The 121896-nt window shown below is 44.0% G+C and overlaps 1 protein-coding gene and 3 pseudogenes across 1 annotated transcript; 3 read left to right on the forward strand and 1 right to left on the reverse strand.

Annotated features, from left to right (window-relative positions):
- The first annotated feature begins 17457 nt into the window (after positions 1 to 17457).
- On the forward strand, positions 17458 to 121405 carry VSIG1 (V-set and immunoglobulin domain containing 1). The gene is made up of 7 exons (XM_063937278.1): positions 17458 to 17584; positions 18166 to 18332; positions 94352 to 94541; positions 107995 to 108144; positions 112168 to 112287; positions 113128 to 113254; positions 120399 to 121405. The coding sequence occupies exons 1-7, from the start codon at positions 17536 to 17538 to the stop codon at positions 120547 to 120549; spliced, it is 954 nt and encodes a 317-aa protein (XP_063793348.1). The 5' UTR covers positions 17458 to 17535; the 3' UTR covers positions 120550 to 121405.
- On the reverse strand, positions 24441 to 24559 carry LOC134950364 (5S ribosomal RNA; annotated as a pseudogene).
- LOC134950152 (5S ribosomal RNA) lies at positions 28126 to 28244 on the forward strand (annotated as a pseudogene).
- On the forward strand, positions 92028 to 92146 carry LOC134951085 (5S ribosomal RNA; annotated as a pseudogene).
- Positions 121406 to 121896: the final 491 nt, after the last annotated feature.

A 121896-nucleotide genomic window follows, 5' to 3' on the forward strand; every position in this document is an offset into this window, starting at 1 on the left:
CGATTTTGACCGATTTGCTGTTTTTTTTTTCAAAGTGTCATCTCGGGAATTTACTAAGCACAAATCTCGGCAGTGATGAGGGCATTCGTATTTTTATTACGGCTGTGTAGTAAAAGTACGAATTAATACACCATCGGTCAAACACGGCTGTTTAGATATAGAACTCGGTCATTTACTAAGCATTCGTATTTGTAATTTCTACCGTGAAAATGCAATTACGGCCGCCAAAAATTACTAATTGTACAAAAAGCCTAAAAAAAAGTAGACCTGCTTTTGAGAAGCGTGTTTACATGTGTTGTCAATTCTACATTAGTCACACCTGACTTTTTTGACCTTTAAAAGGGGCCCCAACACATTTTACAACACTCTCAATCTGAAATGGCTGCTACTGTGTGTAGTACTGCTGTATTGTTTGCTGGGGGATACCTGACACTGCTCCATGAGGCTACAATAAACCCAGGCCAGGAAAATCAACAGGGTCAGCAGGTTGTACATGTTCCGTGTAGGCTGGCCATGGCTTGTTTTTTTAGTGGGCGTTTAAACGATATCAAAATTGCTGATGACCATGTTATACAGATGAGCAGACTAAATGTAAATAATATTTTCACTCTGTATGACCTTGTCAAACTGAACCTAGACCCTGAGACAGTACGCTCTCGCTCTGTCTCAGGCCTGCACAAACTCCTGCCTGTGTTGCACTTTATGGCTACTGGCAGCTTCCAGGCTGTGCCTGCCGATGTAATTAGTATCTCACAAGTTACCTTTTTCAAATATGTAATTCAGGTGAGTTAACACATACATACACGTCTACGTCTAAGTGTTGCTTCTGTAATGTAATAGAACACAGTATTGTATTGCTTACAGGTCATGACACTCACCTTTAATTTTGGAATGTCCACTCAGGTTTTGGATGTCTTGGATGGCTACATAGATGCCTCTCTCGGCTTCCCTACCCAGGAGTCGCAGTGGCATGCAGTCAGGGTAGCTTTATGTGATCTTGCGGCCATGGCCAATGTGCTGGGTGTCATAGATTAGACATACGTTGAGCTGAGGACACCTAGGGGTAGGCAATATATTTATAGCAATACACATCTGGCCCTAGACACTAATGTGGAGGTTGTTTGTGTTGCGAATTAAGCAATACACATATTCTGTGTTATCAATTTATTTTTTTTAACACACCAATTTAGGCACAACAAAAACTTGAAATAATTAAATGGTCACCATATTCTGGCCATGCATTATTATCTTTTTTTTTTTGGGGTGCTGGGTGCGGAGGATTGTGCAGGCTCATTGGCGCGGCTTCGACTTGAGCGTCGAACTGGGGATTGAACTGGGGTGTGGCTTGGTGTTGTTGTACCCGAGCTCGATGTCACATGGTGTGATGGCAACACACTTAGGCTTTGGCTAAGATTGTTCAAACTTGCTGTGAGCTGCGTATTAGCGGCAGTGTTGTTTGCGATCATTCTTGAGAGATTATCATTGATCATTTGATTATGTTGGATGATCTGGATGAGTGTTTGTTGCTGGCGCTGCTGTTCATCCAAGATGCGTTGTAGGTTTGCCTGCATTTGGGTGTTGTCTGCCCTCATCTGTTCCATGGAGTTCGCAATTCGGCCCACCTGCACTATAAGTCTGCCTGAGTTGCGACTCAGTCTTGGCAAATGATGGGGCAGACTTGACAGGTATTGGCTGTGGGTGGTGAGGCACGCGTAGTGTTGTGCCTGTTGTGAGGACCAACGGGTCCAAAACTCAGGGCCCATTTGTGTGTGGCCTTGTGTTGTGCTCAATTGGGGGCTTTGGGATGTTTGGGGTGGTTGGGGTATGTCCTGAGGCATGTTTGGCTGTGTCGGATCGATGGGCTGCAGGTGGAGTGTGAAGGTCTCCTGGTCACGGTCCTGCTGGACATCCTCGGTGATGATGCCTGGGTCTGTATGGGGTTGAAGACAGCCACTATTTAGTACATATGTAGCATTGGTCTTACGATAGCTTTACGTCAACATGCATTACTTCTTAATATTAATGTAATAGCTAAAGAGATTGTGGCCTAAACGTAACTATGTTGGTCACCTTTTATTAAAAATATGTGGCTTCTAACGTTCACTACTCAGTTGTTTAAAGTTTGTGGAAATAGTCGGATTCAGAGCCATAATTACTGTTTAAACACGAAGAACTCAAACAAATACAAAGTACTACATTTACATATTGGGTATGAAGCTTCCTTTGGAACAACACACACAATACAATAAATGTGTTGACCAATACACTCATACATTGTTCAAGGCAGTCAGTGGTCTGTCCAAAACGTTAACTAATATAGTGGTCTAAAATGTACACAATAACAATGGGTGAAAAAGTTTTAAGGTGCCCTATGTTTAGAAGTGGTGTTTTTGGCAATGCAAAACAATTGGATGACACTTTACATTTATGTTTTTTTTTTAGGCCAAAAAAAACAAAACAAAAATGTGTTGATATGGCCAACATCACATATGACAATTAACCGACAAAAAATACCTTAACACCATCTGCTTGTTGTTGTTTATTATTGCAAGTATGACTGGTCATTTGTTTTTTTGTTTTTTCAGTACTAACAGTGGTGCAGATGTATAAACCTGGAGAAGGCATAAGGAAGTGAAAAACCAGTGATATGTGCTAGGTGCTAAAGGCACAAGACAAACAGCTCCAATATGTACATTAACAGTTGTGTTTATTTTGTACTGCTGCCTTTATCATCTTGCACATATCAGTGTTTTTTAACTTCCTTATGCCTTCTCCAGGTTATTAAATCTACCCCACTGTTTTTTAACTTATTTACACGTAATTGTTATGTTTACTCACCAGACAACTGAGGGGATTGTGGATCCTCACTTTGGGGGCTGGCCAAAAGAGCAAGTGGTGGCACGGCCGACACTGCGGAGATGCGCCGTTGGGGTGGTGATGCTGGTGCTGGAGCTTGAGCCTCAAGACGGGGCCTCTTGGGTGGCCTCGTAGCCACAGTAACCGAGCCCTGTGATGGGCGCCTTAGTGGAGGTGGATTAGCCGAAGAACCTATGTAATAAGATAGTCATTAACATTTTGTGTTTCTATGTGTTTGCAGAATATGTGGTTACAGTTAAATCTTACCTGCATTGCCACCATCTGCATCTCTTGGCAATGTTGTATGTGGCCTGGCTGTGCTGCTTCTCCGGCGTACTGTAGAAATATGAAGAATGTCGATATGAACATACTCTTTGGTTGATATGTTTATGCAAATTACTTATTGGGATGTAAACATATGTGGTACCTGCTGAGAAGCTAACTAAACGATGCTTAGGTTTGAATGCATGACTTCATTGGGTGTGTATACTTTAAATGCGAAACAATTTCACCAAACAATACATACACAAAGGCTGTATTATTATATTATACTACTTAAAACCCAAACGTCGTAGCTTTACACAGCCACAATATTGTACGCTAAGTTACCAATTTTAGATGCTAACAAGAAAACACTAGCCACAAATATCTGCACAAAATTGAAAACATCAAATCCACAAATGCATGAAAAAACACATAAACAATACAAATGACAACCCAAAACAACACAAAATAAACATAAGTCCATTGAATTTTTTTAAATTTAATCATATGCATAAAACACAGTAATCACACTTTTTTCAAATACACCGACTAACATTTACTTGGAAAATCAGACACCAGAAAAAGGCCAAGCCAACCAAAAACATTGACAATACATAAGGCATAAAAAAAACAGAATTGAGAGTAACACTACATCAGGCCTGGCCAACCTGTGTCTCTCCAGATGTAGTGAAACTACACATCCCTGCATGCCCGGCAACACATTTTGCATTCACTAATAGCAAAACTGTGGCAAGGCATGATGGGATTTGTCGTTTTACACCAGCTGGGGAGCCACAGGTTGCCCAGGCCTGCACTACATCACCAACACATTAGAAGAAAGAACCAAATAACAATCACAATTAGCGCAAAGACATTTCACACAACTAAGGACAAAGCACAGATGTTTAAATTACATAAAAAGAGTAAACAAACTCACCATCCTGCCTTGGCCGATCCGAATCCCGGACATGAGTTGCACCAACCACTTCAGGCGGAATCAGCGTACGAACAGGCTCCTCCCAATCTTGATGAGACACTCGGAAGGGGTGTCCACCCCCGGTTTGGCGGGCTGATTTAGCCTCCTTCGCCATCTTCGCCTTCACACGGCGCTTGATGTCGTAGAAGCGCTTATGACAGGTGTCCTCGGTCCACCTCACCACACCCTCACTATTCACAGCCGCAACGACCTTCCCCCACAGAACAGTCTTCCTGCGTGTTGACACCTTTGCAGCATCATGTCCAAACAACTGGCGATGATGCCTCATCAGCTCCCGCACCAGAGCCATATTTTCAGCGTAACTGAACTTAACATTGCGGCCCGTCTTTGTAGTGGTGCGTGGCTGCGGAGCCACAACACCATCACTATCACTATTAGTGAAAGCCGCTGCAGCAACCTCCCCCTCCTCCTCACTAACCTACTCCCTCTCACTCACCTCCTCCACCTCACTCACCTCCTCCCTCTCACTCACCTCCTCCCTCTCACTCACCTCCTCCCTCTCACTCACCTCCTCCACCTCACTCACCTCCTCCCTCTTACTCACCTCCTCCACCACACTCACCTCTGACTGGGACATAATCAGGACAAACAACAAATAACACTGAGAAAAAAAAACGATTAACACACTCCTCCACTACCACTACACACCACACACCAAACACACACACACACACACACACACACACACACACACACACACACTCACTCACTCACAAACAATGACAATAGACGTAAAAAAAAAACAAAGACAAAAAACTAGACAGACTTTTAAATAACTACACAACTAGTATGACAAGACTACTTACACACACAGTACAGCACTCAACAATCGCAAAACTCCGCCTCAAATCCTCCACAAACTCCACAAAACTCACCAACTCCTAATACACCTTCCTCTCTCCTCTCCACTAGCTAAACCCACGAGGTGCGGCCGGTTTGGGGCGTTTTTATAGTAATGAGCACAGACACTCCTCCATCACGAATCAAACCAATCACGGACGAGTGACAAAATCGAAACTTAGAAAAAAAACAAGTCCGGGAACGGATAAACACTGCCGTAACCGAAATGTGACGCAGTCGTAAAAAAAAACTCATAACACGGCTGACAAACCACTAAATCGGCCGCATTATACCTTACAAAAATACGAATGACATCGACATCGGAAAACAGGAAAAGTAAAAATACGACAGCTTAGTAAATGATGCGTAACAAATTCAAAAAGTTGCAAAATTACACTTTCAATGTCATTCGTGATGAATCTCTCTCCAAATCGGGACAAATACGAATTTTAGTAAATATACCCCATAGAATCCAATAGAGCACGGCACACAGAGACAGCAATGGTGAAAATAGATTTTATGTTGAAGTGTCAACAATTGTTTTGGAGTAACACACTCCGTCGTCAGGACAGCATAATAACAGCCAGGTAACAGACATACAAACAGTTACCCCCATATATACCTGTACCACCTCATACGCCACAGCCCGCCGCGTTCGCGCCCGCACTCCTGTTCCCGGGCTGACTTCCGCAGATACATTTCCGGTCCCTACGTCAGCCGTCGCCAAGGAAACCACAGCATGCGTTCCACCCGGCGGCAGCTTGCGTCTCAGGATCGCCAGGATGCCGGAAGCCGCATCTCAGGGATACAGGGGGCTGAAACGAAAACAGCAAGGATTAAAGCATAATTGTGAAAAATACAATAAAAATACAAACATACAGAAATAGCATGGATCCATAGCATACACCATACCAGGAGCCCCCAAAGCAGATAATAAAATACAGCACAGTATTATTATAAACAGAAACACACCCTGCATTAAACTAGCGAATTCCAGTTAATTTTTCATTTAAACCACCCGGAAAACTAGTTCCGAGTCTAGTGATCCATCTAGCTTATTTAACAAGTAGGAGTTTAGCTCTGTCACCACCCCTCAAGCTAACGGGGACGTGATCAATCATAAAATAGCGAAGGGAATCCAAGGTATGGCCTGACTGCTTAAAGTGTTTCGCAACTGGTTGATCTACACTCTTTCCTTCCAGAATTAATTTAATGGCGGATCGGTGTGCCGCCATACGTTCAAGAATTTGCGAATTGTCTGGCCAACATAATGTAGGCCACATGGGCAAACAATAATGTACACCACATATGATGTAGAGCATGTCAGAACAAACCTAATATCATACTGTTTATTACAGTGAGGATGTTTAAATGATTTACAATATAACATGTATCTACAAGTGGTGCACCCACTGCACCGGTAGCAGCCAGGTGCTTTAAAACACACATTAGGATTATTGATTAGACCCATGCCAGTGATGTCTGTTCGGACAACTCTATCCCTTATGTTCCTTCCACGACGGAAGGACATCAAGGGAGTAGATCTGTGAAAAACTTTAAGTTCAGGATCAGAGGAGACAATTGGCCATAAGGCCTTAGTTGCTCTCCTGATAATGGGACTAGAAGTCGTGAAGTCACTAGAAAACGGAATCCTATTGGTAGGATGTTTAGTAGTAGGATCTAATAAAGATTGGCGAGACATATTAAGCACTTCATCTTTCTGACTTTTAAGAGTGATGGGGTCATATCCACGAGAGACAAACTTGTCAATCAGTAAATCAAGCTCAGCAGGAATAGTGGACGGATATGAAGCAATCCGCGCCACTCGCATCATCTGAGAACGCGGTAATCCCGTCTTTAGCATTTCAGGATGATGACTGGAGGCCAACAGAAGAGTGTTACGTTCTGTGGGCTTATGGAAAACCTCAGTACACAATTTACCCTCAAGCAACTTAACTTTTACATCTAAAAAATGTACTTCCTCGTTACTACAAACATAGGTAAATTTGATAGAGGACTCAGAACCATTGATCTTATCAATATAATTCACAAAAGTAACCTCGCCACCTCCTTATAACAAGAAAATATCGTCTATATAGCGACAATACATCAAAATATTGTCACCAATATCCGAATTCTCAAAGAAGATTTCACGTTCTTGATCGAACATGAAAATGTTCACATATGATGGGGCCACAGGGGACCCCATCGCACACCCTCTAAGCTGCAAAAAAAAAGGAACCATCAAACAAAAAAATAATTACATTTAAGGGTTAACTCAAGTAAAGACAAAAATAAATCATGATTAAACAAATGCAGCGAAAGTTCGGTCATCAGGAACTTCTTCATAGCTTCAAGGCCTACAGCATGCGGAATCGCCGTGTATAGGCTACATACGTCTAAACAGCATAGTAGGGTTCCAGCAGGGATATTCGAGAGGCCTTGGATCTTTTTGAGAAAAGAAGTAGTGTCTTTCAGAAAAGTGGCCTGATGGATAAGTAGAGGCTGAAGGATAGAGTCCAGTAACTGGGCCACCGACCGGTATAATTAATCTGGAGCCGAAATGATCGGACGTCCGGGTGGGGTTTCAGGATTCCTGTGTAGCTTGGGAAGCGTGTATAGAATGGGTACATTAGGATGTTTGATGGTTAAGGCTTTATATACTTTGTCAGGAAGTTTGCCAAAAAATTATATATATATATTAGAGATGAGCGGGTTCAGCTCTCAGAGAACCAAACCGTACCGAACTTCATCATTTGAGTCCGGTTCCGAGCCCGGCTCGGGTTTTCCCACCTGACTTGGAAACCCGAACGAGGCAAAACGTCATCCCGCTGTCGGATTCTCGCGGGATTTGGATTCCATATAAGGAGCCGCGCATCGCAGCCATTTCATTTCAGTCTTGGAGAGTGTAGTAAGAGGACGTGCCTCCGTCCTCAGTGTCTGTGTGGGGGCGGGAAAGTGGGGTGGCGAGTCTTGTGCTGTGTTGTGCTGCTCAGTCCAGTCCAGTGTAGTCAGTGTAATTGTGCTGCATCAGTCCAGCCAGTCACAGTGTTGGTGTCCTCTGCTGCTATATGTCCCCAGTGCTGCTGGCTGCTGTATAAGTCCCTTGCATTTTTGCTGTGTTGTCTTTCATCAGACCAGGGGTAGTCTCAGCATCAGTCCAGTGGCCAGTCACAGTGGTGGTGTCCTCTGCTGCCATATATCCAGTGTAGCTGTATAAGTCCCTTTCAGTGGTGCTGTGTTGTCCTGCATTAGACCAGGGGAAGTGTCTTGTGCAGCATCAGTCCAGTGACCAGTCACAGTGGTGCTGTCCTCTGCTGCCATATACCCAGTCTAGCTGTATAAGTCCCTTTCAGCGGTGCTGTGTTGTCCTGCATTAGACCAGGGGAAGTGTCTTGTGCAGCATCAGTCCAGTGACCAGTCACAGTGGTGGTGTCCTCTGCTGCCATATATCCAGTGTAGCTTTATAAGTCCCTTTCAGCGGTGCTGTGTTGTCCTGCATTAGACCAGGGGAAGTGTCTTGTGCAGCATCAGTCCAGTGACCAGTCACAGTGGTGGTGTCTTCTGCTGCCATATATCCCGTGTTACTGCTGTATAATTCCTGTGATGCTGTCGTATAATTCCCCTGATATTGCCATATAATTCCTGTGATACTGGCGTATAATTCCTGTGATATTGCCATATATTTCTCGGAATACTGGCGTCCAGTTCCCGTGATACTGATGTATAATTCCTGTGATATTGCCGTATAAATCTCAAAATACTGGCGTATAATTCCCGTGATACTGCCATATAGTTCCAGTTATCCTGTCGTATAATTCCATGTAAGTCCATATAATTCCATATAAATCCAGTCCAGTGGTGCTGCCATATAAGTTCAGTGGTGCTGTCCTGTGCTGTATATTATTTACTCCAAATAAAGGAGTTATTAATATTTAACCCAAATAATTTTTAGTGTTTGCCCTGTGTGGTGTAGGGGTACGCTCTGTTGTGCCGCATATTGTGTTATATAACTCCAGAAAAATAATGGAGAAAAAAAATTTGGAGGATAAAATAGGGAAAGATCAAGAACCACTTCCTCCTAGTGCTGAAGCTGCTGCCACTAGCCATGACATAGACAATGAAATGCCATCAACGTCGTCTGCCAAGGCCGATGCCCATTGTGATAGTAGAGGGCATGTAAAATCCAAAAAGCCAAAGTTCAGTAAAAAGACCCTAAAAAAGAAATTTAAATGGTCTGAGGAGAAACGTAAACTTGCCAATATGCCATTTTTACGACACGGAGTGGCAAGGAACGGCTGAGGCCCTGGCCTATGTTCATGACTAGTGGTTCAGCTTCACATGACGATGGAAGCCCTCATAACAGAGGCCTTGACACTTATGTTGGTGTTAGACGTGCATCCGGTATCCGCCATTAGTGCAGTGGGATTTAGACAATTGATGGAGGTATTGTGTCCCCGGTACCAAATCCCATCTAGATTCCACTTCACTAGGCAGGTGATAGTGAGATTTTGCCATTTAATTCCAGTGATTTGGACGTATAATTATTAATTACAGTGATCTTGCCAATTAATTCCAGTGATTTGGACGTATAATTACAGTGATCTTGCCAATATATTCCAGTGATTTGGATGTATAATTACTAATTACAGTGATCTTGCCAATTAATTCCAGTGATTTGGACGTATAATTAGAGTGATCTTGCCAATTAATTCCAGTGATTTGGATGTACAATTACTAATTACAGTGATTTTGCCAATTAATTCCAGTGATTTGGACGTATAAATCCAGTGATTTCGCCAATTAATTCCAGTGATTTCGACGTATAATTATTAATTACAGTGATCTTGCCAATTAATTCCAGTGATATGGATGTATAATTACAGTGATTTTGCCAATTAATTCCAGTGATTTGGACGTATAATTATTAATTACAGTGATCTTGCCAATTAATTCCAGTGATTTGGATGTATAATTACAGTGATTTTGCTTAATTACAGTGATTTTGCCAATTAATTCCAGTGATTTGGACATATAATTACAGTGATGTTACCAATTAATTCCAGTGATTTGGACGTATAATTCCAGTGATTTGGACGTATAATTCCAGTTGGAATTGTTTGTGTCACTTGGCTTAGTCATACAGCTACCTCATTGCACCTCTTCGACATCTTTGCATGAGGTGCTGTTTGGGGCCTAGTTTTTGAAAAGTGCCATCCTGTGTGACACTGCCGTACAAGTCCAGGGGTACTGCTGTATTAGTCCTGGGGTACTGCCGTATAAGTCCACCAATTGCAGATTTTTTTAAAAGTGACTGGAGCGTGCTGGAGATGCTGTCAGTGGACCGAACAATTGCTGCCCACTCTCGACATTCAGCCACTGCGTGACACTACTAGATGGGCTAGGTGGTTGTGTCGCTTAGCTTAGTCATACAGCAACCTCAGTGCACCTTTTTTTCTTCTTTGCATGATGTGCTGTTAGGGGACTAGTTTTTATATATGCCCTCCTGTCTGCCACTGCAGTGCCACACCTAGATGGGCCAATTGTTTGTGTCACTTGGCTTAGTCATACAGCAACCTCGGTGCTCCTTTTTTCTTTTTTGCATCATGTGCTGTTAGGGGCCTTTTTTTGATATCTGCCCTCCTGTCGGCCACTGCAGTGCCACGCCTATATGGGCCAATTGTTTGTGTCGCTTGGCTTAGTCATACAACTACCCCATTGCAATTCTTTTTCTTCTTTTCATGATGTGCTGTTTGGGGCCTTTTTTTTATATCTGCCCTCCTGTCTGCCACTGCAGTGCCATGCCTAGATGGGCCAATTGTTTGTGTCGCTTGGCTTAGTCATACAACTACCTCATTGCAATTCTTTTTCTTTTCTGCATGATGTGCTGTTTGGGGCCTTTTCTTTATATCTGCCCTCCTGTCTGCCACTGTAGTACCACGCCTAGATGGGCCAATTGTTTGTGTCGCTTGGCTTAGTCATACAACTACCTCATTGCAATTCTTTTTCTTTTCTGCATGATGTGCTGTTTGGGGCCTTTTCTTTATATCTGCCCTCCTGTCTGACACTGCAGTGCTACTCCTAGATGGGCCAGGTGTTTGTGTTGTCCACTTGTGTCGCTTAGCTTAGTCATCCAGCAACCTCGGTGCAACCTTATGGCCTAAAAACAATATTGTGAGGTGTTCAGAATAGACTGCAAATGAGTGGAAATTATTGTTATTGAGGTTAATAATACCGTAGGATCAAATTTACCCCCAAATTCTGTGATTTTAGCTGTTTTTATGTTTTTAAAACAAAAATCATCCAGATCCAAAACCAAAACACAAAGGGTGGTTTTGGCAATACCAAGCCAAAACACGAAAGTGGAATTAGAATCAAAACCAAAACACAAAACACGAAAACTGCCAGCCGCACATCTCTTATATATATATATATATATATATATATATATATATATTTTTTTTGGTTCTACTCTGCTATTGATGGCAGAGAACAATTGTCTCTCTGTCATTAATGTCAAAACCATCGGCCATCGCAGTAGTTAGCCATCGATGTCTGGCATCTATCGATGATTGATGGACATTCGTAGTACTGATTGCTCGCTGCTGCTGCAGCAACAGACGTATGCTCCTTCTCCCTGGCCAATGTGCACTGTGCTGCTGCCTGTAAAGGGAGGGGGGTTGCAGATCCAGGCCCTTCCAACAAGCCCAGGCCCGGGTAAAGAATACTTGCTCCCCCTCCCTCTGGGCGCCACTGCTTATCACAGAATAAACTCTCCTGCAAAATGCTTATCAGCATGTCACTAAAAGGCACATACAGTATACAGTAACTTTTGAATATCAACTCTTTACTCCACCAGTCTCTCAACTGTCTCTGCAGTGACTTCTCTTCATTGGCCACTCTGGGTTATTTTGAATGGGAACACTCCCTCTCTTTAATAATCTGACTCCCCCTCTTTAGCAATATGTGGTGAGTGGGGACTCTCACTCTTGTCAGTAACATAAAGAAGACTCCCCCGTTCCTGATTGGGCTGTTTAACCCTTTCCCGTATTGTGGTTTACCACCAGCCCCCAAGTGCTCACACGTCTTTCTCTAACTTTCAATGGATCCTCCATACTTGTATTAATGTGCTGACTTTACAGCCCCTCGTGGCATTCTCCACAGCCCGCCCCTGGAACGATGGTGGGAGGGGGAGTGCAGGACTTCCTCATCTTTCTGGCTCTGTCCCCATCTGTCATATCGGCCCCAGTGGTCTCCACTTGGCAATGCCCCCATGTAATTCTTGTCTCACTGTGAGCAGGATGTATCAAGCATTGGAGAGAGTTAAAGTGTACTTGTCCAAAGCAACCAATCAGTTTGTACAGTAAATGTAATTTCAAAGACTGCTAGAAAAATGACAGATACTGATTGGTTTCTTTGGGCAACTTCTCCACTTTAACTCTCTCCAAGAATTAATACTAGAGATGAGCGGGTTCGGATCTCAGATATCCGAACCCTCCCGAACTTCACGATCAGAGCCGGGTACCGAGTCCAGCTCGGGACTTCCTGCCAGACTCGGATTCTAGAACAAAGCAAAATGTCATCATCCTGCTGTTGGATTTTCGCGGGTTTTGAATTCCATATATGGAGCTGCGTGTCGCCGCCATTTTTACTCCGGACTTGGAGAGTTAGGGAGACAGACCTCTGTCTCTCTGTGGGTGGTGGCGTCGGTTGGGGTCAGTGTGTGTTCTTTAGGGGTGCTGTCCTGTGTGCTGTTAGGGGTGCTGTCCTGTGGTGTCATGTGCTGTTAGGGGAGCTGTACATGGGTGTTGCTGTCCTGTCACTGTGCTGTATAGGGGCACTGTCCTGTATGCTGTAAAAAATACAGGGGTGTTGTATAAATCTAGGTACACTGGCCCTGTCTTGTATGCTATAAAATTATAGGGGTGTTGTTAAAACACAGAGCTGCTGGCCCTTTCCTGTATGCTGTAAAAATACAGGGGTGTTGTTGTTAAAAATATAGGGGTGCTGGTCCTTTCCTGTATTCTGTAAATACAGGGGTGTTGTTAAAATAAAGGTACACTGGCCCTGTCCTGTATGCTGTAAAAATACAGGGGTGCTGTGAAAATACAGGGGTGCTGGTCTTGTCCTGTATACTGTAAAAAATTCAGGGGTGTTGTATAAATAAAGGTGCACTGGCCCTGTCTTGTACGCTGTAAAATTACAGGGGTGTTGTTAAAATACAAGGATGCTGGCCCTGACTTGTATGCTGTAATTATACAGGGGATTTGTTAAAATAAAGGTACACTGGCCCTGCCCTGTATGCTGTAAAAATACAGGGGTGCTGTAAATATAATGGGGCACTTTTCTGTTTGCTGTAAAAATAGAGGGGCGCTGTCCTATGAAATGGAGAACAAACATTTGGAGGAAAAATAGTGAAAGATCAGGAACCACTTCCAGTTCCTAGTACTAGTGCCGAAGCTGCTGCTGAAACCAGTCATGACATTAATGATGCTATTCCATCAACGTCGTCTGCTAAGGCCGATGCCTAATGTCATAGAGGACATGTAAAATCCAAGAAGCAAAAATTAATAACAAAAAAAAATGAAATTATCTGATGAGAAACGTAAAATTGGCAATATGCCATTCACGACACAAAGTGGCAAGGAAAGGCTAAGGCCTTGGACTATGTTCATGACTGATGGTTCAGCTTCTCATGAAGATGGAAGCCCTCCTCCCTCTCCAAAAATAAAAAAAATAAGTCTTGTCAAAGCACAGGAGAAAACAACTGTGCGTTCAGACTCAGAGATATCACAAATCCCCAAGGAGAGTCCAAATGTGTCCGTGGTTGCGATGTCTAGGCCTGACCTTCCCAAGACTGTATGGGTAGAGGAGGCTCCTACCACCATTTGCACACCCTCTGCAAGTGCTGGGAGGAGCACTGCCAGTCCAGTTGCTGATATTGAGGATGTCACTGTAGAAGTACACGAGGATGAGGAGGATATTGGTGTAGCTGGCGCTGAGGAGGAAGTTGATGATGAGGATTCTGATGGTGATGTGGTTTGTTTGAATAAGGCACCAGTGGAGACAGTTGTTGTCCATGGGATGAAAAAGCCCATTGTCATGCCTGGGAAAAATGCCAAAAAAGCCACCTCTTCGGTGTGGAATTATTTCTCCACAAATCTGAACAACAGGTGTCAAGCAATGTGTTGCCTTTGTCAATCCATAATAAGTAGGGGTAAGGATGTTAACCACCTAGGAACATCCTCCCTTATACGTCACCTGCAGCGCTTGCATCATAAGTCATTGTAAGGTTCAGAAACTTTGGGTAATAGCGTAAGCAGTCCACTGACACCTAAATCCCTTCTTCCTGTTGTATCCAAGCTCCTGCAATCCACACCACCAACTCCCTCAACTTCCTCCTCAGTCAGGAACGGAAGTAGTCCTGCAGGCCATGTCACTGGCATGACTGACGAGTCCTCTCCTATCCGGGATTTCTCCGGAGGATCCTTCAGTGCTACACCTACTTCTGCTGCTGCTGTTGTTGCTGTTGCTGGGAGTCGATTGTCATCCCAGAGAGGAAGTCGGAAGACCACTTGTGCTAATTTAACTAAGCAATTGACTGTCCAACAGTCCTTTGCAAGGAGGATGAAATATAACAGCAGTCACCTTGTTGCAAAGCAGATTACTGAGGCCATAACAACTATGCTGGTGTTAGACATTTGTCCGGTATGAGCCATTAGTGCAGTGGGATTTAGACAGTTGATGGACGTACTGTGTCCCCGATACCAAATCCCGTCTAACTTCCACTTCAGTAGGCAAGCGATTCCCGGACTGTACAGGGACATTAAGAAAAGTGTCCTAAAAAATGCGGCTGTACCCACTGTCCACTTAGCTACGGACTTGTGGACAAGTGGAGCAGGGCAAACTAAGGACTACATGACTGTGACAGCCCACTGGTTAGATGTATTGCCTTCTGCAGCAACAACAGCAGTGGCACCAGCAGCATCTCACAAACACCAACTCGTTCCTAGGCAGTCTACGCTGTGTATCACTGGTGTCCCCGCCCCTTTATCCCCCCAGCACACTAAAAATTACCTGTAACAATACCTGAACCTATCTGTTAATAGAATTTCAGAGAAATTAGCCACATGCGTTTGCCACACGTGAAGTCAGTTCAGACACTGCCAGCTTGAGTCAGGTCATTCCCCTCATCAGGCTTTTGCGGAAGCAGCTGGAGAAATTGAAGGAGGAGCTAAAACGGAGCGATTCCGCAAAGTATGTGGGACTTGTGGATGGAGCCCTTCATTCGCTTTGCCAGGATTCAAGGGTGGTCAATCTGTTGAAATCAGAGCTCTACATTTTGGCCACCATGCTCAATCCTAAGTTTAAAGCCTACGTTGTTTCTCTCTTTCCGGCGGACACAAGTTTGCAGAGGTGCAAAGACCCGCTGGTGAGAAAACTGTCAGCTCAAGCAAGCCGTCAACAGCTCCTCCTTCATTTTCTCCCGCAACTGGGGCTTTAGATTTCCTAGCCAACCCACTGGCGGTGATGCAGGGTAGTCAGGAGCAAGTGTTGACTTCTGGTCCGGACTGAAGGAGCTGCCAACAATTACTGACATGTCTACTGTCACTGCATATGATGTTGTCACCATTGAAAGAATGGTGGAGGATTATATCAGTGACAACATCCAAGTAGGCATGTCAGACAGTCCGTACGTATACTGGCAGGAAAAAGAGGCAATTTGGATGCCCTTGCACAAATTGCCTTTATTTTACCTAAGTTGCCCCTCCTCCAGTGTGTACTCCGAAAGAGTGTTTAGTGCAGCCGGTAACCTTGTCAGCGATTGACGTAGGAGATTACTTCCACAAAATGTTGAGAAGATGTTCATCAAAATGAATTATAAATTCCTCCAGGAAGACCTTTACCAGCAATTGCCTTCAGAAAGCACACAGGGACCTGTGATGGTGGATTCCAGTGGGGACAAATTAAGCACGAGGATGTGAACACTGAAAGGGGTGAGGAATTGGAGGATGAGGATGGGGATGCGGTCAAGATCCCGCCAGACGGAACACGGCGGACGGAATACCGACACCGGAATCCTGACCGGCACAATCCCGACATATTCTCCCTCTGTGGGTGTCCACGACACCCATAGAGGGAAAATAAGTTAGTGTGCCGAGCGTAGCCAGGCAACGTGCCCGCAGCGTGGCGAGTGCACCGAGCCCGCAAGGGGCTGCGTTGCGCTTGCCCCCTGTCGGGATTGTGCCGGTCGGGATTCGGGTGTTGGGATTCCGACCGCTGGGATCCCGTCTGGCGGGATTTCGTACTGATCCCTGAGGATGACATCTTGCCTCGGTAGAGCCAGTTTGTGGAAGGAGAGATTAATTGCTTCTTTTTTGGAGGCCTAAACAAAGCAATCTTTTCAGCCACAGTCGTGTACCAGACCCTGTCTCTGAAATGATTGGTTTGTTAAAGTGTGCATGCCCTGTTTATACAACATAAGGGTGGCTCAAGGACAATCCCATCTTGCACCTCTTTTTTTACTTTGCATTATGTGCTTTTTGGGGCCTAGTTTTTAAAACTGCCATCCTGTTTGCCACTGCAGTGCCACTCCTAGATGGGCCACGTGTTTGTGCCGCCCACTTGTGTCGCTTAGCTTATTCACCCAGCCCCCTCGTTGCAACCATTTGGCCTATAAACAATATTGTGAGGTGTGATGTGTTCAGAATAGACTGGAAATAAGTGGAATGTTATTGAGGTTAATAATACTGTAGGAACGGGGGGGGGGGGGGAATCTGTGATTTTAGCTGTTTTCGTGTTTGTTTGTTTTTTAAAATCCAGATCCAAAACCAAAACCCGAAAGGGTGGTTTTGGCAAAACCAATCCAGATCCAAAACCCGAATGGATATCCAGATCCAAAACTAAAACACAAAACCCGAAACATGTCCGTTGCACATCTCTAATTAATACATATTTTCCTTTGTCACCAGAGGGAATAACCTCATGTTGTCTCCAAGGCAGCATTCATATGGTTTACAGAGCAAATGGCAAACATGAAACAGTCCATATATAACCCATTTAATTAGTGCCATTCTATACTTTGATGCTTTAAAAAAAAAAAAAATTTTTATATATATATATATATATATATATATATATATATAAAATATATATATAATATATATATATATCCCCAATGATACATAACAGTGACATCCAACTGTTTCCTAATGGGCTAATGACAATGTTGTTTGCTTATTAGCTCACATTAGTATAATATAAAGGACAGCACATATAAAGTTGTAAGAATTACACAGTACACAGTTCAGTGTGTGTGTGTAATCCCCTGCCCAGTACAGTGAGGTTAACACAATACATGTGTATCAGCTGCACACACCCTGGAATATAGTTCAACTGAAAACACAAAAACCCACAGAGCCATATTGGGAGTGTTTTTGATAAAGCAGGAGTGTGAAAAGCCCTTGTTGACTTGTTGATGCTCAACGATAAGAGGAAACATTTGATTGAAGCCACAAGAGACTGAAACCAAACTGTGGCAGCACCTGGTTTCTCACAGTGCAGACCTCTTGGGCAAAATGATGTCGTTCTTTATCGGGAGTTTAGTGTTTGTATGGAGCCTTACAGGTAAGCAGGAATATGAACACCCAGTAATTGCTACTAGGCTCTAGAGTAAAATATTGTAAAAAGAAATGCTGACTATATTTGCACCAGTCTTGTAAACATATGTTTCCAATGGGACTGGTCCCCAATATGTCTGACACTCTCCCAATATGCAGAACCCTTTCTCATAGATCAAAACCCAGTATTCATTATATATTCTGACACATAGTTATGTTTGTAATTTAAATAATGTGTTCATTTCATTCAACAGTTTTATAGTTTTAAACTGTGTGTTTCCGATATGGTGAGAAAATGATGGTAAATAATTCATACTGTCATATGGAACTTGTGACCAATGTTCAGAAATGATTTCCCTTAATTCCGTAATGTTGTCACCTTCCATTCTGGCTTGCATTTATTTTATCCAAAAACTGTAGATGAAACAAAGGTGACAGTTTTACCAGCTGACTGTTGTTACCACATGGGTACTATTTTGCAGCTTCATGTGACCTTCAATGTTTCTCAGCTTTCTATAGTGGTTGTGAGAGCTATATGGAAAACATAGGGACTTAGAGAAACCTAACTTGTGCCATGCCTATTTCTAGGGTCCTTCTACTGCTCTGCTCAGGTGACAGTACCAAACCCAGTCATTAACGTGACTGTTGGTCAAAGTGCCACTCTGAACTGCGCATACAGCTTTCCTGGGTCCCAAACAAACAACCTGAATATACAATGGAGTCTTATAGAAGCTCAGTCACAGGAGCCGGTTGTTGTGAGTATACAGAATCTTCCTCACCTAATTGGTTTTTTTATTGTCACAATTTCTACAGTAGGAGTAAATTGTCTTCAAGTCTTTGTAGCATGGTTGTCTTAAAGATAAAATGACTACTCAGTTACCATTATACTTCTTAGACAATAATTTGAGTTTGTATACAAAACTGGGGGAATATATCCCGTTTTACTAATATTTCCAATATTTGACATCTTTTGTGTGCTTATTTACATTGAGCATTTTTTAAATTGGGTATTTTTGTTTTTGACTATTACCAGATAGTAGAAATATAACAGAGTAAAGTAATGCTTTTATTTCTAAATATGGAACAGGGTAAAAGTTATGATTTATTTTGACATTTCTTTTGATTCAATAGATAATCCAACCCTTAGTAAATACTATTGGATTTCTATAAAAATAAAATAAATCATTTTCAAAATGTTTATAATAATAATAAAAAATAATAACCAGCTGATGTGCCCGGTTTCAACTGGGCAAAAGTTTGCTGGATTACATTTTTTACCCCTTTTCACCCCCTTAGAAGTCAAATTTCAAAATATCACTGCTTAGTGGGTGACTACAAAATCTGTCACAGTTTCCTGACCATCCAGCAGGTCACAGGTTCCAGGTCACCCAGTAGGTACACCGGGATAGTTCACCAGCTGTCACATTTTCCAGAGCGCAATAGTAATGTATTGCGAATGCAGGTGGATGTTTTGCCATTTAACCCTGAAATGAAGCAACCAATTACAGTGCCAATATTTGTCTGCAAATTTTACAGGCTAGGACCTTTAATTTGATATATTGCCTGCTCAGACAACGGCATCATAGAAATATGTCAATCATAACGGTCGTCGTCCTGCTATTAATATATAAATAAATAAATAATAATAATAATAATAATGGTACTGTATATGATACCAGCTATGACTATTAGGTAATTTTTTTTTAATATTACAAGTTTTAGTAGGGATGGGCAGTTTCTTTCAAAATGGTGGTGTATGACTTCCATTTTGAATTTATTTTAAAGAAGATGCTGGTTCAAAACTCAAATGTTAGATAACAACACAGATGAAAAAGAGAGGTTCCATGCCATAAGGAAGTTATATTTATGGTATAGCTAACTTTCCATATTAATATTATGAGCTAATGATATTGAGAAGGTCACTGTTAACACAATTTATAAATTAAATTAATGATGTAACTGAAGCAAGAGATTATATCTGTTTATGCATTAGCTGTATAATGTAGATTAGCCATGATAGGTGTATTTTGCAACAATACGCTGGCTATCCCCTACCAATAACACATAATGGCGGTTATTTAAAGTTAATAGCAGTTTTTGCTAAAATAGCAAAAACGTCTACTGATAAAATCGCATGCTGGGGGCCGCCCAGCACAGGGCAAGGCTGCCTAGCATGTGTAGCGACGCCCAGTGATGCAATCGCATTGCAGAAAGCCGCAAATAGAGGTCGCCCACTATATACGCAGCCAGGTCGCAGGAAACACAGGTGATGTCATCCAGCCGACACGACGATGGCCATGAAACACCTCCATTTCCTGCACCACTCCCCACCAATACTGCTCACGTCCACCTGTCGTCTGTCAAGCACTATGTGGATGTAATTGCATAGTGAAAGCCCGCGCATGAGCAATGTGATCGCAGCACATGTGCAGACAGCTGAAAATCGTCTGTCTGCTTTTTTTTGCTAAATAGCATCCACCTCTGAATACCCCCCAATGACCAGCTGAAACGCATAAGGACAAACAATGTTTTGTTTGACTCTTTGCCAAAACAACATACACAGTTGGTTGATTACTTTTTATTAAAACCTATGGTCATTTATAGGAGTGCTTTTTTCATAGTGGTTTTTATTATTATTATTATTATTATTATTATTATTATTATTATTATTATTATTATGGTTTTATTTTTCTAGACTTGCTACAGGACATGCTGTTATTTTTCATAGGGTTTGACTGAAAAACTTTCAGAAGTCATGTAGCCAAGACCAGACTTCATAAAGTTAAAGATGCATGGGAATTCTATGTGCTTTAGTCGGTTTTTATTTTTATTATCCATGAGTTTAATAACTATTCAGATTTAATTATAGATTCAATCAGGTTTTAACTATAATTAAAGCATCTACAATAAAAAATAAAGACTGTTGTGATTTTAATGTGTTTTTTTAAATACAAAATAGACAGCTCTTGTATAAGTGATTTCCAGTTCTCAACTGGTTCAATCGCATTATACTGAGAAGTCTATTTTAAAGTGAATGCTGAGCTGCTGGTACTGCATTACATCCTACATGGGTTGTGTATAGGGGTTGGGTGGGGCACAATGGGGAGGACTTTGGACTTAAGTCTGTTGTATTTTATGTTTGTTTGCGCTTTGTGATGTTGAGATTTTTGTTATTTACACAGTGTATTCAAATACAGGGTGGCGCTGTGTTATCCGTAACATAGAAGGGAGAGTATAGCACACTTTTAAATAAAAATAAATAAATAAATGAATAAATAAATAAATAAGTGTGATATGTTATATGCAGCCAGACAAATGCATCTTAAGGGCATATTTATTACAGAGTGAAAATGAGAGTTCAAAGCATTGGGAAGCCTATTTAACAATGACTGTGGTGATTCCAGCACTGCTGCAGTCATCTCAGGATAACCATTACAACAGTTAATGACTTGAAAAAATAAAATAAAAAAAATAATAATAAAAAAATTATATATATTTATATATATATATATATATATATATACCTCTCAAAAAAATAAAGGGAACACTTAAACAACACATCCTAAATCTGTAAATCTGAATGAATGAAATATTCTTATTAAATACTTTGTTCTTTACATAGTTGAATGTGCTGACAACAAAATCACACAAAAATTATCAATGGAAATCAAATTTATTAACCCATGGAGGTCTGGATTTGCAGTCACCCTCAAAATTAAAGTGGAAAAACACACTACAGGCTGATCCAACTTTGATGTACAGTAATGTCCTTAAAACAAGTCAAAATGAGGCTCAGTAGTGTGTGTGGCCTCCATGTGCCTGAATGACCTCCCTACAATACCTGGGCCATGCTCCCGATGAGGTGGCGGATGGTCTCCTGAGGGATCTCCTCCCAGACCTGGACTAAAGCATCCGCCAACTTCTGGACAGTCTGTGGTGCAACATAGCGTTGGTCGATGGAGCGAGACATGATGTCCCAGATGTGCTCAATTGGATTCAGGTCTGGGGAACGGGCGGGCCAGTCCATAGCATCAATGCCTTCGTCTTGCAGGAACTGCTGACACACTCCAGCCACATGAGGTCTAGCATTGTCTTGCATTAGGAGGAACCCAGGGCCAACCGCACCAGCATATGGTCTCACAAGGGGTCTGAGGATCTTATCTCGGTACCTCTTGGCAGTCAGGCTACCTCTGGCGAGCACATGGAGGGCTGTGCGGCCCCCCCAAAGAAATGCCACCCCACACCATTACTGACCCACTGCCAAACCGGTCATGCTGGAGGATGTTGCAGGCAGCAGAACGTTCTCCTTGGCATCTCCAGACTCTGTCACGTCTGTCACATGTGCTCAGTGAGAACCTGCTTTCATCTGTGAAGGTCACAGGGCGCCAGTGGCGAATTTGCCAATCTTGGTGTTCTCTGGCAAATGCCAAACGTCCTGCACGGTGTTGGGCTGTAAGCACAACCCCCACCTGTGGACGTCGGGCACTCATACCACTCTCATGGAGTCTGTTTCTGATCGTTTGAGTATACACATGCACATTTGTGGTTGCTGGAGGTCATTTTGCAGGGCTCTGGCAGTGCTCCTCCTGTTCCTCCTTGCACAAAGGCGGAGGTAGCGGTCCTGCTGCTGGGTTGTTGCCCTCCTACGGCCTCCTCCACGTCTCCTGATGTACTGGCCTGTCTCCTGGTAGCGCCTCCATGCTCTGGACACTACGCTGACAGACACAGCAAACCTTCTTGCCACAGCTCGCATTGATGTGCCATCCTGGATGAGCTGCACTACCTGAGCCACTTGTATGGGTTGTAGGGAGGTCATACAGGCACGTGGAGGCCAAACACACTACTGAGCCTCATTTTGGCTTGTTTTAAGGACATTACATCAGAGTTGGATCAGTGAGTTTTTTCACTTTAATTTTGAGGGTGACTCCAAATCCAGAACTCCATGGGTTAATAAATTTGATTACCTTTGATAATTTTTGTGTGATTTTGTTGTCAGCACATTCAAATATGTAAAGAACAAAGTATTTAATAAGAGTATTTCATTCATTCAGATCTAGGATGTGTTATTTTAGTGTTCCCTTTATTTTTTTGAGCAGTGTATATTTATATATATATATATATATATATATATATATGTGATAGCAAAAGAATGCCGCGCCACTTGTGATATTACAATTCCCAAATAGTTCAATGAACACTCCCAGTTATTTGGGCGTCAGCTGTCCCCTAAAGAAACGGCAATGGTAGGTTGCCGCAAAAGAGAGATAGGGATACCAGATAGGGGTTCCAAGCGACCTAAGGTGTTTCTATATGACCAAATAAATTATGTCAATATATTAAATATATATATAAAAATAGTTTATAAAAAAGTTAGTTTATAAAAAAAATATATTTTTTATTCTTGTTTCACAACACTATAGAGTATAATAAAAAATACAAAATACAGTACCAATAAGTATAATACAATAAAAATTCAGTTTCTCTAGGAGATGACTGTTTTAAAAAAGGGCAATTTGATATGAGAAAGCAATTCTCAAATAAAGTGCAAATAGTCTGTGCAAAATAAGAGAATAGTTTTTTTTAAAAGTCTTAACTGATGTAGCAGGAGGTCTCTGGGTAAAGGCCCAACGCGTTTCGTCTCTTGGACTTCTTCATGGGGTAAGTGACAAGATATCTCAGGGCTCCTATATATACCCCCTTAATTGGGATTTAAGTGATGACATCATTTCCTGTCTATGCTAATTGATAGACCTAATCTTGCTGGAACAGGAGTATAATTATTCTTATTAGCCACAATTGTTACATGTGGCACACAGTAAGCAGTACAATTTGATTCTTAATAGAGTTTGAATATCTAAACAAGAGAGCACGGAGAAGTGCGGTACTTCCGCCACACTTCCGGTATCTCCAACAGTTCAAATGCGCATGTGCGCCGTCTTTTCAGGGTTCCCCGCTTCCGGTTTCACCTCTGTACCGCCGTGGTGACGTCCTCGCGAGCCGTGGCCGTCTTCCTCTGGTTGGTCAATTGCGGCACGCGGTCCCTCTCCACCGGAACTGGTGTGCTGTGGAACGCACCGGTGGAACGCATCCCATGTCCGGAGTCACGGCTTCCCCTGTTGCTGTGGTAACGTTCACTCATAGTCATGTTCTTTTGCCCGGAACTGGTGTATTGTGGAACGCACCAGTGGAACGCATCACATGTCCCGGAGTCACGGCTTCCTATGTTGTCATGGTGACGTTCTCTCATGGAGATGTTTCTTTGCCCGGACGTAATCGCCAGAATTGTATAAATAAACAAAAACATGTTTAAGAATGTGTTTAAGATGTGTATATATTATCACGTTTTTTAGGAAAGGTGTTGGTTCTTAAAATCATATATCTGGACACATATATACCATATATATTATATATTACAAGTAGACAAATGTGAAGATAAATAGTATAAGTTATATGTGCACTTCTATGTATACATATATGTATATATAATCATATTTAGGTGGTGGAAGAGGGGGGATAGACGCTCTTAGATGATTCTTATTTTTTACCTATAAAACTCAGTGCTGTATTGACCATTAAACGTGCAAGTGAGTTAGGAAATGGTGATATATTTCCTAAAGTGCTACTACCTTAATATTAAAATTATTATATATATATTTAAGAAATTATTAAAAGAGTTGAATAGGTCTTAAAGTGCATGCATTATTTGAGTTTGACCATATTGTGACCATACGTATATATATTTAGAGTATAAATTATAAAAATAATAAAAATTATTATATTTCAAAGGCTTATACCTTTGACGAGTGATCATGTGATCTGTGGATATCTGTCTCAATTGGACAATCTAAAAGTTGCCTTTACTTTCAGTACAGTACCCAATATTCCCAGTGGGTCGCCCCTTCTGGTACTAATTAGGCCCAACACTGCTTCGCTTCCAAGTTCGGATGAGGTTGGGCCTTTCCAGTGTGGTTTGACTGTATTACTTTCGTATGCAACAAAGACTGCCCACAAGATATTATTTTTATTAGTGATTTTATTAGTGCTACAGTGCATAATTAACAAACATGTGAAATGATGGGGAGTGCAGGATGAATAATGGATATTCAACAAAACCTCACAAGAAAGGAGCGATTTCATAGTTCTCATTTAAGCCGAGTGGATGCATGGTTTTTAATTGGAAAATCCAGAACATTTCTCGTTGTGACAACTTGATTGCCAAGTCGCCTCCTCTCTCTCCAAGTTTAACCAGTTCTATCGCCTTGAAGGTAAGTTCTTCCGGATTCGAGTTGTGTCTCTCACTGAAGTGTCTTGAGATGGTGTGGCTTTCAACTTTATTCTTAATATTGCGTACGTGTTCTTGAATTCTAAGTTTTAGTTGTCTCTTCGTTTTTCCCACATACTTTTTTCCACAGGTGCATTCCAATAGATAGATCACTGATGAATTATTACAATTAATGAAGTCTTTGATTTTGTATTCCTTCTGGTTCTCGACGTCGCTGAAACTTTTCCTATTGGGGTGTAGGAACTTGCAGACATTGCACCGACCGCACTTATAAGATCCAACACATTTGGGCATCATCGTTGCATCCCCTGTTGACGTCTTCAACATACTTGGGGCTAGCAGATCCTTCAAGTTCTTTGATTTTTTATATATAATCTCGGGACGTGGCGGGAGTATCTCTCTTAATACCGGGTCCATTAGAAGGATCCCCCAGTGTGATTTGAGTGATTTCCTTATGAGGTCCTCATGGCGGTTATATGAAGTTATAAAAGCTGTGGATTCTTTCTTTGTATCCTTCGTTTTATAGACAAGTAGATCTTCCCTCTTAAGGCTCTTTGTTCTGATGAGGGCTTTTTCCAGGATCTCGGATGGATACTCTTTCTGCTTGAATCTTTCCTTATATGTTTCCAACTGTTCTTCACACTCTTCCAGGTCACTGCAATTCCTTCTTAGTCTGTGGAACTGCGAATACGGGATGTTACTTTTCCATTTTCTGAGATGATTACTTTTGAAGTGAAGATAACTGTTTCGATCTACCTCCTTAATGAAGTTCTTGGTTTTGACTGTGCCTTCTAGTCCTGTTAGGATTAAATCCAAGAACTCAATGGATTCCTTGCTGGTATTGGAGGTAAAGGAAAGGTTCATGTTGTTGTTGCTTATGTATGAGTAAAATTGATTAAAAGTGTCCAGTGTTCCATCCCATATAATTAAAATGTCATCAATATACCTTCTATAAAAAATGATGTTCTCTTTAAAACGATGTGGACCATAGATAAAAGAGTTCTCCCACTGTCCCATAAAAAGGTTCGCAAAGCTTGGGGCAAAAATAGTCCCCATAGCTGTACCGCAGCTTTGTAAATAAAAGTGATCTAAAAATTTGAAGTAGTTGTGGCTTAATATAAATTTCATGATATCGCATATAAAATCTTTGTGTTGGGTTGTTAATGCCAGATCGTTGTTCAAAAAGTGTCTGCATGCTGTGATACCTTTCTCATGTTCGATACATGTATATAAAGATTGTACATCGATGGTGATCCAGAGGTAACTGTCTGTCCATTTTTGATCCTTCATAAGGTTGAGTACTGTGGTCGTGTCCTTGAGGTAGGATGGTAGGTCCTTTACATATTTTTTTAAGAAGATGTCTACGTACTCTGATAGACAAGATGTCAATGAATCGATGCCTGCCACTATTGGGCGTCCTGGTGGATTGGAAAGAGACTTATGGATTTTTGGGAGAAAATAAAATATGGGGGTAACGGGGTCGTTTTTCATTAAGTACTGATATTCATCTTTGGTGATCAATTCCATACGGAGGCCTCTGATGAGTAATGTTCTTAGTTCCTCCACATACCCGTCCTTCGGATCGTTAGGTAAAGGGATGTACGATTTTGTATCTCCCAACAGTCTTTCTGCTTCTATAATATATCGATCCCGGTCCATGATCACCAACCCCCCCCCCCCCCTTTATCAGCCGGTTTTAAAACTATATCTGTGTTTTTCTGTAATCTCTTCAAAGCCTCACTTTCTCGGTTACTGAGATTCTTTTCTCGCACTGGCTCAATGTTGCTGTCGCACAGGTCTTTTTTGACTAATTCATAAAAGACACTAATATTGCTCCCTTTTGACTCCAACGGGTAGTATTTCGAGGTTGGCTTGAGCCCAGATTTCGAGCGACTTTCATAGTTGGATATGATGGCGGTTTCTTTCCTAGCAAAGTGTCTTTTGAGGGCGAGTTTCCTCACAAATTTGTTGAGATCTATGAATGTTCCAAATTTATTGAGCCCTTCTGTGGGGGCGAATGACAAGCCTTTTCCTAAAAGGGATATTTCTGGTTTCGTGAGGGTGTGTTTTGACAAATTAAAAATTCCTTTTGAGATTGGATCTATTGTTGTAATGTTCTTCTTTTCAATTCTCTTCCTCCCGCCGCCCCGTTTTCCTCTTCTTCTTGGTGCAATCTTTTGAGTGGTGTTGCATGTCTTATATCTTCCTTGAGATGGTATTTTGTCAGTTCTTTTGGACGGGCCCCTGTTCCTGATGATAAAAAATGTTGGTCGGTGTCTGAGCCCAACCTTTGTAAGGCCGTAAATCTGTTATTCGATCTTGTTTGTGATTTTGGTGTGTAGTTCGTAGGTCTTTGTGTTCTTCCTTTGTTGGGTACTTGTGTCCACTGTGAATTTTCATTCCTCCGTGTGGTGAATGTCTGTGTTCTAAACCTGCTCCAATTCTTTACCTTGCCCTGGTCGTAGTCCTTCTTGTCACGCTCAAACTTTCCTTCTTTCCCTTTGATGACCTCGTTCTCTATATGTTCTATCTTTTTGTTGAGTACCTTCTCATTGATGGCGAAATCTTCCTTATCCTTGAACTGGTCCATGTCAGACTCCTTACTTTTAATGTCTTTTTCCAGCTCTACTAGGACTCTTTTCTTCTCCACAATAAGTAACTTCATCAAATCAATAGAGCATGTATGTAGTATCATGTCCCATTTTGTTAGAAATTCTGAGTCCATATTCCCTATTGTTGGCTGTTTTAGTAGCCTCAAACCTCTGGGGACTCTATTAACAGAAATGTAATGTTCTAGTCCCTTAACGTCCCACCAGGTTTTAAGCTCCTTAGTAAGCTGTGGAAAAAAGTATGTGGGAAAAACGAAGAGACAACTAAAACTTAGAATTCAAGAACACGTACGCAATATTAAGAATAAAGTTGAAAGCCACACCATCTCAAGACACTTCAGTGAGAGACACAACTCGAATCCGGAAGAACTTACCTTCAAGGCGATAGAACTGGTTAAACTTGGAGAGAGAGGAGGCGACTTGGCAATCAAGTTGTCACAACGAGAAATGTTCTGGATTTTCCAATTAAAAACCATGCATCCACTCGGCTTAAATGAGAACTATGAAATCGCTCCTTTCTTGTGAGGTTTTGTTGAATATCCATTATTCATCCTGCACTCCCCATCATTTCACATGTTTGTTAATTATGCACTGTAGCACTAATAAAATCACTAATAAAAATAATATCTTGTGGGCAGTCTTTGTTGCATACGAAAGTAATACAGTCAAACCACACTGGAAAGGCCCAATCTCATCCGAACTTGGAAGCGAAGCAGTGTTGGGCCTAATTAGTACCAGAAGGGGCGACCCACTGGGAATATTGGGTACTGTACTGAAAGTAAAGGCAACTTTTAGATTGTCCAATTGAGACAGATATCCACAGATCACATGATCACTTGTCAAAGGTATAAGCCTTTGAAATATAATAATTTTTATTATTTTTATAATTTATACTCTAAATATATATACGTATGGTCACAATATGGTCAAACTCAAATAATGCATGCACTTTAAGACCTATTCAACTCTTTTAATAATTTCTTAAATATATATATAATAATTTTAATATTAAGGTAGTAGCACTTTAGGAAATATATCACCATTTCCTAACTCACTTGCACGTTTAATGGTCAATACAGCACTGAGTTTTATAGGTAAAAAATAAGAATCATCTAAGAGCGTCTATCCCCCCTCTTCCACCACCTAAATATGATTATATATACATATATGTATACATAGAAGTGCACATATAACTTATACTATTTATCTTCACATTTGTCTACTTGTAATATATAATATATATGGTATATATGTGTCCAGATATATGATTTTAAGAACCAACACCTTTCCTAAAAAACGTGATAATATATACACATCTTAAACACATTCTTAAACATGTTTTTGTTTATTTATACAATTCTGGCGATTACGTCCGGGCAAAGAAACATCTCCATGAGAGAACGTCACCATGACAACATAGGAAGCCGTGACTCCGGGACATGTGATGCGTTCCACTGGTGCGTTCCACAATACACCAGTTCCAGGCAAAAGAACATGACTATGAGTGAACGTTACCACAGCAACAGGGGAAGCCGTGACTCCGGACATGGGATGCGTTCCACCGGTGCGTTCCACAGCACACCAGTTCCGGTGGAGAGGGACCGCGTGCCGCAATTGACCAACCAGAGGAAGACGGCCACGGCTCGCGAGGACGTCACCACGGCGGTACAGAGGTGAAACCGGAAGCGGGAAACCCTGAAAAGACGGCGCACATGCGCATTTGAACTGTTGGAGATACCGGAAGTGTGGCGGAAGCACCGCACTTCTCCGTGCTCTCTTGTTTAGATATTCAAACTCTATTAAGAATCAAATTGTACTGCTTACTGTGTGCCACATGTAGCAATTGTGGCTAATAAGAATAATTATACTCCTGTTCCAGCAAGATTAGGTCTATCAATTAGCATAGACAGGAAATTATGTCATCACTTAAATCCCAATTAAGGGGGTATATATAGGAGCCCTGAGATATCTTGTCACTTACCCCATGAAGAAGTCCAAGAGACGAAACGCGTTGGGCCTTTACCCAGAGACCTCCTGCTACATCAGTTAAGACTTTTTAAAAAAACTATTCTCTTATTTTGCACAGACTATTTGCACTTTATTTGAGATTGCTTTCTCATATCAAATTGCCCTTTTTTAAAACAGTCATCTCCTAGAGAAACTGAATTTTTATTGTATTATACTTATTGGTACTGTATTTTGTATTTTTTATTATACTCTATAGTATTGTGAAACAGGAATAAAAAATATATATTTTTTTATAAACTAACTTTTTTATAAACTATTTTTATATATATATTTAATATATTGACATAATTTATTTGGTCATATAGAAACACCTTAGGTCGCTTGGAACCCATATCTGGTATCCCTATATATATATATATATATATATATATATATATATATATTACTTGAAAAGAAAATTTTTCAGTGTTCAATGGTTTTGATTATTTAGGGGGTCTATTTAATTAGTGCCTAATTTTCCGACAGTCGGAAAATCCGCACTAATTTGAGCTGTGTGTATTAAATTGCGTGCCCGTTTTTTAATCCATTTTTGCCTTTCGTTTTTGTTTTTTTGTCGAAACGGCATGGGCGACCCAAAAACTGTAGAAAACGCCTGCAAATTCGACAAACCACATGGATCGGTGGCAAATTCGCCAATCCACGTGGTTTTCGGCCGTGTGGATTTTTCGTCCAGTCGAAAAAACGGCACAGGCATTGAATAGGTCGAATGTAAATTCAACCTAAAAAAGGTTGAAAAGTGACGTTTTTTTCAACTGGTCGAAAAAACTGCACTAATTGAATACCCCCCTATGTAATCTTTTTCATCTATTTTTTTTTTATTTATTTTTAATAATATTGCTTTCTTAGCCGTCCACTAAGTGGAACTGAAAGCCCAAGTGTGTCACGGGTGAACCGGCTATCTGTGGCTTGCCGCCCAAATTCTACCTGGATTAAGTCTGCAGACAATTTAGTGAAGTTCTAGGGGGTTATTTATCAAAACCATAGAGAGGGAAAAAGTGGGGAGAAATAATGCACTAATCAATAGGCTTCTAACTCTTATTTTACAGGCTGAAAAATGTCAGGAGCTGATTAGTTAGTGCTTTATTTCTCTCTACTTTATCTCTCTCCAAAATGTGATAAATACCCCTCTAGTGCTATGATCCAGTATCCCTGAGGCAGCTGAATATCACTCAGCTCCCTATTGACAGTTTGATGATGAGTTGCAGCAATAACAGGTTTTCTGTTGCTGTAATAGGCGAAGGTAAAAATAAATAAAAAAGAGCTGTTTTCACTACGTGTTAGATAGTCCCTTAGTGCGCGGAAAGCATTAAGGGGCATATTTATCACAATACACATTTTGTAATGCAGATGTGATACATATTTTTTGCGTAATTGGCAGCATGAAAATGAATGTTTACTATTTGTCTCTTGCCAGGAGATGGGCTGCAGTGAAAGCCCTGTCCTGGTGAAGAGCTGGAAGCAGTGTGATAGCATAAAGCTATCACCCCATAGGCTACTATAGCATAATGCATCTGGAGATGAAGTTACCTATTCGGGTCCAAGTTTGATAAATCCGAGAGCACAGCAGCCCCAATAGAAACCTATGGGCAGACAAAATGGAGGGACCCTGGCAGATATCGGAGATGTCTGCTGCAATCCCTTCATAGTACATCTAGGGGATCCTTAATATTTGCAGGCGCAAATGGCTGTGTTCAGGGAATATCTCACAAATATTTAATAATAATTAGCCCCTTAAATATCTCCCAATATTGCTTGTAGGTTTTAAACTACCTTTGTTTATTTGTGTTTTTTGCATAAAATACTTTTTTCTCTCCGTTATACTGTTGCTTAAATAAGGTAGTAAGAAAAAATATGGGTAGTTTATTTTGTAATAAAGGTCATTCAGACATTACAAAGAGCAGCCTTCTAGTAAACAGGCGCAGAGATTGCGAGCATGCAGCTGATGGTGTCCTGTGTGACTGCAGGTGTTGCACATTGTTGGGATATATAAGGATAGAGAAAGGACTTGATACCAGCACCGTTCATTCACTTTGGCTTCTGTCCTTCTGGTCTCTATATTAAGTAGACAGTGGGATTGGTTAAGTTCTTAGATACTTTCTACTTCACAACAGCATTCCCCGTGCTCCAGTGTGAAGGAAGGTTCAGTGAATCAGTGTTTACAGATGGCGATTGGCAGAGATGCACGGGGAAGGTGTAGCTGGAAATTCCAGGTAAGCTTAGACTAGAAAATATTAACGTAAGACTAAAGTAATGAACACTAGACTTGCCATATTTTGTGACATGACTGCAGAAGGACAATTTATTGCATTGTATATGAACATAAAACAAAATCCACCGTGAAGATTGTTTCCATAATTCTATGTTCTAGCATCCTTATTCAGTAGATTGGTAAATTGGGTTTCCAAAATTTCCCAAATGATCTTTTGCCTCGATGGGACCTTATTTATAGAGCCTATTTGATGTGCAGTGAAAACGTATTGTTATTGCATAAATGTGCACATCATAGTGCACATCATAAATCCCATTTATGAACTATTTTGCATTTATAAATCTTTTATAATAGATGTGCTGTGTATTGTTTGTTGTAATAATAGTACTGTGAATACAAATCAATAATAGTTTTAATCTTACAATAACACAAGGGTGCCCCACAAAGGAGTCTACCTCCTTCTCCTGTTTTGCAATACTGTATTTTTGTCTGTTTATTGGTGCTAAGCCTCTTCCTACCCATATAGCCAGAGGTGCCGACAGCTGTGCCAGACCTAAGTAATGGTAGGGGCATGGCCAACACAGGGAGGTGTGGCCAGCCCCTCTACATAGGAAATGTCAAATTTATTGCAGCCGCAAAGCTGTAAAGGAGTGGGAGGGGCGCTAGCTGGAGGACTGACAGGCGCTGGTGGGTGACCTCGCCACACAGGGAGAGAGAGCAGTGACTGCTTCTGCAGATGCCTCTCTCCCCAGCGCAGCACACAGCAGTCACTGCTCTCTCTCCCCACCCTAAATGCTGGCGAATTCTACAAAGTGGGAAGGGATGGCAGCAGGTCCCTCTAGCAGGCCCGGGTAAAGAGTACCCGCTCCCCCCCTCTTGGCGCCACTGCATATAGCTCAGGTCCTCACCTGTCCCCCATGACGGGCAGTTCAATTTAACTCCTCCTACTGCAGTGGCAGTGTGAAAAACCAGTACCTGCTGTTATTGTAGAAAATCAAAACAGGTTTTGTTGTTGGAGAGGAGTGTGCTTCTGTGCTGCCTTTTTCTCCTCTGTGTCAGAGGCACTTGGTGGGGATGATGTGACTGCACATGCACAACCCCACACAGTGCACTGTGTTGAATGTCATGATGTTGCACGGCAGTGCAGCACTTAGCTCCTCAGAGGTGAGACTCAGTGGCGGAAGTGCCAGGGGCAATGGAGTCGGTGGCCGCCGGGCTCCAGCATTGAAGGGGACACCTTCTCCATTGCCTCTGGTGCACTTCAATCACTGACAGGCAGCTCTGCACAGCGACAACTTTGATTCAATAAAATGGGAGGCTCTGTATGTTGGCAGTGTGCCCACCCCCTCTCATCCCAGCTGCTCGGCTCCCGTCTCCTGACACCCTGCTACAGACCCCACACTCCGGCTGACTGGCTCCCACCTCCTTACACCCCAGCTGTGCAGAGCCCGCCCTGACACCCTGGACGTCCATCTCCCATACACAGTGGCTGGTTCAGCAGCTGCAGGAGGAGCAACTGGTGAGAAGAGGGGACTGACAGGGGAGATTGCCAGTGCGGGGACAGAGAGAGGAGAGAGAAGAAAGAGAAAGTGTATTTGTGGCTGTGTGTATGTATGTATATATACAGGTTGAGTATCCCATATCCAAATATCCGAAATACGGAATATTCCGAAATACGGACTTTTTTGAGCGAGAGTTAGATAGTGAAACTTTTGTTTTTTGATGTCTCAATGTACACAAACTTTGTTTAATACACAAAGTTATTAAAAATATTGTATTAAATGACCTTCAGACTGTGTGTATAAGGTGTATAAGAAACATAAATGAATTGTGTGAATGTACACACACTTTGTTTAATGCACAAAGTTATAAAAAATATTGGCTAAAATGACCTTCAGGCTGTGTGTATAAGGTGTATATGAAACATAAATATATTATGTGCTTAGACTTGGGTCCCATCACCATGATATCTCATTATGGTATGCAATTATTCCAAAATACAGAAAAATCCCATATCCAAAATACCTCTGGTCCCAAGCATTTTGGATAAGGGATACTCAACCTGTATATAGATATATATATATGTGTGTGTGTATATGTGGTTGTGTGTGTACTGTATATGTATATGTTTGGCTGTGTGTATATGTGTGGTCAAGTTTGTGTAAACACAGGCAACGTAATCGGCCGCCCAGAAAACGGCCATGAGACTCCTGCGTCTCCAGCCCTCCTCCTCTCCAACGCTGTGTCACTGCCCTCTGACTCCCATCGCCTATCAATCATGACACAATAGCATACTCACTGTGGCTGGTGCACGTGAGCGGATGCCAAAACCACAGGCTTCAGAGCGATCGCAACTATTGCGATCAGCTCTGAATAATGCCCTGAGTGTGGGAGAGCTTTCTAGAGGTTGGGAGTGGGAAGTGGTTATCAGGGAGTAGGTGAAGAAGCAGTCATTGGTGGACTGGACCAAGGGAGTGAAAGTGGGGGGACGCCTATTTCTCCTCAGGGCATCTGGTATGAACTTACGCCCCTGGTGAAACTGCATAGTGCTGCTGTTCCACCCTACATACTGCTAACATTAGCAGGGCAGTACAGCCATGGCCAAAACTTTTGAGAATGACACAAGTATTAGTTTTCACAAAGTTTGCTGCTTCAGTGTTTTTAGAGCTTTTTTGTTAGATGTTACTATGGTATTCTGAAGTAAAATTACAACCATTTCATAAGTGTCAAAGGCTTTTATTGACAATTAAGTTTATGCAAAGAATCAATATGTGTTGACCCTTCTTTTTCAAAACCTCTGCAATTCGCCCTGGCATGCAGTCAATCAACCTCTGGGCCACATACTGACTGATGGCCACCAATTCTTGGGGTTTTGTTTGTCCACCCGCCTCTTGAGGATTGACCATAAATTCTCAATGAGATTATGGTGTGGGGAGTTTCCTGGCCATGGACCCAAGATATTGATATTTTCTTCCCCGAGCCACTTAGTTTTCTCTTTTGGCTTATGGCAAGGTGCATCCATCATGCTGGAAAAGGCATTGTTCGTCACCCACCTGTTCTTGGATGGTTGGGAGAAGTTGCTTTTGGAGGATGTTTTGGTACCATTCTTTAATCATGGCAGTGTTCTTAGGCAAAATTGTAAGTGAGCCCACTCCCTTGGCTGAGAAACAACCCCACATATGAATGTCTCGGGATGCTTTACTGTTGGCATGACACAGGAGTGATGGTAGCGCTCACCTTTCCTTCTCCGGACAAGCTTTTTTCCAGATGCCCGACACAACCTGAAAGGGGATTCATCAGAGAAAATGACTTTACCCCAGTCCTCAACACTCCAATCCTTGTACCTTTTGCAGAATATCAGTCTGTCCCTGATGGTTTTCCTGGAGAGAAGTGGCTTCTTTGCTGCCCTTCTTGACAGCAGGCCATCCTCCAAAAGTCTTTGCCTCACTGTGCATGCAGATGCACCCACACCTGCCTGCTGCCATTCCTGAGCAAGCTCTGAACAAGTGGTGCCCTGATCCCATAGCTGAATCAACTTTAGGAGGCTGTCCTGGCACTTGCTGGACATTCTTGGGCACCCTGAAGCCTTCTTCACATCTATTAAACCTCTCTCCTTGAAGTTCTTGATGATCCGATAAATGGTTGATTTAGGTGCAATCTTACTAGCAACAATATCCTTGACTTTGAAGCCCTTTTTGTGCAAAGCAATGATGACTGCAAGTTTCCTTGCAGATAACCATGGTTAACGGAGGAAGAAAAATCATTTCAAGCACCTTACTTTCAAAGCTTCCAGTCTGTCACTCTAACTCAATCAGCATGACAGAGTGATCTCCAGCCTTGTCTTTGTCAACATTGTCACCTGTGTTAACGAGAGAATCATTGACATGTCGTCAGCTGGTCCTTTTGTGGCAAGGCTCTAATGCAATGGAAATGTTGTTTTGGGGATTAAGTTCATATTTGTATCATTCCCAAAACTTTTGGTCATGGCTGTAGAGAGCCTGTTTGGGACCAGGCACTTTTCAGGGGTGTGGCCTAATCACAGGAGGCGTGGATATGCAACCTTAGAAAAAAATATAGAAAAAATAGTATTTTAAGCACCTCCCTGGCCAGCAGTGTGTACTGGGCTGAGGAGAAAAGCTGCAGCTGCTGCTGCCTGGTAAGGTTGGAAGGACCTGGGCCTCTATTGGGCCCCTACATCAGATCTGGGCCCAGGTAATTAGTACCCTACCCCCCTCTCTTAGCACCACTGGACATCAGCACTGTGATATGTCTCCTATATCACTGTGTATCTACCTCTCTACTATAATAAGCCTGGCTATTGATAACCATGTGGCCTTAACTGCATTTTATATTCTGCCGGTGCCTATTGCAAAACACCCAGGTTCTACACCAATAGGACATATCAACATTTGCAACCAGTCAGTCCACTGAAAGACAGTTGTATGATGTAGATAGTCGGCTGGCACTCAGGGACGCAAAACGAGGTAAACCACAGCAGCTCCTTATTTCAGAGTTTCATGATGAAAATGCTTGTCACTGAAATGTTGACATAAGGAGCTGGTGTGGTGTAACCCAATTTTGCGTCCCTGAGTGCTGACAGCTAACCATTATGTTTATACTGTGTGTGTGTGTGTGTGTGTGTGTGTGTGTGTGTGTGTGTGTGTGTGTGTGTGTGTGTGTGTCTGTGTGTGTGTGTGTGTGTGTGTGTGTGTGTGTATGTGTGTTTATATATATATATATATATATATATATATATACACACACACACACACACACACACACACACACTCACTTTTCACAGCAGAATGAAAAGATAACGGAACAGCACTCACATTTAAGCAGGAAAGCCACCGATTATTACTGTGTTATGCTGTTGGACCAATAAACCCTGCTTAAATGTGAGTGCTGTTCCGTTATCTATTCATCCTGCTGTGAAAAGTGAGTGTGTATATTATTGCAATATGGAACTGGCACCACTTATTTGAAATAACCTTTTTAGAGTGCTGTTTCTTTACAGCAGGGCTGGCCAAACCAGTCCTCGAGATCTACCAACAGTTCACTTTTTCCAGACCACCTAGCTGGTGCACAGGCGTAGTCCTTACTAATTAAGATGTGCTGCATTCATTCCTAACTGACAATTCTACAGATCTCCAGGAGGCCTGGAAAACGTGAACTGTTGGTAGATACATACACATACATAGTAACATAGTATCTAAGGTTGAAAAAAGACAATTTGTCGATCAAGCTCAACCTATTTGTGGTCTCCTATGCAGTTTTCTTTTAGGACTAATTTTGCCTCATGCTGTTGTCAGCTGTTTTGTTTTAAAGACAGCCGTTTTGTTTTAATAACTATAGTGCGTGACTAAGCACCATAATCCTGAATATCCTTATCCATTAGGAATTTATCTAACCCATTCTTAAAGGTGTTGACTGAGTCCGCCGTTACTACTTCCTCAGGCAGGGAATTCCAAACACGTATTGTCCTTACTGTGAAAAAACCTTTTAGCGGCATTGTGCAGAATCTTCTCTCTTCTAGCCTAAGCGAGTGCCCACGTGTCCTCTGAGCTGATCTTATAAAAAAACAGGTCCCACACAAGCTCTGTGTATTGTCCCCTTATATATTTATAGATGTTGATCATGTCCCCTCTTAGTCTCCTCTTTTCCAGTGTAAACATGCCTTTCCTTGCTAGCCTTTCCTCGTATTCCAGTGTCTCCATTCCCTTAATTAGTTTGGTCGCTCGCCTCTGAACCTTTTCAAGCTCCAGGATATCCTTTTTGAAATGTGGTGCCCAAAATTGTACACAGTATTCTAGATATATATATATATATATATATATATATATATATATATATATATATATATATATATACACATAGAATGGGTCCTCAGCCCATCATAAGTTTGCAACGTTTCGGTAATTTTATTTCAACCGTCGTCAGGCATAATAACATATAAGCAGACATTCTTACCTTTAAATAACACACAGAAAACACGTGAACTGGCCACAGGATGCCCAGAACTCTATTCTATGTGTTTATACAGTGGATAACTCTGCAAGAGAAGGCACCAGGCATTATATTCATTTAATCAGGAGTGCCGACCACTTGGACATCTATATATATATATATATATATATATATATATAGTCGTGTGCAGGCTGGCACTCTCTCCAAACAATAGTATGATACCTCGGTGCCTCCAGAATAGGTCTTGCGACCAAATACAGTCCGGGAAAGCTGTGGCACTCGCAGGCTTTGCAAAGAAATCAATACAGGACACGGCGGTCTCTGCTTTTAAACTTCAACGTTTCGATAATTTAATATCGTCATCAGGATAACAAATACAGGTACAGTGAACACAATATATACATTACTCACCCTCCACGTGCACACCCTCCCCGCGAGCACCGGGTCTTCTGACGACACCCCCTTGCGTCGCGCACTTCCTGTGCGCCCGGCCGCTCACGCGGTCACCTAGCAACCAAAATAATCAAAATAAACACCACGTGATTCACTGGACACGGAGACATCAAGAATCTGCCGCAGGGGAATACAGAGATACACTATGGTTGAACACAGTACACAGGCATAATAACATGAATGATTCTGAGTAATCAATCCCTGGATTGATAAAGAAGTCCCATGATTGCAATGCGCCTGTAGGGAAGAAATAAACATAGGCACAGACTAACAGATACGGCCATGCATGTGTATACAAGTCAGCATAATTAAAGCCTCAACTCTAGTGTGTGTAACCGAGCCCGTATGTGCACCTCCTACTAGAGAAAAAAAAAAAAAAAAAAAAAACACAGAATGGTATACGCATTGAGGGGGTTAATGGGAGATATAGACAGAATACTTTATAAAAAGCAATTCAAGGGAAGGTGTTCATTTAAACCCCTAGGTGCGATCGTGTTCAGGCGGTGTATCCAGCGTGTTTCTCTCTGAAGGAGGGCTTTACCTCTATCACCGCCTCTAAGACGTTTAGGCTCAGAGTCAATGATTTTATACCTGAGTGTCGCAAGGCCATGATTGAAAGATTTAAAGTGTCTAGCCACTGGTTGATTAAGGCCACCTTTGCCACCTTCCAATGCATTGCGGATGGCCGACCTGTGCAGTGCCATGCGTTCTTTGAACTGCCTGGTGGTCTTCCCTACATAGAGAAGACCACACGGGCAGCGGATGATGTAAATCACATGTGTGCTGCTGCATGTAAGTACTTGTCTGATGGCAATTCGTTCCCCTGAATGTGGATGAGGGAAAGAATTGCCAGGTTCCATGTAACTGCATGTGGTGCATCCAGTGCAACGGTAGCACCCTGTCTTCCTAGAGAGAAACGTGCTGGGACCGCTACCTTTTCTGTCTGAAATGTCATTCTTGACTAGCCAGTCTTTCAAGTTACGATTTCTGGTGTAACTAGACATAATCTTGGTGTTACTCAGCATCCGAAGGTCTGGGTCAGAGGTGACCACCGGCCAAAGATTTTTCGTTGCCTTGGCAATGGCAGGACTGGCTGAATTGTAGCGTTGTACAAACGGAATCATGTTCTGGTGTTGTTTCTTCTTCGTTGCGGATGGAACAAGGGTATCTGCACGGGGAATGGCTAATACCTTCTTCTTTGCTTTTATCAAATTGTTGTAATTATACCCTCTCGTAACAAACTGTTTGATCAGGATATCAATTTCTTTATTAGTCTCGGCCAGATCATCCGAAATGCGATGGATTCTTAGAAACTGGGAAAACGGGAGACCGTTTTTAGTGGCAGCTGGATGTTGGCTGCTTCCATGTAAGATAGTATTCCTATCTGTCTCCTTTTTGTAAAGTCCTGTGCATAATTTCCCGTTCCTAAGGGAGATCTTAACGTCCAGGTAATTCACTGATTGAGAGCTCATCTGATAGGTGAATCGGATAGTACCCTCCATGGAATTCACCCTTGTGATCAGATCAGAGAATTCCATCTCTGTTCCTGTCCAAATGAGTAGGAGGTCATCAATGTAGCGCGTAAAGAACACGATCTTATTCGCCACATTGGAATCGCTGAAGAATGCCTGTTTCTCAATCTCAAACATATAGGTGTTGGCGAATGCTGGTGCCACGCAAGATCCCATTGCGCAGCCTTGTTGTTGGACAAACCAGCGTGAGTCGAAGAGAAAGTAATTTCTTTTCAAGGTCAATTCTAATAATTTCAGAAAGAACGACACATCTGGACCTGTATAGATGGAACTGGTTGACAGGAGCCGGAACACTGCTTCCAACCCACCCGAGTGGGGGATATTGGTATATAGGCTGACAATGTCCATGGTACACAGCCTGGCATTCATGGGGAGTACTGGTAGATTCTGTAGTCGAGTAATTAATGTCGTAGTGTCCTTTAGATAAGTCTTCTGTGCTTGGACCACAGGCTGAAGAAATGTGTCCAAGTATTGGGAAATCTTGTAGTAGATGGAGTCTCTTGCCGAGATGATCGGGCGACCGGGTGGTGCCACTGGGTTTTTATGGATCTTCGGCAAGGTATATAGGACAGGTGCCACCGGGTTTTCTTGAATCAGTGACTGCATGATAGAGTTAGAAATGACTCCATCTGTTACTGCTTGCTGTAGAATCACCCTCAGTTCCTGGTTGAATCTTATTGTGGGATCAGCTGTTAGTTCCATATAGACTGTGGTGTCCTCCAATTGTCGATAGATTTCATTTTTGTACATAAGGAGGTCTTGTATAACAATGCCGCCACCTTTATCCGCCGGGCGGATGACAATACTGTTGTCACTGCTCAGGGTTTTCAAAGTTGCCCAATCTGCTTTAGACATATTGGATCTAGGCAGTTTTAACGACTGGACAATACCCTTGGCGGCCTTATCTAAGGACTGATTGAAACAACGAAGCGAGGGATTCATGCTTATGGGGTCAAAAGTGGATCTGTTCTTGAACTTTGGTAGCGGGTTCACGGGGTGAGCTGTATTCTCCTCCGTCTCCCCAAAGTGCTCTCGTAGTCTTAATTTTCTATCAAGGCGATAGGAGTCCAGTTTCCACTGGAAGTCATCAAATTTGGTAGTAGGTATAAAGGTGAGTCCTTTGTTCAACAGCATCTTTTCTTCAGTCGTAAGGGACCTGCTGGATAAATTGAAGATCATTTCTTCACTGTCGTCTTCTTTTTTTGCTTTGAGGAGCCTTTGCCACTGTCCTCCTCTTCTGGTAAAAGGTCTCCTGTGGCTTCTCGCTGTGCTCGAGTACTTACCCCTAAAGGGGGCTTGCCAGTATTGGTTCTTTTTGATGCCTCTCCCTCGCTTTGGGATGACTGTCCTCCACTCGACGTCTCGGTATCCCCAGCAAATTTCCTAAAACGTCGTTGTTTTGGTCTGTAATCTCTCTTATGTCCAGGGAAAGCTGCCCAAGGGTAAACCTTGCCTTCTGCGTAATCTTTCTGGACTATTGTCAATTTGTTGGACTTAAATTTGATCAGGTCTCGACGATATATCTCAATTTGTGTGTTCAACTTAGCTATCCAATCTGTATTGGAGTCCTTTTGTAATGTCGGAAGATGTAATGTTTCGAATTCCGCTTTCTTAAGTTTGATCTCTTTCAATTCCTTTGATGCTTCTGAGATCACCAATAGTATGAGGTCCAAACTGCACTTGTTTAAGATGGCAGCCCACCTGCGGCAGAATTCTATATTGAATTTCCCTATGGTGGGGGTATTTCTGATCCTAAGTCCCCTGGGGATTTGGCCACTCCTGTGGTAGTCTGATAAAGTAACCCCGTGCAAATGGAAATCAATTTCCTTTTTTGACAGTCTTAGTAGCTGGATATACAGTTGCTCAGCAGACTCGTTCTTGGCAGCTGGATCAAAGTGTTCTGCAAAGCGTATGGACTCTGCATCTGCATCAGAAAAGCTCCAAGTTTCCCCTGCCGGTAGTGTGATGTTTCTGATGCCAGTGTTATCCTGCATTACTGCAGGTTATAAAAACAAATGCAAATCTGCACGTAGCAAAAAGATGAGATATGAAAACTAGATCAGGCGGTGCCTTGCCAATAGGTGTGACTCAGAACAATCCGTTGCAAACGTCATGTAACTTGAATCCACCAGTATGTAGTCGTGTGCAGGCTGGCACTCTCTCCAAACAATAGTATGATACCTCGGTGCCTCCAGAATAGGTCTTGCGACCAAATACAGTCCGGGAAAGCTGTGGCACTCGCAGGCTTTGCAAAGAAATCAATACAGGACACGGCGGTCTCTGCTTTTAAACTTCAACGTTTCGATAATTTAATATCGTCATCAGGATAACAAATACAGGTACAGTGAACACAATATATACATTACTCACCCTCCACGTGCACACCCTCCCCGCGAGCACCGGGTCTTCTGACGACACCCCCTTGCGTCGCGCACTTCCTGTGCGCCCGGCCGCTCACGCGGTCACCTAGCAACCAAAATAATCAAAATAAACACCACGTGATTCACTGGACACGGAGACATCAAGAATCTGCCGCAGGGGAATACAGAGATACACTATGGTTGAACACAGTACACAGGCATAATAACATGAATGATTCTGAGTAATCAATCCCTGGATTGATAAAGAAGTCCCATGATCGCAATGCGCCTGTAGGGAAGAAATAAACATAGGCACAGACTAACAGATACGGCCATGCATGTGTATACAAGTCAGCATAATTAAAGCCTCAACTCTAGTGTGTGTAACCGAGCCCGTATGTGCACCTCCTACTAGAGAAAAAAAAAAAACACAGAATGGTATACGCATTGAGGGGGTTAATGGGAGATATAGACAGAATACTTTATAAAAAGCAATTCAAGGGAAGGTGTTCATTTAAACCCCTAGGTGCGATCGTGTTCAGGCGGTGTATCCAGCGTGTTTCTCTCTGAAGGAGGGCTTTACCTCTATCACCGCCTCTAAGACGTTTAGGCTCAGAGTCAATGATTTTATACCTGAGTGTCGCAAGGCCATGATTGAAAGATTTAAAGTGTCTAGCCACTGGTTGATTAAGGCCACCTTTGCCACCTTCCAATGCATTGCGGATGGCCGACCTGTGCAGTGCCATGCGTTCTTTGAACTGCCTGGTGGTCTTCCCTACATAGAGAAGACCACACGGGCAGCGGATGATGTAAATCACATGTGTGCTGCTGCATGTAAGTACTTGTCTGATGGCAATTCGTTCCCCTGAATGTGGATGAGGGAAAGAATTGCCAGGTTCCATGTAACTGCATGTGGTGCATCCAGTGCAACGGTAGCACCCTGTCTTCCTAGAGAGAAACGTGCTGGGACCGCTACCTTTTCTGTCTGAAAAGATGTTTCTACCGCATCTTGAGGAAGGGGTTAAAATCCCCGAAACGTCGATGCCATGATGTATCGTACTTAATACAGCTATTTTTTCATGACGTCCCTGAGTGCCGCAGTCCTTCTGTTTCTATTTGATATATATATATATATATATATATACACATACACTATATATATATATATATATATATATAAATAGAATATAGTCGCGCATTATAACAATACAGTTTTGAGATGTAAATCAGTCCAAATGTATTTATGCCGCAGTCCTCCTCCAAGAGTCAACCCATACTCCTCAGATCATATAAAAGAAAGAACAATGGAGGGCGAAATGGTGAGTATTGAATCAATAGTAATTTACTGAAAAAGTATTCACTCACATACATTTAAAGTAAAAAGTAACCAGCGCAATGTAGAAAATCAGTGTAGCCTCCAGACAGCCAACACCGATAAACACTGTTGCTCCCTGGATACCAAGAGCTGCTGTGATCTCCCAGCTGCATGGACTTTGATGGGACCTCACACGCCGGCACTCCAGTCAATGGATATCACGTCACACGTCCTGCTGCCCACGCCCAACATTTAATGTATGTATCCAATACATTTCTCTTTTTCCCAATAATTTCGAAATATCGCCTCCCCTATCATCCAATTTTACATGCCCGATTGCCTTAAACCTGAAATTACTAAGAAAACCTCCATTACAACTTAAAAAATACCTAAGTACACTATGATCCTTTAGCTTATTAACTATACTTCTAGTATGCTCAAGTATACGAATCTTTAATTGTCTTTTAGTTTTACCTATATATCGTGCGCCACATGAACACTCTAAAAGATAAATTACTGAGGTCGTCTGGCAGTTCATCATACTTTTAATCTCCCAGGACTTTGACTTATCTGCATTCCAAATTTTCTTTCTCTCTTTATTCATGTATGGACAAACTTTACAATGATTACATGGATAACACCCTGTTATTCGAGTTTTACCTAACCAGGTTTCATCTGTTAATTTGCTAAGATTACTCGGGGCCAATGAAATTTTAAGAGATCTTGCTCTCCTAAAAACCACTTGTGGACCTTTAGGTAAATGGTCCTTAAGAATTGGATCAAGAGTTAATACATCCCAATGAGTTTTTAAAATATTTCTAATATCATTACTTTTCGTATTATATCTAGTAATAAAAGGCATAAAAGCTGAGTTTTGTTCTTTATTTTTTTCTCTGTAAACCAACAGTTGTTTTCTATCCAAGCTATCTGCTTTTTCTTTACATTTGTTCACCAATTCAACTGGATACTTTTTTTCTAAAAATCTTTTTTTTATACAGTACAGCTTGCTCATTATATTTATCCTGCTCTACACAATTCCTCTTTAACCTTAAAAACTGTGAGTACGGAATATTTGTAACCCAATTTTTAAGATGGCAGCTCTTGAAATGTATATAATTGTTAGTATCAACCTTCTTCACATATGTATAGGTATTGATGTTTTTACCTGGACTCCAATAGGTTGAGTCAATTACTAGATCTAAAAATTCAATTTTGTTCTTCTGGTAGTTGGAGGTAAATTTCAAATTATAACAGTTGGTATTAAGGTAAACCATAAATCTATTAAAATCAGTCTCAGTCCCCTTCCAAATCATTAATATATCGTCTATATATCTATAAAAACTATGTATAAATTTTGAGAAGGGATTATTTTGATAAATCACTTCTGATTCCCATTTGCCCAAATATAGATTGGCAAAGCTCGGGGCATAAGGGGTCCCCATTGCACAACCGCATAGCTGATTATAGAATTCCTCTTGAAACTTAAAATAGTTATTATTAAGAACATACCGTATACACTCCAACAAAAATAATCTCTGATCCTCACTTAGGGTTTCATCCTTACTCAAATAAAAATGAATGGCTTCTAATCCCTCTTTATGCGGAATGCATGTATAAAGGGATTCAATGTCTATAGTACACCAACTGTAATCAGCATCCCATACAATTAGATCCAGATTCCTTAATACATGTGTGGAATCTTTAATAAACGATTTTAAACCTAATACATAATTCTTAATATGAACATCTACAAATTCAGATAGTTTCGATGTGGCAGAATCTATCCCAGCAATTATAGGTCGTCCGGGGGTTTTTTATATGTCGCTAGTGGATCTTTGGTAAATAGTAAAAGATCGCCAGCCTAGGATGGGGGTTATATATGTAGTTAATTTCTTCTCTGCTCAAACACCCCTTCCTAAAACCTTCTTCCAATAAAAACTTAATTTCCTCAACTGTTCTCAAGGTGGGATCTGAGGTTAATCTAGTATACGTTTTTTCATCGTTTAGTAACCTAAAGGCTTCCTCCAAATACTCAGTTCTATTTAAAATAAACACACCACCTCCTTTATCAGCAATATTTATTATAATATCATTATTCTTCTCTAATTCCGCATTAGCCTTTCTTTCATCACTACCCAAATTGTCTTTACATCTTTTATCACTACGACATAATATGTCCAAATCTTTTAAAATTAGCTTAGAAAAAGTCTCAATATAACTACCACGTGATTCGAGTGGATAAAAGTTTGATCCTTTCTTTAGACCTGTAAAATTCTGGATATCCTCATTGTACACCATTTTCTTATCACTTCTATCATTTTAAAAATGTATTTTTAAAGTTAAAGTCCTAACAAATTTATTGGCATCTATAAATAACTCAAAATTGTTAGGTTTCACATTAGGAGCAAACGATAAACCTTTCTGTAATAATTTTATTTCTCCCTGTTTAAGATCATAATCAGACAAATTAAAGATACCAGTTAGTGATTCTGTCTTCTCTGCTTGTTTATTCTTTCTTCCTCTCTTTCCTCTCTTATTTCTTCTTGGATTTTTCGTTTTAGTCCTGACCTTGGGCTGTACTCTTCTGTTTTCAAAATGGGATCTAACCGATCTCTCCAATTTTGGTCTGTCTTTAAAAAATCCTTCTTAAACCCTTCTCTCCTTTTCGGGGTACTAAGGGAGGCATATCTATTAGTCAATGGAATATCAGTTCTTTCATTATAATATTGTTTTCTTTGTCTCCTATACGGAACCTGCTGCCAACCATTCTCTCTATAATTATTTCTTACTCAACCCCTATTATTATAGGTGACTTCATTAGTACCATACTCTGCTTTAATTTTGCCATTCCAATTTCTCACATTACCATTCTTATAATCAAGAAGATCACGCTGGAACTTTCTGACTTTAGTGTCTATAACCTCCTTTTCAGTTTTCTTGATCCTAGAATCACTCTCTATTTTAAGTTCCTTAAATTCTCTCATATCTTTAATAGGTTCTATTTTATTATTAATTTCAATTATTTCCAAATCAACTTCCTTCAGTTCATGTTTCCTTTCTTGTATAATTAGGCGGATCAAATCTTTAGAACAATTATCAAGAATATCATGCCGGCGTGTCTTAGCAACGGAGGAGAGCAGTTGCAGCTTTCCACAGCTCCTGCTTCTGTGCCACCTTTATCCCTCCTAGCCCGCTCAATCCTGCTATTTCTGCCTCCTCCACCCCTCTCCTACATTCGTCCTGTCCCCCCACTGTGAAATACCTGCAGCCGCGGAGTCGGGGAGCAGCGCGGACGCTCCCGTGGATTGCGGCCTGCATCTTGTGCACAAGCCAGGGCCTCAATTTTAGAGCACGCCCGCCGGACCTCCGGGCGCACCGTGTTGGCGGCACTTAGACCTGCTCTCTCCCTGGACATCCCTGGCCCGAGTAGCTGACTGCAGCTGGCCTCGCTCGACCCGCGACCGCTGCAATCGCGGGAGGACCTGCACTAGGAGACCGCTGTGTCTTACCTCCGTAACGGCGAGTCCCCGGTGGCCATCTTCCCGCCACTGCTACAGGCGGCTTCGTGGGATCGGAAGGGAGGACACCATTGCCACATAACCAGCCTGAGTCCTGGTAAGGTATTCCTCCCTATCCCACCTCCTGCACCTCTGGCTGCTGCCCATCGGCCTGGCCCGCGTGGAGGACGCTGACGAGCGCTCTCTGCCTCCCCCCGCAGCCGCCCGGAGAGCTCAGCTGCTGCACATACATATAGACCCCTGGCACCTCGCTCCCTCAGTCAGCCACCTTCCCTCCTCCTAGAGGCTGCCTTGAGGTTCCTTGAGGGTGGGAGACGGGAGCCGCACTGTCGCCGCTGAGACCTACCGATAGTGCGGTGAGGAACTCTCCCTCCTCCTTTCTATATATGTGTGGCTCGTCACCCTCACTGCCTCTGACCCCACAGCAACTTACATTAGAGCCCGGGCTACACTGGGGCTGCAAGACCTCATGAGGCCTACCTTACGGCTGGGGGCCCTCTTACTGATCCCCACTGCTGGGAGTTACCCTTCGACGCCACTGGGCCTCACGGAGGGAGTTGCTCCATTCTATGGGTGTACCCTCTTCGTGCCTGGCCCCCTCCATGGCTGTATCTTACGCTGAGTCTGCTGTGATGTGACGGAATGCTGGCCCGGCGCTTCACATGTGAGACCCGATACGCTTGCGACATATCTTGATTTCTATACACCTTTCACAACGATGGCATCTCTACGACTGCATGGAAAAGTTCCTGATTCCTTCATCAATGACCTCTACTAGAGCTCCATTGCCATCCTTTGACGAAACTCCTGGTGGCAATTCCTCTGACACTGACCGATCGACCTCGCGCTCTGCATCCCGACGCACATGTAGATCCAGACCACCCGCGAAACAGCCGAAGATGAAACACAATGATCTGGTGGCTGTTTTGGGGCCCCTGTTGGAAGATGACCTATCTACAGCCCAGCGAACCATACAAGCCAATCAATCCGAAATTGCCGACCTATCAGAGAAGATCGATGACCTTGAAAATCGCAGCACGCATAACAACCTGAGGGTCATTGGCATCCCGGGATCGGTCAAGGGTCATGAACTTACGGTTCTCCTCGCATCTGGCATCCCGGAGCAATTAGCCATGGACCTTAAAGGAGTTCCACTGGTTATTGAGAGAGCCCATAGGCTAGGACTGGAGCGAAGGAACCCCAATGGACGGCCCCGTCCCGTCATCGTGAGACTTTTGAACTATGACAAGATGAAGCTCCTCGACCATTATCGTAAAACGGCCTCCTTATCTTACAATGGAGACCGTCTCCTCATTTTCCAAGATTTCTCTGCCCTCTTAGCTACCAAACGTAGAGAATTCGCTCCCATTTGTAAGCACCTTTTCGATACCAAAGTCAAGTTCTCCCTTCTTTACCCAGCCCGCCTCCGAATCTTCAAGAATGGCAAACCGCTGTTCTTTGACGACCCAGGAGAGGCAAGACTGCATTTCTCCCTACCCGATACTTGACTGTAATTGTTATATGCTTGCTTCTCACTCATTACTGCCCCATTCTCTAATTTCGGGTCTCATGTGTGGGGTGCCGTGTCTGTGAGACATGACTACCCCTAGTTCATTCAATTCTTGTTATATGTTTCTGATGTTTACAGCAATGTTTTTCTATTTTCTGATTTGTTGTGTCTGCCTGACCTGGGGAATCATCCCCCTCCTAGGTTGCCTTCCCCCCGCTCGCTGGGACGGGGTGAGGCCCTGTTTTGACTCTTCCATATTCACTATGTTCTTTCCGACTGTAGGTGTGGGTTGATATGGCTTCCCCGGCCGCCCCGCACTCTCATGATACTGGAGTCTCTAGCACTGCCCCATTACGCATAGTCTCCTGGAATGTAGAGGGACTTAACCATCCCGTTAAAAGAAAGAAAGTAGCCTCACACTTAAAACGTATGAACCCCCAAGTTGTGTTCCTTCAGGAGACGCATTGGCTAGATGACCCTCGGAACTCCTTACGAGCTCCTTGGATAGGAGAATGCATCTCGGCCCCATATCATACCAAATCCCGAGGAGTGGACATTATTTTCCACGCAAGCTTACAACACTCGATTAGCAGGAAACATATTGACCCAGATGGCAGGTTTGTCTTGCTTGATGCATTGATTGACAATACTGTATATACTTTTCTTAATGTATATGCCCCCAATGTTTCCCCTGACTCTTTTTTTGCAGCTCTTCTGTCAATGCTCCTACAATGGGGCGGCCACAATTTGGTTGTGGGTGGTGATTTCAATTTGGTGGTCGACCCATCCATGGACAGATCTCGGGTGAGTACCTCTACCTCCACTTCCACCTCTCAAATACTGACTTCTTTCTGTACACAACTCGATTTACTCGACCCATGGCGCATCTTCCACCCGACTCAGAAAGACTTTTCCTTTTACTCTCATCCCCACTCGTCCCACTCTCGCATAGACTACATCTTCACCTCAACATCCCTCTTTCCTAGGGTCACACACTCATCTATCGCAGACATCATTATCTCCGATCACGCTCCCATTTCAATAGACATTCGACTGACCCTGCCTCCTCGCACCGCCCCAAGCTAGCGCTTCCCTGCATACCTCCGCCACTCCACTGACTTTCTTCTCCACCTCAAACAATCTTGGCTCAACTATACCTTGGACAATACTGACCAGTCACTGGACTTTCCTATATTTTGGGGCGCAGCTAAGGCGGTCCTGAGAGGTCATGTCATGTCCTACACACACTCCAAGAGGAAAAAAATTTCCTCGCAGCTGCAGGCTCTGAGCATGGCGCTAACCTCCTCATATCGGAATTATAAACGACACGACACTCCAGCCCACAAGGAGGCGTATCTCTCAGCGAAACTCATATACGACACCTTCCTAACTGAACGAGCTCAGCTCTCTTATGATTACCAAAGGAATAAGTTTCATAGATGGGGTAACAAGTCAGGTAGATTGTTGGCTAACTTGATTAAGGGACCCAAATCACGCACTTGGATTAACACCATCGCTGTCTCGGGTGAATTAACTTCAGCCCCTGAATCTATTTGCTCTGAATTTATGCATTTCTATCGCTCCCTATACGCCAAAGGCCCTGATAACCCCGCTGCTAATCACTCCTTTCTTGAGGCTGCCGACCTCCCGGTCCTCTCCCGGGAAGAAAGGGAACTACTAGACAGCCCAATCACCGCCGAGGAGGTTATAGATACTATCAAGAGCCTGCCCAACAACAAGAGTCCTGGCCCTGATGGCTTTAGTGCGGAATTCTACAAGATGATGCATGATGAACTTGCGCCCACACTTACATCCCTCTACAACCACATTCTCTCTTCTCAACAAACTCCGATTAGGTTTAATGAAGCTAAGAAAATTCTTATAGCGAAGCCCGGCAAAGATCCCTCCCTCCCTGGATCCTACAGGCCGATATCCCTCCTGAACCAGGACTTTAAAATTCTGGCTAAATTAATGGCCACTCGCCTACAACTTTGTCTCTCTCGAATCATATCACCGGCCCAATTAGGCTTCCTTACAAATAGACAGTCGGTTAAGGGCATTAGGGCAGACCTGGCCGCCATCACCTATTCTCGCTCCCACAATCTAGTTGATAATATTTTGATTAATCTTGACGCTGAAAAGGCCTTTGATAAGATCGCCTGGCCTCACCTTGATCGGGTCTTACGCCATCAACACTTTGGAGACAAATTTTGTGGTCTTGTCACCTCCCTCTATACTAACCCCACCGCGCAGGTGTTGGTTAACAATATCTCCTCTGCCCCCTTTACTCTTGAGAGAGGAACTAGACAGGGGTACCTCCTCTCACCCCTTCTTTTCAATTTAGCCCTAGAACCCTTTATATGATACATTGTAAACTTAAACAGTTTTAAAGGCATTCTAATTGGCACTCAGGAACTAAAAATTATAGCGTTCGTGGACGATATCCTCCTTCTCACCTCAAACCCTAAACAGTCCATACCGATACTACGGGAAGCTATAACTTGCTTTTCTTCCTTTGGGGGCTTCTCGATTAATTTTGACAAATCGGAAGCTCTAGCCATATTTCGACAAGCCACTGTAGGATGGAAACCCCCCTTTCCATTTCGTTGGGCCCCCACTCACCTCACTTACCTAGGGATTCATTTACCCGCGGACCCCTCTCTCCTCTACTCCCACAATGTCCACCCTATCCTTACCAAAATTCAGCCTGAGCTTGTTCTCTGGCAAAATCTTCCCCTCAACCTCTTGGGGCGCTGCAATCTTGTCAAAATGGCAACCTTTCCCAAATTGCTCTATGTGCTTCAAATGGTCCCCATCTTGCTCACGAAATTGGACTTGTCCCTTCTCAACTCAAATATTTCTAAGTTTATATGGGCCAATAAACGGCCCCGGATAAGTTTTCTCAAACTATCCCAATCAGTTCAAAATGGTGGATTAAATTTGCCCAACATAGAACAGTACAATAGAGCCTGCCTTCTTCGCATAGCCATGGACTGGCTCAGTACCAGGAACATCTTCACCGACTCACAGCTAGACTCTCAACTGTGCGCCCCTCTATCCCTTAGCTACATCTTGCACGCCAGTAATTCCACTCTGAAGGAGCCTCAATTAGACAATACCCTCTTAACCTCTACTATTCTGGCTTGGAAGAGATCTAGGAAATTACTTAATGTACACGGCCTTCACTCTCCGTTTCTCCCTTTTCTGGGAAACCTAGACTTCCATAATGGACATGCTTCCTTTCCTTTTAATAGATGGCATGTGGCGGGTATCACACACATTCGCGATCTCCTTAACTCCTTACATGAACCACTCACTTTCACTGAGGCCATGGACAAATATAACATTAGCCCTAGCCACAGGTTCTACTTCTTCCAGGCCTCTCACTATATCCGTTCGGTCCTGACACGACTTGATAAAAATGATTTCCTTAACCCCCTAGACATGCTTATGCATTCCGGCACATATTCCATCTCGACTATCTACACCCGAATCCGCACAGACATCGTTCCTTCTGTTGACCTTTTACAGCTTGAAAAATGGTCATCTCAACTCCCCTCCATGTCCCCGGAAGCAGTATTGGACTCTTTTAACTTATCTTTGAAGCTTATTCCGGCAAGTATATACCAGGAAATGTCGTACAAGATTTTACACAGGGCTTACATTTCCCCGAAGCGAGGTTACTTGATGGGCCTCTCTGAGTCTGCAGCGTGCATCAAATGCTCCGCACCGGTAGCTGACATTATGCATTGCTTCTGGCATTGCCCTCATATACAAAAATTTTGGGGTGACCTACAGACATACAGCTCCTCTACACTAGGCATTGACTTTCAATGTACCGCACCTTGGGCCCTCTTTGGTTACCTCCTAGATCAACCAAACATCCCCTCTCCCGACAAAAAACTTGTGACACTCTTGTCGGCTGTGGGGAGGAAAGCTGTTCTTCAACAATGGATACACGATACTCCCCCCTCCCTAGCCATGGCCACCTCTAGGCTGCTTTTCCTCTTTACCATGGACTGGTTGGAGACCACTCTTGATAAAGAGACTCTAACCCCCGCATTGTTCCAATGCTGGGAAAAGTTCATACGTACACTGCCCACACCCACCAAATTTGCCATTCAACAGTGATTCCATCACACCACGTGGTACTGCCTTCAACTTTTAGATCTCAGTGCTGCAATTACCCTTTCCCTATTCCCCACACCGTCCTCTCTTTTCTTTTTACTTACTCTTTTTTTCTCTCTCTCTCTCTCTCTCTCTCTCTCTCGATATCCTCCTCCTCCCTCTACCCCCTTTCTGACTTCTCTCGGACCTCCAGTGCTTGTATCTTTCTCTTTTTCCTTGGCTCGGATACTCTCTCCATGGATGGGTCGGTGGCCCCCTGGCCTAGGTAGACACTGTTTTTGTTATGTTTACTTTTTGGTTAATTTTATGTGTTTTAATTTATGTTATGCATCCTCCGTGTTGTAGGATGCCAGTATGTAATTACAGCTTTAATATCTTCTCAGACCAGTTACTATTTTAGTAGAGGTAATTTCTCTGCCTCTTATTGTACTAAAATTTCCGCATAATGTTCTGGTCACCTTTTTAGTAACTCTGTTATTTGTTTGAAAATGGAAAATGTGAGGTATTTTCGAGATTATGCAGACACCCAGTTTTCACTCTCTGCTAGTAGGCTATTATCTCAATATGCCGGGTCCTGCATCTACTGTGTGTATTGTTTATTTGGTTTGTACCTTTACCTCAATAAAATATATTTTTGGAAAAAAAAAAAGAATATCATGCCAAGCATCTACAAAGGATTTTCTCTCATTTCCAAACGTGGGCGCTTTTATAATACATAACCCTCTTGGTATACGATCTGCTTCTAGATACTGCTCAAGTGTCGTTATCTCCCAACTCATTTTAATTTCTTTTATTAATAACCTCTCCATCTGAACACTTATACCATCTAAATCACAGTCAGTCTCCATTTTATTTGTTCTGACCGAGTGATTACCTAATTGCTCACTAAATATTTTGTGGCATTCCTCAAATCTCCTCTGCCTGTTATCCATAATCCCTTTGAATCCCTTTATACATGCATTCCGCATAAAGAGGGATTAGGAGCTATTTATTTCTATTTGAGTAAGGATGAAACCCTAAGTGAGGATCAGAGATTATTTTTGTTGGAGTGTATACGGTATGTTCTTAATAATAACTATTTTAAGTTTCAAGAGGAATTCTATAATCAGCTATGCGGTTGTGCAATGGGGACCCCTTATGCCCCGAGCTTTGCCAATCTATATTTGGGCAAATGGGAATCAGAAGTGATTTTTCAAAATAATCCCTTCTCAAAATTTATACATAGTTTTTATAGATATATAGACGATATATTAATGATTTGGAAGGGGACTGAGACTGATTTTAATAGATTTATGTGGCGCACGATATATAGGTAAAACTAAAAGACAATTAAAGATTCGTATACTTGAGCATACTAGAAGTATAGTTAATAAGCTAAAGGATCATAGTGTACCCAGGCATTTTTTAAGTTGTAATGGAGGTTTTCTTAGTAATTTCAGGTTTAAGGGAATCGAGCATGTAAAATTGGATGATAGGGGAGGCGATATTTTGAAATTATTGGGAAAAAGAGAAATGTATTGGATACATACATTAAATACTATCAGCCCACATGGGCTGAATGAGAATTATAATATTACGCCCTTCTTACATTAAATCCATTACTACTGATATGGGTGATTGAACACACTGTAGTTGGGCCATTGGCTCCTTTGTGTTCTTGTTTCACCGGTGTCAGATTAATAATGGTGGATGATGTTAAGTGTATTGAAATATGGTGGTTTTTATATGTATTGTCAATTAGAGATGCACCGATATAAAGATGTTTATGTTTCGTGGGCGGTAACATGATTAATTATTGCTACGTTTGGTATATATTTCTTAGTTTTAATAATTAATGGGTATAAGATAAATATGGTCTTATGTTTAGCTAGCTTTGTAAAGGATTGACATCATAATCAGCTATTAATTATTTCAATAAATTAATTATTGCGCTAAATATATATATATGTAATTTTAATAGTTTTTATATATATTTTTTTTTATCCAGAAGTGGCTGAAGTTGTTCTAATTAGGCTTTATTAGCCACTAATTAGTATATTTTCTTTTAAGACATCATTTATTTTACGGTCGTTATCTCGGTGCGTCTTTAAATATATTTTGTATATGTACTATATAATGTGGTTTTGATGTATTTTGATATGTTGTATTTTTATGGTTAAATAATGCTGCTTATGTTGTTATTGCTGCTAATGTGCAATTATGTATCCTCATTGAATTTTTAATGCTGCTTTAGTATAAAATGCCTGATGTAATGGTGCTAGCCACACCCCCTGATGAAGTCCCGTGACGCAACGCATTGGGCGTGGCCAGCAGGATGTGTGACGTGATATCCATTGACTGGAGTGCCGGCGTGTGAGGTCCGGTCAAAGTCCGTGCAGCTGGGAGATCACAGCGGCTCTTGGTATCCAGGGAGCAATGGTGTTTATCGACGTTGGCTGTCCGGAGGCTACACTGATTTTCTATATTGCGCTGGTTACTTTTTACTTTAAATGTATGTGAGTGAATACTTTTTCAGTAAATTACTATTGATTCAATACTCACCATTGCGCCCTCCATTGTTCTTTCTTTTATATATATATATATATATATATATATATATATATATCATTTTTAGAGATGAGCGGGTTCGGTTCTTCGAGATCCGAACCCCCCCGAACTTCACCTATTTTACACGGTTCCGAGGCAGCCTCGGATCTTCCCGCCTTGCTCGGTTAACCCGAACGCGCCCGAACGTCATCATCCCGCTGTCGGATTCTCGCGAGATTCGTATTCTATATAAAGAGCCGCGCGTCGCCGCCATTTTCACTCGTGCATTGGAGATTGAACGGAGAGGACGTGGCTGTGTTCTCTCCCTGAAAAGCTCCATAATCTGTGCTCAGTGTGCTGCAAATATCTGTGCTCAGTGTGCTGCAAATATCTGTGCTGTGTGCTGAAAATATCTGCGTTCTCTGCCTGAAAACGCTCCATATCTGTGCTCAGTGTGCTGCAAATATCTGTGCTCAGCTCTGTGTCAAGTATACTATCTCTGTGCTGCATTATTGTGAGCAGTATATAGTAAGACAGTGCAGAATTTTGGTGACCAGCAGTATACATATATAGTACAGTACAGTAGGCCATTGCTGTAACTTGCAGCTCTGTGTCAAGTATACTATCTCTGTGCTGCATTATTGTGAGCAGTATATAGTAGGACAGTGCAGCATTTTGGTGACCAGCAGTATACATATATAGTACAGTACAGTAGGCCATTGCTGTATCTTGCAGCTCTGTGTCAAGTATACTACCTCTGTGCTGCATTATTGTGAGCAGTATATAGTAGGACAGTGCAGCATTTTGGTGACCAGCAGTATACATATATAGTACAGTACAGTAGGCCATTGCTGTATCTTGCAGCTCTGTGTCAAGTATACTATCTCTGCGCTGCATTATTGTGAGCAGTATATAGTAGGACAGTGCAGCATTTTGGTGACCAGCAGTATACATATATAGTACAGTACAGTAGGCCATTGCTGTATCTTGCAGCTCTGTGTCAAGTATACTATCTCTGTGCTGCATTATTGTGAGCAGTATTTAGCAGGACAGTGCAGCATTTTGGTGACCAGCAGTATACATATATAGTACAGTACAGTAGGCCATTGCTGTATCTTGCAGCTCTGTGTCACTTCTAGTATCCTGATCAGTGCTCAATATCTGCTGCATTGTTGTGACCAGTATGTATACTGTACTGTGCAACGTGTGTTATACACCTGGTGATTTTATACATCCTGTGATCTGTACTGAGCGATCTGTGAGATACATCTGGGGATTATACACCCTGTATACTGTACTGTGTGAGATACACCTGGGGATTATACACCCTGGATACTGTACTGTGCAACGTTTGTGATACACCTGGTGATTATACACCCTGTATACTGTACTGAGCGATGTGTGAGATACACTTTGGGATTATACACCCTATATACTGTACTGTGCGATGTGTGTTATACACCTGGTGATTATACATCCTGTATTCTGTACTGAGCGATGTGTGAGATACACCTGGGGATTATACACCCTAGATACTGTACTGTGTGATGTGTGAGATACACCTGGGGATTATACACCCTACATACTGTACTGAGCGATGTGTGAGATGCACCTGGGGATTATACACCCTATATACTGTACTGTGTGAGATACACCTGGGGATTATACACCCTATATACTGTACTGTGCAACGTTTGTGATACACCTGGTGATTATACACCCTGTATACTGTACTGAGCGATGTGTGAGATACACCTTGGGATTATACACCCTATATACTGTACTGTGTGATGTGTGTTATACACCTGGTGATTATACATCCTGTAATCTGTACTGAGCGATGTGTGAGATACACCTGGGGATTATACACCCTGTATACTGTACTGTGCAACGTTTGTGATACACCTGGTGATTATACACCCTGTATTCTGTACTGAGCGATGTGTGAGATACACCTTGGGATTATACACCCTATATACTGTACTGTGTGATGTGTGAGATACACCTGGGGATTATACACCCTATATACTGTTCTGTGTGAGATACACCTGGGGATTATACACCCTATATTATTATTATCTTTATTTATATGGTGCCACAAGGGTTCCGCAGTGCCCAATTACAGAGTACATAAATAATCAAACAGGAAAACAGCAATTTACAGTTGATGACAGTATAGGACAAGTACAGGGTAAATAAACATAGTTACATCAGCAGATGACACTGGAATAAGTATAAGGTGGCAGAAGACTGCTGGATGTGGTCAGTGCCAGATTAACGTCCACATGGGCCTGGAGCTGAACTTTACGAAAGGCCTATTGTGTACTGCTGCAGCAGATCGGATTAAGGAGGTGCGAGCAGGGAATATGTTATCATGAGGCCCCCTCTCTCAGGGCCCCATCGTGCCTGCCGTCAACCATTAGGCGATTGCATGTATTTTTATTAAGAGGAAGTTCAGCTGTGGGAGAGCCCCTACTCTATGTGTTCAGTGGTTTCCTCTAATACTCCCAACATGCACCTTGAAGCTGAGTACCCAACATTGGGGGTCATTCCGAGTTGATCGTAGCTGTGCTAAATTTAGCACAGCTGTGGTCATGAACTTAGACATGCGGGGGGACGCCCAGCACAGGGCTAGTCCACCCCGCATGTCAGTGCCGGCCCCTTCCGCACAAATACAAAAGCATCGCACAGCGGCGATGCTGTTGTATTTGTGGAGTAACTCCGGCCAGCGCAGCTCCTGCGGCTGGCCAGGAGTTGTGTGTCGCTGCCGCTGGCCGCAGCGGCTGCGTGAGACGTCACGCAGCCGCCGCGGCACGCCCCCCCCAACGGTCCGGCCTACTAAGTGGCGGCTTAACGCCGCTGTTCAGCCCCCTCCCGCCCAGCGACCGCCTCTGTCTCAGAGGCAATCGCTAGGCAGCGATGACTGCAATGCGCTGGCGCTCTGCGGCATCGGTGCATGCGCAGTTCCGACCCGATCGCTGCGCTGCGACAAACTGTAGCAAGCGATCGGGTCGGAATGACCCCCATGGTCAGCACACATCAGCGGTGGCCGCTGATTTACATTTGCCAATAGAGGAGGCATCACATAGAAGGAGCAGTGAAGGATAGCTGCAGCTCCGTTACGTCTCTGTTGAGCAGCAGAGGACTTCAAATATAGGCTTTATCAGCCACAATTCGATTTAAAAGGAAGACTGCGGAGTAGTTGCTTAAAAGCATTGTGCTTTTATAATATATTAGATACATTTTTAGGGCATAGATGGTACCTACCTACAACCCCTTTATAGTGTAGCTACTGTATATCAAGAAAAAGTTGTTTTTTTGTCTGTGAAAGGGTGAGAACTGTACTGTCTGCCTTTCCTTGGGCGCTAAAATAGTTTAAATAAACAAAAAAATAATTGTTCACTCATTATTACCATATTTATTTAAGTGTTCAGACCCCATTTCTAGTCACTGCAGTAAATGATAAAATGAATAAAATTATTAGCTGTTGTCTGTTTTGAAAAATAAATATTGTAGCTGCTGTACTGCAGCTGATACTGCTTCACAGGTGTGTATGCATGAGCCAGTTTGTGTTTTACTCTTTAATTACAAAATACAAACACATTTTTAAATAAAAAATATTTAAGATGATAAAGAATATCTGAAAAAAGTCCTTACAAATAAAAATATATAAACCCCCCCTCAATCTTAAACTTAGATGGCGCTTACAGAACAGGTAATGCGGTGATGCAAGTACCACTACTCTACTAGTTAAATTATATATTACAGAGAGCATCAGTGACCCGTATGCTACAGAGAGCATCAATGACCACTAGAGCCATAGCTAAACATTTTGTGCCTGTACCAGAAAGTCCATTGGTGCCACCCTCTATATTTTATAAAGGGCATGGCAGCATCCATTAGTCACATTACACCACACGGTATCGTCCGTTAGTCACATTACACCACAGAACAGCGTCCGTTAGTCACATTACGCCGCACGGCAGCATCTGTTATTCACATTACACCACGCGGTAGTGTCCGGCAGTCACATTACACAGCACGGTAGTGTGTAGTGTCCGTTAGTCACATTACACCACGCGGCAGCGTCCATTAGTCACTATTTACATTGCACCGCACAGCAGCGCCTGTTAGTCACATTACACCACACGGTAGTGTACGATAGTCACATTACACCGCGCAGTAGTGTGTAGTGTCCGTTAGTCCCATTACATGGCACAGCAGCATCCATTAGTCACATTACACCACTAGCAGTGTCCGTTAGTCACATTTCACTGCACCGCAGCGTCCGTTAGTAACTATTCACATTACATCGCTCAGCAGTATTCGTTAGTTACATTACACCCCACGGTAGTGTCCGAATCACATAACACTGCACGGCAGCGTCTGTTAGTCACATTACGCCACATGGTAGCATCCGTTAGTCACATTACGCCACACAGCAGCGTCTGTTAGGTACATTACACTGCACGTTAGTGTCTGAGTCACATTACACCGCATGGCAGCGTCCGTTAGTCACTATTCACATTACACCACACAGCAGTATCCGTTAGTTACATTACACTGCACGGTAGTGTCCAAGTCACATTGCACTGGATGGTAACGTCCGTTAGTCACATTACACCGCACAGCAGCGTCTGTTAGGTACATTAAACTACACGGTAGTGTACGAGTCGGACACTACCGTGTAGTTACACCGCATAGCAGCGTCCGTTAGTCACATTATGCAGCACAGTAGCGTCTGTTAGTCACATTACACCGCACAGCAGCACCCGTTAGTTACATTACACTGCATGGTAATGTCCGAGTCACATTACACCTCACGGCAGCATCCGTTTGTTACATTACACCGCATGGTAGCATCCGTAATACACACTGGCCGGAATTCAATTGATTATCACGCACGATAGATGGATAATATTGTATATATATATATATATATATATATATATATATCTATCTGGGCAATATTTAAAACAGTATGTCATTAAGGTCACAAAACATGCAGACATAACTTTCTATGTTGGGATTTCGGGTGTTAACACGAAGTCAAGACTGCTTAGTATGCTGTCCTGGGTACAGGGATACAGAGCATATACTCTTTTGTACCTCGGCTCAAACAGCAGCGGCAGAACACCTCAGATGACTTGGGCAGGGAGCACTGCAATGTACTGTCCAGTGGGCGGGGCTTAGAACAGCCTGGGGGCGGAGCTTCGGGCAACAGGGAACTCAGCAGTGGAAGAACCAGGGGGCGGAGCTTATAATGGGCAGAGACACACCTTGGGATGGCATGTGAGGGGACCTTTTTGGCAATCGTAGGCACAGCTGTAGATGGACAAGGAGGCGGAGCTTATCGCGATCGGGGGGAGGAGCCTATAGCGAACCTTGGTATGAGCTTCAACTGATGGGTTGGGGAGGGGGATAGCGCTTGTGCACAGCTGCTGGCAGATTGGAAGAGCCTCTCTGAGGCAGGAGTCCAATGAAGGAATGCTACTGGTGATGACAGGAGAAAAGTTTTTTTCCCCCTGTCAACACTATTGGAACTGCAGGGGATCTGTGGGCCTATTTTCAGTGGGGGGCCTGGAGCTGCAGCTCCATCCGCCCCATTGTTAATCCGGCCCTGGATGTGGTACAGTTAAAGATTATTAAAGTAAGACAAAGAATAAGCACATGAGGGAAGAGGGTCCTGCTCGTGAGAGTTTACAATCTAAAGGGGAGGGGTAGACAGACATGGGTGACACAGATGGGGCACATAGAGAACGTGGAACAGAGGGTTAGGATGAGATTTGGCTGGGTTTGGTGAAGAAGTGGACCCCCAGAAGGCACAAGTCAATACTTAACATTACAACATTTTACTGGGCTATGCAGGAGAAAATTAAAAATAGGGGAAAATAAAAATAAATAAAAAAGAATCGATAACTTCTACCACTTTCAAAAAGGTCAATGGAAGCTGAAATAATGGACAACTACCTTATGGACGCCAGATACAGTATACCAAACAGTACTTAGCAGAGTTAGGAATGAGTGCTTATGAAATACAGTAACATTTTGTCATAATATTTAAGAAACTGCATGGCTGGTCTTTTGCACTCTTTTGCTCTAATACACCACCTGCTTTAGGATTTATATTCAAAAACATTATGTCTCCATAATCCCAAAAACGTCAGTCTTCTTGGAAAGTGGTTTGTTCCTTTGTAAGGGAAAGAGAACAAACGTTCTCAAACAACGGTTTCTCAATTTCTTTTTCCTCTGGGAAGGGATTGTGGATTCGCAGGAATATCTGAGCATTTCTGTAATCAGAAAGCAGCGACTTTCTACAAATGTTTACGAATAATTCCAGTGATTTTGTCATTTTCTTCCAGTGATTTGGACCAATAATACCATTGATTAGAACAAGTAATTCCAGTGATTTTGTCATTTTCTTCCAGTGATTTGGACCAATAATACCATTGATTAGAACGAATAATTCCTGTGATATTGAGGTGTTTGTGTCGCTTAGCTTAGCCATCCAGCGACCACAGTGCACCTCTTTTTCTCTTTTCTTTGCATCATGTGCTGTTTGGGGCCAATTTTTTTAAGTGCCATCCTGTCTGACACTGCAGTGCCACTCCTAGATGGGCCAGGTGTTTGTGCCGCCCTCTTGGGTCGCTTTGCTTAGTCATCCAGCGACCTTGGTGCAAATTTTAGGACTAAAAATAGAATTGTGAGGTGTGAGGTGTTCAGAATAGACTGGAAATGAGTGGAAATTGTGGTTATTGAGGTTAATAATACTATACGATCAAAATTACCCCCAATTTCTATGATTTAAGCTGTGTTTGAGTTTTTTTTTTTTTTTTTAAACACCCAAATCCAAAACACACCCGAATCCGACAAAAAAAATTCTTAGTCGGGTGTGGTTCATCAAATCGACAGTGTCTAGGTCGACAATGTTTAGGTCGACCACTATAGGTCGACAGTCACTAGGTGACATGGATGGAAGGTCGACAGGGTTTCTAGGTCGACATGTGCTAGGTCGACAGGTCTAAAGGTCGACATGAGGATTTTTTTTTTTTGTGTCGTTTTCTTCGTAGAGTGACCGGGATCCCAAATTAGTGCACCGCGTCCCCTCGCATGGCTCGCTTCGCTCGCCATGCTTCGGGCATGGTGCCTTTGCTCCGCTACCGCTTCGCTCGGCACACTTTACCGTTCCAATCGTAGTCCACGTGGATCGTTATGTATGAAAAAATTCAAAAAAAGAAAAAAAAAAGGTGAAAAACTCATGTCGACCTTTAGACCTGTCGACCTAGCACATGTCGACCTAAAAACCCTGTCGACCTTCCATCCATGTCGACCTAGTGACTGTCGACCTATAGTGGTCGACCTAGACACTGTCGATCTTCAGACCGGATCCCTTCTCAGTCACCCTAAAGAGTGAGGTGTATCTTATATGGTGGTACGGAAGCATGTGTCAATCGCAGATTTACTATATATACAATTCTTGGCGTGATTCCCACCGTGCATCAATGTTTGTTCCCACGATGGTGGAGCTCAATTAAAATATCACACAAGAGAGATAAAGAAATGGCACAATAGTATAATACAATAAAAACACCATTTAATAATAAAAATAATAAATATGCCTGTACATTCATAAAAACAATAGAATTTTAATACCTACCAGTAAATCCTTTTCTCCTAGTCCGTAGAGGATGCTGTGGACTCCAAAAGGACCATGGGGTATAGACGGGATCCGCAGGAGACATGGGCACACTATAAGACTTTGAATGGGTGTGAACTGGCTCCTCCCTCTATGCCCCTCCTCTAGACCTCAGTTAGAAAACTGTGCCGAGGGAGACGGACATTTCGAGGAAAGAATTTATTGTTTAAACACGGTGGGTGTCATACCAGCTCACACCACGAGCATACCGCAGAACGTGGCATTCAATAACCAATAACAAAAACCAGCCAACGGCATGAAAAAATACACAGCCACATGCTGATAAATATATAACACAACCTGTGTGTGTCAACCCAACCAATAATAAGATACCGCATGCCATGGCATGACCAACGTCAGCAACAGCCTGACAGAAAAGAAACACCACAAGAGTGTAACCATAACCAATTACCGCAGACACAGTACGCACTGGGACGGGCGCCCAGCATCCTCTACGGACTAGGAGAAAAGGATTTAAAGGTAGGTATTAAAATCCTATTTTCTCTTACGTCCTAGAGGATGCTGGGGACTCCAAAAAAACCATGGGGTTTATACCAAAGCTCCAGACCGGGCGGGAGAGTGCGGACGACTCTGCAGCACCGATTGAGCAAACATGAGGTCCCCCATCAGCCAGGGTATCAAACTTCTAGAGCTTAGCAAAAGTGTTTGAACCCGACCAAGTAGCCGCTCAGCAAAGTTGAACCGCCAAGACTCCTCGGGCATTCGCCCAAGAAGAGCCCATCTTCCTAGTAGAATGGGTCTCCACCAACTTCGGTAACGGCAATCCAGCCGTAGAACGAGCACGCCGAATCGTATCACAGATCCAGCGTGTAACAGACTGCATAGACGCAGGCGCCCCAATCATGCTGGGAGCATATCGGACAAACAGAGTCTGTTTCCCCAATCTGAGCCAAATTGGCGACATAAATATTCAAAGCCCTGACTACATCGAAAGACTTTGAATCAGCCAATGCTTAAGTAACCACAGGCATCAAAATAGGCTGGTTTCTGCGAAACACAGAAACCACTTTGGCAGAACTATTATCCGAGTTCTCAATTCTGCTCTATCCACCTGGAAGATCAAACAGGGGCTCTTGTGAGACAAAGCCGCTACTTCCGACACCCGCTTTGCGGACGCCAAAGCCAATAGCATGACCACTCTTCAAGAGAGAAATGTTAACACAACCTTTCCTAAAGGTTACACTCAGTGTGACACAAGAAAACGCAACACCACGTCAAGGTCCCACGGTGCCAAAGGGGGCACAAATGGAGGTTGGATGTGCAGTACTCCTTTCACGAAAGTCTGAACTTCCGGAAAGGTGGCCAAATTTTTTTTTTTAAAGAAAATATATAAGGCCAAATTTGCACTGAAATGGAGCCTAACTTTAGGCCTGCATCCACACCTGCTTGCAAGGAATGTAGAAGAACGACCCAGCTGAAATTCTTCCGTAGGAGCATTCTTGGATTCACACCAAGACACATATTTACGCCAACTACGGTGGTAAGGCTTTGCCATTACTTCTTTTCTAGCCTGAAGAAGTGTGGAAATGACTTCACTGAGACTACCCTTTCGGGCTAGGATATGGCATTCAACCGCCACGCCGTCAAACGCAGCCGCGGTAAGTCTTGATACACGCCCGGATCTTGCTGTAACAGTTCCTTGTGTAAAGGAAGAAGCCAGGGATCTTCTATGAGTAAATCATGAAAAACTGGATACCAAGCCCTCCTTGGCTAGACCGGAACAATGAGGATCGCCTGAACCTTTGTTCTTCTTACGTTTATCACCTTCAGAAAGAGTGAAAGCGGAGGAGACACATAGACTGCAAGGTGTCACGAGGGCGTCCACTGCTATAGCTTGAGTGTATCACTGACCTGGTTTGGGAGTGTTGTGGACTCGGGGTTTCTTCCGGTGACCGGGAAGGGGAACCGCAACTGGGCCGCAGCAGAGATGGCCGAAAGTAAGTTTTCCTCATGCAGGATCAGGTCGGCAAACAGGAGGCACACGTGGACGCTGAAGGTCCCTGAAAGACAGAACTTGAAAGGTGCCGGTGAATCAGAGAAGAATACCAGGTGCTGGAGGCACAACTGCGCTTACGTGCGCTGGGGCTTGGAGAAGTGTTTGTAGGCGCTGAAGAAGTGTTTGGAGAAGTGTTTGTAGGCGCTGAAGTGCTTGGAGGCACTGAGGTGCAGGGAGGCGCTGAAGTGCTTGGAGGCGCTTGGAGACACTGAGGTGCTTGGAGGCGCTGAGGCGCTTGGAGGCACTGAGGTGCTTGGAGGCGCTGAGGCGCGTGGAGACACTGAGGTGCTTGGAGGCGCTAAGGCGCTTGGAGGCGCTAAGGCGCTTGGAGGCACTGAGGCGCTTGGAGGCACGGAGGTGCTTGAGGCACGGAGGTGCTTTGAGGCACGGAGATGCTCGGAGGCACGGAGGTGCTTGGAGGCACGGAGATGCTCGGAGGCACGGAGATGCTCGGAGGCGCTTGGAGGCACGGAGATGCTCGGAGGCACGGAGGTGCTTGGAGGCACGGAGATGCTCGGAGGCACGGAGGTGCTTGGAGGCACGGAGGTGCTTGGAGGCACGGAGATACTTGGAGGCACGGAGGTGCTTGGAGGCACGGAGATGCTTGGAGGCACGGGATGCTCGGAGGCACGGGATGCTCGGAGGCACGGAGGTGCTGGGAGGCACGGAGGTGCTTGGAGGCACGGAGATGCTCGGAGGCACGGAGGTGCTGGGAGGCACGGAAGTCTGGCGATCACCACTCCTGGGGAACTGATGATACTCAGGCACTGATGCAGTTCCTGGTGCCTGAATTTATACTTCCCACCACCAGCTGGTTGGTGGGAAGTGCCTGATGACGTCACCCGCCCAGACGCCGGGCCGAGCGACGGGAGCCGGGAGCCGCCAGCGAGGACGGCCGCAGAGAGGACCAGCGCGCCCGGAGAGGTAAGTAAGGGGCCCGGGGCGGCGGCGTGACAGTACCCCCTCCTCTAGGGGTGGCCCCTGGACACTTCCCAGGTTTCGTAGGGTGCTTGGCATGGAAGATCCGGATTAGTCGAGGAGCTGAGACCTCAGAAGCTCCTATCCAACTTCTCTCCTCAGGACCATAACCTTTCCATTCTACCAGATATTGCAGGTTCTTATGAATATAACGAGAGTCCAGAATAGTTTTGATCTCGAAGTCTGTCCCAGTTTCAGTTTCTACCGAAGTGGGGCTTGAGGGCTTAGAATGAAAACGATTAAGGATGAGAGGACGAAGGAGAGAAACATAAAAGGCATTTGGTATGCGTAGATGGGAAGGTAATCCCAACTTGCAGACCACAGGATTCAGGATTTGTAGCACAGGGTATGGACCGATGAACCTTGGGGCAAACTTCATGGTGGGTACCTTTAGCCGGAAGTTACGTGTGGAGAGCCATACCCTGTCTCCAACCTTGTATTAAGGAGCGGCTCGCCGTTTCTTGTCCGCGAAGAACTTGTATCGGACAGAAACCTTTTTAAGACTAGCATGAACCTTACTCCAAATTTGTCTGAAGTGTAGTAGAGTGGAAGTCACAGCTGGAACCTCTCCTGTTGGAAGAATTGGTAATTCCGGAATTTGTGGGTGGAAGCCATAGTTGATGAAGAACGGAGATTCGCCAGTGGAGGAATGAAATGAATGGTTATGTGCAAACTCTGCCCAAGGCAATAACTCTACCCAGTTGTCCTGTGAAGGGGATAGATACAGGCGGAGGAAAGTCTCCAAGTCTTGATTGACTCGTTCCGTTTGCCCATTAGTTTGGGGGTGATAAGCGGACAAAAACTTAAGTTTAATTTGTAAGGCCAAGCAGAGAGCTTTCCAAAACCTTGTGGTGAACTGTACCCCTCGATCAGAGACTATTTCTTGAGGCAACCCATGCAACCGAAAATGTTCTCGGACAAATATTAGAGCTAATTTAGGAGCTGTCGGCAGACCAGTCAAAGGAACGAAATGCGCCATCTTCGAAAAACGGTCGACGATCACCCAGACAGTGTGGAAACCTTTGGAATAGGGCAAGTCGGTGACGAAGTCCATGGAAATGTGAGTCCACGGTTTCATAGGAATGGGCAGAGGACGAAGTAACCCAGCAGGAGGTAGATGGGAAGATTTATGCTGTGTACACTGTGGACAAGAATTAACGTAATCCTGTACATCCTTCCTCATGGAGTCCCACCAGTAAGATCTTTGCAGAAACTTGTACATCTTCTGGGCGCCGGGATGACCGGAAAACTTGGAGATATGGGCCCACTGTAGTATCCTCGACCGGAATTTAGCCGGTACGGACATTCTTCCAGGGGGAGGACCTGGAGTAGTTGAGGCAGCGGAGACAGAAATTGGATTCAGAATTAAACTCCGCTCAAAAGAATCCTCTTCATCTGTGGGAGATTGCGAACGGGACAGTGCATCCGCTTTAGTATTTAAAGTCCCGGCTCGGTACTTGATAACAAAAGAAAATCGAGTGAAGAAGAGTGCCCATCTAGCTTGGCGAGGATTCAAGCACTGTGCGGTTTTGATATACAACAAATTTTTGTGATCAGTGTAAATGGTAATCACATGTTTGGCCCCTTCTAAGAGATATCTCCACTCTTCCAAGGCAGAATTAATTGCCAAGAGTTCCTGGTCTCCAATTTCGTTCAGCCGGAGAGAATTTACGAGAGTGAAAGCCACACGGATGTAATTTCTTATCTGAGGCGTACTGAGAGAGAACGGCCCCAACTCCGACTGAGGATGCGTCAACTTCTAGGAAGAAAGGTTCCTCGAAATTTGGTTGTTGGAGTACTGGAGCAGACATAAAAGACGATTTCAAGTGGGAAAAGGCCTCTATGGCTTCGGGGGGCCACAAACCCGGGATGGGACCCTTCCTCGTCAAGGCGGTAATGGGTGCAACAATGGTGGAGAAACTTCTAATAAACTTTCTATAATAGTTCGCAAAACCTAGGAATCTCTGTATTGCTTTCAAGGAGAGTGGCTGTGCCCAGTCCCGAATGGCGGAAAGTTTCACCGGGTCCATGTGAAGTTCCATCCCCGAGATGATATAACCGAGGAACGGTATTGATGTTACTTCGAAGGTACACTTGGATAACTTGGCATAGAGATGATTCTCACATAGACGGCGGAGTACCTCTTTGACCTGTATCCTGTGTTCAGCAAGGTCTTTGGAAAAAATCAGTATGTCATCCAAATACACCACGACACTTAGGTATAACATGTCTCGGAAGATTTCGTTGACGAATCCCTGGAAGACAGCAGGAGCATTGCTAAGACCGAACGGCATCACCAGATACTCATAATGCCCATCCCGGGTATTGAAGGCGGTCTTCCATTCATCTCCCTCTCTGATGCGTATAAGGTTATAGGCCCCCCTCAAATCGAGCTTGGAAAAAACGTGGGCACCACGAACTCTATCAAATAGCTCTGTGATTAGAGGCAAGGGGTATTTATTTTTGATGGTAATATCATTTAGGCCGCGGTAGTCGATACATGGTCTTAACCCTCCGTCCTTCTTTTTCACGAAGAAGAAGCCCGCTCCAGCCGGGGAGATAGAGGGGCGAATGAATCCCTTGTGAAGATTGGACTTGATATAGTCTGACATAGCTTGTGTCTCTGGAAGGGACAGAGGATAAATGCGACCCCGGGGCGGCATTTTCCCTGGGATGAGGTCAATGGGGCAGTCCCAAGACCTATGGGGTGGTAACTGGTCAGCCGCCTGTTCCGAGAACACATCCTTGAACTCTTGGTACGCTTCCGGGATAAGTTCTTCCTCCGCCCTAGTAGAAACACGAAGCGGACAGACAGGAGTGAGACAGTTAGCGTGACAAAAAGAACTCCAAGACCAAATCTGTGCGGTCTTCCAATCGATATGGGGATTGTGAATTCTGAGCCAAGGCATTCCGAGAACCAGATCGTGATGCATCTCTGGAATCACCAGGAACTCCAAATATTCTTGATGTAGAGCCCCGACCTGTAATTTAACTGGAACCGTGTGTTCTGTTATGATACCCTTGGATATCCTAGTACCATTGATAGCTGTCAAGGAAATAGGCCGTTCGATGGACCGTACTTCCAAATTCAGGCTTTGGACACAGAGGGAAGAAACGAAATTCCCCACAGCCCCGGAGTCTAACAGGGCTTCAAAAGACTTGGAAGTAACCTTGGTGGTTAACGTTACAGGATGCAAACAGTCCGAAGTCGGAGAAGATTTGGTCGTAACCCCCAACTTGACTCCTCCGGAACAAGCTAGGCCTGCCCGTTTCCCAGATGGGATTTGCAAGACTTGATGAAGCGACCCGCAGCTCCGCAGTACAGACAGAGTTTACCCTCATGACGACGCTGTCGCTCCTCCGGGGACAATCGGGATCGGTTAATCTGCATGGGTTCGTCTGGACTTGGGACCACCGCTTGCCTTGCAGGGGGAAGCCGGAACCTAGAACGATCCGATCGACTACGTTCACCTCCACGTTCCTGCATCCGGAGATCTACCTTGACACAGAGAGAGAGATCAATTCCTCTAAAGAATCCGGAAGCTCCCGAGTGACCAACTCATCCTTCAGGCGATCAGAGAGACCGTTCCAGAAAGCAGCTCTCAGAGCCTCATTATTCCAGCGAAGTTCAGAGGCAATGGTCTGAAAATGAGCCACATACCGACCCACGGATCGGGAGCCTTGACGGATGCGGAGCAAATCAGAAGAGGCCGAGGTCATCCTGCCGGGCTCGTCAAAAATTCGTCGAAAAGACGTGATGAATTCGGAGTAATTGGAAACCAGTGAATCTGAACGTTCCCATAATGGAGACACCCAATCCAAGGCAGATCCTTCCAGCAGAGAAATAATATATGCCACCTTGGACCGGTCTGTAGGAAAGTTATGTGCAAGTAGCTCGAAATGTACCTCGCATTGGTTTAAAAAACCACAACAATTTTTAGGAATCCCATTATAACGGGACGGAGTAGGCAGCTGAAGGCGCGGAGTGGCACCGGCCGATGGTTGAACATTGCTGGAAGCGGCAACTGGTGCGACTACTGGAACTGGTGCCGGAATTACCGAGGCTAGAGACGCCTGGATCTGATCCAGATGCCCGGACAACTCCTGGAGGTACTGCATCACCTGACCTTGTGCCGCTTCCTGACTTTGTACTCGGGAAGCCAGATTCTGGATGGCACTTGAGTCCGTGTTCCGATCCCCCGGGTCCATGGGGCCTGAGTATACTATCACTGACCTGGTTTGGGAGTGTTGTGGACTCGGGGTTTCTTCCGGTGACCGGGAAGAGGAACCGCAACTGGGCCGCAGCAGAGATGGCCGAAAGTAAGTTTTCCTCATGCAGGATCAGGTCGGCAAACAGGAGGCACTCGTGGACGCTGAAGGTCCCTGAAAGACAGAACTTGAAAGGTGCTGGTGAATCAGAGAAGAATACCAGGTGCTGGAGGCACAACTGCGCTTACGTGCGCTGGGGCTTGGAGACACTGAGGTGTTTGTAGGCGCTGAAGTGCTTGGAGGCACTGAGGTGCAGGGAGGCGCTGAAGTGCTTGGAGACACTGAGGTGCTTGGAGGCGCTGAGGCGCTTGGAGGCACTCAGGTGCTTGGAGGCGCTGAGGCGCGTGGAGACACTGAGGTGCTTGGAGGCGCTAAGGCGCTTGGAGGCACTTAGGTGCTTGGAGGCGCTAAGGCGCTTGGAGGCACTGAGGTGCTTGGAGGCACGGAGGTGCTTGAGGCACGGAGGTGCTTGGAGGCACGGAGATGCTCGGAGGCACGGAGATGCTCGGAGGCACTTGGAGGCACGGAGATGCTCGGAGGCACGGAGGTGCTTGGAGGCACGGAGATGCTCGGAGGCACGGAGGTGCTTGGAGGCACGGAGATGCTCAGAGGCACGGAGATGCTTGGAGGCACGGAGATGCTCGGAGGCACGGAGGTGCTTGGAGGCACGGAGATGCTCGGAGGCACGGAGGTGCTGGGAGGCACAGGGATGCTCGGAGGCACGGAGGTGCTGGGAGGCACGGAGGTGCTTGGAGGCACGGAGATACTCGGAGGCACGGAGGTGCTGGGAGGCACGGAGGTGCTGGGAGGCACGGAAGTCTGGCGATCACCACTCCTGGGGAACTGATGATACTCAGGCACTGATGCAGTTCCTGGTGCCTGAATTTATACTTCCCACGACCAGCTGGTTGGTGGGAAGTGAGTACCAAAACAACTTGCTGACAGCGCCTAAATAAATAGACTACCAAATTGCAATCACACCTGAGCGCTGCCGATGATTGGCACTGTGCATGTGCCTATGGATACAATAATGGAAAAAAAAAAGAAGAAAATCGGCTGCGCTTGGGGTGTTACAAATGGGTATGAATCATGGAGAGTTGACAATCTTCTATATAAAATTGTTTATTATAATGTAAAATACATCAACAACAAAATAAAATTAACCATATATAAAGAGATAAATAACTATACTCTAAAACACCGTTGTATAAACACACAGTATCAATCAAGGTTTGTATATAGTATTCCCCTGATTCAGGGTATAAGATTGATACTTTTTGAAATTGTAACAATAATGTAACTAAATGGTTACAATTTTACTCTCTGCAGTGTATTGTGGCTAAAAATATGTAGAAGCAGCAGAACTTTTTCTCCAGTAATCTGAGACAGAAAAAGGGCCCAGCAGTCAAATATACAATAAACAGTATACAATATTACCTCTCCTATGGGCTGGTATTACCGAGCGTCCTCGGTAAAGTCCTGTATAAAGCCCACAGTGTGATACTAAGGAGAGAAATTCAATAAAGGAATATTTATCCAAACTTGCTCCTAAATCTGTAAGTCCCGGATGCAGGATAATTGCCTGTGTATTCCCTTGGGCTGGTAGAAATCCTTTTAATGCCCTAAGCGTAGGTAATACCACATCTTCCAAGACGTCAGAGGAGCACACGCTGTGGCCGCTAATTGCGGTGGAGATTCACAGGTGTAACATTAGCCGGAGCCGTTGCTGGCACTGGTTTATAAGAGACTGAAGCGCTGTCCCACGGCCAAATAGCCGTTTAGATGATACAAACTGGTGTTGTCTCACAGCCAGGTATTGCCGTAAGATGATGATACGGGCTATCGTTGTCCCACTGCCAGGCACAGCCGTCAGATGATATGGGCTGGCGATGTCCCGCGGCCAATTGCAGCCGTCAGGCAGTGTAGGCTAGTGCCGTTCAGAGACCGCAATGGAGCCACCGTGCAGACAGTGGAACTCTCCGTTGTAAGCAAAGTTCCTTGAAGCTGTAGTGCTGGTGGATCAGAGTCAAAGGGGAGGAGCCTGATGACGTCACCCGCCCAGACGCCGGGCCGAGCGACGGGAGCCGCCAGCGAGGACGGCCGCAGAGAGGACCAGCGCGCCCGGAGAGGTAAGTAAGGGGCCCGGGGCGGCGGCGTGACAGAGTGTCCCTTGACCTGGAACAATATCCCTGAGGTCTCTCATTGAGGCGAGACGCCAACATGTCCAATTGAGGTACCCCTCAAACTTCTCGATGACTACTGTATTTCTCCCGGATGGAGATCGCGTCTGCAGAGGAAATCTATTTCTCCGTCGTTTACATCCAGAACGAAGACCGCTAATATAGCGTTTACCAGTCTTTCCACCCAGCGGCAAACTTTTGCATCTTCTGCCATTGCCGCTTTGCTCCTTGGTCCGCCCTAGCGACTTACTTACGCCACTGCTGTCAAGTCGTCCGACAGAACAAACACGGGCAGATCACGAAGAATATGTTCGTCAAAAATAGCTCTTAATTCAAGAAAGCTTACTGCAGACAAGCTTCCCAGCTTGACCTTTTCCTCTGGAAATGCTTCCCTTGCAAGGACTGCTCCCCAGCCTTGGAGATCTGCATGCATGGACACCAAGATCTAATTCTGGATCCCGAACCTTCGTCCCTCTAGGAGGTGAGAACCGAGCAGACTCCACAGGAGCGATATCCTGGCCATTAGGATTATATTCCGATGCATGTGCAGGTGAGACCCGGATCACATTTCCAACTGGTCCCTTGAAAACCACTCTGGCATTTAACTTGCTCACCGAGAAGGCCTCTTAGGCCGCACCCATCCGCTTAATTAACGGAACCTATTGATGCATTGTCACTGCAAATCTGATCCGACTCTGGATCCGCAGACCTCTTTCCACAGGAAAACCACAGAACCTCAACCGTTCAGTATCTACTCTGATACCCACCTCCGACATCTGCGTGGTTGGGAACAACAGCCATTTCCTGTGTTGAAGAACAGTCAGAGAGAAACAACGATTTGCACCACTTGTTTCTTGACCTCGCCTTAATCAGGAGAGCGTCTCAGTACAGAATAACAATGGCTCTTACTATTGAAAGAAAACCATCATACCGCCATCACTCCGGTGAAATGGCAAATACAATCCTGGATATCCAGCCAGATAATCTGAATGCGGAACACAATGCATTTAAACCTCTTAGTTCAGGTTCAGGACAATGCCCTGAACCTGACGCACCTCTGGTATGGCGTCGCGTACTACCTCCCCTTCCAGAGGGGAAACGGCCAAATCTATTAGAAAAAACCGTGAGGGGAAACATCTGTAACTCCAGAATGTCCCCCTTTGGATTCTATAATTAACGCACAGGTCCTAGTCTATTCCCGGACTAACTGAAAAGTAGTAGACGAGTACCCACCGGAGTGGGGTCCAGCCAGATAGACTCAGCGTCATATGGTGGATGTGGTAGAAACAGAAACGACATCCGCTTCTGCGAACCTAACAAGGCTGCAGAACACTTACCTTTTCACCTTCCACTGTCTGCACAGAAAAGGAAAACAGAACGGTATCGAACCAGTTAAAGCGACTGCATCCCACCAAAGAATGCGTCACCAACCGTTGTGAGGGAATCTAACTCACGAAGTTAGATTTACCAGCAGTATCCACCGAGATTGACTGAACTGAGGCATCCCCAAACAGCGGTACACCGTCCCAGGGAAAAACTCCAGTATCTCTCGGAGTCAGCCTCAGCTTTCCCCCGGCCACACCTCCTGCATACGCACGGCAGCCTGCCGCAATGTTAAAGAGAAGAACCAACATAAGGAACATCCCCTATCTCGTTAGGATAATTCTATCGGATGTCTTTCCGAATATAAACACTCCCTCATCTGCATGTAATAAAAATAAGCCCAAAGCATAGAAATAAAATATCACTTAGCTTTCTGTATACAATCCTTTGTGACAGGGCCCAGTGTCGACCAGGAGTTGACTTTCACAGTATTCTATCCGCCGCGGGAAAAGAATAAACATTCGGACTCCTTGAGAGGATGTGAGACCAACTCGTCACGGCCGACCTAGAGCTTTATCAACAGAGCGACCAGCACATGAGAAGGAATACTATTACTTCAGCATTCATTATAAATCATAAGATGAATATACATATTGTAATACACATATGCACACATATCCTAAATATATATATATATATATAAATATAAATACAAATATTGTTTGCAGGCGGCACTCACGGACTTAACTCAAATAAATGACCCGGACACTCCTTGGTATGATACATATATATAACATACATATAAGCGGATTGTCCGGAGCCTTCGGGTCCCTAGTGACATTAATGTGTTCTGAATGTGTATGACCATGTACTGAATGCCCCTTGTGGATCTACCAGGAAACATTATAGTCGACAGAAAACCTAGTAATCGTCGACAGCAGGGAGTAGTAACCAGGCAAAATAACATTCTTGCGACCCCGAGGGGTCCGAGGGAAGTATACATATATATAATTTTAATATCACTCCCCCACAATTATTACCATGTCTGTGCTCGAGCTACAGGCCCATGGAACGGTAGCATACATATACATATAAATACATATACAGGTATAAGTTAGTTACAGCATGTCAATTTACACCCGGTAATAACAGTTGGTGCCGACAGGGTCACCCACATACTACTGTGTCTCCCCTACAGTGTTAACTTTTATCAAGCATACCACTACCGACCTGTTGACTCAGCATCTACTGTATCAAGTACGAAACAGGCGTCGGCGATGCCGACAGTGAACCCCATAGGTGTTTGTGACAGAACACTCACGCATGTCGACACAAGTTAACTATAGAGGTTATATCTGACAGGGAGCACACAGAGACTATACACAACAATGATTACATGCCTATTTCTATAAGCAAATAGTGTTATATATCCCTCAACATAACACTAAAAGTATGTGCCCCCCCCCTTGTTTGTGCTGTACACATATTTTGGCGGGTACAGTGAGAAAATGGCGCTGAACACTGTGTGTGAGGGCTAAGCCCCGCCCCTCATCGGCGCGCTTCAGCCCCGTTATATTTTCCTTCTATAAGCAGGCAGGGGGCCGTATATAGTGTATATACACTATACACCTCCAAAACAATAAACAAAATGCTGTCCAGGGCGCCCCCCTGCGCCCTGCACCCAAGTAAAACCGTTGGTGTGTGGGAACACTGGCGCGCAGCGCGACCGCTGCTATGGACTGGCGGGTGTATCGTACGCGGTGCCCGGGGCCCGACTCTGCTCTTTTGCCAGTCCCAACGAGACCTCAGTAACTGCTGCCCAGGGCGCTCTCCCCCCAGCGCCCTGCACCCTGTGAGTGCCGTTGGTGTGTGGGAGCATGGAGCGCAGCGAGACCGCTGCGCTGTACCTCCGTTACTGAAGTCTTCTGCCGTCTGACGCCTTCTGTTCTTCTCATACTCACCCGGCTTCTGTCTTCTGGCTTCTGTGAGGGGGGTGATGGCGCGGCCCCGGGAACAAGCAGCTAGGCGAACCAAGTGATCGAACCCTCTGGAGCTAATGGTGTCCAGTAGCCTAAGAAGCAGAGCCCTTGAACTAAGAAGAAGTAGGTCTGACTTCTCTCCCCTCACTCCCACGATGCAGGGAGCCTGTAGCCAGCAGTTCTCCCTGAAAATAAAAAAACTAACATAAAGTCTTTAGAGAAACTCAGTAGAGCTCCCCTAGTGTGTGTCCAGTCACTCCTGGGCACAAAGTCTAACTGAGGTCTGGAGGAGGGGCATAGAGGGAGGAGCCAGTTCACACCCATTCAAAGTCTTATAGTGTGCCCATGTCTCCTGCGGATCCCGTCTATACCCCATGGTCCTTTTGGAGTCCCCAGCATCCTCTAGGACGTAAGAGAAAAAAGAAAAACAGCTTATCTGAAAGTTCTCTCAAGTCTTTGAGTGATCAGATAGAGGTTCAGTCAAATTTTCCTCAACATGTTTCGTCCATCATGCTTTTAGATGGACTTCATCAGGAGTGTGGCAGCAACCATGTCCCCTTAGTTGAATTTATACCCCATATAATTAATTAATTATACCAAGGGGCGGGTGTACCACCCAAATCACTCGAAGTGAGCACATAATTTCCTGTAGTTGCAGGAAGTGTGTGTGTTGCTATGGTAATAGAGTCTCCCTTGGATGATGTTTTGCCTATGGATAAGGCTGTTCTGTTGCCTTGGCAATGGTGTCTCCCTGTATCGGGATAACGCCGCCCCAACCAGCCCCACTACTATAGTGACAGCACAGTCAGTGGGATGACATAACGCAGTAGACTGACGTGACGGTTGGACATGCACACATGTGAAGGAGATGTAACTGGTCACAGTGACCCTTCCCCACACCCTGTGTGTGCCTACCACTCGGGTCCTGTCTACTACTAGCCATGTTACTGAAGCGACGGCCATATTACTATAGTCCCTTTTGAGGGACGCAGCCTCCGAACACCTTTAATATAGAGTATAGTTATGAATGTAGCAACATAGAAAAGGGAGTATAAATAAATCATATATAAATATACACATAAATAGGGGCAAATGTAATTCATAAAAAGAATACACAAAGCTGAAAAAATAGAAATAAATATATAAACTCAGAAAGATAACAATAAAAGGAGCATATAAAATACATGAATTAAATTTAAAAAAGTAAGCAATCTCTTAATTGTCGTTCAGACCATTAGGTGGTAGTTTATTTCATTCATGTATCCAGTACATTTCCCATTTGGATATTTCTTTTCCTGGTCTCCTCCTCTAGGTACTAACTTGTAGGATGTATGAGGGTATTTTGAAATGTGTGTCTTAAATAAAGGAACTAAAGGTGCGTAGGGACGTGAGGGTGGAGATAGGGGCTGCCATGTGATGCCGGGGATTAAAGATGAAGAAGTTGCAAGCAAGATTGATTAAAACAGAAAATTGACAGGTGCTGCAGAACAATGCCCCCCTGCCTTGTGGTGTTCTGTGCAGTGGCATGTCACACCACCCTAGTTTCGGCCCTGAAGAAGAAGGCTGAATCAAAGTCTAGTTGGTAGAGCAGTAAATCATACACAGCCGATATAGCAATGACTATATGTAATCTACTGTAAATTGCAAAAGGAGAGAAGATCTCTCCATAGTCCATGCCAGATTTCTGAGGGTAATTCTTGGCAATAAGTCAGGCTTTGTAGTGAACAGTATATGGCAGTATATGGATAATTTATCATATTGGCGCAGTAAACAGAGAACATGCAGCTTTTGTATCCTTTCTAATAAGTGAACACTAAATACTTATTGAACAGATTTAGACAAAACAGTGAAAGAGATGCATAATTGCACTTTTTTCTGAAGATAATTCACTTATTTCTAATAAAATGCAATAGTACATACATAAGTAAAATCAAATAAATACTTTTATTTGGGTGCAGTTAATATAAAGTGCTTCTACGTAGTGCTTATATACCACAGCATGTACACATTTTACATATAAAATGTTCCAATTGCATATGAGTGAAAAATTCAATAAGCACAACAATAGTTCAAAAAGATAAAATATAGGAAGCAATTGTTCCACTTATACAGATGGAATTTCCATTAGTAGATGATCGTTTCACTCTTTAGGAGTATATGGGTCGAATCTTGCATCAGGAATAATATTAATCACAATACGCTCCACCTACCTAAATACTAATGCAGTACTTTGTATTCCTGCAAAGTCCAGCCCTACCTAGTTGGTAGGAGGAGTTAATAAAGTGCCTGGTGCTTGTGTATAAGATCCCAATTTCATGAAAAAAACAAAAAAAGCAGAAGAAATAATAAAGATTAAAAAACAGCATTAAATCACTTCAATTCAAAATCAGAGATTAAACAATTTGATATAAGACAGTTTAGTTAATAGATCCATTCCATTTCCTTTTGTGCACGTATATTTTCTATATTTTTATATTTCAAGTTTTCTTTAACCTGTTCTGTACCAAAAACCTTTTTATACTACATTCTGAACTTCTATATTTTTTTTTTAAATGCTCAGAAAGGGGATGTCCCAAGTGTCCTTTTCATATACTGTAAATATGTTCAGACATTCTAACTTTTACATTTCTAGTGGTCTTCTCCACATAAATGAGACCACACATACATTTAAGTAAATAAATAACAGTGCGTGAATGAAAAGTAATACAATTATTGATATAAAAGGTTTTACTAGAATCCTTTATTTGAAAATTGATTGGTTTTTTAGTGTTCCCATTTTTGTATGCAGAGCGGCACATTAAACAGCTGCCGCATCTGTGGAAGCCTGTCAATCTCTTACTACTTGTTTTTGTTTCAACTAATGTACTTTTTATCAATTTATCCTTTAATGATTGTGCCTTCCTGTACACAAAAGTTAGGTCTTTAGGAATATAATCTTTAAGAATCGGATCCTCCATTAAGATCCTCCAATTTCTTTTGATGCTTTTTTCAAGTTTTTATAATGTGAGCCATATCTGCTCATGAATGCCCACTCAGGGTCAACTTTTTCCTTTTCTTTCAGGAGATTTTTTGTTGCTAGTTACAAAGCTCAATTGAATATTAAAATCATTGATATTCAGGTCTGTACAGAATTTTTCTAAAATACAGGGTTCTCCATTCTGTATACAAAAAATATAATCTGTAAAGCGAAACCAGCATACCAGGTTTGCCCCTTCCGCCAGCATTGGTGTTATGGCCCATTGTTCCCAATACGCCATAAAAAGATTGGCTTATCTGGGGGCAAACCTGGTACCCATCGCTATTCCTAAAGTCTGAAGGTAAAAAGACCCATTAAAATAGAAATTTTTCTTCAATATAAAAGATATAGGTTCTATTGACAATTCCTTTAATTAATCAGAGTAATCACTTTTGTCTAAGAAATATGATACAGCCTCACAACCTTTAGACCAATCAATACCTGTATACAGAGATGTGACCTCTGCACTCGCATAAAATATAGTTTGTTTCCAAAGCAATGAGATTTAATTTTCTCAGGATATCGGATGTATCTTTGAGATACGTGCTGGTAGTTTATACCAGTGGTTGAAGATAATAATCTATAAGGGTTTAGAGGTTATACTATTGCAGCCAGATATAATTGTCGATCCCAACAGTTTTGTAGCATGTTTATGGATTTTCTGTAAAATGTACAATGTGGGGACAGCTGGATCTTCAATGTTTATAAAATCTCTCATTTTTTATATATCACTCCTGTATTGAAAGTAGAGATGAGCGGGTTCGGTTTCTCTGAAACCGAACCCGCACGAACTTCATGTTTTTTTTACGGGTCCGAGCAGACTCGGATCCTCCCGCCTTGCTCGGTTAACCCGAGCGCGCCCGAACGTCATCATGACGCTGTCGGATTCTCGCGAGACTCGGATTCTATATAAGGAGCCGCGCGTCGCCGCCATTTTCACACGTGCATTGAGATTGATAGGGAGAGGACGTGGCTGGCGTCCTCTCCATTAGAAATTAGATTAGAAGAGAGAGAGAGATTGTGCAGAGTCAGACAGAGTTTACCACAGTGACCAGTGCAGTTGTTGTTAGTTAACTTTTATTTATTTTAATATAATATATCCGTTCTCTGCTATATCCGTTCTCTGCCTGAAAAAAAACGATACACAGCAGCAGCCAGTCACACAGTGTGACTCAGTCTGTGTGCACTCAGCTCAGCCCAGTGTGCTGCACATCAATGTATAAAAGGCAAAGCTTATAATAATTGTGGGGGAGACTGGGGAGCACTGCAGGTTGTTATAGCAGGAGCCCCCAGGAGTACATAATATTATATTAATTTAAAATTAAACAGTGCACACTTTTGCTGCAGGAGTGCCACTGCCAGTGTGACTAGTGGTGACCAGTGCCTGACCACCAGTATAGTAGTATATTGTTGTATGTATTGTATACTATCTCTTTATCAACCAGTCTATATTAGCAGCAGACACAGTACAGTGCGGTAGTTCACGGCTGTGGCTACCTCTGTGTCGGCAGTCGGAACTCGGCAGGCAGTCCGTCCATCCATAATTGTATTACAATATATACCACCTAACCGTGGTATTTTTTTTTCTTTCTTTATACCGTCGTCATAGTGTCATACTAGTTGTTACGAGTATACTACTATCTCTTTATCAACCAGTGTACAGTGCGGTAGTTCACGGCTGTGGCTACCTCTGTGTCGGCAGTCGGCAGGCAGTCCGTCCATCCATAATTGTATTATTATTATAATATATACCACCTAACCGTGGTTTTTTTTTCATTCTTTATACCGTCATAGTGTCATACTAGTTGTTACGAGTATACTACTATCTCTTTATCAACCAGTGTACAGTGCGGTAGTTCACGGCTGTGGCTACCTCTGTGTCGGCAGTCGGCAGGCAGTCCGTCCATCCATAATTGTATTATTATTATAATATATACCACCTAACCGTGGTTTTTTTTTCATTCTTTATACCGTCGTCATAGTGTCATACTAGTTGTTACGAGTATACTACTATCTCTTTATCAACCAGTGTACAGTGCGGTAGTTCACGGCTGTGGCTACCTCTGTGTCGGCAGTCGGCAGGCAGTCCGTCCATCCATAATTGTATTATTATTATAATATATACCACCTAACCGTGGTTTTTTTTTTCATTCTTTATACCGTCGTCATAGTGTCATACTAGTTGTTACGAGTATACTACTATCTCTTTATCAACCAGTGTACAGTGCGGTAGTTCACGGCTGTGGCTACCTCTGTGTCGGCAGTCGGCAGGCAGTCCGTCCATCCATAATTGTATTATTATTATAATATATACCACCTAACTGTGGTATTTTTTTTTCTTTCTTTATACCGTCGTCATAGTGTCATACTAGTTGTTACGAGTATACTACTATCTCTTTATCAACCAGTGTACAGTGCGGTAGTTCACGGCTGTGGCTACCTCTGTGTCGGCACTCGGCAGGCAGTCCGTCCATCCATAATTGTATTATTATTATAATATATACCACCTAACCGTGTTTTTTTTTTCATTCTTTATACCGTCGTCATAGTGTCATACTAGTTGTTACGAGTATACTACTATCTCTTTATCAACCAGTGTACAGTGCGGTAGTTCACGGCTGTGGCTACCTCTGTGTCGGCAGTCGGCAGGCAGTCCGTCCATCCATAATTGTATTATTATTATAATATATACCACCTAACTGTGGTATTTTTTTTTCTTTCTTTATACCGTCGTCATAGTGTCATACTAGTTGTTACGAGTATACTACTATCTCTTTATCAACCAGTGTACAGTGCGGTAGTTCACGGCTGTGGCTACCTCTGTGTCGGCAGTCGGCAGGCAGTCCGTCCATCCATAATTGTATTATTATTATAATATATACCACCTAACCGTGGTTTTTTTATACCACCTAACCGTGGCAGTCCGTCCATAATTGTATACTAGTATCCAATCCATCCATCTCCATTGTTTACCTGAGGTGCCTTTTAGTTCTGCCTATAAAATATGGAGAACAAAAAAGTTGAGGTTCCAAAATTAGGGAAAGATCAAGATCCACTTCCACCTCGTGCTGAAGCTGCTGCCACTAGTCATGGCCGAGACGATGAAATGCCAGCAACGTCGTCTGCCAAGGCCGATGCCCAATGTCATAGTACAGAGCATGTCAAATCCAAAACACCAAATATCAGAAAAAAAAGGACTCCAAAACCTAAAATAAAATTGTCGGAGGAGAAGCGTAAACTTGCCAATATGCCATTTACCACACGGAGTGGCAAGGAACGGCTGAGGCCCTGGCCTATTTCATGGCTAGTGGTTCAGCTTCACATGAGGATGGAAGCACTCAGCCTCTCGCTAGAAAACTGAAAAGACTCAAGCTGGCAAAAGCACCGCAAAGAACTGTGCGTTCTTTGAAATCCCAAATCCACAAGGAGAGTCCAATTGTGTCGTTTGCGATGCCTGACCTTCCCAACACTGGACGTGAAGAGCATGCGCCTTCCACTATTTGCATGCCCCCTGCAAGTGCTGGAAGGAGCACCCGCAGTCCAGTTCCTGATAGTCAGATTGAAGATGTCAGTGTTGAAGTACACCAGGATGAGGAGGATATGGGTGTTGCTGGCGCTGGGGAGGAAATTGACCAGGAGGATTCTGATGGTGAGGTGGTTTGTTTAAGTCAGGCACCCGGGGAGACACCTGTTGTCCGTGGGAGGAATATGGCCGTTGACATGCCAGGTGAAAATACCAAAAAAATCAGCTCTTCGGTGTGGAGGTATTTCACCAGAAATGCGGACAACAGGTGTCAAGCCGTGTGTTCCCTTTGTCAAGCTGTAATAAGTAGGGGTAAGGACGTTAACCACCTCGGAACATCCTCCCTTATACGTCACCTGCAGCGCATTCATAATAAGTCAGTGACAAGTTCAAAAACTTTGGGTGACAGCGGAAGCAGTCCACTGACCAGTAAATCCCTTCCTCTTGTAACCAAGCTCACGCAAACCACCCCACCAACTCCCTCAGTGTCAATTTCCTCCTTCCCCAGGAATGCCAATAGTCCTGCAGGCCATGTCACTGGCAAGTCTGACGAGTCCTCTCCTGCCTGTGATTCCTCCGATGCATCCTTGCGTGTAACGCCTACTGCTGCTGGCGCTGCTGTTGTTGCCGCTGGGAGTCGATGGTCATCCCAGAGGGGAAGTCGTAAGCCCACTTGTACTACTTCCAGTAAGCAATTGACTGTTCAACAGTCCTTTGCGAGGAAGATGAAATATCACAGCAGTCATCCTACTGCAAAGCGGATAACTGAGTCCTTGACAACTATGTTGGTGTTAGACGTGCGTCCGGTATCCGCCGTTAGTTCACAGGGAACTAGACAATTTATTGAGGCAGTGTGCCCCCGTTACCAAATACCATCTAGGTTCCACTTCTCTAGGCAGGCGATACCGAGAATGTACACGGACGTCAGAAAAAGACTCACCAGTGTCCTAAAAAATGCAGTTGTACCCAATGTCCACTTAACCACGGACATGTGGACAAGTGGAGCAGGGCAGGGTCAGGACTATATGACTGTGACAGCCCACTGGGTAGATGTATGGACTCCCGCCGCAAGAACAGCAGCGGCGGCACCAGTAGCAGCATCTCGCAAACGCCAACTCTTTCCTAGGCAGGCTACGCTTTGTATCACCGCTTTCCAGAATACGCACACAGCTGAAAACCTCTTACGGCAACTGAGGAAGATCATCGCGGAATGGCTTACCCCAATTGGACTCTCCTGTGGATTTGTGGCATCGGACAACGCCAGCAATATTGTGTGTGCATTAAATATGGGCAAATTCCAGCACGTCCCATGTTTTGCACATACCTTGAATTTGGTGGTGCAGAATTTTTTAAAAAACGACAGGGGCGTGCAAGAGATGCTGTCGGTGGCCAGAAAAATTGCGGGACACTTTCGGCGTACAGGCACCACGTACAGAAGACTGGAGCACCACCAAAAACTACTGAACCTGCCCTGCCATCATCTGAAGCAAGAAGTGGTAACGAGGTGGAATTCAACCCTCTATATGCTTCAGAGGTTGGAGGAGCAGCAAAAGGCCATTCAAGCCTATACAATTGAGCACGATATAGGAGATGGAATGCACCTGTCTCAAGTGCAGTGGAGAATGATTTCAACGTTGTGCAAGGTTCTGATGCCCTTTGAACTTGCCACACGTGAAGTCAGTTCAGACACTGCCAGCCTGAGTCAGGTCATTCCCCTCATCAGGCTTTTGCAGAAGAAGCTGGAGGCATTGAAGAAGGAGCTAACACGGAGCGATTCCGCTAGGCATGTGGGACTTGTGGATGCAGCCCTTAATTCGCTTAACAAGGATTCACGGGTGGTCAATCTGTTGAAATCAGAGCACTACATTTTGGCCACCGTGCTCGATCCTAGATTTAAAGCCTACCTTGGATCTCTCTTTCCGGCAGACACAGGTCTGCTGGGGTTGAAAGACCTGCTGGTGACAAAATTGTCAAGTCAAGCGGAACGCGACCTGTCAACATCTCCTCCTTCACATTCTCCCGCAACTGGGGGTGCGAGGAAAAGGCTCAGAATTCCGAGCCCACCCGCTGGCGGTGATGCAGGGCAGTCTGGAGCGACTGCTGATGCTGACATCTGGTCCGGACTGAAGGACCTGACAACGATTACGGACATGTCGTCTACTGTCACTGCATATGATTCTCTCAACATTGATAGAATGGTGGAGGATTATATGAGTGACCGCATCCAAGTAGGCACGTCACACAGTCCGTACTTATACTGGCAGGAAAAAGAGGCAATTTGGAGGCCCTTGCACAAACTGGCTTTATTCTACCTAAGTTGCCCTCCCACAAGTGTGTACTCCGAAAGAGTGTTTAGTGCCGCCGCTCACCTTGTCAGCAATCGGCGTACGAGGTTACATCCAGAAAATGTGGAGAAGATGATGTTCATTAAAATGAATTATAATCAATTCCTCCGCGGAGACATTGACCAGCAGCAATTGCCTCCACAAAGTACACAGGGAGCTGAGATGGTGGATTCCAGTGGGGACGAATTGATAATCTGTGAGGAGGGGGATGTACACGGTGATATATCGGAGGGTGAAGATGAGGTGGACATCTTGCCTCTGTAGAGCCAGTTTGTGCAAGGAGAGATTAATTGCTTCTTTTTTGGGGGGGTCCAAACCAACCCGTCATATCAGTCACAGTCGTGTGGCAGAACCTGTCACTGAAATGATGGGTTGGTTAAAGTGTGCATGTCCTGTTTTGTTTATACAACATAAGGGTGGGTGGGAGGGCCCAAGGATAATTCCATCTTGCACCTCTTTTTTCTTTTCTTTTTCTTTGCATCATGTGCTGATTGGGGAGGGTTTTTTGGAAGGGACATCCTGCGTGACACTGCAGTGCCACTCCTAGATGGGCCCGGTGTTTGTGTCGGCCACTAGGGTCGCTTATCTTTCTCACACAGTCAGCTACCTCATTGCGCCTCTTTTTTTCTTTGCGTCATGTGCTGTTTGGGGAGGGTTTTTTGGAAGGGACATCCTGCGTGACACTGCAGTGCCACTCCTAGATGGGCCCGGTGTTTGTGTCGGCCACTAGGGTCGCTTATCTTACTCACACAGCGACCTCGGTGCAAATTTTAGGACTAAAAATAATATTGTGAGGTGTGATGTGTTCAGAATAGGCTGAAAATGAGTGTAAATTATGTTTTTTGAGGTTAATAATACTTTGGGATCAAAATTACCCCCAAATTCTATGATTTAAGCTGTTTTTTAGGGTTTTTTGAAAAAAACACCCGAATCCAAAACACACCCGAATCCGACAAAAAAAATTCGGTGAGGTTTTGCCAAAACGCGGTCGAACCCAAAACACGGCCGCGGAACCGAACCCAAAACCAAAACACAAAACCCGAAAAATTTCAGGCGCTCATCTCTAAATTTGAAAGCCTTATCTATTAGATCCTTTAACTGTAAAGACATACTTAAAGTGGAATCACTCTTTAGTTTCTAATAAGTTGAGCTGTCATTTAGCTTTATATTTATTTCCTGTATATAATATTTTTTTTCCATGATCAGCTGGTTTGATTATGATTTGGTAATTTTCTCTTAATTTTTCAATGACTCATTCTTTTTTAGTGAGGTTTTTCTTATTTATTGGTTTCATATTTGGTATGTCTTTCCCTAGTAAAGTGCTAAAACAGTCAAGACAGTTCCCTTTAACATGTTTTGGAAAGAACTTTGATCTTGGTTTGAATGATGTATTTGAGACAGTTTCCTGTATTGATGAAACCGTTTGTTCTCCATCTTTAGATAGGAAGAACTTTTTTATACACAATTTTATTATATATTTTTGGAGATCTATATATATTTCAAATGGTTAGTGTTTGGAGATGGAGCAAACTTTAACCCTTCTTTTTAAGACTTTTACTTCTTGTTCAGAAAGTTCATACAAACTTAAAATTAAATACCTTTCCTTGTGTATCCTTCTTCTCTTCATCCAGTTGTTTATGTTGGGGTGGTTTTAATTTTTTATGGGGTTTCTTGCATTTTTGGGGGATACCTCCTATTTTCCCTCTAGTGGTTTTTCTTACACCTAATTTTCTGAGTGGCCATCAATCTATTTCTAAAAAAAGGCCTCTCTCTTTCGATATTGTTTGCCAAGAGTTCAAATCTATTTCTAAGGAGTACATGGTAGTCAGTATTTTTCCTAAAATTGCTGTTATGAGATGGACATTTTTGTTCCCTTTGTTGTCTTGATCTCCAGTGCTCCTTTCTATAAGTCCATGTATTAGGAGTTTTTTTCCCTTTGCCATCTATTTTGAGGGGTGTATTGTTTTTTATCGATAATGTGACTGGTTTCTATATCTATTTTGTTGATACTTCCTCTCATATTTTACTAGTGTGGTATTTGTCTCTTCTATAAATGTATTCAAAATGGTTGATTTTCTTTGGGATTTTGTTGGTGCTACATTTTGTTTCCACTTCCTCTCTCCTAATTTTTATATCTCTTTGATATTTCTTTTGTTTCTTAATTTTCTCTCCATTGTAATTATCTCTCTCCATTGTAATATTTCTAAGTATAACGGAGAGAGATAAAAGCTCCTCCCTAAGTTCCTGGATCCCAAATCACCGTCATTGGTATCTCTGTACAGTATGTTCTATTAGTGTACTAATTAGCATGAACAGTTTGTAATGTACAGCAGCAAGTTTAATCTTTTTATGTATAATGGAGAGAGATAAAAGCTCCTCCCTAAGCTCCTGGATGCCAAATCACTGTGTGTATAGTTTATACAGATGCAAATGAACGTGTTAAAACACTTGTGTATGCAGACGCAACTAATGTGTGAAAGGAATAATGTAGCTAATTGACTATACAGTATGTACAGTGCACTAAATGAGCGTCCAAGTCCCCTAACGGCATAAACGAACAGAATAAAGAAAAAAACAAAAAACAATTGCGCATATACCACACGTACAGCCCAGATCAACTCAAAACAGGTTCACCACACCATGACAAATGGATACAATAGAAAGGAGAGAGACCCAGTGGCGCAGTGGGAAAAAATAATGGAAATTGATACAATACAATTCCCTTTTTTTATAAGGGAAAAAAAGAGTTCGTTCCAGGTTTTTCGTTTTCCTTTCAAGAGTTCCACCTCGGGGAGAATACCTCAAACAGGGAAGAGAGAGAATCATTAGTGCAACACTGTTTTCTATGAATAGTCACACTCTTATCCTATAGTTACGCACTCACATTATTTAAATGTAATATGTGCTCATCATCCTCCACATTAGTTTTCTTCCTTCACCGCAGTATATGAAACTCAGAAGGAAAATATATTTAGTGCAACACTGTTTTTTTAAAAACAGAAAGGTTTATTACAGAATAACACTCACAATAGTTAAAAAGAAACAAGGCATATAGGACCTCCTTAGAGTACAGAATGACTCTCACGACAGAGGGATTCGGATCCAGCCGGTCCAACCGCAAAAGATGTCAACGTCCCCAAGATGTTTCCAGGAAAAAGTCCAAAGTCCTAACAACAGTCCACCTGCATAAACGAACACCAATGGGAAGGAATCGCTCTTTGCAGTACTTTTACACATGAACTTGTGAATCTTCCATGCAGTGTTGTGGGCTAGCGACAAAGGTTCTCACTTGCCACGCTGAGTGTCCTGGGTTTGATGGGGGTAGGGGTAGGCTGTGGAAAATACAGTGTTTTCCAATATGAGCATCCGAGTCCCCTAACAGCATAAAGGGGAGTGGGAAGGGTGAGGGGGAGGTGGGGATTAACCAGTGGAGGTCAGAGACGCTGTCGAAAATATTAATTGTCTGTCAGGACCCCAAAAAGAAACCAATAAATTAAAAGTAGTGTAGACAGATACAAACGAACGTGTTAAAGCAATGGTCCATTGATGTTCAGTTTATGTGAGCTATTAAATTCAATTAAAATGGGCTTAAAGCTTAATGTCTCCGGTTCTGAGGGCCCAATCGGTTCAGAATTAGGTTGGTATGGAAGAGTAGACAATTAGGTACCGGAGGATACCAACCCCAAGTTTCTGTGACCCCACAAGGCTCATGGCAAGCGTCGGAACCCATGGTGGGTCTGAATTAATGTGCCCATTATAGTCTATGGGAAAATGGGTCCATTTGCGTATTGATACCTCTGGTTCTAGGTGTCCCAGAGACTCAGGACTGGTACCATACAAAAGAAGAGACTCTTTGCTTTCAGGGCAGACCAACCACTAGTTTATGTGATACTGCAAAGGAAAGCCACAAGCAACAGTGTTTCGGGTCCTCTCCAGTTGTTCGCCCAGCTTGCACGGGATGCAGAGTTTCTGGCTAGATAGGAAATACTGTACAGAAATGCCAAGCATGGTAATTTGGCATCCAGGAACTTAGGGAGGAGCTTTTTTCTCTCTCCATTATACTTAGAAAGATTACAATGGAGAGAAATAAAAGCTCCTCCATAACTTCCTGGATGCCAAATCACTGTCCTTAGTATCTCTCTACAGTATGTTCTACTAGTGTACTAATTAGCACGAACAGCTTGTAACATAGAGTGGCAAGTTTAATCTTTCTATGCTTAATGGAGAGATAAAAGCTCCTACCTAAGTTCCTAGATGCCAAATCACCATCCTTAGTATTTCTGTACAGTATGTTTTACTAGTGTACTAATTAGGATGAACAGCTTCTAACGTACAGTGGCAAGTTTAATCTTTTTAGGTATAATGGAGAGAGATAAAAGCTACTCCCTAAGTTCCTGGATGCCAAATCACCGTACTTAGTATCTCTGTACAGTATGTTCTATTAGGGTACTAATTAGCGGTTTGTGCTGTTCATTCCCAGAAAGGACAACCTCTGGGTTGATTCCAAATGTGACTTTGGAAGGTTCAGAATCCAACCATGACTCTTGAGGCGTGTTGTGAGAACAATGGACTGCAGCAGCTTCTCCCTGGACGATGCCTTTATCAGCAGATCGTCCAGATATGGAATGATGTTAACCCCTTGTTTGCGGAGGAGAACCATTATCTTTGCCATCACCTTGGTAAACACCCTTGGTGCTGTGGAGAGGCCGAATGGCAGGGCCTGGAACTGGAAATGACAGTCCAGCAATGCGAAATGGAGATAAGCCTGATGCGGCATCCATATCGGAATGTGGAGGTATGCATCCTTGATATCCAGGGATACCAGGAATTTCCCCTCTTCCAGACCTGATATCATCGCCCTGAGAGACTCCATCTTGAACTTGAACTCCTTTAGAAAGGGGTTCAATGATTTTAGGTTCAGAATGGGCCTGACTGAACCATCCGGTTTCGGTACCACAAAAAGGTTCGAATAGTAACCTTTGTTCTGCATGTGAGGTGGTACTGGCACAATAACCTGTGCCTCCACCAACTTCTGGACATCTTACGGCAGTACAGTGCTGTCTGCCAACAGAGTTGGCAAGCCTCATTTGAAAAAGCGATGAGGGGGAAGACTTTGAAATTCCAGCCTGTATCCCTGGGATACAATATCTATCACCCAGGGATCCAGGCCGGACGATACCCAGATGTGACTGAAATGTCTGAGTCTCGCTCCCACCGGCCCCACCTCCAGGCCACACGGTCCGTCATGCGGAGGGCTTTGGCGTACCTGAAGCAGGCTTTTGTTCCTGGGAACCTGCAGCAGGTCGACCTCCCCTAAAGAAGGTATTGGACGGTCTGGCCTTTCTAGGCCTGTTAGGCCAAAAGGACTGCATTGCAGATGAAGAGAAGGATTTCTTCGGAGCAGGTGCTGCTGAGGGAAGAAACGGAGACTTACCCGCTGTATCTGTGGATATCCACGCATCTAGAGCTTCCACAAAGAGAGCCTGACCTGTATAGGGCAGGGACTCCACACTTTTTCTGGATTCCGCGTCGGCAGGCCACTGGCGCAGCCACAGTCCCTGACGAGCTGAAACAGACATGGAAGAGATTCCCGCAGCCATGGAACCCAGGTCTCTCATGGATTCTACCATAAAACCTGCTGAATCATGTATGTTGCGTAAATATAATGCAACATCATCCCTATCCATTGTATCCAAATCCTCAAGTAAGGTAGCCGACCACTTTACTATTGCATTTGCAATCCATGCCGTAGCAATAGTGGGACGTAATATGGCCCCTGAAGCAGTGTACTTTGATTTAAGCGTGTTATCAATTTTTCTATCAGCCGGCTCCTTTAAGGCGGTAGATCCTGGAACAGGCAAAACCACCTTCTTTGAGATTCTGGACACAGATGCGTCAACAGTCGGCAGGTTTTCCCATTTTTTCCTATCCTCCTCAGGGAAAGGAAACGCCACCAGGACCCTTTTAGGGACCTGGAATTTTTTCTCAGGGTTTTCCTATGCTTTTTCAAATATAGCATTCAATTCCTTTGACGCAGGGAAGGTTAGCGAGGCTTTTTTATTTTCAGTGAAAAAGGCCTCCTCAACCTGCTCAGGTGTGGTATCATTAACATTCAACACATCCCTGATAGCCTCTATCAACAATTGCACCCCCTTTGCAAGAGATGCGGACCCCCGCAACACATCCCCATCAACATCTGTCAGAATCAGTATCCGTGTCATCTTGTGTGACATGCACAAGGGCATGTTTGTGGGGGTATATAGCGGGGCATCCTGAGGTACCAGAATCGGGCCATACTGACATAAAGTTCTGTAATACCTGGGTTGCAGATTCATTACTTGCAACCCTGTCAGAAATCTGAAAAATCAATATTTTTGGATTAGTCACACACATGCACAGTATGATTATTTGTCCAATATGCCCATATTAAGTAGATCGCCTAGATAATTGTATAATGTACGCCCAGGATAACTGTTCTCAAATCGAAACCATCCCGCTATTCCAACAGTCAGAATTTTGTCTCAACTAACAAAAATGTTAGGATGGCATGTGTGATCCAGCCTGTCCTCAGATACCACAATCTAAGATTGCTGGTTGTGACGGTAACGCACTCCGGTCAATTAGGATAAATACACAAGGTCACTGCCACCATGTAATAACTGAAAGGAGTTTTTATGTTCTTTTGACAAATATTAATATTTCACACTTAGGGCCTTATTCAGGTTTGTTAGCAATTCCAGACAGTAATATCACATTCAGTCACACTAATAGTGCATGTATGTTAATTGCTTATTAGAGCATATGACTTTTTTCTTCTGTATGTGAGGCCTTGTCCTCTGATATGGGCCATTTTTTCAGTTTCCAACAGAGGCCAGCACAACACAGTATTATTTCATATATTATTATTTGCATGCTTATTCATTTATTTTCTTGTGGTACCTGACAGACATAGCCTATCATGCTCATTCCTAATCACAGATTAGCTGTTCTTTTCTCCTACTCAGAAATATGAATCTGTGTCATACTGCTTGATTTTTTTATATTTGATCTGCACTAACACTGAATTTTTGGCATTAAACATCATCACTGTACTTATTGCTTAGAAAAACCTATGTGCATGTAACATACATGCTTGTTTTCCCTCACTTTCTTAGTTTATTCTGGTAATACCGCTGCCTAGCACCATACCCTGTGATAACTGGCATCCCCTAGGAAGATCCTAGTGACAGCATTTAGGGGCAGGCTGCCCAATCAACCCATTTGTTTATAGTGGTGATAATACTGCCGCCCAATACCATACTCTGTGATAACCGACATTCCTAGGGAGGATCCTAGTGATAGCAATTGGTGGCAGGTTGCCACAACTATTTATTTATTGTGGTGATCATTTTTGCAGATAAGCCCCATCCACAGTGGAACTCTGTGTCCTCAAATTATCCCTAAATCCGGGTTACAACCCGAATAATCTAGATCAACTCACTCCTTCACCTGTCTCGTGGACTCTCATCCACGATCCACGGAACACAGAACCACGGATGTGGGTACTCTTGAACCGTGCCTAACGTGGACAGCAGATCCACCTATTTTGCTACCCTTTATTTTCCTTCTTCTTTTATTCTTTCTATTATTTTCCATCTAAGCATTTCTTATATAGGTGCACTCTCATTGGCGTACTGATCATACTATCCTCTACTACCATACCACGCTGCCATCGCCCGATCTCGTCCGATCTTGGAAGCTAAACAGCGTTGGGCCAGGTCAGTACCAGGATAGGAGACTGCCTGTGAACACCTGGTGTTGTAGAGTAGGAATTTGTTTCCTCTCTGTGTGAGAAGAACACGCCAACAGCAGTATCACCACTATTTCTATTCTACAATTCTTTATTTAGTCAGTTAATGCCCAGTGCAGTTCAATATTTCTTCTACTCACAATTGTGACACTTGTCAAACGATTCAGGTGCTAAAGTCTGGTGACCATTGATTAGTAACATAGACACTTAATATCAGTGATCATAGTTGGATATGTTTACAACAATGCTTTGACCACTCCTCGGTCCGATTAATACAGAAATCTGTACTGGTCAGGGGAAATGGTGGTATGACAATTCCGTGTCTACAACCTTTCCAATTACTCTTTGTAACAAGAGACCAGAACAGTTTAATATTTTTTCCAATTCCCTATTTTTTCATGGATCATTTAGATGGGTAAATTATGTTTACATTGATATCAATAAAAGTTATGTTTTAAATAATTCTTGATATATTCATAGGAACGCTTTCCTGTACAGAGTGCGCCCACACAAGAGCCTTCTTTCTCTCCCATTTCAGTCTATGCACTCTCTGGCTCTGGGCGCACCACCAACAAGGACAGCATACACAAGAGAAAATCCTAGATATTTTCTCGCTCCCGCTATTAAGGGTAATTAATTGTCCGTTTTTGGTTTATATACATTAATATATTTTGTGACCTGTGCCCGATCGCCCCAAGCTTTGTCCCATGTTTTCAAGGTCGACAGAGTTTCTAGGTCGACAGGTCAAAAGGTCGACATGAGTTTTTCCATAAAAATTTTCTTTTTTAGAACTTTTTAATACTTAACGATCCACGTGGACTACGATTGGAACGGTAACCTGTGCCGAGCGCAGCAGTAGCGGAGCACCTTGCCCGAAGCATGGCGAGCGAAGCGAGCCATGCGAGGGGACACTGTGCTCTAATTGGGCTTCCCGATTACTGTATGGAGAAAACGACACCAAACAAACATGAAAAACTCATGTCGACCTTTTGACCTGTTGACCTAGAACATGTCGACCTAGAAACCCTGTCGACATACAAACCCTGTAGACCTAGTGACTGTCGACCTAGACACTGTCGATCTAATGATCCACACCCGTTTGACCATGCCCACTCTTTCTGCAAATTGCTTCAGGATGATGTTGGGATTTATGTTATATTAGGTGAAGAGCATCTATGAACTCCAATTACCATCTACTCCGTCTGTGTGGGAGGCATAGGCAGTACAGCCTAGAGATTGTAGGCTGACTGTAGTTTACGTTAACACACCTCCAACCTATAGTCACAGAAGTAATCTGGACTACTGTAACTAGTGGAGCCTAGTGAATGTCTGCCAGAAGCATGCTTATAGCTTCTAAATCACACCTGCACCAAATTCCTTTGTTTTTGTTTTTTTTTAAATAGTTTTAAATTGTCACTTGCAACATCATGGTGACACGTACACATTATGGGGAGTGAGGACATACCTTACTGAAAATCAACTGGCAGGAACATCCCCCTCAAATACAGAATGGACAGGTGTGAGGTATGAATGGGATTACTAAAAGGAAGTATATTACGTCTAGGAATATATCTGCCCCTTAATCACAAATTATCTCATGATGACTTTGATCCTAATAGGATCCCAACATTCTTACACATTTGTAAAAGATATTAATAGTACTTTCATGGAAGTCTAACTTTAATGGGCCCTTCGTAAGACTCATTTGCAGACGATAGATTGACACACTGTACCTCCCAATATTGTCCTTGGACAAATCAAATACAACACAAAAAAGGAAAAAGGGCATGGTTCTACCACATTTGGTTACATACCCAGTAGTTCTAAGGTGCTGCTAACAACAGCCACGTTCACCAGAGACACCCTTTAACCATGTTGATGTCACCACTAACCATGGTATGTGTCAGCATACCTCTGAGTTTCCTGCAAGTCTAGACATACAGTTTATGCCTAATGAGACACTGGGAGATTGCCCTCAAATCAGGACTGTCCTGCCTGAATGGGGATAGCTGGGAGGTATGGGTTAGAATTGAAGGTTAGTAAAAGAAGATTTGGTAACCTGTAGCTATATAGTTGTGAAACTACAGATTTCGCTATTTGTTTTCAGGTAGACAATTCTCAAGTTGCCTACCTATTTTATATAGTGCTTTCAACTCTTGATTTTTTGGGAATGGGGGCATGTGTATGCTATAATTAAAACAGTCTGATGTTTTTTGTTCTAGGTTTATGTTTTTGGAAATGGAGTATCATATGCAATGGGAAGGTTTAAGAACAGAGTGACAGCATACAACGGCACTGGTAACGCTTCAATAACTATTTCAAACATGCAGCCACAGGATACCGGATTTTACTCCTGTGAGGTGACCAAGTTACCTGATATCGGTCAAGCACATCTTCGGCTGGTTGTACTGGGTATTTACAGCATACTGCATTCATCTCTTTTTGTAATTCCTGAAATTATTTAGATTGATGCACGTAGGATAGACATATAACATTTTAGTCATTTCAAACTTAACAAATATGAAAAATCCAATCCGATTTCCTGGGCGATCTGTGCCAGTAAAAGCATACAATTTTCCAATCCAATCATCCTTCTGAGTCCATTTGTACGAGTACTGTAACCTCCACTACTGACATACATCCCTATGATCAAGCCATATTTATGTAATCAACTTCTTCCCCCTCACCGGGAGTAAGGAACAAGATACACTCAACTGTAAATGAGGTACACATGTGCTGTACAGTGTACACAACTGTAAATGAGGCCCTGAAATGTTTCATATGTGCCAGACTTTAATTACCCCTAGTTTGTCATGTCTTGTAATGCAACCAAGTATAAAACCGTCTATAACTTTAATAATTTGCTCTGCCATTGTTTTGTTTTTTTGTGTGTAATCTGTTTTATTGAAAATATAGGAAAAACAATTTTATACAAAATGGAAAAACATATCTTCCATAACAATGTTGCTTAATACAGTAAATAGTGAGGTAAGCATGTCCAACAAATCATACAACTTGGCAGTACATTAAAATTACCGATTTCAAGCAGACTTAAAGTAACCAAGTTTTCTAGACACCATTTTATACTCATTGTATCTCAAGCGAGTTATAAATTGAATTAAACGGAATAGAAATAAAAAAGGATTTGCGGGTGGGGGGTGGAGGGGTGATGACCCAATCCAAAAAGCGCAGAGTAGAAATATCTATATTTGACTGACTTGTGATACACATCCTGATCTTACATTCCTTGTATCATAAATATAGTCTTTATATGCTGTCGATGTTTTATATTGTAGCCAGGGAAACCATGTAGCTATAAAATAGGATTTTAATACCTACCGGTAAATCCTTTTCTCCTAGTCCGTAGAGCAGGCATTCCCAACCACAGTCCTCAAGGCATACCAACAGTGCAGGTTTTAGTGATATCCAGGCTGCAGCACAGATGGCTAAATCAAAATAACTAAGCTACTAATTAAGTCACATGTGCTGAAGCCTGGATATCGCTAAAACCTGCACTGTTAGTGTGCCTTGAGGACCGTGGTTGGGAATGCCTGCCGTAGAGGATGCTGAGGACGCTTCAAGAACCATGGGGTATAGACGGGATCCGCAGGAGACATGGGCACTTTAAGACTTTGAATGGGTGTGAACTGGCTCCTCCCTCTATGCCCCTCCTCCAGACTTCAGTTATAGGAACTGTGCCCAGGGAGACGAACATTTTGAGGAAAAGGATTTATTGTTAAACTAAGGGTGAGATACATACCAGCTCACACCACTAAACACGCCGTACAACCTGGCATTAAACAGAATTCCAGTCAATGACATGAACAAAGTCAGCAACAGGCTGACCATAACTAAAGCATAACCTTTTTGCAACACAAGCAATAACTATTAAACAAGTACTGCAGATAGAGTCCGCACGGGGACGGGCGCCCAGCATCCTCTACGGACTAGGAGAAAAGGATTTACCGGTAGGTATTAAAATCCTATTTTCTCATACGTCCTAGAGGATGCTGGGGATGCTTCAAGAACCATGGGGTTTATACCAAAGCTCCAGAACGGGCGGGAGAGTGCGGATGACTCTGCAGCACTGATTGACCAAACATGAGGTCCTCCTCAGCCAGGGTATCAAACTTGTAGAACTTAGCAAAAGTGTTTGAATCCGACCAGTAGCCGCTCGGCAAAGCTGTAACGCCGAGACCCCTCGGGCAGCCGCCCAAGATGAGCCCACCTTTCTCGTAGAATGGGCCTTCACCGATTTCGGTAACGGCAATCCCGCCGTAGAATGAGCATGCTGAATCGTATTATAGATCCAGCGTGCAATAGTCTGCTTGGAAGCAGGAGCCCCAATTTTGTTGGGAGCATACAGGACAAACAGAGCCTCCGTTTTCCTAATCTGAGCAGTTCTGGCGACATAGATTTTCAAAGCTCTGACCGCATCGAGAGACTTTGATTCCGCCAAGGCTTCAGTAGCCACTGGCACCACAATAGGTTGGTTCATGTGAAACGATGAAACCACTTTTGGTAGAAATTGCTGACGAGTTCTCAACTCCGCTCTATCTGAGAACATCAAATCTGCCCCTGGGCCTAACCATCAAGATGAACAGGGAACTGTGGGGGAAGAGGACCAGGATCAGCAGGGACATCACCATTGCGTCTGAGTATGCCCCCTACATTCTCCTTCCCACCCGTACTAAGATCTGATCAAAATGTTATCCCACTCCTACTTCTGCCACTAGTTACCTGCTATTGTGTTTTTGTTTTGTTTTTTTCTTTCCTCTTCATTGCTCGCTTCCACCCCACCATGTGTTTTCCTGTAATGTTTACCTCCACTGATTGCACACCTTTCCATTGTGCCCTACATGCAGGGTACATCATACTACTACATAAGCATCAGTTTTCCCATATATGAACTTGGCCCTTGTATGGATCACCTTCCACAGTGTAACCTCCAAAGTGCGCCCAACATGGCTGCCCCATATGGTACACTTGTGGATGGGATGAAAAATACATGGACCTTGTGGTTTTGTTGGAACCCTACTCTAAACTGTAGGACTCTGAAATCACCCCCATTTTGTGTCATCTCTTCTAGGGGTAGACTATTCCACCCTGGGTAATCCTACGCGGAGCGCCCAAGATGGCTGCTGCACTTGGTACCTGTGAGGGTGGAATACACAACCCTTGGAAGTTATTACCCAAAATGCCTACACCATTCCTGCGTTATGCTTTCTGTGGGCTTAAGGTTTTTCTTTTATGTCTGTGTTGCTTATCTATTGTTGTATTACTCAAATCCTCTGTATCATGTGTATTGTTTTTGATGTCTGTAAAGCGCCTTGAGTCCTGTTGGAGAAAGAGCGCTATATAAATAAAATTATTATTATTATTATTATTATTACATGGAAGATCAAATAGGGGCTCTTGTGAGACAAAGCCGCTAATTCAGACACCCGGCTTGCGGACGCCAAGGCCAACTGCATGAGTGGAGTCCAAGTGAGGAATTTGAGCTCAACCTTATGTAAAGGTTCAAACCAATGAGACTGCAGGAACTGCAACACCACGTTAAGAGCCCATGGTGCCACTGGGGGCACAAAGGGAGGTTGAATGCGCAGCACTCCTTTCACGAAGGTCTGAACTTCTGGAAGGGAGGACAATTCTTACTGAAAGAAAATTGATAAGGCCGAAATTTGTACTTTAATGAAGCCTAACTTTAGGTCCGCATTCACACCTGCTTGCAAAAAATGGAGAAAACGCCCCAGCTGAAATTCTTCCGTAGGAGCCTTCTTGGATTCACACCAAGACACATATTTTCTCCAAATACGGTGGTAATGCCTCGCCGTTACTTCTTTTCTAGCCTGAAGTAATGTGGGAATGACTTCACTGGGAATACCCTTTCGGGTTAGGATCCGACGTTCAACCGCCATGCCGTCAAACGCAGCCGCGGTAAGTCTTGATACACGCACGGTCCTTGCTGTAACAGGTCCTCTCGTAGAGGAAGAGGCCAGGGATCTCATATGAGTAATTCCTGAACATCCGGATACCAGGCCCTCCTTGGCCAGTCTGGAACAATGAGTATCGCCTGAACCCTTGTTCTTCTTATGATCTTTATCACCTTTGGAATGAGTGGAAGTGGAGGGAACACATAGACCGACTGAAACACCCACGGTGTCACTAGGGCGTCCACCGCTATTGCTTGAGGGTCCCTCGACCTGGAACAATATCTCTGAAGTTTCTTGTTGAGGCGAGACGCCATCATGTCTACTTGAGGAATTCCCCAACGACTTGTCACTTCCGCAAATACCTCTTGATGAAGACCCCACTCTCCTGGATGGAGATCGTGTCTGCTGAGGAAGTCTGCTTCCCAGTTGTCGACGCCTGGAATGAAGACTGCTGACAGAGCGCTTGTATGTCTTTCCGCCCAGCAGAGAACTTTTGTGGCCTCCGCCATTGCCGCCCTGCTCTTTGTGCCGCCCTGGTGGTTTATGTACGCCACTGCTGTTATGTTGTCTGACTGAATCAAGACGGGCAGACCGCAAAGATGATGTTCCGCTTGCAGAAGACCATTGTAAATGGCCCTTAATTCCAGAATGTTTATGTGCAGACAAGCTTCCTGGCTTGACCATTTTCCCTGGAAATTTTCCCCCTGTGTGACTGCTCCCCAGCCTCGGAGACTTGCATCCGTGGTCACCAGGATCCAATCCTGGATCCCGAACCTGCGTCCCTCTAGGAGGTGAGAACTGTGCAGCCACCACTTGAGAGAGATTCTGGTCCTGGAAGATAGGATTATTTTCCGGTGCATGTGCAGGTGAGACCCGGACCACTTGTCCAACAGGTCCCACTGAAACACCCTGGCATGGAACCTGCCAAACTGAATGGCCTCGTAGGCCGCCACCATCTTCACCAGCAACCGAGTGCATTGATGAATCGACACTCTTGCCGGTTTCATAATCTGTTTGACCATGTTCTGGATTTCCAGAGCCTTTTCCACTGGAAGAAAGACTCTCTGTAATTCTGTGTCCAGAATCATACCCAAGAATGACAGCCGTGTTGTCGGAACCAACTGTGATTTTGGCACGTTTAGGAGCCAACCATGTTGTTGGCAGAATTGCCATGGAGAGCGTAACGTTTTTCAGTAATTGCTCCTTGGATCTCGCCTTTATCAGGAGATCATCCAAGTACGGGATAATTGTGATTCCTTGCTTGCGCAGGAGAACCATCATTTCCGCCATTACTTTGGTGAAATCCTCGGAGCCGTGGACAGACCAAACGGCAACGTCTGAAATTGGTAATGACAATCCTGAACAGCAAACCTCAGGTAAGCCTGATGCGGAGGATATATGGGGACGTGTAAGTAGGCAACCTTTATGTCGACCGACACCATAAAATCCCCCTCCTCCAGACTGGAGATCACTGCTCGGAGAGATTCCATCTTGAATTTGAATTTTTTCAGATAGAAATTGAGGGATTTTAGGTTCAGAATCAGTCTGACCGAACCATCCGGCTTCGGGACCACGAACAGGCTCGAATAAAAGCCTTCTCCCTGCTGTGACGGGGGTACCGTGACAATGACTTGATTTTGACACAGCTTTTGTATTGCAGCGCATACTACCTCCCTTTCCAGAAGAGAAGCTGGCAAGGCCGATTTGAAAAATCGGTGAGGGGGCACATCTTGAAACTCCAATTTGTACCCTTGAGCTACTATTTCTAATAGCCAAGGATCCAGGGCCGAGCAAACCCAGACCTGACTGAAGAGTTGGAGACATGCCCCCACCAGTGCAGACTCCCGCAGAGGAGCCCCAGCGTCATGCGGTGGATTTGGCAGAAGCCGGGGAGGACTTCTGCTCTTGGGAACCTGCCACAGCTGGTGACCTTTTTCCCTTTCCTCTTCCTCTAGTAGCAAGGAAGGAAGACCCTCATCCTTTTTTGTATTTATTGGGCCGAAAGGACTGCATCTGATAGTGGGGCGTTTTCTTTTGTTGTGCAGGAACATAAGGTAGAAATGATGACTTACCCGCGGTAGCCGTAGATACCAGGTCAGTGAGGCCGTCACCAAACAAGACACCACCTTTATACGGCAGAGACTCCATAGCCTTCTTAGAGTCAGCATCAGCATTCCATTGATGAATCCACAATGCCCTCCTAGCCGAGACTGCCATGGCATTGGCCCTTGATCCCAAAAGGCCAATATCCCTTGCAGCTTCCTTTAGGTAGGCTGCAGCGTCCCTGATATAACCCTGTGTCAAAATAATGCTATCCCTATCCAGGGAATCTATATCAGATGACAAGTTATCTGCCCACTTTTCAATAGTGTTACTCACCCATGCCGATGCAACGGCAGGCCTGAGTAGCGTACCCGAAGTGACATAAATGGATTTCAATGTATTTTCCAGCTTACGATCCGCAGGATCCTTCAGGGCTGCCGTGTCAGGAGACGTAAGCGCCACCTTTTTGGACAGACGCGATAGAGCTTTGTCCACAGTGGGGGTTGACTCCCACATTTCCCTGTCCCCAGAGGGGAACGGATATGTCACTGGAAATCTCTTGGGAATCTGTAATTTTTTGTCAGGATTTTCCCAAGCCTTTTCAAAAAGATTGTTCAGTTCATGAGAGGGAGGAAACGTTACCTCAGGTTTCTTTCCTTTAAACATACAGAGTCCCTTGTGTCAGGAACAGCAGGGTCGTCCGTGATATGTAAAACGTCTTTTATCGCCACAATCATGTACTGAATGCTCTTAGCCAGTTTAGGATTCAATCTGGCATCACTATAGTCGACACTGGAGTCAGAGTCCGTGTCGGTATCTGTATCCGCTATCTGGGTAAATGAACGCTTTTGTGACCCCAAGGGGGTCTGTGCTTGTGACAATGCATCCTCCATGGATTTTCTCCATGCTTGGTTCTGAGACTCCGATTTATCTAATCTCTTATTCAATGGATCCACATTTGCATTCAAACCACTCAAAACATTTACCCAATCAGTAGTCGGCGGTGCCGACAGGGTCACTCCCACAGTCTTTTCTGTCCCCACTCCAGCCTCCTCCTGGGAAGAGCACTCAGACAAGTCGACACACTCGTACCAACACCCACAACCACACTGGGGATATAGGGGACAGACCCACAGCAAAGCCTGTTAGAGAAACACAGAGGGAGTTTTGCCAGCTCACAACCAAGCGCCTATCCCGGTTCTGAAACGTTTAATATAATGCCTCAGACCTATTAGCGCTTTTAATATTCATAAAACAACATCAAATTACTGTGCCCCCCCCCCCTGTTTTGCACCCCGTTACTTGTACAGCAGTGTAGGAGGCCAGGACCAGCGTCTCTGCAGCTCTGTGAAGAGAAAATGGCGCTGATTAGAGCTGTGAGGGCTAAGCCACGCCCCCTTAATGGCGCGCTTCAACCCCGCTATTTTCCCCATATTTATACTGGCGGGGGTCTGGTTTTAGTGCCCAGGCACTTTATACCGCTTTTGCCAGTCCATCCTGTAGTGCCGCTGTGTGTGTGGGAGCATGGCGCGCTGCGCGGTACCTCAAAGCCGTCACTGAAGTCTTCTGATCTTCTACTCACCCGTCTTCTGACTTCTGGCTCTGCAAGGGGGGTGACGGCGCGGCTCCGGGAACGAGCATCTAGGCGTACCTAGCGATCAGATCCTCTGGAGCTAATGGTGTCCAGTAGCCTAAGAAGCAGAGCCTTGAAACTCACAGAAGTAGGTCTGCTTCTCTCCCCTCAGTCCCATGAAGCAGGGAGCCTGTTGCCAGCAGGTCTCCCTGAAAATAAAAAACCTAACATAAAGTATTTTTCAGATAAACTCAGGAGAGCTCCTCATTGTGCATCCAGTCTCACTGGGCACATAATCTAACTGGAGTCTGGAGGAGGGGCATAGAGGGAGGAGCCAGTTCACACCCATTCAAAGTTTTAAAGTGCCCATGTCTCCTGCGGATCCCGTCTATACCCCATGGTTCTTAAAGCGTCCCCAGCATCCTCTAGGACGTATGAGAAATTCAGCTAAGTTATCTCTGGAGGACAATAGAATGTCGTCCATGTTCAGATAATAATCAACTCTGGAAAACTAGAGTCTCCGTGAAGGCGGGTTGGGAAAGATGTCTTATAGTTAGATAACGATGTGGAGAAGTGCATTAGCAGCCAAAAAGCCGTGTCAGAGAGTATATCATGGGAGACACCTATGACATCGTCCCAGTACGGCTTAATCATTGGGCAGGTCCACCAGATATGTAACAGTGTACCTAACGCCTTTTGGCACCTCCAACATTTATCTGACACCGTGGGATACATGATATGCAGAAGAGAGGGATGCCTACACCATCACATTAAAATTTTATATTGGGGTTTCTCTTACTTGAATACAAGTAGAACTGTTGTGGGCTTTGACGAATATGGCCTCCCACCCTTTCTCTGTAAGGGATACACCCAAATCTCTTTCACAGGCAGCTGCAAAAGGGGGAAGCTTCTGAGAGGCGATCTTTTGCAATAGTTTGTATAGGATACAGATCAATGCCTTTGGTTTTTACTAGAATAGTGGCTGAGAATAAAAATAAATGAAGATTTCATGAGTAGGGGAACGCTTGCAACTTTGGGTCTTGGAAGAAGTTGCAAGTACTGTATGCAGACCATGTCATTGCACCAACAGTCCACATTTAGAAAGTAGACACTGGTGTACTGTAAATCAGTCCTGATGCATGTGGTGTGCTACTAGGGTTGTGTATGTTCCTGCATACGTGCCAGTATACACTACAGTATTCATGTGAGCACGTTTCATTTGTGTAATGTACTGTATGTCCACTTTACTACTTCCGACTCATCATTAGCCCCTTTGTCCTACATAGAGACTAACTCATTCCCTTGTGGAAATCTTCATTCCTCTGATAAATGCCCAAGGATCTTTCCTTTTTTCTTTTCATCATTCTTACTCCAGTAAAAGGGGGGTCCCAAATGAGAAATTCACATTTGGAAGTGAAAGAGCCCATGCACCTACCGAGTAACTGCTGTACATGAAACGGCGTGATAACTGTGAGCAACCTCTGACATGATACACTTTGCAATATACCAGCAAGTCCCCGAAACTGCTCAGCAAGTATACCATGGCAAAAACATCCCCTTGCTTTCCCTTCACTAGCCAGGTAGCCCTAACCCACTGCAGAGGCTTACTCCTTCACTGAAATAACAAAGCTACCAATGGTGATCTTCCGAAGTCCCCTCTTACTGCATTGCTTTATGCGATTGGACATGTCCACCACGGAACTGGGTGCATTTATGTGGCCCACTGCAACACAGTCCTTATCTGCTCGTGGTCCTGAAATCCTACTAGCCTTTTCACTGGGCTGGCCACGGCTGTTGTACGGATTTCTTCCAGGGCACCTACCTTGTGCTACTATTGAGGAGCTCCAAATTTTGAGCTGAACCTTCGGGAAGGTATCCGGACTCCAGGTCGACAACAAAAAGGTCGACACACCTTCGGTCGACCCCAATTGGTCGACACACCTTAGGTCGACATGGACACAAGGTCGACGTGGACAAAAGGTCGACATGTGTTTTTCACAATTTTTTTCTTTTTTGGAACCTTTTCCTACTTAACGATCCACGTGGACTACGATTGGAACGGTAATCTGTGCCGAGCGAAGGCACCATGCCCGAAGCATGGCGAGTGAAGCGAGCCATGCGAGGGGACGCGGTGCACTAATTGGGGTTCCCGGTCACTCTACGAAGAAAACGACACCAAAAAAACATAAAAAACTCATGTCGACCTTTTGTCCATGTCGACCTAAGGTGTGTCGACCAGTTGGCGGTGACCTAAGGTGTGTCGACCTTTTTGTTGTCGACCTGGAGTCCCAAACCCCTTCGGGAATAAGTGGTAAGAGTAAGACTATACATCTTACCCTTCTATCAGAATACCAGAATATTTTTTGGGACTAAGTTCCACTTTAAATTGCTGATTTGGTAACCTTCAATATGAAATAGTGTCTTTTTTCACGATCTGAGCCCAATGGTTTCAGGTTATCCTATAAAAGCCTGTTTTTCCCAGACAAAAAAAATCCTGTTTGCGGGCTGGCATACGTTGGGGCAAATAGGATAGCATTGGACGAATCTATTAACAGCAGTAAATGACCCTAAATCTGGCCATATATAGGGGGGAGATTTATCAAAGCTTGGTGAGAGATAAAGTACTAACCAATCAGCTCCTGTTATTTTACAGGCTGTGTTTGAAAACTATCAGGAGCTGATTGATTGGTACTTTATCCCTCTCCCAGCTTTGATAAATCTTCCCAATAGTTTGATCCCTCAAAGTGACAAGAGTTCTACTGTATATATGGGTGGCTAATCTTTCATGTAATAGATACAAATAGGAACATGCATGCAGAATGCTGCAGTTCTGAGGATATATAGATGAAGCCGCGCTCCTCTGAGGCAGCTCCATCGCAAACTAGCACTCCTGGCGTAACTAGGCGATCAGTCCGCCCATTCAGAGCGTCTCTGTCCGACGCATGGATGGAGACGCTCGTCATTCAAGTGAATGGGGCACGTCTCCATCGCGGGTGTGCGCGCCCGGGCGGACAGGGGCGCTCTAGCCCTGGGCGCACCTAGTCACAGACAAAGCCACGACTAGTGTGGCTCTATCTGTAGCTCTAAAGCTGCCTAATAACATCTCAGTATATGGGTCATAGTTGCCTACCCTCCCGCATGCTGCAGGAGACTCCCTGAAATAGTAGCACTCTCCCTGACTCCATGAATAGTCCGTCAATCTCTCTGATTGCACCCAGTGGCGTAACTAGAAATTTTTCTCCCCCAAGCCAAAAAATTCTTCGGCGCCCCCCCCCCCCCCTTCATGCTCCATAATTAGGAGCAAGAAAGGGATAAATATGCGCGCGCCGCCAAAAAAGGGGCGTGGTTTTGTTGGAGTGGGCGTGGTTTCGCATAAAGGGGCGTGGCATTGCAGGAAAAGACTACCTTATACCCCAGTTTTGCAACCTGCACGCCCATACGTTGGCCACCACAGGAAAGAAAAATAATCCTGATTCATGCCCCTTACATTATTTGTCATTTTTCCTCCTTATAGTAATGCCCAGTATACATTATGCCACATACTGCAATGGCCCTTAGACATTATGCTGCACACAATGCACGACACAATATGCACACACTGTAATGCCCCCGACACATTATGCCACACACCGTAATGTCTGTGACACATTATGCCACACACCGTAATGCCTGTGACACATTATGACAGGAATCGCAATGCCCGTTATACATTATGCTACACACTGCAATGCCCCTGATACATTATAGCACATACAATGTCTGTGACACATTATGACACACACCGCAATGTCCGTGATACATTATGCCACACACTGCAATGCCCGATACATTATAGCACATACAATGCCTGTGACACATTATGCCACACACTGCAATGACCTTGAGACATTATACCACAATGCCCGTGATATAGTATACCATACACCGTAATGCCTGTGACACATACCGCAATGCCCTGCCCGTTATACCCTATGCCACACATCGCAATGCCCGTTATGTATTATGCCACACTGCAATGACCCTGAGACATTATACCACATACCACAATGCCCGTGATATAGTATACCACACACCGTAATGCCTGACACATTATGACACACACCGCAATGTCCGTGATACATTATGCCACACACTGCAATGACCCTGAGACATTATACCACATATCACAATGCCCGCGATATAGTATACCATACACCGTAATGCCTGTGACACATTATGACACACACCGCAATGTCCGTGATACATTATGCCACACACCGTAATGCCCATTACACATTAAGTCCTACAGTAAGGCTTCTAATTACTTTTCAATTACCTGCTCATTGTCAGGGGTTTCATGCACTGGGTGTCATGCTCGTTGCCAGGGGTTTCATGCTCTTGGTTCCATGCACGGTGCCAGGGGTTTTCATGCTCAGGGTGTCATGCTCGTTGCCAGGGGTTTCATGCACTGGGTGTCATGCTCGTTGCCAGGTGTTTCATGCACTGGGTGTCATGCTCGTTGCCAGGTGTTTCATGCACTGGGTGTCATGCTCGTTGCCAGGTGTTTCATGCACTGGGTGTCATGCTCGTTGCTAGGAGGTAGTCCTTGTTGCTAGGGCTGTGCTCCCAGTGCCACATATGTCCCCAGTGTACTTACATGCCCCAGTGCCAAATATAGTCGTCGTCCCCATGTGCCAGGTACACATATACCCCCCCAGTGCCACATATGCCCCCAGTGCCAGATATTCCCCCCCCAGTGCCACATATGCCCCCAGTGCCATATATTCCCCCCCAGTGCCAAATATGCCCCCAGTGCCAGATATTCCCCCGTGCCATATATGAGCCCAGTGCCAGATATTCCCCCCCAGTGCCAGATATTCCCCCGTGCCAGATATCCCCCCCAGTGCCAGATATTCCCCCCCAGTGCCAGATATCCCCCCCCCCCAGTGCCAGATATTCCCCCCAGTGCCAGATATTCCCCCCAGTGCCAGATATTCCCCCCAGTGCCAGATATTCCCCCCAGTGCCATATATGCCCCAGTGCCAGATATCCCCCCCCAGTGCCAGATATTCCCCCCAGAGCCATATATGCCCCAGTGCCAGATATCCCCCCCCAGTGCCATATATACCCCCAGTGCCAGATATTCCCCCCAGTGCCATATATGCCCCCCGTGCCATATATGCCCCCAGTGCCAGATATCCCCCCCCAGTGCCATATATGCCCCCCAGTGCCAGAAATGCCCCAGTGCCAGATATTCCTCCCCCCCCCCTCCGTGCCATATATGCCCCCAGTGCCAGATATTCCCCCCCGCCGTCGCTTTTTGGAGGGACACGGAGGGCACAGCTTGTCTCTCCTGTGTCCCTCCTGCTGCATCATCTCCGGCGGCCGCGGGTCTAATAGGGGAAAGTGCCGGTTCGTGAGCCAATTAGAGCTCACGGACGGCACTTTCCCCTATTAGACCCGCGGCCGCCGGAGATGATGCAGCAGGAGGGACACAGGGAGGCGCGCTGTCCCTCCGTGTCCCTCCAACAAGCGGCGGAGGGAAGGAGACCGCAGACTGACATGCAGACGCTCGTCCGCATGTCAGTCTGCTGTAAATCAGTGGCGCCCCCGCAGCCCCTCGCCCCCAAGCCACCGCGAGGACTGCGGGGGCAGTAGTTACGCCACTGATTGCACCTTATCCCATTATGCAGCTGTTACATTCTTTGGGAAAAAGAGAAATCAGAGATACATACATTTAAATGGGCTCATCAGTGCCATTTTCCTGCCTTGGTTATAAGGCACAATGATCCCTATGGCTACATGCATTTTAAATAAGGTTTCTCGTGGCCACTTACAGTATATGGAACCTCTTATAAAACATAATACACAAACAAATACTGAAAAATATCAGTGTTTTTTCTTCAACAACTACATCTTACTAACTTTGGGGCTCATTTACATTTGGATGTAACTCATGTTTATGACATCTCTCAGATATAGCAGTACACATCTGCGCTGATGGGTGATACTTTCACAATCTCCCTGAAATGCTTTTTCAAAAGTAGGGAAGTATGATATGGGTTCCTTAAGCATGTTTATCTGCCTCTGTATAAATCTTTTATTTACACATCATGCAATTTGTCTTATGTTAATCTCACACTTTCACATTTCTACTGTACTGTACTTTTAAACAATATACGGTATGTACATTACCTGTATTATAGTGCAGAGTTCCCTGTATGTGGTGTAGAGCAGTACAGTAGCACAGAATACTAAGGGCAATAGAGAGGTCAATGGTTTGGGGAGCTTTTTTCTTAAATTGAAAATGATCTGACATCAAACATCTATCTTACAGCCCCACCATCTACTCCACACTGCAGCATCGAAGGACACATGGCGATTGGACATGCCGTTACTCTGCTGTGTAGTTCCTTAGTGGGGATGCCTCTCCCAACCTACACCTGGAACATATTAATCAAAGGAGTTCTGAAGCCACTACACATGGGTGAGTGAAATTTACAGGATTGTAATATCTATGATCATAATTCACATGAATCTGCGACTGTTGAAGGTGATACTGACGCTGATATAGTAGGTGCTAATATTTGACTAGAATAAGTTGTATTAGGGCTTGTTTACAAGTATTGCATTTCAGAGCGCTATGCACTACCTCAGGGCATAGAAGCAAATAGTCTCAGTCTAGTGCAAACTGCACAATGAGACCAAATGACTGATAGATTGCTATAGTTTAATGCAAATTTTGCATCTAAATGCAGTGTTAACAAAGAAGCCATTGGTGCCCTGCTCAGTGTGGTGAGCAGCTGCTGCACGCATTATTACAAGGATTCTTCAGGGAAGAGAGTTGGAGTTGGCTTAAGCTGGGTACACACCTGAATGACACGTCGGCAGAACCACCGTCGCATAGACCAATTGGCCAGTCCAGTTAAGTATACATACTTACCAATCAGCCACTCCACGTGTCATTCAGGTCACCCAGCTGGGCGGGCATTTGAATTTGCCTGCCCAGCTGTGATGTCAGGCTCTGCAGCCAGTGTACGGGCGGTTGGCGGATCGCCCACACACACAGCTGGATGCGCTGATAAATCTTAAGAATATTATATCAGCCATAAGCTGTGCTGCACAGCATACGCAATATGTCTGTAAACAACGTAGTTCACAGACAAATCAGGGGTACACACCCACTGACGGCCTCACAATATATATCGGCTGATATACTGCTCTGTGTGTACCCGGCTTTTATACATAAGAAGCACGTGCCAATGCTCCAATGTGATGTGGCTACGTCCGCACTGCAGTCTATCAAGACCCCACCCTATTATCTGAGGTGCTGTGTTACGATGTGTGGTCATTACAAGATTATGTTACTGTTTTACAAATACTACATTATAGAGATTAAGGGCCTAATTCAGATCTGATCGCAGCAGCAAATTTGTTAGTAAATGGGCAAAACCATGTGCACTGCAGGGGGGCGGGGGCAGATATAACATGTGCAAATAGTTAGATTTGGGTGGGTTATAATGTTTCTGTGCAGGGTAAATACTGGCTGCTTTATTTTTACACTGCAATTTAGATATTAGTTTGAACAGACCCTGCCCAAATCTAACTCTCTCTCTGCACATTTTATATCTGCCCCCCCTGCAGTGCACATGGTTTTGCACATTTGCTAACAAATTTCCTGCTGCGATCAGATCTGAATTAGGCCCTAAGATCAACAAGTGTAAGTGCAAGATTATGTAGGGTGGGGCAGTGGTGGCATCTGGAAGGGTGACACCTGAGAGCGGCCCACACCTTGTGACAGGGTATAATGCAAATTTAACACTTACAGCAGTAAGGAGAATGTCACAAAAGCAAACAAGACTTTCATCGCCATTCCACATTACTCCCATTTTGATAAGAACATACAGTACCATACTTACAGTATACACACATCACATGTAAGACACATATGAATTCATATGAATACATCGTACAAATACCTATTATAATATTTTTGTGTGTCGCACTGTGTAAGAATAATGAAGCAGCTCACATTAAAAAAGAACAATACAATATATATTTTCTCTTAAATGAAAAGTCCAGAAGCAGAGCATTTTGTCCCTCCTGGAAAGGGTCATGTTGGGAGGTATATCTAAAACAATAGATGTTAATGTTTTTTAGTCCCTTTATTGGACTAATCTGCTAAGTATAAACATTAACATCTATGTTTTACCAATTATATTAAAGTAATTTAGAAAGTTTTATTTGTAGTGCCAATACAACGAATACTAATATACTGTAATTCTACAGATACCTGTGCTGGGAAGGAAAGGGCCCTGCTTGGCATAAATGGCACTGTTTTACTTTTTGCATTATTAGTCTATTTTGGACATTATGGGGTATATTTACTAAAATTTTAGTGTTCCAAAGCCGCCAACCATGGCAAAATGGCAAAAGAAATCAATACTTAAACAAGCCTGATTTAATGCCGATTGCCGTTCTAAAACTATCGGTCATAGCTGCCGATGATCAGAATCTTAAAAACATCTTTTCCCGGCTGTCAAACAATGACCGCTTATTGTGGGTCATACAGCTGGAGTCCCATGTACTTCTCTGGCACAGGAAGATTTATTATCTCCGCCGCGCCACCTTAGAACCAACTTTGCTGTGTTGGAAAAAATTTAAGCCAGACGCTTCACTTCCTACAAAACCCTGATTTTCTACCAGGTCTCTCTTTACCCCCCCCCCCCCCCCCATGTCTCCATGGCCTTCGTTGGGTATTTCACGTCTCAGCCTTTCTAGTGGTTTATGGTCCTTTATGGATCTTCAACAGATATTCACACTTCCATCTCATTCATTTTGGGTCTATTTCCAACTTAGACACTGCATCTCCTCATTTGATGAAATCTTACCTAGACATTTAGTTTCTGTGCTGTATCAGCTCTGCCTGGCCGACTTAGCCCCTGCTTTACCCCCTTTTAATAGAATGGCATGGAGAGCTGGCAGGAGAGTTGACAGAACAATTGTCCCAGATATCTCACTACACTTTTCCTAGTTCCTCCTCACTCCAGGTGATAAAAGCACAATACACAATTTTATCTAGGTGGTATCAGTGCCCTCTCCATATTTAATTAGATATTTCCAAGACGCTTCACTTCCTACAAAACCCTGATTTTCTACCAGGTCTCTCTTTACCCCCCCCCCATGTCTCCATGGCCTTCGTTGGGTATTTCACGTCTCAGCCTTTCTAGTGGTTTATGGTCCTTTATGGATCTTCAAGATATTCACACTTCCATCTCATTCATTTTGGGTCTATTTCCAACTTAGACACTGCATCTCCTCATTTGATGAAATCTTACCTAGACATTTAGTTTCTGTGCTGTATCAGCTCTGCCTGGCCGACTTAGCCCCTGCTTTACCCCCTTTTAATAGAATGGCATGGAGAGCTGGCAGGAGAGTTGACAGAACAATTGTCCCAGATATCTCACTACATTTTTCCTAGTTCCTCCTCACTCCAGGTGATAAAAGCACAACACACAATTTTATCTAGGTGGTATCAGTGCCCTCTCCATATTTAATTAGATATTTCCAAGTCTTTTGGCTCCCTCCTGGCAGGCAGTGTGGTCAGGCACTGGGTACTCCGCTTTATACTTGGTGGCAGTGTATGGCTCTGGATGACTTTTGGCAGATGGTCAGAGAGATATTAGAGTTGATCATCAGACTGTGAACTCCCACTTCCTGACACACCTGAGTTTTGGCTACTTAGCCAGACAGATATACATCTTTCTTAATTTAAAAAATAATAATTTCTTACAGTATCCCTTGAATGCAGCCAGACAATCATTCGTTCTGTGCTTTTGGTGCTCCCCTATTGTGTAACCGTCTCTCAATGGTTCCAGAGGGTGGACATTTATATGTCCATGGAGAACCTCACGTCCTCATCTAAATTGTCCACATCTGATTTCACTGCCCCCTGGTATGATTGGTTGAGATTTAAAGAGACCCGTGCATATGTTGCCTATGTCTTATCCTCACCTACTGCAGTGCCTTTGTAGATATGGACCACATCTTGCTCCCCTTCTTTCCTATCCTTCCCTTTTTTTCTTCTGCTTCTTTCTCTTCCTCTTTTGTCTCTACTTCTACACTTTATTAGCTCATTAACCCAAACAATTTCTGGAAGATATTTCTGCATGGCTCCCTCACTTCCTATTCTTTGACAGTGGAGGCAGATATAACATGTGCAGAGAGAGTTAGATTTGGGTGTGGTGTGTTCAATCTGCAATCTAAATTGCAGTGTAAAAATAAAGCAGCAAGTATTTACCCTGCACAGAAACAAAATAACCCACCCAAATCTAACTCTCTCTGCACATGTTATATCTGCCTCCCCTGCAGTGCATATGGTTTTGCCCAACTGCTAAAAAATTTCCTGCTGCGATCAACTTGGAATTACCCCCTATGCACAGAAAGCACTGGACATTATGTTCTGTTTAGCCTTGCAAGTAATTTATTCATATATGAACTTCTTTGACAGAGCAGGAGAATGGAGCCGTGACTATAGGCAACATGACAAAGTTTGAAGATGGATACTACCAGTGCACAGCAAGCAACAGCCTGGGCAATGCAACCTGTCAACTTGATCTACATACAGGGGGTATAGTATTTGTGTGATTTGCATGTTGTGTGTATGTTCTTTATTTTCACTCAATTCAGTAGTTATACTTTACTAAATCCAACAAGATCTGATATTGATCATGAACTCAAAAGCAGGATTTATTTTTTCTTTTGGGGGGGATGGGGGGTGGGGTAAGGGTTAATGAGATACTTAGGGGTTTATTTATGAAGCGTCAGGCTATAAATCCTGGCGCTTCTGATTGTGTTTATGCCTGATATTTAAAAGGCCAGTACTTTTACTAGCCATGTCTTCTTAGTAAAAGCATTGCCCTTTTAAATTCCGGGCATAAACATGATCATGAGGGCCGGGATTTATAACCTGACACTTCGTAAATAAACTGGACCCTTAAAGCAATAGAAATGTGTCCAATGACTAACACTCACAAGCTATACAGCTCAGTAAGTAAACAAATGAATATGCTATAATGCTACAAAGGTAGCACTATGCCTCTCCACCAGTCTACCTGCTGACCCGTATGGGGCGCTGACATAGATTGGTTTTGTGGTGGAGAGAGTGGTTACCATACTGGGAGCACCATTCCCTGTCTTTGCAGCATCTGTGTCGCCATTTCAAATATTTGATGAATCTATGATGTAAATGTAATAGCGTGTGACCTGCAGGCAACGCTGAGTTCCTGGCTAATCTAGTCGATATTTTAAAGTAGTAATCATTTAAAAGGCAAAACTAGAAACCAGTCCATGCCTGCAGTTCAGTCTATTACATTTACCATAATATCTTTGCTTAGTTTCTGGATTTTCACACACTGCAGTGCTCAAGATTACATGTTTTATTTTGTTGTTATTTTGTTTTTAACTTCAGGTGCATCAGGGGTCATCGTAGGAGGAGTTATTGGAGCAGTTATCTTGGCAACACTTATTTTTGTCATCATCTGGTTCGTTATTGCAAAGAAGAAGAACAAAAAACAAACAGCAAGTAGTGAAATGAAGTAAGAAATTAGATAAAGTAATGGAGTTATTCTAAGACAGAATATACATTACTTTAAAGTAAAGGAAATAATTACCAGAAAAGTTTTATCATCACTATGTGCCATTTTTTCCAGACTTCATATCCAAACTGACAAAAACTATATGCAACATTATTGGGTAGTACTATTGCTAGCACCAGCCAGTTGCAATCCCTTACTAATGCTGGGCAGCCTACACGCTTGGAGATTTTGCCTAACGATGCTAATTACTAGACCGATTACTAGACTAAATTACTAATTACTGGACTAATTCAGAACGATACCAAAAACAGCCGATATGCAACGGACATAGGCCCTCATTCCGAGTTGTTCGCTCGCTAGCTGCTTTTAGCAGCCGTGTAAACGCTAAAGCCGCCGCCCTCTGGGAGTGTATCTTAGCAGAAGTGCGAACGAAAGGATCGCACAGTGGCTACAAAAAAATAAGATTTTACTTACCGATAAATCTATTTCTCGTAGTCCGTAGTGGATGCTGGGGACTCCGTCAGGACCATGGGGATTAGCGGCTCCGCAGGAGACAGGGCACAAAACTAAAGCTTTAGGATCAGGTGGTGTGTACTGGCTCCTCCCCCTATGACCCTCCTCCAAGCCTCAGTTAGGATACTGTGCCCGGACGAGCGTACACAATAAGGAAGGATATTGAATCCCGGGTAAGACTCATACCAGCCACACCAATCACACCGTATAACTTGTGATCTAAACCCAGTTAACAGTATGACAAACGTAGGAGCCTCTGAACAGACGGCTCACAACAATAACAACAACCCGATTTTTTTGTAACAATAACTATGTACAAGTATTGCAGACAATCCGCACTTGGGATGGGCGCCCAGCATCCACTACGGACTACGAGAAATAGATTTATCGGTAAGTAAAATCTTATTTTCTCTGACGTCCTAAGTGGATGCTGGGGACTCCGTCAGGACCATGGGGATTATACCAAAGCTCCCAAACGGGCGGGAGAGTGCGGATGACTCTGCAGCACCGAGTGAGAGAACTCCAGGTCCTCCTCAGCCAGGGTGTGCCCCTGACCAAGTAGCAGCTCGGCAAAGTTGTAAAGCCGAGACCCCTCGGGCAGTCGCCCAAGATGAGCCCACCTTCCTTGTGGAATGGGCATTTATATATTTTGGCTGTGGCAGTCCTGCCACAGAATGTGCAAGCTGAATTGTACTACACATTCAACTAGCAATCGTCTGCTTAGAAGCAAGAGCACCCAGTTTTTTGGGTGCATACAGGATAACAGCAAGTCAGTTTTCCTGACTCCAGCCGTCCTGGAAATCTATATTTTCAGGGCCCTGACAACATCTAGCAACTTGGAGTCCTCCAAGTCTCTAGTAGCCGCAGGTACCACAATAAGCTGGTTCAGATGAAACGCTGACACCACCTTAGGGAGAAACTGGGGACGAGTCCGCAGCTCTGCCCTGTCCGAATGGACAATCAGATATGGGCTTTTGTGAGACAAAGCCGCCAATTCTGACACTCGCCTGGCCGAGGCCAGGGCCAACATCATGGTCACTTTCCATGTGAGATAGTTCAAATCCACAGATTTGAGCGGTTTAAACCAACGTGATTTGAGGAATCCCAGGACTACGTTGAGATCCCACAGTGCCACTGGAGGCACAAAAGGGGGTTGTATATGCAGTAATCCCTTGTCAAATTTCTGGACTTCAGGAACTGAAGCCAATTCTTTCTGGAAGAAAATCGACAGGGCCGAAATTTGAACCTTAATGGACCCCAATTTGAGGCCCATAGACACTCCTGTTTGCAGGAAATGCAGGAATCGACCGAGTTGAAATTTCTTCGTGGGGCCTTCCTGGCCTCACACCACGCAACATATTTTCGCCACATGTGGTGATAATGTTGTGCGGTCACCTCCTTCCTGGCTTTGACCAGGGTAGGAATGACCTCTTTCGGAATGCCTTTTTTCCCTTAGGATCCGGCGTTCAACCGCCATGCCGTCAAACGCACCCGCGGTAAGTCTTGGAACAGACATGGTACTTGCTGAAGCAAGTCCCTTCTTATCGGCAGAGGCCCTGAGTCCTCTGTGAGCATCTCATGAAGTTCCGGGTACCAAGTCCTTCTTGGCCCATCCGGAGCCACGAGTATAGTTCTTACTCCTCTACGTCTTATAATTCTCAATACCTTTGGTATGAGAAGCAGAGGAGGGAACACATACACCGACTGGTACACCCATGGTGTTACCAGAACGTCCACAGCTATTTCCTGAGGGTCTCTTGACCTGGCGCAATACCTGTCCAGTTTTTTGTTCAGGCGGGACGCCATCATGTCCACCTTTGGTCTTTCCCAACGGTGCACAATCATGTGGAAACAACTTCTCGATGAAGTCCCCACTCTCCCGGGTGGAGGTCGTGCTGAGGAAGTCTGCTTCCCAGTTGTCCACTCCCGGAATGAAAACTGCTGACAGTGCTATCACATGATTTTCCGCCCAGCGAAGAATCCTTGCAGTTTCTGCCATTGTCCTCCTGCTTCTTGTGCCGCCCTGTCTGTTTACGTGGGCGACTGCCGTGATGTTGTCCCACTGGATCAATACCGGCTGACCTTGAAGCAGAGGTCTTGCTAAGCTTAGAGCATTGTAAATTGCTCTTAGCTCCAGTATATTTATGCGGAGAGAAGTCCCCAGACTTGATCACACTCCCTGGAAAAAAATTTTTTCCCTGTGTGACTGCTCCCCAGCCTTTCAAGCTGGAATCCGTGGTCACCAGGACCCAGTCCTGAATGCATAACTGTGGCACTTTAGTAAATGAGCACTCTGCAGCCACCACAGAAGAGACACCCTTGTCCTTGGAGACAGGGTTATCCGCTGATGCATCTGAAGATGCGATCCGGACCATTTGTCCAGCAGATCCCACTGAAAAGTTCTTGCGTGAAATCTGCCGAATGGAATCGCTTCGTAAGAAGCCACCATTTTTCCCAGGACCCTTGTGCAATGATGCACTGACACTTTTCCTGGTTTTTGGAGGCTCCTGACTAGCTCGGATAACTCCCTGGCTTTCTCCTCCGGGAGAAACACCTTTTTCTGGACTGTGTCCAGAATCATCCCTAGGGACAGCAGACGTGTCGTCGGAGACAGCTGCGATTTTGGAATATTTAGAATCCACCCGTGCTGTCGTAGAACTACTTGAGATAGTGCTACTCCGACCTCCAACTGTTCTCTGGACCTTGCCCTTATCAGGAGATCGTCCAAGTAAGGGATAATTAAGACGCCTTTTCTTTGAAGAAGAATCATCATTTCGGCCATTACCTTGGTAAAGACCCGGGGTGCCGTGGACAATCCAAACGGCAGCGTCTGAAACTGATAGTGACAGTTTTGTACCACGAACCTGAGGTACCCTTTGTGAGAAGGGCAAATTTGGACATGGAGGTAAGCATCCTTGATGTCCAGAGACACCATATAGTCCCCTTCTTCCTGGTTCGCTATCACTGCTCTGAGTGACTCCATTTAGAATAGGTCTCACCGAGCCATCTGGCTTCAGTACCACAATATAGTGTGGAATAATACCCCTTTACTTGTTGTAGGAGGGGTACTTTGATTATCACCTGCTGGGAATACAGCTTGTGAATTGTTTCCAATACTGCCTCCCTGTCGGAGGTAGACGTTGGTAAAGCAAACTTCAGGAACCTGCGAGGGGGAGACGTCTCGAATTTCCAATCTGTACCCCTGGGATACTACTTGTAGGATCCAGGGGTCCACTTGCGAGTGAGCCCACTGCGTGCTGAAACTCTTGAGACGACCCCCCACCGCACCTGTTTGTACGGCCCCAGCGTCATGCTGAGGACTTGGCAGAAGCGGTGGAAGGCTTCTGTTCCTGGGAATGGGCTGCCTGCTGCAGTCTTCTTCCCTTACCTCTATCCCTGGGCAGATATTATGGGGACGAAAGGACTGAGGCTGAAAAGACTATGTCTTTTTCTGCTGAGATGTGACTTGGGGTAAAAAAGGTGGATTTTCTAGCTGTTGCCGTGGCCACCAGGTCCGATGGACCGACCCCAAATAACTCCTCCCCTTTATACGGCAATACTTCCATGTGCCGTTTGGAATCTGCATCACCTGACCACTGTCGTGTCCAGAAACATCGTCTGGCAGATATGGACATCGCACTTACTCTTGATGCCAGAGTTTCGCATATATAGAATTGCATCTTTTAAATGCTCTATAGTCAATAAAATACTGTCCCTGTCAAGGGTATCAATATTTCCAGTCAGGGAATCCGACCAAGCCACCCCAGCGCTGCCCATCCAGGCTGAGGCGATCGCTGGTCGCAGTATAACACCAGTATGTGTGTATATACTTTTTAGGATATTTTCCAACCTCCTATCAGTTGGCTCCTTGAGGGCGTCCGTATCTGGAGACGGTAACGCCACTTGTTTTTATAAGCGTGTGAGCGCCTTATCCACCCTAAGGTGTGTTTCCCAACGCGCCATAACTTCTGGCGGGAAAAGGTATACCGCCAATAATTTTCTATCGGGGGAAACCCACGCATCATCACACACTTCATTTAATTTATCTGATTCAGGAAAAACCACATGTAGTTTTTTCACACTCCACATAATACCCTTTTTTGTGGTACTTGTAGTATCAGAAATATGTAACATCTCCTTCATTGCCCTTAACAAGTAACGTGTGGCCCTAAAGGAAAATACGTTTGTTTCTTCACCGTCGACACTGGAGTCAGTGTCCGTGTCTGTGTCGACCGACTGAGGTAAAAGGACGTTTTAACGCCCCTGACGGTGTTTTAGACGCCTGGACAGGTACTAATTGGTTTGCCGGCCGTCTCATGTCGTCAACCGACCTTGCAGCGTGTTGACATTATCACGTAATTCCTTAAATAAGCCATCCATTCCGGTGTCGACTCCCTAGAGAGTGACATCACCATTACCGGCAATTGCTCCGCCTCCTCACCAACATCGTCCTCATACATGTCGACACACAAGTACCGACACACAGCACACACACAGGGAATGCTCTGATAGAGGACAGGACCCCACTAGCCCTTTGGGGAGACAGAGGGAGAGTTTGCCAGCACACACCAAAAACGCTATATTATACAGGGACAACCTTTATATAAGTGTTTTTCCCTTATAGCATTTTAATATATATATATACATATCGCCAAATAAGTGCCCCCCCTCTCTGTTTTAACCCTGTTTCTGTAGTGCAGTGCAGGGGAGAGCCTGGGAGCCTTCCCACCAGCCTTTCTGTGAGGGAAAATGGCGCTGTGTGCTGAGGAGAATAGGCCCCGCCCCCTTTTCGGCGGGCTTCTTCTCCCGTTTTTCTGAGACCTGGCAGGGGTTAAATACATCCATATAGCCTCCAGGGGCTATATGTGATGTATTTTTAGCCAGAATAAGGTATTATACATTGCTGCCCAGGGCGCCCCCAGCAACGCCCTGCACCCTCCGTGACCGTTGGTGTGAAGTGTGTGACAACAATGGCGCACAGCTGCAGTGCTGTGCGCTACCTTCATGAAGACTGAAAAGCCATCTGCCGCCGGTTTCTGGACCTTCAATCTTCAGCATCTGCAAGGGGGGTCGGCGGCGCGGCTCCGGGACGAACCCCAGGGTGAGACCTGTGTTCCGACTCCCTCTGGAGCTAATGGTGTCCAGTAGCCTAAGAAGCCAATCCATCCTGCACGCAGGTGAGTTGAACTTCTCTCCCCTAAGTCCCTCGATGCAGTGAGCCTGTTGCCAGCAGGACTCACTGAAAATAAGAAACCTAAAAACTTTTTCTAAGCAGCTCCTTAAGAGAGCCACCTAGATTGCACCCTGCTCGGACGGGCACAAAAACCTAACTGAGGCTTGGAGGAGGGTCATAGGGGGAGGAGCCAGTACACACCACCTGATCCTAAAGCTTTAGTTTTGTGCCCCGTCTCCTGCGGAGCCGCTAATCCCCATGGTCCTGACGGAGTCCCCAGCATCCACTTAGGACGTCAGAGAAAAAAGATTGTGTAGTTTCAGAGTAGCTGCAGACCTACTCCTAGCTTTCGATCACTTCAGAATATTTAGTTCCTGTTTTGACGTCACAAACACGCCCTGCGTTCGGCCAGCCACGCCCGCGTTTTCCCAGGCACGCCTGCGTTTGTATCTGACACGCCTGCGTTTTTACACACACTCCCCGAAAACGGTCAGTTACCTCCCAGAAACACCCACTTCCTGTCAATCACTCTGCGGCCAGCAATGCGACTGAAAAGCGTCGCTAGAGATTGTGTAAAACTGCATAGGCTTTTGTGAAAGTATGTTGCGCGTGCGCATTGAGCCGCATACGCAGAAGTGCCGATTTTTAGCCTGATCGCTGTGCTGCGAACAACGGGAGCTAGCGATCAACTCGGAATGACCACCATAATTATTTACATCCAAATGAACCTATCGATTCCAAATTCGTACACAGTGCACTTTACGAACGATACCAAACCGAGACCAACATAGCGTGTGCGCCACATGTTAAATTGGGAGCCGATCAAACAGGATTAAGACCGTCTGGCCCTGATGCTGCTTGCACACTACACAATTATCAGCCATATCTGATAGATATAGCCATGATGGCCTGAGATTCGCATAGTGTATACCCAACTTAAGGCTCCTACACATGGACATGAACACTAACGTATAGTAAACCTTGTACTTAATTGCTGATTTAATAGAGCATTACAAGCCCATTGCTTATTGTTCCTTTACTTATTGCCTAGTGTGATATGTAGTAATAGTATGTACCTATGTAATAGGCCTTCCCATAGACCTACATGTTTTTTGGAGTGCTGAGCTTTTGAACATTAAGTGCAGTATCAAAACTGATGCAAGGCAAAGATTCCATTGTTTTTACTGGGACCATTTTTGGAACCCATAATATGCTATGTAGCTCAAGGATTATCCTGAAAAGTTTTGGGCGCCGGGTTCTTTAAGGGTTATGGTCAATTGGAGGGCATGGCCACAGTGCATTGTGCTGATATTAGGCCTCTGGAGGGGGTTTTATTTACACAATACTGGAGGTGGCTACATCTCCTTGGCTAGCCTATATATTGGGTGTAACTGGATTTTTATGCTGGACCTACTTAAACCAGTCTGAATAAACATTTGACTCTGTTTTTATCTACAGAAAAGTTTCCTCTTCAGGTCAATCGCACCCTGAGGTAGAGGAACCAGCCCGCCAGACCCTGGTGGTTTCGGAGCCCCCAGAAGCCAAGGAATATAGAGACCAGCCTGAAAACATGGCTGCCAATGGAGAAGTAGAAGATCCAGCTGTGTAAAAGGCCGTTTCTAGCCATGAGATGCAGATTTCTCACTGCAAGTTCAGATGTGCTCTACAACTGATGAGCAAACGCAGGGTGTGGTGAGACGCTCCCTGTATCGGAGGAGAAATCGATTTTTTAAAACTATTTTTTATATTTGATATTTTTGGCTTTTATTGTTTAAACCACTTATAAATAGTAGCATTTTTAGTGGTAGTAGATGTTATACTGAAAACGGTCTTGTATGTATAAATACCTTAATTTTAAACATTGAGGTTGTAAAAACCTAAAAATATCAGATGTATGCAGTGTTTTTATAATCTGGCAGTAACAAGGTCATGCCACACCAGAATTTCAGAAAAGGAAGATTTTACAATCGATTTCAATCCAAACACACCCGAATTACATGGAATCCAGGTTTCCTGACTTATTCTCCACAAAAAAGACTGACAATGTAAGACTGACAATGTTTAAAAAAAAAAAAATGTAGTCTGGAACTAATTGTGAAGAGCTTGTGTCATATCTCTAAATAAATAGGCTACTGGCCACTAAGTTTATTCTTTCACAGAATCATACACGTTTGTACCTCACGCTTCAATGTTACTGGACGACATAAAACGTGGACACCCACAAACACATTCATCAGTGCATTCCTACTTGCTGGGCTTTGGGCACACATAATTGTAAAACCAACCAGTGCTACACTAGTTACAGATGTGTCCTCATACATTTAGCCTCAATACACTACATAGCGGTTAATGCCTGGCGTGAGTAAGCTATGCAAATAGGACACACAAGCAGACTCTGCTGATTAAAGTGATATGCAGAATGCATATATTCTCTGTGTGCGTCTGCGGCTGTAACTGCATATGAAATGCTACGTTACAGTATTTTCTAATAAAACACTGTAACGTAGCATTTTGTATTGAGATACAGCCATGGTCGCACACAGAAAACAGGCATGCCGCATATCATGTTAATCGGCATAAGCTGCTTGTGCATCCTTCTCACATTGTTTTACAAGTAAGATGCATTTTAATGTACAAAAACACATAAGATGCACAGCGCTACCGAGTCACTCCACGGCACAGCTAGAAAGGCTGTTTAACATGCAGGGATGCTAGATGTAAGTGGACACATCTGTACTTTGCAGAGGTTAGATAAAATGTGCATGTAGAGCAATATAAATAATCACATCACAGTCCAACCCATTACTACAGTACTTCAGGACCAACCTCTCAATTGTTTTCAACTTTTTTGTTCTGCTCCAAAAATATATAATTTAGTTTAGCTTTATTTACTTTGTATATTAATCACTAGTGGAAGGGAACATCTTGTCAGTCTTTATTACAGGTGCCATCTTTG

This window comes from Pseudophryne corroboree, chromosome 8 (assembly GCF_028390025.1).
Source record: "Pseudophryne corroboree isolate aPseCor3 chromosome 8, aPseCor3.hap2, whole genome shotgun sequence".
NCBI lineage: Eukaryota > Metazoa > Chordata > Amphibia > Anura > Myobatrachidae > Pseudophryne > Pseudophryne corroboree.

Coding starts and splice junctions, on each gene's coding strand:
- VSIG1 (XM_063937278.1), top strand. CDS start 17,536: ATGATGTCGTTCTTTATCGGGAGTTTAGTGTTTGTATGGAGCCTTACA. Junction 18,333..94,351: donor AGTCACAGGAGCCGGTTGTT/GTGAGTATACAG, acceptor TTTTTGTTCTAG/GTTTATGTTTTTGGAAATGG. Junction 112,288..113,127: donor ACTTGATCTACATACAGGGG/GTATAGTATTTG, acceptor TTTTAACTTCAG/GTGCATCAGGGGTCATCGTA.